The 113430-nt window shown below is 65.9% G+C and overlaps 10 protein-coding genes across 25 annotated transcripts; 7 read left to right on the top strand and 3 right to left on the bottom strand.

Moving 5' to 3' along the window:
• The first annotated feature begins 3112 nt into the window (after positions 1-3112).
• On the top strand, positions 3113-15286 carry RABGGTA (Rab geranylgeranyltransferase subunit alpha). Of its 2 annotated transcripts, none has more exons than XM_039497218.1 (17): positions 3113-3336; positions 4169-4236; positions 4633-4743; positions 5711-5835; positions 6199-6386; positions 7197-7394; positions 8363-8446; positions 12093-12175; positions 12246-12347; positions 12514-12619; positions 12700-12751; positions 13544-13632; positions 13747-13835; positions 13934-14050; positions 14444-14557; positions 14772-14859; positions 15051-15286. In XM_039497218.1, exons 2-17 carry the CDS (start codon positions 4234-4236, stop codon positions 15197-15199), a joined length of 1698 nt encoding a protein of 565 aa, XP_039353152.1. In that variant the 5' UTR covers positions 3113-3336; positions 4169-4233; the 3' UTR covers positions 15200-15286. The 2 variants fall into 2 exon arrangements, with proteins under 2 accessions (XP_039353152.1, XP_039353153.1); XM_039497219.1 differs by lacking the exon at positions 3113-3336 and adding an exon at positions 3463-3566.
• Positions 15287-18420: 3134 nt separating this feature from the next.
• Positions 18421-38464, top strand: TGM1 (transglutaminase 1). Its single transcript, XM_039497195.1, has 15 exons — positions 18421-18447; positions 20141-20371; positions 20943-21134; positions 25285-25536; positions 27026-27144; positions 27616-27723; positions 27898-28072; positions 28705-28843; positions 28976-29079; positions 29425-29513; positions 30302-30455; positions 32340-32621; positions 35663-35823; positions 37113-37249; positions 37694-38464. Exons 2-15 carry the CDS (start codon positions 20146-20148, stop codon positions 38007-38009), a joined length of 2454 nt encoding a protein of 817 aa, XP_039353129.1. The 5' UTR covers positions 18421-18447; positions 20141-20145; the 3' UTR covers positions 38010-38464.
• Positions 38465-38711: 247 nt separating this feature from the next.
• On the top strand, positions 38712-45023 carry TINF2 (TERF1 interacting nuclear factor 2). Of its 3 annotated transcripts, none has more exons than XM_039499025.1 (11): positions 38714-38876; positions 39418-39631; positions 39711-39812; positions 42018-42119; positions 42728-42838; positions 42926-43037; positions 43216-43330; positions 43409-43461; positions 43817-43878; positions 44753-44823; positions 44902-45023. In XM_039499025.1, the coding sequence occupies exons 1-11, from the start codon at positions 38848-38850 to the stop codon at positions 45017-45019; spliced, it is 1089 nt and encodes a 362-aa protein (XP_039354959.1). In that variant the 5' UTR covers positions 38714-38847; the 3' UTR covers positions 45020-45023. The 3 variants fall into 3 exon arrangements, with proteins under 3 accessions (XP_039354961.1, XP_039354959.1, XP_039354960.1); XM_039499026.1 differs by lacking the exon at positions 38714-38876 and adding an exon at positions 39251-39305; XM_039499027.1 differs by lacking the exon at positions 44753-44823 and having other exon boundaries at positions 38712-38876.
• On the bottom strand, positions 44972-52689 carry GMPR2 (guanosine monophosphate reductase 2). 7 transcript variants are annotated; one of them, XM_039499035.1, is made up of 10 exons: positions 52665-52689; positions 51153-51404; positions 50861-50980; positions 50100-50183; positions 48621-48794; positions 47953-48034; positions 46427-46533; positions 46148-46190; positions 45904-46063; positions 44972-45501 (listed from the first exon to the last, which is right to left on the bottom strand). In XM_039499035.1, the coding sequence occupies exons 2-10, from the start codon at positions 51237-51239 to the stop codon at positions 45312-45314; spliced, it is 1047 nt and encodes a 348-aa protein (XP_039354969.1). In that variant the 5' UTR covers positions 51240-51404; positions 52665-52689; the 3' UTR covers positions 44972-45311. The 7 variants fall into 7 exon arrangements, with proteins under 7 accessions (XP_039354969.1, XP_039354964.1, XP_039354968.1 ...); XM_039499030.1 differs by lacking the exon at positions 52665-52689 and adding an exon at positions 52358-52510; XM_039499034.1 differs by lacking the exon at positions 52665-52689 and adding an exon at positions 52252-52489.
• A 222-nt stretch (positions 52690-52911) lies between these two features.
• NEDD8 (NEDD8 ubiquitin like modifier) lies at positions 52912-55193 on the top strand. The gene is made up of 4 exons (XM_039499038.1): positions 52912-53065; positions 53503-53550; positions 53775-53857; positions 54893-55193. Exons 1-4 carry the CDS (start codon positions 53048-53050, stop codon positions 54981-54983), a joined length of 240 nt encoding a protein of 79 aa, XP_039354972.1. The 5' UTR covers positions 52912-53047; the 3' UTR covers positions 54984-55193.
• Positions 55194-57699: 2506 nt separating this feature from the next.
• Positions 57700-61485, top strand: LOC120381019 (magnesium-dependent phosphatase 1-like). Of its 2 annotated transcripts, XM_039499036.1 has the most exons (6): positions 57700-57827; positions 58357-58417; positions 59353-59463; positions 59533-59640; positions 61081-61166; positions 61369-61485. In XM_039499036.1, exons 1-6 carry the CDS (start codon positions 57791-57793, stop codon positions 61446-61448), a joined length of 483 nt encoding a protein of 160 aa, XP_039354970.1. In that variant the 5' UTR covers positions 57700-57790; the 3' UTR covers positions 61449-61485. The 2 variants fall into 2 exon arrangements, with proteins under 2 accessions (XP_039354970.1, XP_039354971.1); XM_039499037.1 differs by lacking the exon at positions 59533-59640.
• Positions 61486-62839: 1354 nt separating this feature from the next.
• TSSK4 (testis specific serine kinase 4) lies at positions 62840-69356 on the bottom strand. The gene is made up of 5 exons (XM_039499414.1): positions 69126-69356; positions 67294-67566; positions 65659-65873; positions 64594-64957; positions 62840-63124 (listed from the first exon to the last, which is right to left on the bottom strand). The coding sequence occupies exons 1-5, from the start codon at positions 69189-69191 to the stop codon at positions 62867-62869; spliced, it is 1176 nt and encodes a 391-aa protein (XP_039355348.1). The 5' UTR covers positions 69192-69356; the 3' UTR covers positions 62840-62866.
• Positions 69357-69413: 57 nt separating this feature from the next.
• Positions 69414-75560, top strand: TM9SF1 (transmembrane 9 superfamily member 1). Of its 4 annotated transcripts, none has more exons than XM_039499413.1 (5): positions 69414-69512; positions 71359-71704; positions 72010-72817; positions 73260-73533; positions 73921-75560. In XM_039499413.1, exons 2-5 carry the CDS (start codon positions 71393-71395, stop codon positions 74312-74314), a joined length of 1788 nt encoding a protein of 595 aa, XP_039355347.1. In that variant the 5' UTR covers positions 69414-69512; positions 71359-71392; the 3' UTR covers positions 74315-75560. The 4 variants fall into 4 exon arrangements, with proteins under 4 accessions (XP_039355347.1, XP_039355343.1, XP_039355346.1 ...); XM_039499409.1 differs by lacking the exon at positions 69414-69512 and adding an exon at positions 70253-70404; XM_039499412.1 differs by lacking the exon at positions 69414-69512 and adding an exon at positions 70523-70621.
• Positions 75561-76358: 798 nt separating this feature from the next.
• On the top strand, positions 76359-94936 carry IPO4 (importin 4). 2 transcript variants are annotated; one of them, XM_039499194.1, is made up of 31 exons: positions 76359-76583; positions 76681-76767; positions 77276-77355; positions 77449-77490; positions 77796-77925; positions 78192-78371; positions 79984-80049; positions 80153-80254; positions 80466-80549; positions 80663-80815; positions 80925-80978; positions 81529-81638; positions 81909-82017; positions 82275-82404; positions 82927-83040; positions 83400-83516; positions 84204-84327; positions 84406-84517; positions 87129-87250; positions 87440-87517; positions 87596-87653; positions 87849-87954; positions 89872-90065; positions 90231-90284; positions 90793-90918; positions 91538-91746; positions 91845-91977; positions 92611-92715; positions 92996-93065; positions 93211-93342; positions 93416-94936. In XM_039499194.1, exons 1-30 carry the CDS (start codon positions 76515-76517, stop codon positions 93339-93341), a joined length of 3249 nt encoding a protein of 1082 aa, XP_039355128.1. In that variant the 5' UTR covers positions 76359-76514; the 3' UTR covers position 93342; positions 93416-94936. The 2 variants fall into 2 exon arrangements, 1 of the variants encoding a protein (XP_039355128.1); XR_005587936.1 differs by lacking the exons at positions 91538-91746; positions 93416-94936 and having other exon boundaries at positions 93211-93278.
• Positions 94937-94973: 37 nt separating this feature from the next.
• REC8 (REC8 meiotic recombination protein) lies at positions 94974-110735 on the bottom strand. Of its 2 annotated transcripts, none has more exons than XM_039499195.1 (19): positions 109060-110735; positions 108850-108918; positions 108153-108295; positions 106513-106588; positions 105532-105646; positions 103583-103652; positions 102900-102979; positions 102591-102708; positions 102429-102492; positions 101270-101361; positions 101093-101184; positions 100873-101010; positions 99692-99758; positions 99500-99618; positions 99134-99182; positions 97995-98061; positions 96750-96857; positions 96556-96662; positions 94974-95423 (listed from the first exon to the last, which is right to left on the bottom strand). In XM_039499195.1, the coding sequence occupies exons 1-19, from the start codon at positions 109113-109115 to the stop codon at positions 95332-95334; spliced, it is 1722 nt and encodes a 573-aa protein (XP_039355129.1). In that variant the 5' UTR covers positions 109116-110735; the 3' UTR covers positions 94974-95331. The 2 variants fall into 2 exon arrangements, with proteins under 2 accessions (XP_039355129.1, XP_039355130.1); XM_039499196.1 differs by having other exon boundaries at positions 102900-102976.
• Positions 110736-113430: the final 2695 nt, after the last annotated feature.

The following is a 113430-nucleotide window of genomic DNA, read 5'->3' as shown; positions in this document are numbered from 1 at the left end:
AATAAAATTAAAGTTATTAAGGGGTCCTGTTTTTTCCTGTTTTTCATTTAAATCAGACTCCTAATCTTAATTTTTGCTTAATAAATAAGTCCATAAGGAAACTCTGTTGGGAAACTGCTACAGTTTACTTAGAAAGTCCACTTCTCCTAGATAGGTCCTAAGGATCCGATCTGCCTGAATCCTGGCTGCTCTTTCTTTCTTTGATCTGCAGAGCGACTGATGCTTTTCAGACATCAGTTGTGGGTACAGGAGGGTTTCATTGCATCTTCTTTCTTGGCCCCAGCTACTGTTCTCCCTTCTTGTTGCATTGATAGTGGGTGGGTGTGTCTCGCCTTTTGTTTTTTAATCATATATGCTAGGGACAGTCTTGTCCTCTCCTCTCCTGATGTCAGTGTAGATGCAGGCAGTGCAAAATGTACTACAGTCATATAGTATCTCAAATGCAAAGCTGCATTTCTCTGATGTGAGGTTTGAAGAACAATGTGGAACTAGCTATTTTATGGGATGTCAAGATTTAATTCCTGTAGAAACAGAACTGATGATAGGAAAGCAGGGAGAGGTTTGTGTTTTGGTGGAGGGTGTGTGTCTGTGTGTGTGTACAGCTTAAATTGGTTAAAAACCCTAAATTTCAGTACTCGGTGTTTCAAAAATGTTAGACTGCCAACCTGTGTCGTAGAGATGTCTTTTGTTAAAAAAAAAATGAATAAAGCTACTTTAAGGGAAATTACTGCTTTGTCCAACCCCGAAGAGCTATGAGATCTTTGCTCACCAATTCTCATCAAACTTGTATATGTCATGCCTTTTTGGTGGCTTTAGTATCACGATCTATTATAAATAAAGTGCATTTCATTGATTGATTTTAAAATGAAATTAGTAATTGGAAAAAATGGCCAGTATTTTTTTTAGACCTATGACAATTATAAACTACTGTATCTGTCATTAACTTTCTAGAATCTAAAGAATATCTAAGTATAATCTAAAGTTCTCCTGTGAAATGCCGGCTGTGCAAACCCTTCCGTGGCTGGATCATTCTTGTTTTGATTTTAAGTACAAATAAATATGTATAACAAATTTAAAAGTATGTAATTAGTAATTTGATATGTCAGGTGGGGCCTTTTATGATGTGTTCGCTCCCCCTGATGTTAGAACCTGGCTATGCCACTGGCTGTGGGCTTGGGCCAGGGATGAGGGGTGCAGGAGGGGGGGCTCCAGGCTGGGGGTTGGGGTGCGGGCTCTGGGGGGGGGCTGGGGATGGGGGGTTGGGGATGGAGGAGGGGCCCAGGTGTTGGGGCTGTGGGGTGGAGGGAGTTTGGGTGCAGTAGGGGGCTCTGGGCTGGGGTAGGGAGTTGGGGTGCGGGAAGGGTGAGGGCTCCAGCTGGGGATGCGGGCTCTGGGGTGAGGCCAGGGATGAGGGGTTTGGGGTGCAGGAGGGTTGCTGGATTAGGGGGTGCTGGGCTGGGGCAGGGGGTTGGGGTGCGGGAAGGGTGAGGGCTCCAGCTGGGGATGCGGGCACCGGGGTGGGGCCAGGGATGAGGGGTTTGGGGTGCAGGAGGGTTGCTGGATTAGGGGGTGCTGGGCTGGGGCAGGGGGTTGGGGTGCGGGAAGGGTGAGGGCTCCAGCTGGGGATGCGGGCTCCGGGGTGGGGCCAGGGATGAGGGGTTTGGGGTGCAGAAGGGGGCTATGACCTGGGGCAGGGGGTTGGGCTGTGAGAGGGGATTTGGGGTCCCAGTGATGCTTACTGCAGCTCCCGGAAGTGGCTGCCAGGTCCCTGCAGCACCTAGGCACATGGGCAGCCAGAGAGGCTCCGCATGCTGCCCGCAGGTACCGCCCCCACAGCTCCCATTGGTCACGGTTCCTGGCCAATGGGAGCTGTGGAGCCAGCCCTCGGGGCCAGGGCAGAATATGGAGCCTCCCTGGCTGGCAGGAGCTGACAGCCACTTCCGGGAGCCACAAGGAGCTACTGCAGGCAGGGAGCCTGCCTTAGCCCTGGGCCCCCTTCAGAGCCGCCAGGGTCCCTTTTCGACCAGGCGTTCCAGTCGAAAACCAGCTGTCTGGCAACCCCAGCCTCATCGTGCACATGCAGGAGCCACCCCCGCTCCCGGCACAGCGCCCCCTGGGTCCGAACGGAGAGGTGGGGCAGGGATGGGACCCCTTGGCACAGCACCCTCCGTGGCCAGGCCGAGAGGTGGGACAGGGCTGGGACCCCTTGGCACAGCACCCCACCAGGGCCCACCCCCTGGTCCGAGGGCCTGGCTTATCACCCCTGTGCCCTGCGTGGAGCTGGTTCACACTGTGTCGGGCTCAAATGGGCCCAGGTCCGTGTCCCCGCAGGGCAGACACACCGGGGCCGTCCATCGACTGGCAGATCCCTGCTCCAGCGCCGAGCCCTGCAGGGACCCACAGCCACGCCCCGTGCCCTGGGGGCACCCCCCAATGACTCAGCTCTGACATCACCCAGCCCTTACTGCACAGCCTGTGCAAAGCTAATGTGTCACATCTACACACCTGCCTGGGCCCAACACTGACTGTGAGTGGGGAGTTGGCATTCCCTGGGGCAGATGGGGAGGAACCCAGCTGTAAGAAGATACTGGGGAATGCTGGGCTGGTGCCAACTGGCCAGGCTTCCCGGCCTTGTCTGACTCACGATTCCCCTCCTGGCTGGGACGCCAACACCCACCGAAAGCAGCAATTAGGGTGCGTTTGGCCTGAACACTCAGCTTGGCTCAGAGTGACAGGGCCGGGCAGGGAGCAGAACCCAGGAGCCCAACCCACCAGGTCCCACTCCCCTCCCCTCCCCTCCCCTCCGCAAGTTGGCTTAGAACCCAGGAGTCCTGGCTCTCAGCCCTTTGCTCTAACCACTAGTCCCCACTCCCCTCCCAGAACTGGGGATGGAACCCAGGAGTTCTGGCTCTCAGCCCTTTGCTCTAACCACTAGTCCCCACTCCCCTCCCAGAACTGGGGATGGAACCCAGGAGTCCTGGGCCCTGGTTTCACCCACCCACCGACTAGATCCCATGAAAGTTTTGAAACATTCCCCCCACCACCACCATTTAGTCCAACCCTGCCCCTTTAAGAGCGAAGCAGCCCCTTTAAGAATGGGGACACTCTCTCCCGCTTGGCGGGCTGTTCTCTATGCTCTGTGCAGGGAAGGAGAGGGATGGTAGAGTCCCAGCTGGCTCTCCCCTCTCTGTGCGCGGTGGTTGGTATTGCCCGCAGGAGTCCTGCGTTGCAGCCCGCTGGGCGGTTCCATCTCACTCCTGCCTCCCGCCCGCGCTTTGGTATTGCCCCCGGGGGGCCTCTGAGTGCAGCCCGTCCGGCCCCTGTGGCCCTCCGCAGGTTGGTATTGCCGCATTGGGAGCCCGGCCAGTTTCCCCGGGAGAGACCATTCCATACCCTGGGCGGGGGGAGGCCTCGGAATCCGGATCAAGGGGGGATGCCTCCGGGTTCAGCGCGCCTGGGGCGGGGCTAAGCAGGCAGGCGCGGGCAGGAGGAGGGGGGCATGCAATGGCCTGGCCCAGTGGCTACTCCGACTCAGTCCCAGAATGCACCTGGGGGCATGATCTGAGGTTGGCATGAGTGGCAGTGTGACCCCACTGGGCCCCAGGACGCCTGGGTCCTTGTGCACGCAATCCTGGACACCTGGGACCCTCCTCGTGCAAGCAGCCCCAGGGGCCCCCAGACGCCTGGGTCCCTCCTCGTGCAAGCAGCCCTAGGGGCCCTCAGACGCCTGGGTCCTTGTGCACGCAATCCTGGACACCTGGGACCCTCCTCATGCAAGCAGCCCCAGGGGCCCCCAGATGCCTGGGTCCCTCCTCGTGCAAGCAGCCCCAGGGGCCCTCAGACGCCTGAGTCCTTGTGCACGCAGTCCTGGACGCCCGGGTCCCTCCTTGTGCAAGCAGCCCCAGGGGTCCCCCGGACACCTGCGTCCTCTTGCACGCAATCCTGGACACCTGGGTCCCTCCTCGTGCAAGCAGCCCCAGGGGCCCTCGGACACCTGAGTCCTTGTGCACGCAGTCCCAGACGCCTGGGTCCCTCCTCGTGCAAGCAGCCTTGTCCTTGTGCACGCAGCCCTGGAGGCCTGGGTTCCCTGAGCCTGCAATGGGCACCACAGGGCTGGCTCAGTGCTGGATCGGGCCCCTCCCCAACAATCACCTGTTCTCTCCTTTAGATCCAGTAGGTTCAAAGTCTGGACCCTGATTTCTCATCTCTGGGCCCCCCCACGGCTGAGTCACCATGGTGAGTGTGGTCCTGTCGGCTACCCCAGCCCCCACCCATTGCCCCCTCAGGGTGATCTGAGCCCCCCCACTCCCCAGTAACTGCCCTGGGGTAACCGGACTTCTCCTTGTACACACAACCCCAGGGACACTGCATGCCTGGGTTCCCGGCCCCATGCCCAATAGAGGGGCAGTCCCTAGCGACCTCCCAGGGGATTACTGTTACCCCCCAAGGGTGTCCCTGCCCCCTAGAACTGCCCCACGGGATCTGGTTTCCATATTCAGGGTTGGGGGTGCAGTCGCATTGCCCCGACACCTGCCCTTGCTCAATCCCATAATGCACCTGGGTGGGAAGCATGGTATGAAGGTCTGGGGCAGCAACCACCCCTCCCCATTTACACAGCCCCCTCCCCCCCAGCATGGCCGTCTGAAGGTGAAGACGACAGAGGAGCAGGCCGAGGCCAAGCGCCTGGAGCGGGAGAAGAAGCTACGTCAATACGTAGCCGCCACAACAGCCATCTTTGAGAAGGTGAGATGGGCTGGAGGCAGGTGGGGGGAGCAGGCTTCCTGCTGACCTATCACCCCTGACCCTTGCGCTCAGCATGGCTTCCTGGCGTGCAGTATGACCTTTATGCTTGGCCACTACACATTGACCTTTGACCCCATGGCCTTTCCCTCGCTCTGCGTGGTCAGGCTGTGCTGTAACCTTTGACCCCTGACTTTACACTATGCCTTGTGTGGATTGGCTGCGCATTGATCCTTGAACCCTGGCCTTCCCCATCATGGTGATTGGGGAGCATGCTGACCTTTGAACCTTGACCTTTCTTCCAATGGGTGCCCCCTTAGCCTGGATCCCTCCTGGTCAGAGTGACCTTTGACCTCACACCCCCCCAAACCAGAGAGGAAGATATCTCTGTCCTTTGATGTTGGCCCCCTGATGTTTGTCACCCTAGAACTCTTCCCCTCTGAGTCATGAGTAGTTAAGGTGCAAACTTTGATCTCTGACCTCTCCCCGCAGTTGGAGATGGTTGGATGAGTGTGTGACCCTTGGGCCCTGGCCGTTCCCCTCTGGGCAGAAGCAGTTGGGTGTTTGGTGGCCTTTGACCTGTATCTAGGATGACCTTTGACCCTCCTGTAATCCCATTGGGTGACTGGAGGCAGCTGAGGTTGAAAAATTGGGTCAATGGTAACCCTTGACTTTCTTCTGGCTCGTGAGTGGTCATGACACGTTATGCCCTTTGGCTCATGGCCTTTGACCCTTGATCAGAAGCAGATGTGGTCAGGGGACTTTTGACCACTGCCCGTTGGTCAAATGTTGGCATGGGCAGGTAGAGTAGTTGCCCTTTGCCCCCTGACCTCTGATATTTCACCCCACTGAGGGAGGGACATTGATGTGAATGGTGACCCCTGACCTCTTGATCCTTTGCTGGGTGAGATAGGGTGGCTCCGGGTGGGGGTAGCATGACCTTTGACCCTCTGACCTTTCCCCTCCCCAGAGGAAGACAGGGCAGCTGGACAAAGAGGCACTGGAGCTGACCAATCAGATCTTGGGGGTCAACCCCGACTTCGCCACCCTTTGGAACTTCCGCCGGGAGATCATCCTCTGCCTGGAGCGGGAGGGGTGAGAGGGGTCTGGAGGGGCAGGGGAGGGGAGTCTAGGGGGAGAGGGCCAAAGGGGCAAGGAAGGAAGGTATGGAGGGGGAGGGATGGGGAGCTGGGGAAGGGGGGTATAGAGGATGAGGGGTAGAGCGGGGGCCTGAAGGTGAGGAAAGTAGTTCAGGGGGTCGCAGGGAACCTGGAAGATGGGGAGCCTTGGGGTCCATATAGGATTGACTGTGGTTTGGTGGAGTCACTGGCTCTGACCCCCCAGTGGCAGGTCCCCGGTGGGGTCAGTTTGATATTGGGTGGATCCTCAGCTCTGACCCCCACCCCCAGTGGCAGATCCCCAGGGGAGTCCCCGGCTCTGACCCACCCCTCGTGGCAGGTCTTCAGAAGAGATGCAGTCGCTGTGCCGCGGGGAGCTCTCATTCCTGGAGTCCTGCCTGCGGGTGAACCCCAAGTCGTATGGGACATGGCACCACCGCTGCTGGGTGATGGAGCACGTCCCCCACCCTGACTGGGCCCGTGAGCTGGAGCTGTGCGCCAAGTTCCTGGAGATCGACGAGCGCAACTGTGAGCTGGGCCCCGGACCCCCAACCCCAGATCCCCATCAAATGCTCTCACCCCCAATCCCCCCACCCCCCCCAAAAAAAACCCTTACCTCTGACCCTGGATCCTCCAGATGCCCCCGACATCTGACCCCAGATCCATCCAGGATTCCACCAACCTCTGACCCAAGGTCCACCCCCAAACTCCTGACATCTGACCCCAGGTCCACTCCAAAACCGCCATACCTCTGACCCCGGGTCCATCTCTGACCTCTGACCCCAGATCCCACCAAAACCTCCAGATCTCTGACCCCAAATCCTCCTGAACCCCTGACCTCTGACCCCAGATCCATCCCTGGACCACCCCTGCCCTGACCCCAGATCAACCCCAACCCCACTAGCCTGACCCTTGATCCACTCCGGCCTTTGATCCCAGATCCACCCCCTGAAAACCCTCAGACCTCTGACCCCAGATCCACCTCTGAACCTCACTATCCTGACCTCTAACCCTGGATCCACTCCTGAACCTTCCCTTCCCTGACCTCTGACCCCAGATCCACCCACATACCCTCTGACCCCAGATCCAATCCCAACCCCTGACCCCAGATCAATCCCAAAACCCTGTTGCCTTTACCTCTAACCCCGGATCCACCCTGAACCCCCAGAATCCCGCTGCCCTGACCGCTGACCTCTATCCCCACCTGTGACCCCCAAGCCCTGGCGTCCCCCCAGCTCACACCCGCAGGTGCTGGGGTGGCGTGGGGGCATGGGCAGCGGGGGGTGGGGGCAGTGGGGATCCCACTCTCTGACCTCCTGCTCTCTGGTGCTCCCGCAGTTCACTGCTGGGATTACCGGCGCTTTGTGGTGCAGCGCGCCCAGGTGTCGGCGGCGGACGAGCTGCACTTCACCGACCGCCTCATCACCCGCAACTTCTCCAACTACTCGTCCTGGCACTACCGCAGCTGCCTGCTACCCCGGCTTCACCCCGACCCCCAGCAGCAGGGCCGCCCCACCGAGGCCGTGCTGCTCAAAGGTCAGGGCGGGGGCTGGGAGCCAGGACACCTGGGTTCTCTCCCTGGCTCGGGGAGGGGAGGGGAGTCTAGTGGTTGGGGGCGGGGCTGGGAGCCAGAACTCCTGGGTTCTCTCCCTGGCTCTGGGAGGGGAGTGGGGCTAGTGGGTAGAGTGAGCAGGCTGGGAGCCAGGACTCCTGTGTTCTCTCCCTGGCTCGGGGAGGGGAGGGGAGGGGAGTCTAGTGGTTGGGGGCGGGGCTGGGAGCCAGAACTCCTGGGTTCTCTCCCTGGCTCTGGGAGGGGAGTGGGGCTAGTGGGTAGAGTGAGCAGGCTTGGAGCCAGGACTCCTGGGTTCTCTCCCTGGCTCGGGGAGGGGAGGGGAGGGGAGTCTAGTGGTTGGGGGTGGGGCTGGGAGCCAGAACTCCTGGGTTCTCTCCCTGGCTCTGGGAGGGGAGTGGGGCTAGTGGGTAGAGTGAGCAGGCTGGGAGCCAGGACTCCTGGGTTCCTTGCCAGCCAGTGGCCCAGCCCAGGGGTGGAGTCATTCCTGGCGAAGGGCCCCACCTGCTTGGAGAGATCCCTGAGCCTCTGCCCTGCTCTGAACTTGGCAGAGATGCCGTTCCTGGAAGCTTGACCCTGTTGGGACATCGCTGACAGGTTCTGCATGCCAGAGGAGGCACTGGCCCCACCCGGCTCCCTGCTGGCCTTGGCACGAGTTCCCCAGCCGAGCGCCGCCGGCCTCAGAGACCGGGATGGCACCTGGGAACCTGCCCTGGGGTGACTGTGCCTCAGACAGCTCATGGGGAGGGCCAGGAGAGCGTCCTGGGGCTGGATCGGGGCCAGCAACCCCTAGAGAGGACAGGCCCCGTGTCCCATTCCCTGCCCCCCGAGCTAGCCAGTCCCTGCCCTGGGCCCAGATCGGGGCCGGCGCCCCCTAGAGGAGAAAGGCCCCGAGCCTCGTCCCCCACCTTGCTTTCTTCTCTTGCCCTGCCAGAGCTGGAGCTGGTGCAAAACGCTTTCTTCACCGACCCCAACGACCAGAGCGCCTGGTTCTACCATCGCTGGCTGCTGGGCAGAGGTAGGCGCCGCCCTGCTGGCCATGTGCCAGAACGGTACCCAAGTACTGGAGGGGGCAGGGACTCATCCTGTAATACTCAGGCACTCTTGGGCGAGCCAAGGAGAGATTCCATCGGGAGTATCATCCGGGGCACCTGGCTGTAGAGACCAACTCTGGACTATACTCCATTGGTACCCAAGTACTGTGAGCAACAATAGCAGTCTGGGGTACCTCACACTGTGGGCACAGCCCCCAGCTACGCACCAGTGGTGGCCAGTTACTGCGTGCTGAAGGGTAATGCTCCCCTGGAGTATTGTCCAGTGGTGCCTGAGTATTCTTTTGCTCTAGGTTTCTGCCTGCAGTATGATTGCATGATATCTGAGTACTGCATGGGGCAAGGAAGCCGTATCCCTTAAGGTATGGGCCAGCAGTACACAATTACTGTTTAGCGAGGAGAGAGTATTGTCTGATGATAGATCCACTAGGCTGTTCTCAGGATGATACTGGAGTATACTGTGCTGTGGGTATACACATCCTATTGTTACCCAGGTACTGGGTGCATTGGAGTAATAGCACCCGGGGCCATAGTACAGCAGTACTCAATTAGTTGGTAATACTGGGTTACAATCGGCTAATACCCAAGTATTGTATGGCGTAAGGAAATATCCTTGTGAAGGGTAGACCGCTGATACCCAAGTACTGCTCAATGAGGGAGAATTGTCCCTTGGGAACTGAGTACTTGGGAGACCCCTCCCTGGAGCATAGTGCAGTGGTATCCAGGTACAGTAACTCCTCACTTAAAGTCGTCCCGGTTAACGTCTCGTTGTTCTGTTGCTGATCAGTTAGAGAACATGCTCGTTTAAAGTTGTGCAGTGCTCCCTTATAACCTTGTTTGGCAGCCGCCTGCTTTGTCCACTGCTTAAGAACATAAGAACGGCCGTTCTGGGTCAGACCAAAGGTCCATCTAGCCCAGTATCCTGTCTACTGACAGTGGCCAATGCCAAGTGCCCCAGAGGGAGTGAACCTAACAGGCAATGATCAAGTGATCTCTCTCCTGCCATCCATCTCCACCCTCTGCAAACAGAGGCTAGGGACACCATTCCTTACCCAGCCTGGCTAACAGCCATTAATGGACTTAACCTCCATGAATTTATCCAGTTCTCTTTTAAACCCTGTTATAGTCCAAGCCTTCCCAACCTCCTCAGGCAAGGAGTTCCACAGGTTGACTGTGCGCTGTGTGAAGAAGAACTTCCTTTTATTTGTTTTAAACCTGCTGCCCATTAATTTCATCTGGTGGCCCCTAGTTCCTATATTATGGGAACAAGTAAATAACTTTTCCTTATTCACTTTCTCCACATCACTCATGATTTTATATACCTCTATCGTATCCCCCCTTAGTCTTCTCTTTTCCAAGCTGAAGAGTCCTAGCCTCTTTTTAATCTCTTCTCATATAGGACCTGTTCCAAATCCCTAATCATTTTAGTTGCCCTTCTCTGAACCTTTTCTAGTGCTAGAATATCTTTTTTGAGATGAGGAGACCACATCTGTACACAGTATTCGAGATGTGGGCGTACCATGGATTTATATAAGGGCAAGAAGATATTCTCTGTCTTATTCTCTATCCCCTTTTTAATGATTCCTAACATCCTGTTTGCTTTTTTGACCGCCTCTGCACACTGCGTGGACGTCTTCAGAGAACTATCCACGATGACTCCAAGATCTTTTTCCTGATTCGTTGTAGCTAAATTAGCTCCCATCATATTGTATGTATAGTTGGTTATTTTTTCCAATGTGCATTATTTTACATTTGTCCACATTAAATTCCATTTGCCATTTTGTTGCCCAATCACTTAGTTTTGTGAGATCATTTTGAAGTTCTTCACAGTCTGCTTTGGTCTTAACTATCTTGAGCAGTCTAGTATCATCTGCAAACTTTGCCACCTCACTTTTTACCCCTTTCTGACTGACCCTTGGGGAACACCACTAGTTACCTCTCTCCATTCTGAAAATTTACCGTTTATTCCGACCCTTTGTTCCCTGTCTTTTAACCAATTCTCAATCCAGGAAAGGGCTTTTCCTCTTATCCCCTGACAGCTTAGTTTACGTAAGAGCCTTTGGTGAGGGACCTTGTCAAAGGCTTTCTGGAAATCTAAGTACACTACGTCCACTGGATCCCCCTTGTCCACATGTTTGTTGACCCCTTCAAAAAACTCTAATAGGCCTGGTCTGCACTGGGGGGATCGATCTAAGATATGCAACTTCAGCTACGAGAATAGCGTATACATATATATATATAATGTCTTTTGTCTGGCAAAAAAAATGTCCCTGGAACCTAACCCCCCCCCTCATTTACATTAATTCTTATGGGGAAATTGGATTCGCTTAACATCATTTCGCTTACAGTCGCCTTTTTCAGGAACAGAACTACAACGTTATGCGAGGAGTTACTGTATAGTAGAGAGTTACTACATAGTCCAGGGCTGGTATGCTGCATTGATACCCCAGTACTGCGTGCAGAACTGTAATACCAGCCTGGGGGATAATGCAGCTCTTACACAAATATTGTATGAAATCTGCTGTGTCCCCAGAGTTCAGTGAGATACCTGAGTCCTATGCAGTATTGCCCTAGAGTATAGGTGAGTGTTCGCTGTGATGTATTTGAATACTGCTTGGTACGGCAGGGCTGCTTCCTCCAAACGGCCCCTTAATGTTATCTGAGTATTGTGTGGTACTGGCTTTACTCAAGTGCTGAGTAAAATTGCTCCAGGGTTTCCTCTAGTGATACTCAAGTACTGCATGATCCACGGAAATGTCTCCTGGTGGTACCTGAGTACTGTTTAGTACTGGCGAGGAACATCACTGCAGGGTGTTGTCCGTTTGACCCAAGTGCTGTGTGATGCATGTAGATTCTTCCCCCAAAGTACACCATGATGGTACCCGAGTAACCCTATAGCACTGGTGACATTGTAACAGTGAGTTACTCCAGGGCATTGTGCAATGATACTGGAGTATTATATGAGTCTTTGAGATCTCCCCTGAGCATACCCTAACAGTGCCCCACTGCCCCTATAGCACGGAGGATACTCATGTTCTCAAAAAGAACAGGAGTACTTGTGGCACCGTAGAGACTAACATTTATTTGAGCATAAGCTTTCGTGGGCTACAGCCCACTTCATCGGATGCATGCAGTGGAAAATACAGTAGGAAGATAGATAGATAGATACACACAGAGAACATGAAACAATGGGTGTTACCAGACACACTCTAACGAGAGTGATCAATTAAGGTGAGTTATTACCAGCAGGAGAGAGAAGAACTTTTTGTAGTGGTGATCAAAATGGTCCATTTGCAGCAGTTGAGAAGAAGTTGTGAGGAACAGTGGGGGGCGGGGGGAATAAATTCTCAGGAACGTTATTGCAGGGATTGGCCAATGGTACTAGAGTCCTACGCAAAGCATAGAGCTGTCTCCCCCAGGCAGCACCTGAGTACTGCTGCTACTCGAAGCACTGAGTAACGTTACTCCAGGACAAGATCCAGTGATACCACGTGATGCATGGGGATCCCCCCACCCAAGCATACACTGAAGGTACCTGAGTACCGCACAGCACTGAGAAATGTTACTCCAGGACTTGGTCCCATGACACTGACCCCGCCTCTCTCCCCGCAGCCGAGCCGGAGCCGACTATCCTGTGTGTCTACGTGAGCCGAGAGGACTCCTCGCTGGCGGTGACTTTCTCCCAGCCCGTGGTGGTGAGTACCCGCGAGCCGGGGTGGAGGGAGGCAGTGCTGAGCCGGGGCTCACGAGTGTCTCCTCCGGCAGGTGACACCAGGATCCTGCGACCTGCTGCTCTTCGCAGACGAGGCCCCCCTGGCAGTGAATTGGCGCACACCTGACAGGAGAAACCGCCCCGGCCTCATGTGGGTATCGTCCCAGACGCCTGGGTTCTCGCCCACTCGGGGAGAGGAATGGAATCTAGTGGGTTAGAGTGGGAGGGTGGTGGGGGCTGGGAGCCAGGACTCCTGGGTTCTCTGGGAGGGGAGTGAGGTCTACTGGCTAGAACCTTTTTCCTTGACCACCCCAACCCCAGCTGTGCGACCTGCCGGCCTCGGCCCTCAACGAGCACTGGCCCCAGCACACCTTCCGGGTGCACTGGGTGGGTGGGGAGTCCCAGAAGGAGTGCGTCCTCTTCAAAGGTAACCAGACACACACACACCCCCCAACACCCCCAAAAATCCTCCCCCCACCCCCCTGACACTCTGCCTCTGCCCTCCAGGCCGCAGTGACGGCTGGTGCCGGGACTCCGTCACCGAGGAGCAGGTGTTCAGGTAGGGGACCCCGCCCCCCACCTTCGGTCATCTGCCTCAGAGGCCCCAGCCCCTGGAGGAAAGTCCTGCCTACTCCCCCAGAAGCTCCACTCCTTGCAAAGTAGCCCCTTTCCCTAGTGTGCATGGTCTAGACAGGCCACGCCCCCTCAGAATGGCCCCGCCCCCAGTCTGTCCAAGTAGCCCCGCCCCCAGTGTGTTCCAGACAGGCTCCGCCCCTAAAGAGCAGCTCTGTCGCTTTCCATTTGAGACTAGCACCGCCTCTCAGATAAACCACACCTCCTGATTGTGTGTAGGTGGATAGGCTCCGCCTCCTGGGGGTTGCCACCCCCCCCTTTAAGTCCATGTTTCACACTAGGCCCCATCCCTTGAATATTTTTAATAAAACACACACACCCTCTGTGTGTAGTCAGGGCTAGCTCCGCACCCCCATTTCTGTGCAGCGCAGCCCCCCCCCTGCGTAGTCAGAGCTAGCTCCACCCCCCCATTTCAGTGCAGCGCGGCCCCCCCCCAGTGTGTAGTCAGAGCTAGCTCCACCCCCCCATTTCCGTGCAGCGCAGCCCCCCCCATGCGTAGTCAGAGCTAGCTCCACCCCCATTTCAGTGCAGCGCAGCCCCCCCCGGCGTAGTCAGAGCTAGCTCCACCCCCCCATTTCAGTGCAGCGCAGCCCCCCCCCATGCGTAGTCAGAGCTAGCTGCACCCCCCCATTTGAGTGCAGCGCAGCCCCCCGCATGGGCCCCGGCCCCACCCATCTCAAGTGCTGGCCAGCCCCCTAACCTCCCCCCTCCCACCCAGGTGCGAGCTCTCTGTGGAGAAGTCGACTGTGCTGCAGTCAGAACTGGAGTCCTGTAAGGAGCTGCAGGCCCTGGAGCCGGAGAACAAGTGTAGGTACCTCCCGGACGCCTGGGTTCTCTCCCGGCTCTGGGAGGAGAGCGGGGTCTGGTGGTTAAAGCGCGGGGGGCTGGGTGCCAGGACTCCTGGGTTCTCTCTCTCCGCAGGGTGTCTCCTCACCATCATCCTCCTCATGCGGGCTCTGGACCCGCTGGTGTATGAACGCGAAACCCTCAGCTACTTCGACACCCTGAAGGTGAGGGGCGGGGGGGGCGGGGAAGGGGGATCTTAGGGGGGAGGGGGGCTCGGAGCTGCACTTCCCAGCCCCCCCACCCCGTCTCTCCGCCCCCCCAGGCCGCTGACCCCATGCGCTCGGCCTATCTGGACGACCTGCGCAGCAGATTCCTGGTGGAGAACAGCATCCTGCGGATGGAGTATGCCGAGGCCAGGGTGGTGGACCTGTCCGGCCGGGTACGGGCCGGGGGCGGGGCCAGGGGAACAAAGCACAGGGACAGGCAGGGGGTGGAACTAGAGGATTGATGGAGGGGTGAGCACCAATGAGTGAGGCCAAATGGGAAATGGGCGGGACTAGAGGGGGCAGAGGGCGTGGCTAATACAAGAAGGGAGGCAGGAGGTGAAGCTAGGGGAGGAGCAGGGGACAGGGGTGGAGCTAAGAGAACAGGGCGTGGCCAGAAAGGCAGGGGGCGGAGCCAGGAGGCTGAATGTGTAGGCGGGGACAGCAGGGATGGAGCCAATGAAAAGTGGGTGGAGCCAGGTGAGGTGGAGGAATAGAGGGCGGGGCCAAGTAGGTGGGTGGGGCTAAGGAGCAAAGACCTCCTCCCTCCAGCTCTCTCTGCCCCCCAGGGCCTGACCGTCCTCTGCCACCTGGAGCAGCTGCCGCTCGTCACCCACCTGAACCTGGCGGGGAACCGGCTGTGCCGTCTCCCTCCTGCCCTGGCCATGCTGCGCTGCCTTGAGGTGAGAGATCCTGGAGAGGGGAGGGACCCAGGCATCCGGGCACCCAACCCCCTCCCCTGCTCTAACCACTAGCCCCACCCCCGGAGCGGGGAGGGCCCCAGCCCCCCCTCCCTGGTTTCACCGCTAGGCCCCACCACCACCCAGGAGCAGGTGGAGGGACCCAGGTGTCCGGGCCTGGGGCGGGAGGCGTGTCACTGATTCTCTCTGTCCCCAGGTGCTGGAGCTGGATGGGAACCAGATCGAGACCCTGGAGGGGCTGCCCCCCCTCCCCCGCCTGGAGGAGCTCTCAGCCTGCAGCAACCGTATCCTCCAGCCCCCCCGCATGGGGCAGGGAGCCCCTCACGGGTGGCGGGGGAAGGGCAGTGGGGGAGGGGAGAAAGTAGAGGGGGTGGAGGAGGGGCAGAGGAGGGCTGGGATGGGGGGAGCTCTGGGGGCTTGGGCCCCTCTAGCCATTGCACCCTCCTTGACTCCGCTGCTCCTCACCGACCCCCAGGCATCCAGCGACCTTCTGACCTGCGACCTTTGGCCTCCTTCCCCAAGCTCCGCCTCCTGGCCCTGCGGGGGAACCCCCTGGGTGACCTCCCCGATGCCCAATCAGAGCTGGCCGCGCTGCTGCCCCGCATGGAGATCGCCCTCGCCTGATTGGCCGGGAGTGGCTGGCCCCGCCCCCTTCCCTCCCCCACCTGCCAATAATTTATTGGACCTGGGAAATAAAAGGTTAAAAACGTCCTGGTGTGAATTGAGTCAGTGGGTGCCCCTCACTCCTGACCCGCAGCCCCCCGCCGTCCATCGCCCCCCGCAGCTCTGACGGTGCCCCTCCCGACCCACAGCCCCTGCTGGTCCGGCCCTGCCCCCCGCATGCCCTGCCAGTGCCCCTCACTCCCGACCCACAGCCCCCCCGTCCATCACCCCTCCTGACCAGCAGCCCCCCTGTTCCCCATCCTCCAGCTCTGCCAGTGCCCCTCCCGACCCGCAGCCCCTGCTAGTCCAGCCCTGCCCCCGCATGCCCTGCCAGTGCCCCTCACTCCTGACCCGCAGCCCCGTCCATCGCCCCGCAGCTCTGCGGTGCCCCTCCCGACCCACAGCCCCTGCTAGTCCAGCCCTGCCCCGCATGCCCTGCCAGTGCCCCTCACTCCCCACCCACAGCCCCGGCCATCACCCCTCCTGACCAGCAGCCCCGTTCCCCATCCTCCAGCTCTGCCGGTGCCCCTCCCGCCCGCAGCCCCTGCTAGTCCAGCCCTGCCCCCCACGCCCTGCCAGTGCCCCTCACTCCCGATCCACAGACCCCGTCCGCCATCCCCACAGCTCTGCCGGTGCCCCTCCTGACCCACAGCCCCTGCTCGTCCAGCCCTGCCCCCGCATGCCCTGCCAGTGCCCCTCACTCCCGATCCACAGCCCCCGTCCATCACCCCGCAGATATGCTGGTGCCCTCCCGACCCACAGCCCCTGCTAGTCCAGCCCTGCCCCCCGCATGCCCTGCCAGTGCCCCTCACTCCCCACCCACAGCCCCCCCGGCCATCGCCCCCCGCAGCTCTGCCGGTGCCCTCCCGACCCACAGCCCTGCTAGTCCAGCCTTGCCCCCGCAGCTCTGCCGGTGCCCTCACTCCCCACCCACAGTCCCCGTCCATCACCCCTCCTGACCAGCAGCCCCCCTGTTCCCCATCCTCCAGCTCTGCCAGTGCCCCTCCCGACCCGCAGCCCCTGCTAGTCCCGCCCCGCCCCCACGCCCTGCCAGTGCCCCTCACTCCCGATCCACAGCCCCGTCCATCGCCCCACAGCTCTGCCGGTGCCCCTCCCGACCCACAGCCCCTGCTGGTCCGGCCCTGCCCCGCATGCCCTGCCAGTGCCCCTCACTCCCGATCCACAGCCCCCCCCGTCCATCACCCCCCGCAGATCTGGGGGTGCCTCTCCCAACCCACAGCCCCTGCTAGTCTGCCCCTACCCCACCCCCACGCCCTGCCTGTGCCCCTCACTCCCGACCCACAGCCCCCCCCCCTCCATCGCCCCCAACAGCTCTGCCGGTGCCCCTCCCGACCCACAGCCCCTGCTAGTCCAGCCCTACCCCCCCACGCCCTGCCAGTGCCCCTCACTCCTGACCCACAGCCCCCCCGTCCCTCCCCCCGCCTGCCCAGCAGCCCCCCTGTTCCCCATCCTCTAGCTCTGCCGGTGCCCCTCCTCACCCGCAGCCCCTGCTAGTCCAGCCCTGCCCTCCCTGCGCCCCTCACCCCGACCCGCAGCCCCCGCTAGCCCAGCCCCTGGCTGCTGGCCCACTCCCTGGGCAGAAGGAATTTGCTCTGACATCACCCCTCTCTGGGGTGGGGCCATGGCTGTTACACCGAATTCCTCGCACTCAGTGCTCCGTTGGGCTGCTGCACCCCAGCGGAAGCCACGACATCCGCCGCTCGCCCGTGGTTGCTTCATGGTCTTCGTGGGAACGGTGACACCCCGACACGCAACTGGAGCCACCGCAGGGGTTACAACATCCCGGGCAGTTCTTGGCACATCAGGCCTTGAGTGATGTGGGGCAGCACCTAGCCAGCCCCACCTGGGGCTCCTCCCCGGCCCCACGGTGCCAGGAACCCCAGGCTGGGAGCCAGGTTCAACTGGGAGACACTTCACAGCCTCCTCCCAAATTCCTGACTGGGCAGGGGGGGAGCCCAGGGCTGGGCTTGCCAGGGCTGTGGGTGGGGAGTGAGGGGCACAGGCAGGGCTGGCCTAATGGGGGCTGTGGGTGGGGAGTGAGGGGCACTGGCAGGGCTGGTGGGGGAGGCCCCGTGTCCCATTCTCTGCCCCCCTGAGCCAGCCAGGCCCCCACCCTGGGGCTGGCTCTGAGCCAGCCTCCCCGCAGGGGGAGAATCCCTGGGCTCCGTGGGGCAGGTTGGGCGGGTTTTGTCTGTTCCAGCATTGGCTTGACTAGGGCCCGAACTCCCCCATGCCTGGCACAATGAGCATCTCAGGGGGGAGGGGCAGGCTTGGGGGTTCTGGGAGGAGGAGATGCCCCAGTGCCCTCCCCCGAGCCCATCAATCTGCCCCCAGCTGAGACAACCCCCCCCTCCCCCCCCAGCCTCACTCTCTTCCCAGAGCCTGTACCGATGCAGCCCCATCAGCTCCTGCGGTTAGCATGGCCCGCATGCCTGGGTTCTGTCCCTGCTCTGGGAGGGGAGGGAGGTCCAGTGGTTAGAGCAGGGAGCCTGGCAACCCGGACTCCTGGGTTCTCTCCCAGCTCTGTCCTGGCAATGTGGGGAATGGTTGCTGGGGGCTGTTCAGTGGCGCGGCAGGTTGGGGGAGCAGGAGATGCTGGCTCAGGGAGGTGGTTACAGGGAAGCTGAGGGTGGTGGGGGGCCCCCCAGCCGCCAGGGGATTGGGGGACTCCCACAGCGCAGGCCCTGCGGAGCAGAGGGCCGGGGGCAGGGGATGGAGCTGCTCAGAGACAGCGAGGGAGTGGGGTGGTTGGAGAGAGGGGGGCGTATGGGGCTAGGTTAGCTGGGGTGTCCATGGGGAGAGAGATGGGGACAGATCGATTGAGGGGTGCATATGGGGCTGGGGAGGGGTGTCTCTGGGGGTGCAGGGTGGGGATGGGGTGTCTGGGGAGGGGTCTGAGGATGGGAAGGGGGTGCGAGGTGGGGTGGGGGGATGGACAGGGACGGGGGGCTGTGAGGATGGATAGATCGGGGGCAGGGGGGGTTGCCAGGCCCTGCGAGAGGAAGTGCCTGGAGGCAGCTGAGGTCACCCAGCTCCTTCCCCCGCCCCGTCACGGGTGACTCGCGGGTCGCTGGGTGCGGACCCTCCTGACCCCCGCAGGCCCCGCCCCCGGCTCCGCCCCTGGGCTCGCAGCTCCGGAGCGCAGCGCCTGGCCCCAGAGCGCAGAGCAGCGAGCGAGCGCCCGGCCAGTGAGTGCGGGCTCCGGGGCTGGGGCTCGAGGGGCTGGGGCTCGGGGGGCTGCGGGCTCCGGGGCTGGGGAAGAAGTGGTGGAGATTGGGGGGCTGGGGGACGAGGGGTTGGGAGTTTGGGTCCTGAGGATTTGAGGTGTTGGGGAAAGAGTTGCTGGGAAGTTGGGGTGCTGAGGAACGAGGTGCTGGGGATTTTGGGGGCCTGGGAAGTTTGCGGGGCTGGGGATGAGGTGCTGGGAGTTTGGGGGCTGGGAAGTTTGGGGGGCTGGAGGAAGAGGAGCTGGGGATTTGGGGGCTGGGAGTTTGGGGGGCTGGGGATGAGGTGCTGGGAGTTTGGGGGCTGGGAAGTTTGGGGGGCTGGGGATGAGGTGCTGGGAGTTTGGGGGCTGGGACGTTTGGGGGGGCTGGGGATGAGGTGCTGGGAGTTTGGGGGCTGGGAAGTTTGGGGGACTGGAGGAAGAGGAGCTGGGATTTGGGGGCTGGGACGTTTGGGGGGCTGGAGGAAGGGGTGCTGGGAGTTTGCAGGCTGGAGGAAGAGGTGCTGGGATACTGAGGGGCTGGGGACGATGTGCTGGGATGTTTGGGGGCTGCGGAAGGAATGGGGTGGAGTTTGGGAGTTGGGCGCTTTGGGGTGATGGGGGTGTGGGGTGCTTAGCCTGGGGGCGGGTTGGGCCCTGGCAGAGTGTCCCGGGTCCCCTCCCCAGAGCCCTGGTCCTCAGTCCCTGCAGGGCGGGGAGGGGTGTGCAGTGCTTAGAGCAGTGGCGCTCAAACTTTCGTACTGGTGACCAAGCCTCTGAGTGCGACCCCCCCCATTTGGAAATTAAAAACGCTTCTTTTCTATTTACCACCATTCTAAGTGCCGGAGGCCCAGTGGCCGCGGGGTCTGGGGTGGAGGCTGACAGCTCGCGACCCCCTGAGGGGTCCCAACCCCCAGTTTGACAACGCCTGCATTACAGGGAGTTCGACCAGCGGGGTGGCTGGGTGTCAGGACTCCTGGGTTCTGTCTCAGGCTCTGGGAGGAGAGGGGGACCAGTGGCTAGATGCGGGTGCAGGACTCCTGGGTTCTCTCCCCAGCTGGGGGAGGAAAGGGGGGGCTAGTGGTTAGAGCACGGTGGGGAGGGGGGGGTTAGGACTCCTGGGTTTCAGAGGCATCAAATTCCTCGATTCCCTGTTAAATTTCCACTCTGTGAGCAGGTGGGGCACAGTGGGGTTCCTGGGGCAGAGGGTAACCCCTTCTGACCCCTCTGCCCTGACCCCACCCTGCGCTCCCATTGGCTTCCCTGGGCCCCAGCCACGCCCCCATGTCACAGTCCCCCCCTCCCACCAGTGCCCGATCCAGGTACTGCAGCCCGGCCGGCTCTGGGCTCTCCTTGCACCCCCCAAAACCCCAACGTCACCTCCCCGGCTGTCTGTCCGTCCCCATGCACGTTCCCTTCCTGATTCAGGCTGGACATCTGACGCAGAACCAGGGTGAAGCATCTCTGACCTAGTTCCTCACAGTCCCGAGGCCGATTTCCCCATCACTTGGTTCCTGTGGCCCACTTGGCAGGCAGCCCTCCCCTTGACATATGTCAGGAAGTGATGCACCCGGTACTAAAATGCAGCCGCCTCTGGGGTGGGGCACGGCTGGGGAACAGCTGCATATAACAGTGCTGGGGAACTGTGTTCACTGCTTGTCTCTCTCCCACCACAGGCAGGATGCCGGAGCCCGATACCCGGATGGATGTGGGGAGGTGGGCGAGTGCCAGCTACCGGGTCCGCCAGCCCGGCCCCCCCAGTCCCCCGCCTGAAAGGAGGAAGCGATCCTTCTTCAGCAAATTCTGCAGATGCTGCAAATGCTGCGCGGGGACCAGAGACGACACAGACTGGGGGCCGGCGCCGGGGGAGGTGCCGGGGTCCCGGCCGGCCCAGCCAGTCATCCGGGGTGAGGGGGGTTCCCCAGGGGCGGGAGGGGACCCCCATGCTGGTGAACCAGCACTGGACTTGATCTGGGCACCGCTGTGGGGTCCCCCGGGTGGGTGATGGGGGCAGCAGGGAGTGGAGGAGAAACCAGATGCTACGCCCCACTGGAGTCCACCCGCGGACCCCCCATGTCCCCTCATGAGACCCCAATTCCCCACTGGGAACCCCCCTCGTTCCCCTCCCCCTTCAGAGCACCCTGCCCCACTCTGATCCCCAGCCCCAGGGTGCCCCTTGCCCCAGCACCTCCCTCCTGCTCTGGGGGGGGGCCCTGCTGACCTTCCCCCTCCCTCCAGCTTCTGGGCATCTGGCCCCTGCCCCTCCCCCAACTGCCACTGAGGTTCCAGCTGCAGGTCGAGTGGCCCCCATTCTGGATCTGGGGTGTCCCCTGCCCCTCTGACTTCTGGAGTTCCCCTTTCTAGGTCGGGGTTTTCCCCTGCTGACCCCTGCCCCTCCCCCACTGGGGTTCCCCTTTCTGGGCCTGGGGGGACCCTGCCCCCCCAGAGCCCCCCGCTGACCGGCGCCCTGTCCCGCAGAGGGGATGCTGGTGGTGAGCGGCATGGACCTGATGGGGCAGCGCTCGGGGGCGAATCGCCGGGCCCACCACACGGACGAGTTCGAGTACGACGAGCTGATCGTGCGCCGGGGGCAGCCCTTTGACATCCGCCTGCAGCTGCAGCAGCCCTACGACCCCGAGCTGCACCGGGTCTGCCTGGAGCTGCTCATCGGTGAGAGCCGGGCCCCTGGGGCTCCCCCGCGGCGCCCCCTGCCCCCACCGCGCCCCCTGCTGTCCCTGTGCCCTGCTGCTTCCCAGCGCCCCCTGCTGCCCCGAGCTGCACCGGGTCTGCCTGGAGCTGCTCATCGGTGAGAGCCGGGCCCTTGGGGCTCCCCCGCGGCGCCCCCTGCCCCCACTGCGCCCCCTGCTGTCCCTGTGCCCTGCTGCTTCCCAGCGCCCCCTGCTGCCCCAAGCTGCACCGGGTCTGCCTGGAGCTGCTCATCGGTGAGAGCCGGGCCCCTGGGGCTCCCCCTCGGCGCCCCCTGCTGCCCCTGCCCCCATGGCGCCCCTGCCCCCACGGCGCCCCTGCTGCCCCTGCCCCACCGCGCCCCCTACTGTCCCTGTGCCCTGCTGCTTCCCAGCGCCCCCTGCTGACCCGAGCTGCACCGGGTCTGCCTTGAGCTGCTCATCGGTGAGCCGGGCCCCTGGGGCTCCCGCAGTGCCCCCTGCTGCCCCTGCCCCACGGCGCCCCTGCCCCCAGCGCCCCTGCTGCCCCTGCCCCCTGCTGCTTCCCAGCGCCCCTGCTGCCCCGAGCTGCACCGGGTCTGCCTGGAGCTGCTCATCGGTGAGAGCCAGGCCCCTGGGGCTCCCCGCGCGCCCCTGCTGCCCCTGCCCCCACGGAGCTCCCTGCCCCCGCGCCCCTGCTGCACCTGCCCCACCGCGCCCCTGCCCCCACGGCGCCCCTGCTGCCCCTGCCCCACCGCGCCCCTGCTGCCCCTGCCCCACGGCGCCCCTGCCCCACGGTGCCCCCTGCTGCCCCTGCCCCACGGCGCCCCTGCTATCCCTGCCCCTGCTGCCCCCATCCCTCGCTGCTCCCCCTATGACCCTGAGCTAAACCGGGTCTGCCTGGAGCTGCTCATCAGTGAGAGCCAGGCCCCTGGGGCTCCCCTGCCCCTGCCGCGCCCCTGCTGGCCCGGTGCCCCGCTGCTCCCCAGCGCCCCCTGCTGCCTGGAGCTGCACCGGGTCTGCCTGCAACTGCTGGTCGGTGAGAGCTGGGCCCCTGGGGCTCCCCCGCCGCGCCCCCTGCTGTCCCTGCCCCCCACGGCACCCCCTGCTATCCACGCCCCTGCTGCTCCCCAGCACCCCTTGCTGCCCCCATCTCTCGCTGCTCCCCCTATGTTCCTGAGCTAAACCGGGTCTGCCTGGAGCTGCTCGTCGGTGAGAGCCAGGCCCCTGGGGCTTCCCCATGGCACCCCCTGCCCCTGCCGCAGCCCCTGCTGCTCCCCAGCGCCCCGTGCTGTCCCCACCCCCCCAGTGCTCCCCCCACGACTCTGAGCTGCACTGGGTCTGCCTGGAGCTGCTCATCAGTGAGAGAAGGGGCCCCTGTGACTCCCCTGCTGCTCCTCGCTTCCACCCTGCTGCCCCCTGCTGCTCCCTGGCACCCCCTGCTGCCCCACTGTGCCACCTTGCTGCTCCCTGGCACCCCCAGTGCCCCCCAGCAGCCCCCACTGCCCTGCAACTCCCCCTGCTGCTCCTCCCTTCCACCCCACAGTGCCCCCTGCCTCTCTGTGGTTCCCCGCACTGCCCCATGGTGCCCCCCACTGCCCCATGGCATCACGTGCTGGGGGGCAGGACCTCCCCACTGCTGGACCTCCGGCCCCGCTCCCCACAGCGCCCCCTGCTGAATCCTGCATGCAGTTCTGGTCGCCCCATCTCAAAAAGGGTCTATTGGAATTGGAAAAGGTTCAGAAAAGGGCAACAAAAATGATTAGGGGTCTGGAGCGGCTTCTGAATGAGGAGAGATTAACAAGACTGGGACTTTTCAGCTTGGAAAAGAGACGGCTAAGGAGGGATATGATAGAGGTCAATAAAATCGTGACTGGTGCGGAGAAAGTAGATAAGGACGTGTTATTTACTCCTCATAACACAAGAACTAGGGGTCACCCAATGAAGTTAATAGGCAGCTGGTTTAAAACAAACAAAGGGAAGTATTTTTTCACACAACGCACAGTTAACCTGGGGAACTCCTTGCCAGAGGATGTTGTGAAGGCCAAGGCCATAACAGGGTTTAAAAAAGAACTAGATAAATTATTGGAGGCTAGGTCCATCAATGGCTATTAGCCAGGATGGGCCGGGATGGTGGCCCGGGCCTGGGGCCAATGGGCAACAGGGGATGGATCACTTGATGATTCCCTGTTCGGTTCGTTCCCTCTGGGGCACCTGGCACTGGCCACTGTCTGAAGACAGGACACTGGGCTAGATGGACCTTTGGTCTGACCCAGTCTGGCCGTTCTTACGAGAGGCCGAGGCTGATCGGGGGGAGGAATTCTGCCTCTCCACGGGGCTGGCTCTGAGGCATGGCCTGTTCCCTTGGTCGCCGGCCCAGCCAGCTCTGTAATTACCCCCATTCCCAGGCCCCACACCCTGGGGCCACAAACCCACCCCGTCATTAGCCACCCGCCTGCTCCGGCAGCTCTCCAGATGTGGTGGCCACATTCCCACACCCCTCCCTGCTTGGCCAGACCCAGAGGCCACGTGGCACCACTGGGCGGGGAACTCACAACACCCGATTCTCCCCCTGTCCCATCTGAGGGCACTGCTGGAGGGAAGCTTGCAGCCCTGGAGACCCCACTGTCCTAGCTTGGGGGCACTGCTGGGGAGAAGCTCGCAGCCCTAGAAGCCCCCTCCCTCCCCCTAGCTTGGGGCACTGCTGGGGGGAAGCGCACAGCCCTGGAGACCCCACTCTCCCAGCCAGGGGGCACTGCTCTGGGGAAGCTCGCAGCACAGCAGTCCCCGGCTGGCTGAGAGTGAGGCTGTGGGAGGCAGCAGGGTGTGGAAGGGAAGCGGGGCAACCGCACCCCACTGAGCCCCACCCCGGCTCCCCCACACTCAGGTCAAACAGGTTTGGGAGGGGCCCCTCCTGCCCAGACCTGCTGATGGAGCTGAAATCACAGGGCTGGGACAGCAGGACATGCTGGGTCCGTGAGCTTCCTCCCAGCTGTGCCCCCAGCCAGGGATGTGCCAGGCCTGCGAGCTTCCCTCCAGCAGTGCCCCTGGCTAGGGACACGCTGGGGCTGCGAGCTTCCCCCAGCAGTGCTCCTCCAGTCCTATGCTATGTGAGATCAGATATATCTGGGTGTCTGGGCCCAGGGATGGGGGCACATGGGGATGACTGGTCCATCCCTAGACAATGGGGGTAGATGGACAGAGTGTGGGGGGATGGGTGGTAGGTTTCTCCTAGAAGGGTTGGGGGGGGTCTGTCTGTCTGGTTGGGGGATGAGGTGTCAAGGCATAGAGAGGGGCTGGCTGGCGGGGGGCTGGGCCGGGGAGCTGGATGGAGGGCTTGGGGAGTGGGGTGTCAGGGAATAGAGGGGGGCTGGGCAGGGTGGGGCAAGGGGCTGGCTGGAGGGGGGCTGGGCCAGGGAGCTGGCCGGAGAGTTCGGGGAGTGGGGTGTCAGGGAATAGAGGGGGGGCTGGGCAGAGTGAGGTGAGGGGCTGGACAGAGGGGGGCTGGGCCAGGGAGCTGGACCGAGGGCTCGGGGAGTGGGGTGTCAGGGAATAGAGGGGGGCTGGGCCAGGGAGCTGGCCGGTGGGCTCGGGGAGTGGGGTGTCAGGGAATAGAGGGGGGCTGGGCAGGGTGGGGCGGGGGGCTGGGCTGGGGGGCGGGGCCAGGGAGCTGGCCGGAGGGCTCGGGGAGTGGGGTGTCAGGGAATAGAGGGGGGCTGGGCAGAGTGAGGCGAGGGGCTGGCTGGAGGGGGGCTGGGCCAGGGAGCTGGACAGAGGGCTCGGGGCGGGGGGTGTCAGGGAATAGAGGGGGGCTGGCCAGGGAGCTGGCCGGAGGGCTCGGGAGTGGGGTGTCAGGGAATAGAGGGGCTGGGCAGGGGCTGGGCCGGGGCTTGGGGAGTGAAGTGTCAGGGAATAGAGGGGCTGGGCAGGGGCTGGGCCGGGGGCTCGGGAGTGAAGTGTCAGGGAAGAGAGGGGGGCTGGGCAGAGTGAGGCGAGGGGCTGGCTGGAGGGGGGCTGGGCCAGGGAGCTGGCCGGAGGGCTTGGGGAGTGGGGTGTCAGGGAATAGAGGGGGGCTGGGCAGGGGGCTGGGCCGGGGGGCTGACCACAGGGCCGGGGGGTACCCCACATAGGGTTTCACTCCCTGTCTCCCCCCACAGGCCCCACACCCCAGCTGTCCAAGGCCACGCACATCCTGGTGCCGTTGGGGGCCCCGCTGCCTGGACTGGGCTGGGCGGCCGAGGTGAGAGACTCCACCAACGACAGCCTGTCCCTGCGGGTCAGCACCGCCCCCACCGCCGTCATCGGCAAGTACCGCTTCAGCGTCAAGACGCGGAGCCCGGCTGGCGAGTACCAGATGCCCTTCGACCCCCGCAACAAGATCTACATCCTCTTCAACCCCTGGTGCCGCGGTGAGTGGGGGGCACTGCCGGAGGGAAGCTCCCAGCCCATGGGGGTCAGGCTCACAGGGCGTGAGGGCACTGCCGGAGGGAAGCTCCCAGCCCATGGGGGTCAGGCTCACAGGGCGTGGGACGTGGGGGCACTGCCGGAGGGAAGCTCCCAGCCCATGGGGGTCAGGCTTACAGGGCATGAGGGCACTGCCGGAGGGAAGCTCACAGCCCATGGGGGTCAGGCTCACAGGGCGTGGGGGCACTGCCGGAGGGAAGCTCCCAGCCCATGGGGGTCAGGCTTACAGGGCGTGGGACGTGGGGGCACTGCCGGAGGGAAGCTCCCAGCCCATGGGGGTCAGGCTTACAGGGCATGAGGGCACTGCCGGAGGGAAGCTCACAGCCCATGGGGGTCAGGCTCACAGGGCGTGGGGGCACTGCCGGAGGGAAGCTCCCAGCCCATGGGGGTCAGGCTTACAGGGCATGAGGGCACTGCCGGAGGGAAGCTCACAGCCCATGGGGGTCAGGCTCACAGCGCGTGGGGGCACTGCCGGAGGGAAGCTCACAGCCCATGGGGGTCAGGCTCACAGGGCGTGGGGGCACTGCCGGAGGGAAGCTCACAGCCCATGGGGGTCAGGCTCACAGGGCGTGGGGGCACTGCCGGAGGGAAGCTCCCAGCCCATGGGGGTCAGGCTCACAGGGCGTGGGGGCACTGCCGGAGGGAAGCTCCCAGCCCATGGGGGTCAGGCTCACAGGGCGTGGGACGTGGGGGCACTGCCAGAGGGAAGCTCACAGCCCATGGGGGTCAGGCTCACAGGGCGTGGGGGCACTGCCGGAGGGAAGCTCACAGCCCATGGGGGTCAGGCTCACAGGGCGTGGGACGTGGGGGCACTGCCGGAGGGAAGCTCGCAGCCCATGGGGGTCAGGCTCACAGGGCGTGGGACGTGGGGACACTGCCGGAGGGAAGCTCGCAGCCCATGGGGGTCAGGCTCACAGGGCGTGGGACGTGGGGGCACTGCCAGAGGGAAGCTCGCAGCCCATGGGGGTCAGGCTCACAGGGCGTGGGACGTGGGGGCACTGCCGGAGGGAAGCTCGCAGGACGTGGGGGCACTGCCAGGGGGAAGCTCACAACACCTGGGGGAGCCAGTATACCTGGAGCAGAAGGGTTTGGGGGTGGAGTCATGGGGAAGGGTGGGAGTGTGGGGCTGATGGACCCGTCCTCCCCAGAGCACGTGCTGTACCTGGCACAGGACGAGCAGGGCAGGGAGGATGCAGTGCACCTGATGTGGGCGGGTTAGAGGGTGAGGCTTTGGGTAGTGGGCGGGGCTGACGGCCAGTGGGCGGGACTGTGAGGCAGTGGGCGGGGCCGAGGGGTGGTGGGAATGGCCAAGGGGCGGGGCTGTGAGGCAGGGGGCGGGGTTGTGAGCAGTGGGCAGGGCTGAGGGCGGGGCTGTGGTGCAGTGGGCGGGGCTTAAGGGCAGTGGGCGGGGCTGATGGGCTCTCTCCCCCCCAGAGGATGCCGTGTACCTGCCCCACGACGACTGGCTGGAGGAATACGTGCTCAACGAGAGCGGGCGCATCTACTACGGCACCGAGAGCCAGATCGGGGAGCGCACCTGGAACTATGGGCAGGTGAGACGGGGGGGCAGAGATGGGGAGGGAGGGGTCCCGGGGCAGGAGGGGATGGGGAGGGGTACCCCAGGAGGGGTCCTGGGGCAGGAGGGGATGGGAGAGGGGTACCCCAAGGGAGGCGTCCTGGGGCAGGAGGGGAGGGGACATCCTAGGGAAGGGGTCCTGGGGCAGGAGGGGATGGGAGAGGGGTACCCCAGGGAGGGGTCCTGGGCAGGAGGGGGATGGCAGAGGGGGTACCCCAGGGGAGGGGTCCTGGGCAGGAGGGGGAGGGGGCACTCTAGGGGAGGGGTCCCGGGGCAGGAGGAGGATGGGGAGGAGTACCTAGGGAGGGGTCCTGGGGCAGGAGGGGGATGGCAGAGGGGGTACCCCAGGGGAGGGGTCCTGGGCAGGAGGGGGAGGGGGCAATCTAGGGGAGGGGTCCCGGGGCAGGAGGGGCCCATTCAGCACTGACCCCCGTCTCTTACCCCGCAGTTTGACCGGGGGATGCTGGACGCCTGCCTGTACATCCTGGACCGGCGCGGGATGCCCCACTCGGGGCGCGGGGACCCCATCAGCGTCTCCCGCGTCGTCTCCGCCATGGTGAGTGGGGGAGGGGCCTGCGGGCGGGGAGGCACCTCCACCCCCCTGCCCATCCCCCATCCCGTCCTGCCCTCCACCCTCGGCACCTGTCTGTCCGTCCGTCTGTCCCAGCAGTCGTCCCCCCCGTCCTTTCTCCCCCCACTCACCACTTTCTCCCCCCCCGGTGTGGGGCAGGTGAACTCCCTGGACGACAACGGGGTGCTGGTGGGGAACTGGACGGGCGACTACGCGCGGGGCACTAACCCCTCGGCCTGGGTGGGCAGCGTGGACATCCTGCGGCAGTACCACCGCACCGGCTACCCCGTCCTCTACGGCCAGTGCTGGGTCTTCGCCGGCGTCGTCACCAGCGGTAACTGGGGCAGGGGGCACCGGGGGCCACCACCGGGGGGGAGCGCCAGGCCTGGCTGGCCGCCAGGGGGCACTGCTGGGGGGGACGCGCTGCCAACTGGGCACTGGGGGGCACTGCTGGGGGGGGCGCGCTGCCACCTGGCCCGTGGGGGGCACTGCGGGGGGGGGCGTGCCAGACCCGGCCGGCCACTGCGGGGGACATGTCACCTCTGGCCGGCTGTCGGGGGACCCCTCTGGCGAGGATGTGGTGCCTCCAACTGGCCACTGGGGAACACTGCTGGGGGGGCACACGCTGCCCCCGACTGGCCACTGGGGGGCACCACTGGGGGAGGCTCTGGTCTGACTGGTCACTGGGGGGCCGAAGGAATGACCAAAGGGAGGGGAAGCGGCAGGGCCGGCTCCAGGCCCCAGCACGCCGCGGGGGGCGCTCTGCCGGTCGCCGGGAGGGCGGCAGGTGGCCCCGGTGGACCGGCGACCGGCAGGGCCCCCCCCGCGGCGTGCCACCCTGCTTGGGGCGGCGAAATGTTTAGAGCCGCCCCTGATCACGCTGGGGGGATCCTGCAGGGGGCGGGGGGTCGCCATGTCCCCCATGGCAGCTCCTGACCCCCCCCCCTCGTTCTGCCCCCTCCTCAGTCCTGCGGTGCTTCGGGATCGCCACCCGCACAGTCACCAACTACAACTCGGCCCACGACACGGACGTCAGCCTCACCATGGACATCTACTTCGACGAGAACATGAAACCGCTGGAACGGCTCAACGCCGACTCCGTCTGGTGAGGGGGAGGCCACCGGGGGGCGCTGGGGGGCAGGTCGTGGCTACTCCAGCAGCGGGTGCTGGGGGGCAGCTCCTGGCTACTCCAGCAGGGGCTCTGAGGCAACTGGTGACCCCCCGCTCTGCCCCCCAGGAATTTCCATGTGTGGAACGACTGCTGGATGACCCGGCCCGACCTGCCCTCGGGGTACGACGGGTGGCAAGTGGTCGATGCCACCCCCCAGGAGACCAGCAGTGGTGAGTGGGGGGCAGAGTGGGGGGCAGAGGAAGAGGGGGGAGGGGAGAAGAGGGGGAGGCTGGGGGATAGGTTTGAAGGCGGAGCCAGGGGATGAGATGGGGGGGGTCTTGGTCAGAGGGATCCCCTGCTGCTGTAGCGTGAGAAGCCCCCTCCCCCGGCGCGCACTTTGCCTCTGTTGGTGGGTGGGATCCAGTGTCGGGGAGTTCCCCAGGACAACGGGAACATGGCTTTGGGGCCCCAAGCCCCACGGGGGCTGTTGGGTCTGACTGTGTGTGTGTCTCCCACCCCCACCACCCCTTCCCCCCATCCTGGCCATACCTCCCCCCCTTTAACCCCTCCCCCAGGTATCTTCTGCTGCGGACCCTGCTCGGTGGAGGCCATTAAGAACGGGCTGGTGTACCTGAAGTACGACGCGCCCTTCATCTTTGCTGAGGTATTTGGGGGGGGGGAAGTCTGCTCCCCCTGAAGATGAAAATCAATATTTGGGGGAGGGCTGTGAAGGGGTGGGGGTCTCGGTCTCTCCGTGGGACACTGTGTTGGGGTGGGGTCTCCCTGTGGGGGCTGTGAAGGGGCGGTAACACTCTGTGGGGGCTGTGAAGGGCGGGGTCTTTGTGGGGGTGGGGCCTCCCTGTCGGGACTGTGAAGGGGCGGGGTCTCCGTGGGGGCAGGGATACTCCGTGGGGGCTGTGAAGGGGCGGGGTCTCCCTGTGGGGGCTGTGAAGGGGCGGGGTCTCCGTGGGGCAGGGATACTCCGTGGGGGCTGTGAAGGGCAGGATCTTTGTGGGGGTGGGGCACTCTGGGGGCAGTAAAGGGGCGGGGTCTCCCTGTGGGGGCTGTGAAGGGGCGGGGTCTCCATGAGGGCGGGGACACGCTGTGGGGGCTGTGAAGGGGCAGGGTCTGTGTGGGGGTGGGGCACTCCGTGGGGGCTGTGAAGGAGCGGGGTCTCCTGTGGGGCTGTGAAGGGGCGGGGTCTTCGTGGGGGCGGTGACACTCCCTGTGGGGCTGTGAAGGGGCGGGGTCTCCGTGAGGGCGGGGACACTCTGTGGGGGCAGTGAAGGGGTGGGGTCTCCCTGTGGGGGCTGTGAAGGGGCGGGGTCTCCATGAGGGCAGGGACACTCTGTGGGGGCTGTGAAGGGGCGGGGTCTTTGTGGGGGTGGGGCACTCCGTGGGGGCTGTGAAGGAGCGGGGTCTCCATGGGGCACTGACCCAATCCCGCCCCAGGTGAACAGCGACAAGGTGTACTGGCAGCGCCAGGCCGACGGCACCTACAAGATTGTCTACGTGGAGGAAAAGGCCATTGGGCACCTGATCAGCACCAAGGCCGTGGGCTCGCACGAGCGTCACGACATCACCGATATCTACAAGCACCCCGAGGGTACGTGCCAGGCACGGGGGGGTGGGCAGTGCCAGGGGGGCCGGGCCCCACGCCCACGCCGCCCGCCTGGCCTGCCCCCCACAATCACACCGCCTTAAGCACTTGCGTGTGCACACTCGGTCGTGCACACTTGCTCATGTCACCTCAGCTGCATTTGCACACTGGCTCTGGCACGTGTCACACGCCCTCTTCTGCATGGACATGCTCACTCTTGTGCCTTCTGCACGTGCATACTCACTGTCGCACACTTCACATGCCCTCTTCTGCATTTGCACACTCGTTCTTGCACACTTCACACACCCTCTTCTGCATGGGCATGCTCACTCTTGCACCCTTAGTCACGCACTTGCTCTCTGTTGCACTTGCACTCTGGGAAGCACCTGTCGCTGTGCACGCTTAGTTATCGGGCTCCTGCCTGCACTCTCCTCCATTCCCATCTGCACCCTTGATTTGGAAAGCACACTCACTCGTGCACAGCCTTGTGCAAGTGCAGCACTGACTCCTGCAGGTCTCTCGTGCCCCTTTGGACTCTCTTACATACATACCCACTCACTGGGCACATGAATTCTTGCACTTGCGCACACTCACTAGCACTCTTGCCCTTCTCTCTCGCCACCCTGTTTGCACAGTCACGTGTCAGTGTTTGCACGCTCGTGTGCATGTCTTCTGCACTACGTTGGCAGGCTTGCACACTGTTTTGGTTTGCACGCTCGTTCCTGTGCCCTCCCCCATCCATGTTTGCATGCTCACGTCTCCCTGTGTGCTGGTGATCACTCACTCGCTGGACCCCCGCCAACAGCCGGCTGATTTCTTGCTGCGCACCAGCAGGAGCGAGAGGTTCAATCCGGGAAGCTGCCCCGTGCGGAGTTGTGACACTCCCCTAACACGGAGGCTGGGCTCCCAGCGGTGCGGGAGGATTTTATACACTCCCAAAGTCCTGACACATCCCTACGACCCAACCCACCCTGTTGTGCCAGTTCCCTGCGTGTTTGTTCTGGGGCTTGGCTTAGCTCTGGTTTGGAGAGTGGATTCCAGGGGCCGGGCTGGCCCCTCCTCGGCGCACGCTGAGCCCTGGAATGAGCGTGGCTGGCTTTGGACACCTTTCCTCGCTGCTTGTGCCAAACACTGGGCTGGGCTGGTGTCGGGCGTGTGGGCCGCGGCCCAGCGGGCGGGAGCGGAATTCATGGGAAAAGAGCCTCAGAGAGCGCCTGGACCCGCCGAGTGTTCACTACCCTGACCCCGGCTAGCTGTGCACATGCACGCTGGCACACACAATCATGTTTGCACGCTGGCTTTTCCACGTGTGTATGCTCACCTGTGCACCCCCACGTTTCCATGTGCGCTTTTTTGCCTGCCCACTCCCTCTTGTGCACTCACACATTTCTGTTTGCATACTCACTTTTGTTTGCACTCATATGTTCATGTGCATGTGTCACTTTTGCACACTCATGCACGCATACACAGCTGTTTGCACACTCCATTTTCTGCACTTGAACGCTCTCATTCTTGCACATTTTGGAAAGACCTTTTTCTGAATTTCCACAGTTGCATGCACATGCCTGCACACTCGCTTTGCCATGTTTGCACACTTGCAATCCTGTTTGCACGGTCATTTTTCTGCATTTGCACACTCACCCTTGCACACCCACATCTGCAGGCTTTTGTTTCTGAATGTACACGCTTACACTCACCCATTTCTCTTTGCACACTCACCATTTCTCTTTGCACACTCACCTTGTACATCCTGGTGTTTGCACACACGAGCATGCTCGGGCACTGCTGTTTGCGCACAAGTGCTCACCCTTGCACAAGGACCCTGGTCCCTGCGGGGGAGGCCCGGCTGGGATCCCCTCCCGCCCTTGCTGACCCCTCGTGCCCCCGCAGGCTCGGAAGCGGAGCGGCAGGCGGTGGAGACAGCGGCCCGGCATGGCACCAAGGCGCACATCTACAAGAACAAGGAGTGGGGAGAGGACGTGTCGCTGAGCGTGGAGACCTCGGAGGCCGTCATGGGCCAGGACGTGAGCGTCCAGGTGGCCCTGAGCAACCGGGGCAGCAGCAGCCGCAGCGTGTCCCTCAAACTGCACCTGGCCCCCATGTTCTACACGGGTGTGACGGGGAGCACCTTCAAACAGGAGAGCCGGCAGGTGGAGATCCCGCCGGGGGGAGGTGAGCCCTGGTTCCCAGCCCCCCGACCCCGGCAGCCCTGAGCCCCGGCCCCAGCTCCTCCCCTCCAACCCCGATCTCCCTGCAGCCCTGAGCCCCCGGTCCCCAGCTCCTCCCCCATAACCCCGAGCCCCCTGCAGCCCTGAGCCCCCGGTCCCCAGCTCCTCCCCCATAACCCCGATCCCCCTGCAGCCCTGAGCCCCCGGTCCCCAGCTCCTCCCCCCCAACCCCGATCTCCCTGCAGCCCTGAGCCCCGGCCCCCAGCTCCTCCCCCATAACCCCGATCCCCCTGCAGCCCTGAGCCCCCGGCCCCCAGCTCCTCCCCCAACCCCGATCCCGGCAGCCCTGAGCCCCGGCCCCAGCTCCTCCCCAACCCCGATCCCCTGCAGCCCTGAGCCCACGGCCCCAGCTCCTCACCCGCAACCCGATCCCCTGCAGCCCTGATCCCCGGCCCCCAGCTTCCCCTGAACCCCGATCGCCGGCAGCCCTGAGCCCCGGCCTCCAGCTCCTCCCAACCCGATCCCCTGCAGCCCTGAGCCCTCGGCCCCAGCTCCTCACCCGCAACCCCGATCCCCTGCAGCCCTGATCCCCGGCCCCCATTTCCTCCCCCAACCCCGATCCCCTGCAGCCCTGAGCCCCGGCCCCCAGCTCCTCCCCAACCCTGATCTCCCTGCAGCCCTGAGCCCCCGGCCCCAGCTCCTCCCCCAACCCCGACCCCTGCAGCCCTGAGCCCCGGCCCCAGCTCCTCCCAACCCCGACCCGGCAGCCCTGAGCCCCGGCCCCAGCTTCCCCCGAACCCCGATCTCCCTGCAGCCCTGAGCCCCGGCCCCCAGCTTCCCCTGAACCCCGATCCCGGCAGCCCTGAGCCCCGGCCCCAGCTCCTCCCAACCCCGATCCCCGGCAGCCCTGAGCCCCGGCCCCAGCTCCTCCCCAACCCCGATCCCCTGCAGCCCTGAGCCTCGGCCCCAGCTCCTCCCCCAACCCCGATCCCCGGCAGCCCTGAGCCCACGGCCCCAGCTCCTCACCCGCAACCCCGATCCCCTGCAGCCCTGATCCCCGGCCCCCAGCTTCCCCTGAACCCCGATCGCGGCAGCCCTGAGCCCCGGCCTCCAGCTCCTCCCCAACCCCGATCCCCTGCAGCCCTGAGCCCTCGGCCCCAGCTCCTCACCCGCAACCCCGATCCCCTGCAGCCCTAATCCCCGGCCCCATTTCCTCCCCCAACCCCGATCCCCTGCAGCCCTGAGCCCCGGCCCCAGCTCCTCCCCAACCCTGATCTCCCTGCAGCCCTGAGCCCCGGCCCCAGCTCCTCCCCAACCCCGACCCCTGCAGCCCTGAGCCCCCCCCAGCTCCTCCCCACCCCGACCCGGCAGCCCTGAGCCCCGGCCCCAGTTTCCCCGAACCCGATCCCGGCAGCCCTGAGCCCCAGCCCCAGCTCCTCCCCAACCCCGATCCCCTGCAGCCCTGAGCCCCCGGCCCCAGCTTCCCCTGAACCCGATCCCGGCAGCCCTGAGCCCCGGCCCCAGCTCCTCCCCAACCCCGATCCCGGCAGCCCTGAGCCCCGGCCCCAGCTCCTCCCCAACCCCGATCCCCTGCAGCCCTGATCCTCGGCCCCAGCTCCTCCCCAACCCCGATCCCCTGCAGCCCTGATCCCCGGCCCCCATTTCCTCCCCAACCCCGATCCCCCTTCAGCCCTGAGCCCCGGCCCCATTTCCTCCCCAACCCCGATCCCCTGCAGCCGTGAGCCCCGGCCCCAGCTCCTCCCGCAACCCCGATCCCCTGCAGCCCTGAGCCCCGGCCCCCAGCTCCCCCAACCCCGATCCCCTGCAGCCCTGAGCCCCGGCCCCCAGCTCCTCCCCAACCCCGATCCCCTGCAGCCCTGATCCCGGCCCCCATTTCCTCCCCCAACCCCGATCCCCTTCAGCCCTGAGCCCCGGCCCCAGCTCCTCCCCAACCCTGATCTCCCTGCAGCCCTGAGCCCCGGCCCCAGCTCCTCCCCCCGACCCCTGCAGCCCTGAGCCCCAGCTTCCCCTGAACCCGATCCCCTGCAGCCCTGAGCCCCGGCCCCAGCTCCTCCCCGCAACCCGATCCCCTGCAGCCCTGAGCCACGCCCTCCTGCCAACCCCGATCCCCTGCAGCCCTGAGCCCCTGGCCTCAAACTCCTCCCCCAACCCTGACCCCTGCAGCCCTGATCCCCATGCTCCTCCCCCAACCCCGTTTCCCGCAGCCCTGAGCCCCGGCCCCAGCTCCTCCCCAACCCCGTTTCCCCGCAGCCCTGAGCCCCGGCCCCAGCTCCTCCCCAACCCCGATCCCCTGCAGCCCTGAGCCCCCGGCCCCCAGCTCCTCCCCCCCAACCCCGATGCCCCTGCAGCCCTGAGCCCCCAGCTCCTCTCCCCTAACTCCAACCCCTGCGGCCCTGAGCCCTGGCCCCAAGCTTCCCCTGAACCCCGACCCCTGCAGCCCTGAGCCCCTGGCCTCAAGCTTCCCCCCCGAACTCCGATCCCCCTGCAGCCCTAAGCCCCCTGGTCTCTGAACCCTGACCCCACAGGCCCAATCTATCCCCCTGAATCCCAATCCCACATCCCCCAGCTCTTGAACCCACAAAACCCCCCACCCCCCGCAGAGCCTGACCTCCCGCGCCCCAGTCCATCCCCCGACCTCCTGCAACCCTGATCCCCTGGGCCCCAATCCATCCCCCTGATGCCAGATCCCAAACCCCCGAACCTTAATCCACACCCCTAAACCTCCCTGAACCCCAATCTCCTGAGCCCCCCCAGGTCCCAAACCCTTATCTCCCCATCACTAACCCACAAATCACCCTGTCCCCTAAGCCTCAGTCCACACCCCCCACATCCCTGTGAGCCCCGATCTCATCTCCTGCACAGCCACCCCCAAGTCACCCTGAACCGCCAGCTTCTGAACTCCCCGATGCCCAGCCCCCCTTATGCCCCCAGCCCCAGCCCCTCCGTGACCCTGGATGCCCCAGCCCTTGGGCAGCTGCCCCCCGCCCCTGCCGGGCTCTCTGACCCCCTCCTTGCCCCCTGCAGCCCAGTCCGTCCGCATGGTGGTGTCCTACGCCGAGTACCAGCCCCACCTCGTGGACCAGGCGGCCCTCATGCTCAGCGTCTCGGGGAAGGTGGCTCAGACCGGGCAGGTACTCGCCAAGCAGCACAGCTTCCGCCTGCGCACGCCAGAGCTGACGCTCACGGTAAGGGGCCCGGACGCCTGGGTTCTCTGACTGTGGGGGGCGGGCCGGATGCCAGGGTTCTCTGACTGCGGGGGGGGAGGGGCAGCCCGGACGCCAGGGTTCTCTGACTGCGAGGGGCAGCCCGGACGCCTGGGTTCTCTGACTGCGGGGGGGGAGGGGCAGCCCGGACGCCAGGATTCTCTGACTGCAAGGGGCAGCCCAGACGCCTGGGTTCTCTGACTGCAGGGGGCGGCCCGGACGCCTGGGTTCTCTGACTGCCGGGGGCGGCCCCAATGCCAGGGTTCTCTGACTGCCGGGGGCGGCCAGGACGCCAGGGTTTTCTGACTGTGAGGGTGCGGCCTGGACGCCTGGGTTCTCTGACTGCCGGGGGCGGCCCCAATGCCAGGGTTCTCTGACTGTGGGGGGCGGCCCGGATGCCAGAGTTCTCTGACTGCTGGGGGCGGCCAGGACACCAGGGTTTTCTGACTGTGAGGGGGCGGCCTGGACGCCTGGGTTCTCTCACTAGGGTGGGAAACCTGACACTCATGGTAAGGGGGTCCGGACACCTGGGTTTTCTGACTGCCTGGGGGCCCAGACACCGGTGTTCTCTGCCTGCAGGGGGCGGCCCGGACGCCTAGGTTCTCTGCCTGCAGGGGGCGGCCCAGACACCGGTGTTCTCTGCCTGCAGGGGGCGGCCCGGACGCCTAGGTTCTCTGACTGCAGGGGGCGGCCCGGACGCCAGAGTTCTCTGACTGCAGGGGGCAGCCTGGACACCTGGGTTTTCTGACTGCAGGGGGCGGCCCGGACGCCAGGGTCCTCTGACTGCAGGGGGCGGCCCGGACGCCAGGGTCCTCTGACTGCGGGGGGCGGCCTGGACACCTGGGTTCTCTACTTGGGGGGATGCTGGGGTTCTCTGACTATATTGTGGTGAACCTGATGTTCACGGTAAGGGGGCCCAGATGCTTGGGTTCTCTGCGGGGGCAGCCCGGACGCCTGGGTTCTCTGACTGTGGGGGATGGCCCAGATGCCTGGGTTCTCTCACTATGGGGGGACCTGATGCTCACTGTAAGGGAGCCTGGACACCTGGGTTCTCTGACTGTGGGCTGCCTGGGTTCTTGCACTATCGGGGAGGGGGGAACCTGTGGTTCACGGTAAAGGGGGGTCCCGACGCCTGGATTCTCTCATTGCAAGTGCAGGTGGGAAGAGGGGACTCCAATACCTGGGACTGCTGGAGGCGGGGTGCTGTGTGGGGGAGCATAAAGCTGTCCCGGACACCTGGGTTCTCACCTCTCTCTCTCTCTCTCTCTCAGGTGCTGGGCCCAGCTGTGGTGGGGAAGGAGACGCAATTGCAAGTTGTCTTCAAGAACCCGCTGCCCCAGACGCTGACGGGTGCTGTCTTCCACATGGAGGGGTCGGGGGTGTCCAGCCCCAAGGCCACGAACATAGGGTGAGTGATCCCCCCTCTCCCCTCTGCTCCCACTCCTCTCTCTGAGCCAGGGATGGACCCCAGGCGTCCTGGCTTCCAGCAGCCCCCCCCCAACCCCACTATCCTCCCTGAGCTGGGGAGAGAACCCAGGAGTCCTGGCTGCCAGTCCCCCCCAACCACTAGACCCCACTATCCTCCCTGAGCTGGGGAGAGAACCCAGGAGTCCTGGCTGCCAGTCCCCCCCAACCACTATCCTCCCTGAGCTGGGGAGAGAACCCAGGAGTTCTGGCTTCCATCATCCCCCCTGTTCTAACCACTAGACATCATTCTCCTCCCAGAGCCAGGGATGGACCCCAGGAGTCCTGGCACCCAGCCCCCTTCCCTCTGCTCTAACCACTAGACCCCTGCCACTCCTAGGACAGGTATTGAACCCAGGTGTCCTGACCCATTCTCCTCTCCCCACAGGACCATCGGCGGGCACCAGACGATCTCCTTCCGCCAGACCTTCGTGCCGCTCCGGGCCGGGCGGCGCCAGCTGGTGGCCAGCCTGGACAGCCCACAGCTCTCCCAGGTCCATGGGGTGGTGACTGTGGATGTGGCCCCAGCCGCAGGGGGCCAGCCGGCCCCTACCCGCAGCTCCCCGGCCCGGGAGGCCCCTGCTCGCAGCTCCCCAGCACGGGGCTCCCCGGCCAGGGGCTCCCCAGCACGGGGCTCCCCCTCGCGCCAGCCAAACCCCCGGAACTCCCCCGCCCGGCACCGAGAGCCAGGCCGCGCTGGCTGAGCCCCACAGGAGGCGAAGGGGTGCTCTGTGCCACGGGCGGGAGCGGGGACTGGGTGTCTGCCCACCCCCCCGCCACCTCCAGCAGTGTTGAAATGCGGCTCCATCCATCCACACTCCCGCTTCATCCCTCCCTCCACTCGTCCCCCTCCATCCCCCCACACCTGCCCCCCTCTTTGTCTCCATCCATCCACCCCCCCAGCCCCTCTCTGAAGTCCCCCCAGCTGGCGTCCTCCCTGCTGCTGCCCCATCGCCCCTGCTTTCCACCCCACCACCCTCAGCCCGAGGGAACAGCTCTTCCCGGACCCCTGGGTTCCCCCTGCTGCTCCCTGCCCCCCGCCCTGGGGGCTCGGGCACGACAGCGGAGGTGGATCCGGACCAGGGGTTGATGGGGGGAGATCCCCAGCTCGGGAGCCCCCCCCCCGCCATGGCTGGGCCTGGGCTGCTCCGGGGGGGGGATCCCTGGGGGGGTGTCGGGCTCTGATCGTTATTTACAATAAAGGGTTTGCCCCCAAATCCTGCCTCCGACTGTGTTATTCCCCCCGGGGGGGTCACGCGGGGGGGGCAGGGACCCCGCCGGGGGGGGAGGGGGATCCCCAGCGGGGGGGCGGGGCCTCCCCAGCACAACGGGGTGGAGCCGAGATGGGACCGGCCGGGGCCTGCAGCTGCTGGGGGCGGGGCCTCCTGTGAGGGGCGGGGCGAGGCTGCGGCGCCGCGACGGGAGCCAAGTTGATTCGGCCCGTCTCGCGCAGCCCGGGCCGGAAGTGACGTAGGGAGACCGGCCCGAAGGCGGGCGGCGGGCGCCGGGAAGAGCCGCCAACGGCCCGGGCCAAGGCCAGGCATGGCCGGAAGTGACGTGAGACAAAACGGGTGAGCGGCGGTGGGGGCACGAGGGTTCGGGGGGGGCTAGTGGGGGGCAGGAGGGCGGGGCCTGCGCTGGAAGCGGGGCTAGAGCAGAGGCGGGGCCATTGGGGCTGGCAGTTGGGCGGGGCTAGAGCCTGGGCAGGGCGGGGCGGGCGGAGGGCGGGGCTAGAGCAGGGGGCTAGAGCCGGGTCAGGGCGGAGGGGGGGGCTCGAGGGGGGGGCGGGGCGAGTGCCGGGGCCGGGGGGGGGGGCGGGGCTAGAGGTGGGGCGGGGCTGGAGCCGGGGCAGGGCGGAGGGGCGGAGCTAGAGGTGAGGGCGGGGCTAGGTGTGGGGGCGGGGCTAGAGCCGATGCAGGGCGGAGGGGCGGGGCCATTGGGGTTGGCAGTTGGGCGGGGCTAAAGGAGGGACACCGCAGGACAGTGGGGCTGGAGATGGGGCAGGGGGCGGGGCTAGGGAGGAGGCAGGACAGAGTGGGGCTGGGGGGCCTGGAGGTGGGGGAGACACTCTGGGCGCCCCCCACACTAACCCCCCCTCTGTCTCCCCTCCAGGCAGGCGACGGGGGGCATCACGCCGGCCCCCCCCAGGCAGGACCCCTGCGCCCCCCTGCGCCTGGCCGCGGCGGCCGCCTGGCAGGTGATGCGGGCGCGGCAGGTGCGCGACTTCCCGCGGGTGCTGGGGCTGCTGGAGGCCGTGGGGCAGGCGGCCCCCGACGTCGTCTTCTTCCGCCACTACGCCCGGCTGCGCCTGGGCCTGCAGGCTGCGGTAAGGGGGGGCAGCCCCCACACCACCCAGCCTCCCCACAGCTCCGGGCCGCTAGCCCAGCATGCTCTGCTCCCCGCAGGTGATCATGGGGATGCTGCAGGAGGAGCAGCCGGACGGGAAGATCTACGACGCCGTGGACACCTACTTCCCTGAGGGCGAGCACCAGCGCCACCCGCTGGCCGTGAGTCCTGCCCTGCGGCGGGGGAGGGCTCCCCGGGCACCACGTGGCACTCGAGGGTGCTGTGCTGCAGGGAGTGGGGTGGGGGATCAGCAGGGGGCGCTGTTCCCTGGCCGTCAGACCTGGCCTCAGCATGGTGCTAGCGGGCGCTGTGCTGCAGGGAGCGAGGCGTGGCAAAGGCCCAGTAGGGGGCGCTCTCCCCCCAAAGTCAGTGCTGGCGCTAGGGGGGGTTGTGCTGCAGAGACCCGGGCAGGGGCTCAGCAGGGGGCGCTCTCCCCCCACGGTCAGTGCTGGCACTAGGGGGCGCTGTGCTGCAGAGACCCGGGCAGGGGCTCAGCAGGGGGCGCTCTCCCCCCACAGTCAGTGCTGGCACTAGGGGGCGCTGTGCTGCAGGGAGCTGGCGGAGGCTCAATAGGGGAAACGTTCCCCCCCCCAGTCAGTGCTGGCGCTAGGGGGCGCTGTGCTGCAGGGTGTGAGGCAGGGCAGAGGCTCAATGGGGGTGCTTTCCCCCCCGCGGTCAGTGCTGGCACTAGGGGGTGCTGTGCTGCAGGGAGCTGGTGGAGGGTCAATAGGGGGCGCTCTCCCCCCACAGTCGTGCTGGCACTAGGGGGCGCTGTGCTGCAGGGAGCTGGTGGAGGGTCAATAGGGGAAACATTCCCCCCACAGTTGTGCTGGCACTAGGGGGTGCTGTGCTGCAGGGAGCGAGGCGTGGCAGAGGCCCAGTAGGGGGCGCTCTCCCCCCAAAGTCAGTGCTGGCGCTAGGGGGGGTTGTGCTGCTGGGAGCTGGTGGAGGCTCAATAGGGGGCGCTCTCCCCCCACAGTTGTGCTGGCACTAGGGGGTGCTGTGCTGCAGGGAGCGAGGCGTGGCAGAGGCCCAGTAGGGGGCGCTCTCCCCCCAAAGTCAGTGCTGGCGCTGGGGGGGTTGTGCTGCAGGGAGCTGGCGGAGGCTCAATAGGGGAAACGTTCCCCCCCCCCCCAGTCAGTGCTGGCGCTAGGGGGCGCTGTGCTGCAGGGTGTGAGGCAGGGCAGAGGCTCAATGGGGGTGCTCTCCCCCCACAGTCAGTGCTGGCACTAGGGGGCGCTGTGCTGCAGGGAGCTGGCGGAGGCTCAGTCAGTGCTGGCGCTAGGGGCGCTGTGCGCAGGGAGCTGGCGGAGGCTCCACGGTCAGTGCTGGCACTAGGGGGCGCTGTGCTGCAGGGAGCTGGCGGAGGCTCAATAGGGGGCGCTCTCCCCCTACGGTCAGTGCTGGCGCTAGGGGGCGCTGTGCTGCTGGGAGCTGGTGGAGGCTCAATAGGGGAAACGTTCCCCCCCCCCCCAGTCAGTGCTGGCGCTAGGGGGCGCTGTGCTGCAGGGTGTGAGGCAGGGCAGAGGCTCAATAGGGGTGCTTTCCCCCCGCGGTCAGTGCTGGCACTAGGGGGCGCTGTGCTGCTGGGAGCTGGTGGAGGCTCAATAGGGGGCACTCTCCCCCCACAGTCAGTGCTGGCGCTAGGGGGCGCTGTGCTGCAGGGAGCTGGTGGAGGGTCAATAGGGGAAACGTTCCCCCCACAGTCGTGCTGGCGCTAGGGGGGGTTGTGCTGCAGGGAGCTGGCGGAGGGTCAGTAGGGGAAACGTTCCCCCCACAGTCGTGCTGGCACTAGGGGGCGCTGTGCTGCAGGGAGCTGGCGGAGGGTCAATGGGGGCGCTCTCCCCCCCAGTCAGTGCTGGCACTAGGGGGGGTTGTGCTGCAGGGAGCTGGCGGAGGGTCAATAGGGGGCGCTCTCCCCCCGCAGTCAGTGCTGGCACTAGGGGGCGCTGTGCTGCATGGAGCTGGCAGAGGGTCAATAGGGGAAACGTTCCCCCCACAGTCAGCGCTGGCACTAGGGGGCGCTGTGCTGCAGGGAGCTGGTGGAGGGTCAATAGGGGGCGCTCTCCCCCCACAGTCAGCGCTGGCACTAGGGGGCGCTGTGCTGCAGGGAGCTGGTGGAGGGTCAATAGGGGGCGCTCTCCCCCCCCCAGTCAGTGCTGGCACTAGGGGGGGTTGTGCTGCAGGGAGCTGGCGGAGGGTCAATAGGGGGCGCTCTCCCCCCGCGGTCAGTGCTGGCACTAGGGGGCGCTGTGCTGCTGGGAGCTGGCGGAGGCTGGTTTTCATGCCGCGCTACGCCCTAGAGGTGGCTGCATTTCAGCAGCTGGTTGGCCCCAGGGGCTCACGTCCTGCTGCCCCCTGCCCAGACTGCCCGGGACCTGCGCCGGGTGGGAGAAGCCCAGGAGACCTTCCGGGAGCTGGTGCTGGGGCTGCTGAGCGACCGGCAGCGTCGGGAGACCTACGTGGAGGTGAGCAGGGCTGGGGCGCGGCCTGCAGGGGGCTGGTTGGGACAGGGGTGCAGGGGCTCTGGAGGATACAGGGGGGGGGGAATGGGGGGGTGTTGGGTGCACAGCTGAGGCTGGTGGTGCGCAGAGGGTTGGAGGCATGGGGTGCTCTCCTTGAGTGCAGGAGGTTGGGGGGCACAGAGTTAGGGGGCTGTGCCAGGGGTGCAGGAAGTTGGGGTGTGTGTGCCAGGGGATGGGAGTACAGGGAGCTGGGGGGCTGTGTCAGGGGTTGGCGGCACACAGAGCTGGGGGCTGTGTCAGGGCACATGGGGTTGGGGGCACACAGGGGCTGTGCTGGTGGGGGTGCAGGAGGTTGGGAGTACAGGGAGCTGGGGGGCTGTGTCAGGGGGCACATGGGGTTGGGGGGGCACACAGGGGGCTGTGCCGGTGGGGGTGCAGGAGGTTGGGAGTACAGGGAGCTGGGGGGCTGTGTCAGGGGGTTGGGGGCACACAGGGTTGGGGGGACCTGTGGGAGGCACAGGGGGGCATGGGGCTGTGCTGCACGGCTCATGGGGGGCACAGAGTGCTGGGGGGGGCTGTGCCAGGGGCTGACATCTGCGCTCTCGCGGCAGGAGCAGCTGGAGGCCGAATACGGGGAGCCCTTCCTGGGGGGGCTGGAGGGGCTCCTCTACGAGTATCTGGAGCGCCTGGAGAGCACCCTGCCCCCGCCCCAGCTCCAGCAGGTATGGGGAGGGAATGTGGGGAGGGGGAAGGAAGTGGCGGGGGTCAGTTCTGGATCACACGCTCTAATCTCCACCTCCCCCCCCCAGCTGCAGGAGGCTGCCTGGAGCGAGTGCCCCCTGGCTGGGCCCCCCCAGCGCCCCCCGGAGCTCAGCGTCCTGGCCCAGTACCTCGCGGACATGGGCCACCCCCAGCACACGGGTAGGTGGGGCATTGGGGGGGCAGAGCAGGTGGGTGGGAGCGCCTGGGAGTGGGGCAGGTGGCTGGCTGGGAGCATGTTGGGGGGCAGGGCACATGGGTGGGTGGGAGTTTGGGGGGCGGGGCTGACAGAGGGGTGGGACTCATCCCAGGCTCCACCCACCTCCCTTCTCTCCCCCAGGCTCCCCCACCTTGCAGCTGGTAACCAGCACGCCCTCCCTGCCCCAGCCAGTGCCCGGGACGCCGGGGTCCCACCGGAGGCGGAGCCAGGAGGGGGCAGTGCCTGCACAGGAAGAGTGAGTCTGTCTCCCCCCACTCACCCCCCCGTCCCCTCCTGTCTCCCCCCCACTCACCCTCCTCCTCTCCCCCCCCAGGATGCCCCCTGACCTTGGCCTGCGCTGCCAGCCGCCCGGAGAACAGGAGCTGGGTACGTACCGGCCGTTCGGAGAGGGGGGAACCTAGGGGTCTGGGTGGGGTCCCCCAATGCAGGGACTGGGACAGAGGAATCCCAGGTCCAGGGGGGTGGATGTTGTCATTCCCTGGCCTTTTCCCCCTGCCCCCACAGGAGCAGGGGCCAGTTGTGAACCCAGGCGTCTGGGTGGGCGTCCCCTCCCCCACCCCCATGCCAGGAGGAACTGGGAGCCTGGGTGTGTCTCTTTGCCAGGGGTGAATCCTGGGGGAGGGGAGCACATGTCCCCATCCCCACGCACCCCTATGAGGCAGAGGATGGGGTGAACCCAGGCGTCCGGGGCCACCCGTGTAACCCCCCCGCCTTCCTCCAGACACGACCGGGGACATCGTGTGGGAGTCGGAAGAGGAGGAGAGCTGCAGCCCCCGCAGGAAGGTGAGTGACTTTGGGGGGGCCGGAGGCACTGCCCGGGCTAAGGCTGCAGGGCAGAGCGCACGGGGGGGGCTGGGGGCGCAAGGGGAGGGGTTGGAGCTCAGGGGGCCAGGCTCAGGCTGGGCTTCAGGGGTCACTCGGGGCTTCAGGGGTCACTCGAGGTCCAGGCTCTCAGGCTGGGGTTCAGGGGTCACTCGGGGGTTCAGGGGTCACTCGAGGTCCAGGCTCAATGTCGGGGTCACTCGAGGTCCAGGCTCTCAGGCTGGGGTTCAGGGGTCACTCGGGGCTTCAGGGGTCACTTGAGGTCTAGGCTCTCAGGCTGGGGTTCAGGGGTCACTCGGGGGTTCAGGGGTCACTCGAGGTCCAGGCTCTCAGGCTGGGCTTCAGGGGTCACTCGGGAGTTCAGGGGTCACTCATGGAGTTCAGGGGTCACTCAAGGTCCAGGCTCTCAGGCTGGGGTTCAGGTGTTCAGGGGTCACTCGGGGGTTCAGGGGTCACTCGAGGTCCAGGCTCAATGTCGGGGTCACTCGAGGTCCAGGCTCTCAGGCTGGGGTTCAGGGGTCACTCGGGGGTTCAGGGGTCACTCGAGGTCCAGGCTCTCAGGCTGGGGTTCAGGGGTCACTCGGGGGTTCAGGGGTCACTTGGGCTCCAGGCTCAATGTCGGGGTCACTCGAGGTCCAGGCTCTCAGGCTGGGGTTCAGGGGTCACTCGGGGGTTCAGGGGTCACTCGGGGGCCAGGCTCTCAGGCTGGGGTTCAGGCGTTCAGGGGTCACTCAGGGGGCCAGGCTCTCAGGCTGGGGTTCAGGCGTTCAGGGGTCACTCGGGGAGCCAGGCTCTCAGGCTCTGACCCCATAACTCACCCCCCCGTCACCCCCAGGCCAGCTACCAGCGCACGCGGCACAACACCCTGATCCCCACCTTCGGCGACCACCTGGACCCCCCCGGCGGGTGAGTGACCCTCCGTGTGCCCCGGGGCGAGGGGCACCCCCATAGCCCCCCTCACCCACTCTCCCTCTCTCTCTGCAGGTGCCCTGGCTGCTGCGCTCCCGGGACCCTGCCCCTGCCCCACGGCACAGACACACCAGCCTCCGGAGGGTGCCCCACAAATCTTTTATTGGTGACCCCAAATAAACACAGCACATGATTCAGCCCAGTCTCCCCCTCGGTCTCCATCTCGGGGGTGCCCCATAGCCCCCCTTTGGCAGAGTAAGGGGAGATGACCCCGGGGGGATGGATCCCCTGGGGGAGGCGGGGAGGGAATTGGGGGTCCCCTCTGCCACCCTCAACATCAGGAGCTGCTCTGGGGAATGGAATGATTGGGGAAAAATTAGGGATCCCTGCCAGTGGATGTGCTGGGGGATGAACTGGGGGATCCCTGCTACTGGATGAGCTGGGGTGCGCTGGGGGATCCCCGCCGCTGGATGCGCTGGGGGCCCCTACTCCCCTGCCCCGAAGAGGGGGGGGCCCTGCGGGGTGACGCGGATGAAGGTGGTTCGGCGGCTCAGCTCCTTCAGCTTCGCGGCACCCACGTAGGTGCAGGTGGAGCGGAGCCCGCCCAGCACGTCCCGCAGCGTGTGCTCCACGGTGCCCCGGAACGGCACCTCCACGGCCCGGCCCTCCGACGCCCTGCGGGGAGAGCGTGAGAGCCCCACGGCGCCCCCCAGGGAGAGCCCAGCCCTCCGACGCCCTGCGGGGAGAGCGGGAGAGCCCCACGGCGCCCCCCAGGGAGAGCCCAGCCCAGCCCACCCCGAACAGCACCTCCACGGCCCAGCCCTCCGACGCCCTGCGGGGAGAGCGTGAGAGCCCCACGGTGCCCCCCAGGGAGAGCCCAGCCCACCCTCAACAGCACCCCCACCGCCCGGCCCTCCAACGCCCTGCGGGGACTGAGTGGGAGCACCCCAGGAGAGAGCCCATCCCCACCCCACCATGCCCCGAACGGCACCTCCACCACCTGCCCCCCTGGGGAGATCCCAGCCCTGCCCTGCTCCCACAGTGCCCCCTGCAGGGCCGGGCCAGGCCAGGCCGTACCTGTACTCTGCCACTCCCCCGGCATGTTTCTTCATGGCCACCTCGGAGCTCATCCCATAGAAGAGTTTGTATTTCTTGCCCCCCCTCTCAATCAGCTCCCCCCCCGACTCCGTGTGTCCCGCCAGCATCCCCCCTAACATGACGAAGTCCGCACCGGCGCCTGCAACCACAAAATGGGGGGGACCAGTGAGGCAATGGCACCCCCACCTCGCTCAACCCAAGGCGGGAGGTGGGCTGCACTTACCAAACGCCTTAGCCACATCCCCCGGGCAACTGCAGCCCCCGTCCTAGGGGAGAGAGACAGAGAGCAATCACAAGGGGAAACTGAGGCACTCCCCTGCCCAGACCAGCCGTGGAACCCAGGAGTCCTGCCTCCCTCCTCTAACCACTGGACCCCCTCCCCCTCCCCCTCCCCCTCCCAGAGCCGGATAGAACCCAGGAGTCCTGCCTCCCAGCTCCCTGCTCTAACCACTGGACCCCCCTCCCCTCCCCGGATAGAACCCAGCTGTCCGGCGCTGCTCACCGAGATGATGTGTCCATTGAGGCCGTGGGCTGCATCGGCACATTCCAGGACCGCGCTCAGCTGGGGGTATCCCACCCCCGTCTTCTTCCGAGTGGTACAGACCGAACCTTGACACGGCAGGGACGGGTATCAGTGCCTGCCAGCGGGCAAGAGCACCCCACTACTGGGGATCCCCCATCCTGCTGAGCTGGTCCAGCCCCCCCAGGGTGTGTGTACCCCCCCCATCCTGCTGAGATGGTCCAGCCCCGCCCGGGGTGTGTGTACCCTCCCATCCTGCTGACATGGTCCAGCCCCCCAGGGTGTGTGTACCCCCCCCATCCTGCTGAGATGGTCCAGCCCCCCCGAGGTGTGTGTACCCTCCCATCCTGCTGACATGGTCCAGCCCCCCAGGGTGTGTGTACCCCCCCATCCTGCTGAGATGGTCCAGCTCCCCGGGGTGTGTGTACCCCCCCCCCATCCTGCTGAGATGGTCCAGCCCCCCCCGGGGTGTGTGTACCGCCCCCCATCCTGCTGAGATGGTCCAGCCCCCCAGGGTGTGTGTACCCCCCCATCCTACTGCGATGGTCCAGCCCCCCCCGGGGTGTGTGTACCGCCCCCCATCCTGCTGAGATGGTCCAGCCCCCAGGTGTGTGTACCCCATCCTACTGAGATGGTCCAGCCCCCGGGTGTGTGTACCGCCCCCCATCCTGCTGAGATGGTCCAGCCCCCCAGGGTGTGTGTACCCCCCCCCATTACACTGAGATGGCCCAGGCCCCCCACCCGCTGGGGTGTGTGTATCTGTGACAGAGGAGGGAGTGGGGCGGATTGACCTGGGGATACAGCGGGGGAGTTTTGCTGGTACTGTCTGCATAGTGTCAGGTGACCAGACAGCAAGTGTGAAAAAGTGGGACAGAGGGTGGGGGGTGGGGGGAAATAGGAGCCTATCTAAGAAAAAGACCCCAAAATCGGGACATCTGGTCACCCTATGTGATGGGATATGAGGGTGTGACCTCACTTGAGGGATGATACCTGAGCCAGGAGGGGGATGAGGCCAGGTGACACCTTCTGCCGGGAAACTGCACAAAGTGGCGGGGGGGGAGGCTGGGTGAGACGGCTGGAGAGGGTCTCAGTTTGGAGCTGGCTGGGGAAACGGTGGGAGGCCCAGAGCCGGGGTCCAAGCTCCCTGCCCCCCCAATAGGGGCCTGACTGAGGGGGGTCCTGTTGTCTGTACCTACAAGCTCTGTTCTACTCCGTGTTCCTGCCCTCGAATAAACCTTCTGGGAGTCACGGTGAATCGCAGGAAGTGAGGGGTGCAGGGCCCTGTCTCCCCCACATTCCGTGCCTGTATCTCTCCCCCCCCCCGCCCCCCATCATGCTGAGAGTGTCCAGCCCCCACGGCTGTGTGTATCCCCCTCAATCACACCAAGATGGTCCAGGCCCTCTGGATCATGCTGAAATGGTCCAGTCTCCCTGGGAGTGTGTGCCCCCCCCATCACGCTGAGATGGTCCAGTCCACCAGATTTTAGCCCCACCCCCACTCCAGTCACCTGGTCCGATGCCCACTTTGATGATGTCAGCACCAGAGAGGATCAGCTCCTCCACCATCTCCCCCGTCACCACGTTCCCAGCCTGTGGGGAGAGCGGGGAGCCCTCAAGCCCCCACACGCCCCAGGGTGGGGGGCAGTGGAACGTACCATCATGGGGGTGGGGAAGGCAGTACATGTCGGGGTGGTGTGAGGGGATGGTGGTGGGGAGTTCATACCCCCCCCCGTCAATCGCATCATGGTATGTACCAGGATGGTGGTACTGGTCAGGGGTGGGGACAGTGGTGTGATTGACAAGGGGTACATACCATGAGGGTACCACCAGCTGGGGGCAGTATGTACCACTATGTTGTGACTGGAGGGGATGGGGCGGTATGTACCAAAATGATGCAATTCACGGGGGAGAGGGCAATACGTACCATGATGGTGGTATTGGCCAGGCTGGGCTGGTACATACTATCACGGTATGACTGACGGGGATGGGGCGGTACATACCACGACTGTATGAGTGGCAGGGGAGAAGGCGGTACATACCATGATGGTGGTACTGGCGGAGGTTGAGCAGTACATTGAGCAGGGGTTGGGTTGGTACGTTCCATGATTATGACTGGCGGGTGTGGGGACAGTACGGACCATGATTGTATGAGTGATGGGGGTGGGGCGGTGCGTACCATGATGGTGTGGCTGGGAAAGCGCTTGCGCACATCCTGCAGGAACTGGACAAAGTGCTCCGAGTAACCGTTGGCCACATCCAGGCAGATGTAGCGCACCTGGGGTAAGGCCTCCAGGATCTTCTCCAACTGCTCGAAGTCTGAGGGGCCGGTGCCTGAACTGGCCGCCACGTGCTGGGGAGAGACACTGGTGTTAGGACACTCCGAGACAGAGACCTCCAGGGGTAGGATCTGGGGAGGGAGTTGGGATGGCTCCAGGGGTGAGCTGGAGCCGGTTCGCACGAACCCGTTAAATTTAGAAGCGGTTTTAGAACCGCTTGTTAACTAGCTTCCCTGCGAGGGAAGCTTTGATGGGCTCTGCCTGGGAAGCGTGTAATTCCTCCTCCCGGCCGCCAGGGGGCGCTGCGCTGCGGGAGCCATGTGAGCTGCCTCCGGGCCCTGTTGCTGCTCCTGCTCTTTGGACCTCTGGCCCTGGGGCTCCGGCTGCTGCCTGGTGAGTCCCCGGCTGCGTCCTGCTGCTCGGGCTGCTCCCAGCACCCCCCCCTCGTGTGAGTATCTGTGCCCCTCCCCCACTCCCCCTGCCACACCCCTCCCCTGCCTTCCCTGCCCCCAGCCAGCCCCAGCCACCCCCTGCCCACAGCCACCCGCAGCCAGCCCCTGCCCGCAGCCCGCCCGTCTGCATCACCTGCCCGTGCCAGCCCGTGTCACTCCCTGCCTCCAGCTAGCCCTGCCCCACGCCCCTATCTGCAGCCAGCCCCACATCCACTGGTGCCCTGCAGTTCCCAGGGCAGTAACCCTGCACACCTGCTTCAATGAGGGGGGCAGGGAGCAGCTGGGACCCACACATGTGCACACCCTAGAGTGACCAGACAGCAAGTGTGAAAAATCGGGACGGGGGTGAGGGGTAATAGCCTATATAAGAAAAAGACCCAAAAATTGAGACACTCCCTGATCACCACCCACACATGTGAAACGGAGTCATTTCTAGTTCAGCCCCATCTTTTTAAAAAAGAACTTTAGGTAGGGTTAAAATACATCTGTATTTTCCTGGACATGTCAGGCTTTTCGGTTCTTAATCACCTCCTGGGAAAATATGGACGTATGGTAACCCTATTGGTACAAAAAATACATGCTGTCGCACATCCCTTAAATCAGAACTTTTTATAGGGAACCCGTTGTTGAGATTTTGGCAGCTCATCACTGGATGGCTCCCTGGGGCAATACGGGGAGAGTGGGGTGGTCTGGGGGCAGGGGAATCTCTGGGGCAGTGGGATTGTTTTCTGGGGGGAGAACATCCCCCCGAGGCAATAAGGAGGAAGTGGGGGGGTGAGGATGGCTCCCCATATGGCAGGAGATCCCCCTGGGGCAGTTGGGGGAAAGCCAGGGCTAGGATGGCTCCCAGGACAGCATCGGGGTTCATTCCCCTGGAGGTAGTTGGGGGCGTGGAGGGTGGGGCTGACCCCCCTCCACCCTATGCACCTGCAGGCAATCAGGCTCCTGGGCAGCAAACTCCTTCCACTCCTCCAGCTTGTAGTGCTTGTGGATGGCAGTGAAGAGTGAGAACTGAGGGAAGAGGAGGATATGGGTTGTGACACTGAGCAGAGGGACACCCTCACCCAGACACCCCATCATAATGGAATGATCCACCAAGAAAAAAGATCCCCCCCCCCATTATAATGGAATTGCTCACCAGGAACAGAGATATCCTTTCCCCCTCCCTATGTAATGGAATAACCCACCAAGATGATATAATGGAAGGAGGAAAGAAAATTCTTCCCCCTGCTATAATGGAACAGCCCAAAATGATAGTCATGAACTCCCCTTCCTATAGTGGAAGATTCCAGGGGAGATCCTGATTGTTTACTGGCTGTGCACTTAATCAGGCAGTTTGCAATGCTGCTTCAGCAGGGGGCGGGAGGGGGCTGATTGGCTGAGCAGTTAATCAAGTATATTTCAGTGACAGCCCTGAGGAGAGGGAATCCCTAATGCTGATTGGCTGGGAAGTCAACACGTGGCTTATAAAGCTGCTACAGTCCTGTGGGGGAGGAGGGGGGAGATCCCTGATGCTGAATGGCTAGGGCAGTTAATCACATGGTGTTTGACCTGCGGGGTGGGAATCCCCAGTGCTGATTGGCTGGGAAGAACACCACATGGGGGTGTGGATCTCCATTGCTGATCAGCTGGGGAATCGGTGATGCTGCTGCTACAGAAAACGGCTGGGGGATCCCTGGTCCATGTACCTTGCAAAGGACTTTGGCCATCTCAAAGGTGCCCACAGTGTCCATGTTGGCAGCAATGATGGGGATACCACTATACGTCTGGTGCGAGTTGCGGAAAGTAAATGATCGGAGGAGATCCACCTATGCCACAGAGAGAGAGAGAGAGAGAGAGAGAGGTGCTAGCAGGGCTCCCTGAGGAGGAACCCTAGAGTGCACCATATCTGCCCCCAGACACTCAGGGATAGGCTGTGGGTCTCCCACCAGGCAGGCCTGGGGACTCCTAGGGAAGCAAGAGCCAGGCTGGGGCGCTCACCTCGCTCCGGGATTTCAGGGTGCTGCGCTTGGGTCTCAGCAAGACATCCTTGAAATCCAGCTTGATGTCATTATCGATGCGCGGCATGGTGGGGGAGGCAGAGACTGTGGCTCACGATAGGCTAGGGAGACTCCTCCACATTCCCAGAGGCCCCCAGGGGACTCCACTCCAGCCCTGGCACCCTGTCCTCGGTGCCTTACTGGGACGTGGGGCTCAGCAACCAGGCATCTGTCATGAATCTGGTGCAGCGCTCTGAAGGAGAAAGGCAGAAGGGTGACTGGCTAAAAATAAGACAACAAGCCCCCAGATCTGATAGCCCCACCTGAGGTGACTCCCCGTAGGCCTCGGGCGCTGTGGGTCTTTGCTAAATGTGCTGGAGGACAAGTTGCCAGAGATCCCGGAGTGAGGTCACATCTAACGGTCCCACTTCTGGGTCCTTATCCCCACAACCGCTGACCCCATAGTGACTTCCGACACCACTAACAGTTCTGCCTCGACACCCGACCCTCCTGAACCTCTGGCCCCACAGTGACCTCCAGCTAGTTCATGATTTCTGTCCCCCTGCATAATCTCAGCAAGGGGCGGCTCTAGGATTTGCGCCGCCCCAAGGAGGGCGGCACGCCGCGGGGGGGGGCGCTCTGGCGGTCGCCGGTCCCGCGGCTCTGGTGGACCTCCAGCAGTCATGCCTGCAGATGCTCCACCGAAGCCACGGGACCAGCAGACCCTCCGCAGGCACGTCTGTGAGACGTCCACTGGAGCTGCCTGCTGCCCTCCCGGGGGATGTCGCCCCAAGCACGCGCTTGGTGCGCTGGGGTCTGGAGCCGGCCCTGATCTCAGCCACCACCTAACCCCCGACCAGGGCGTAACCTCCACGTTGTGGCCTTCCACCTGTGACCTCTGACCCGTTTGGAATGCCCCCATGACCTCTGACCCCACCACAGCCTCCTTCCTGCAGGCGAACTGTGACTCCCTCCCCGCTACTTGCCACCCTGTGCCCTCTGACCCCATCATAACCTCTGACCCCATCACCGTTGTCTCAGCCTAGCCCAGCCCATCTTGCCACTGGGGGCGGAGCCAGGGCGCTGACCCCAGCACCAACCCCGCTGTACGGCGGGGCCCAGAACCCAGACTGGCAACAGGGGCTTCCATTTGTGGGGAGGCCACTTCCGGTGCGCCCCTCCCCCTCCACTTCCGGTGGTGGCTACCAGCGCCGCGGAGTGATCGATGCTCAACCTCCACGGCGCGACCGATCCTCCGCACCCAAAGGTTCCTCCAGCGCCCCGCCCCTTCCCCGCGCGCGGTGCCTCACGGGAGGGGCGTGGGCGGCCGGCGAGACTACATCTCCCGTGAGGCGTCGGGGCAACAGCGGGGGAGCCCGTTCTACGCGCGGCGCCTCATGGGAAATGCAGTCCGGCCCCTGGCCCGTCTGAAACGGGTGAACGGACGTGAGCGGACTACAACTCCCATCATGCACCGGGAGGCGCCCCCTCCCAGGCCCGCCGGCTTTTTTACCATGCTCCTTTGCGTCTCCCGGGCTCTTAGTCCCTCCCAGCCGCTTTGCATCATGGGAAAGGTAGTTCGGTCCCCCGTCGTGCTCAAGGAGTAACAGCTGTACGGGGACTACAACTCCCATCATGCACAGAGATCAGGGAGCTCCCATGGGCCTTTGCGCGTCCCGCTCCCCCCTTGAGTTCAGCGTTGCCCCATGGGAGGTGTAGTCCCTTACGTTCCGTACCGGGGGCGGAGCTAGGGACCACGGCTCCCATCGTGCAAAGTGGAGGAAGTGACGTCAGGGAGAGGCCCGCGCGCGCGCGGAGGCTGCTGGGTAAAAGCCTCCGAGCGGCTGGGCGCTGGGTTCTGGTTCCGGGTCAGAGGTGAGGAGCTGCCGGACCACGATGCTGATCAAAGTGAAGGTGAGCAGGGGCCCGCAGCGGGGGCCGCTGGGAGATGGGGGCGCTGGGGGGCGGGGCCGGGCAGCGAGCAAGAGTTGCTGCCCCAGAGCATTCTGGGATAGGTGCTGCCCACCCCCTGCCCTGGTGCATGCCGGGAGCACAGGGCGGGGCCCCACGGGGATGGGCTGGCAGCGGGGTACGAGCCCCCCAGGGGCAGGCTGGGTGAAGGGGGTCGCAGGGGATTGCGGGGTGGGGCAGAGCAGGTGAGCAAGAGGTGCTGCCCCAGTGCATGATGGGAAAGCTGGGTCCCCAAGGGCATTGTGGGAGAAGCAGGTTTAGGGACCTCTCTCTGCTCTGGTGCATGATGGGATAGAGGGGCAGGGAGTGGGGCCAGCTCGGCTGCACCGGGGAATCCTGGGGGAGCTGCTGCTAACCGGGGCTTCCTCTGCTGCTTCCAGACGCTGACCGGGAAGGAGATCGAGATCGACATTGAGCCCACAGACAAGGTACCTGCCCTGAGGGAGTGGGGCTGGGGGAGACCCTGCCCCTCTGGAGACCCCCCCCAATCCCATTCTCCTGGGATCCAGCATTCAGACCCGCTCCCTCCATCCCTTCCCTGCTCGCCTGGGGTCCAGACCTTGGTCCTACCCCCCTGTCCCAGAAGCCCCTGGGGCAGGCAGTTATTTGGGGATTTCGCCCAGCGTTCACCTCTCTCTCACTCACACCCCAGGTGGAGCGGATAAAGGAGCGCGTGGAGGAGAAGGAGGGGATCCCACCCCAGCAGCAGCGTCTCATCTACAGCGGCAAGCAGATGTGAGTGGGGGGGGGGAGGGGTGTGATGGTGGCTGCAGCCCAGGGGCATTCTGGGATATCTAAAGTGTAGCAGTCCCTGGTGCATTGTGGGATAGGTTTTGTTCCCACTGCCAGCATAACGTTCCCTAGGGCATTATGGGATAGAATCCAGGCATCCTGGCTCCCAGCCCCCCATGCTGTAACCACTAGACCCCACTCCCCCCCCAGAGCTTGGAACAGAACCCAGGCGTCCTGGCTACCAGCCTCCCCCATTAGCAGCAGCTTTGCTGGTGCTTAAACTGGGTGGTGTGCCAGCCTGTCCGCCTCCCCCGCCAATCCCTCCAGGCTCTGCCCATCTGGCCCTCCCTGGGAGGTGCTGCCCATCTCCCAGGCCCCCCGGTGGGGTCTCCTGGCAGAGAGAGAGACGGAGGCCCCGGCGGGGGGCTGGCCCAGCTGAGGATGCGCCCTTGCCCCCAGCACAGAGCCGGTTCTAGGGGTACGGACCAGCTCTCCCCGGCCATCGAGCCGTTGGCATGGCCAGTTCCTGGCAGGGAGATGCCCCGAGTGCGCTGGCAGAGTGTCTCCACCCATTTGGGTACCCCGGGGACGTTCTGCCACGTATCTCCATGGGCGCCGGGCCGGCTGCCACCTCAGGCCGGTAAAATCCCCGTTTCTGCCAGGCGGTGGCCTGCTGCCTCGGGGGCGCGTTGGCAGCACGTGTGGGGACCGGTGTGTTCAGGGCCTGCACTGTGCCACGGCTCTTGGGTCACTAGGGGTTACAGGGCACCCGACAAGGGGCTGTTGGGCTGAATGTTCAGACTACGGGGGGTGCCTTTCGCCAGCTGGCATAAAGGGCTGTGAGGGCCGCCCCCACTCCCCTGGGGTAGAACCCAGGAGTCCTGGCTCCCAGCCTCGCCCCCACTAGACCCCACTTCCCCCCCCGAGCCAAGAAGGGAACCCCAGAGTCCTGGCCCCACCCTCACGGCAGGCAGCTGTGTGGTGGCTCCTCACGGCTCATGCCCCCTCTGTCTGTGTGTCCCTCCATCTGCCCCGCAGGAACGACGAGAAGACGGCGGCCGATTACAAGATCCAGGGCGGCTCTGTCCTCCACCTGGTTTTGGCTCTACGGGGGGGGCAGCTACGGTGATGGGACCCCCCCCCCCCGCTAGAGCGACAGAGCCCCCCACACGCACACCCTGCTCTGCTAGCACTGTCCGGATGGCTGCTTCCCCCTCCCCCATGGACTCTCAGTGGGGGCGGCCGTCCATGGGGGGCTGGGCCGGCGCTCGGGGGTCCCCGTTGGTGTCTTGTTCCGTGTGTTTGGATCGCTGAGTGTTAATAAAGGTGTCTCAGTGCAGCAGAGTGTGAAGATGCGGCTGCTTCTGGGGTGAGGGGGTGGGGCTGGTTAGAGGGGGACCCCTTGCCCAGCATGGAGATGCAGCTGCAGGTGTAGGGTGTGGGTGCTGGTATTTGGGGACCTGGCACTGAGATGTGGCCCCTCCGGGGGGGGGAGGGGGAGGGGCTGGTTATACAGTGAGCCCCACTGAGAGGGGGCCCCTCTGGGGTGGGCGCAAGGGCTGGTTACACGGGGACCCAGCATGCCAGAAGAAGGGGGGGCAGGGGCCGTGGCCCACCCAGTTTTTACCCCCGTAAGGGCAAGCCATGGGGAGGAGGAGTGTGGAGGAGTCAGTGGGGGGGCAGGGACTGGCAGTGAAGAGAGGTGGGGCCTCCTCTGTGAGGGAGCTTCCCTCTCTCCTGTGGGGACCCATCGCCTGGCCCTGACATGCAGCTGGCTTGGGGCGGGGACTGGTTACACGGGGACCCCTCACCCCGTGCTGCGATGCAGCTGGCTCTGGGGTCGGGTCGGGGGGGGGTGGTGGGACTGGTTAAAGGGGGACCCCTAGCCTGGTGCTGAGATGTGGCTGGCTCGGGGGGTGGTTACATGGGGACCTCTCGCCCAGTGCTGCGATGCAGCTGGCTCGGGACGGGGTGGGGGGCTGGTTACATGGGGACCCCTCACCTGGCACTGAGATGCAGCTGGCTTGGGGGGGGGCGTGGGGGCTGGTTACAGGGGGACCCCTTGCCAGGTGCTGCAATCCAGCTGGCTCTGGGTTGGGGGTGGGGGCCAGTTATACAGGGATCCCTCGCCCCGTGCTGAGATGTGACTGGCTCTGGGTGGGGGCTGGTTATATGGGGACCCCTCACCCGGTGCTGAGATGCGGCTGGCTTGGGGGGGCTGGTTAAACGGGGACCCCTCGCCCGGTGCTGAGATGCGGCTGGCTCTGGGTAGGGGCTGGTTACATGGGGACCCCTCACCCGGTGCCGAGATGCGGCTGGCTCTGGGGTGGGGGGGTGGGAGTTGGTTATATGGGGACCCCTCGCCCGGCGCTGAGATGTGGCTGGCTCTGGGGTGTGGGGGCTGGTTATACAGGGATCCCTTGCCGGGCGCTGAGATGCGGCTGGCTCTGGGGTGGGACATGGGCTGTTTACACAGGGACCCCTCGCCCGTCGCTGAGATGCAGCTGGCTCTGGGGTGGGGGCTGGTTATAGGGGGACCCCTCGCCCGGCGCTGAGATGCGGCTGGCTCTGGGTGGGGGCTGTTTACATGGGGACCCCTCACCCGGTGCTGAGATGCGGCTGGCTCTGGGTGGGGGCTGGTTACAGGGGGACCCCTTGCCTGGCGCTGAGATGCGGCTGGCTCTGGGTAGGGGCTGGTTATACGGGGCCCCCTCGCCCGGTGCTGAGATGCGGCTGGCTCTGGGTAGGGGCTGTTTACACGGGGACCCCTCTCCCGATGCTGAGATGTGGCTGGCTCTGGGTGGGGGCTGGTTACACGGGGACCCCTCACCTGGGGCTGAGATGCGGCTGGCTCTGGGGTGGGGGGTGGGAGCTGGGTATAAGGGGACCCCTCACGTGGGGCTGAGATGCAGCTGGATCTGGGGTGGGTGGTGGGAGCTGGGGAAATGGGGACCCATCACCTGGGGCTGAGATGCGGCTGGCTCTGGGGTGGGGGGTGGGAGCTGGGTATATGGGGACCCCTCTCCCGGTGCTGAGATGCGGCTGGCTCTGGGTGGGGGCTGGTTACACGGGGACCCCGCGCCCGGTGCTGAGATGCGGCTGGCTCTGGGTGGGGGCTGGTTACACGGGGACCCCTCGCCCGGTGCTGAGATGCGGCTGGCTCTGGGTGGGGGCTGGTTACACGGGGACCCCTCGCCCGGTGCTGAGATGCGGCTGGCTCTGGGTGGGGGCTGGTTACACGGGGACCCCTCACCGGGGGCTGAGATGCGGCTGGCTCTGGGTGGGGGCTGGTTACACGGGGACCCCTCACGTGGGGCTGAGATGCGGCTGGCTCTGGGTGGGGGCTGGTTACACGGGGACCCCTCTCCCGGTGCTGAGATGTGGCTGGCTCTGGGTGGGGGCTGGTTACACGGGTACCCCTCACCCGGTGCTGAGATGCGGCTGGCTCTGGGTGGGGGCTGGTTACACGGGGACCCCTCGCCCGGTGCTGAGATGCGGCTGGCTCTGGGTGGGGGCTGGTTACACGGGGACCCCTCTCCCGGTGCTGAGATGCGGCTGGCTCTGGGGTGGGGGGTGGCAGCTGGGTATACGGGGACCCCTCACCTGGGGCTGAGATGCGGCTGGCTCTGGGGTGGGGGGTGGGAGCTGGGTATACGGGGACCCCTCTCCCGGTGCTGAGATGCGGCTGGCTCTGGGTGGGGGGTGGGAGCTGGGTATACGGGGACCCCTCGCCCGGCGCTGAGATGCGGCTGGCTCTGGGGTGAGTCTGCACTGGCTCTTTGGCTCTGTGCCCCGGCACGGGCGGGGTTAACTGCAGAGCGGCCTGTCTAGCTGAGTCTCTATGGCCCAACACGTGGGGCGCAGCCGGGCCCCCGCGATCAGCCGGGCCGGCCCCATCCGGCTCAGAAAGTCCCTGCCCCCCCCGTTAGGGGCGCGATGTGCCGCCTCCCGGGGCTGGTGGTGTTTGACCTGGGTGAGCTTGGGGCACGGGGGGGAGGGGTCCGTGGGTCCCGGCCGGGGGATCGAACCGGGACCTCTGGAGCTTAGCGCCCGAGCTAAGAGCTGGGACAGCCCCCCCTCCCCCAGGTGTGTGGCTCACACCTGCCCCCCGACTCGGGCTGAGATGCTGGGGGGGGGGCAGAGTCTCCCCACTGCCCTGCGTTTGGGTCCTGGCCCTGGGTGAGCTTGGGGCAGTGAGGGGGGGGCGACTGGAGGGTTTGGGGAGATCTGGGTGGGGGTCACCAGGGGGGACTGGGCTCCGTGTCCCCAGAGACTGGGCTGGGATGCCGGGGGGACAGTGTGGGGCCACCCCCCAGCGGGGCGGTTGCTGGGTGGGGGTCACCAGGGGGGTCTGGGCTCCGTGTCCCCAGAGACTGGGCTGGGATGCCGGGGGGACAGTGTGGGGCCACCCCCCAGCGGGGCGGTTGCTGGGTGGGGTCTCCCCACAGCGCTGGGTCTGGGGGGGTCTCCAGGGGGGTGACGTCCCTCCTCTCTCGTTGCAGATTACACCCTGTGGCCCTTCTGGGTCGACACCCACGTGGACCCCCCCTTCCAGCGGGACAGGTGGGAGGGGAACGTGGGGAGGGGGCGGGGGGGACAGCAGTTGGCCTAAGATGGGGAGGGGCCAGGACGCTATAGGATGGGGCTATAGGGGTGGGAGCCAGGACGCTATAGGATGGGGCTATAGGGGTGGGGAGCTATAAGGGAGGGCTATAGGAGGGGCTATAGGGGATCAGGGCTATGGGGGTCAGAGAGGAGGGGGTATGGGGCTATAGGGGTCAGAAGAGGTTATGGGGGCTATAGGGGGTTGGGAAGGGGCTATAGGGGAGCGGGGCTAAGAGGGTCAGAGGGGTGGGGCTATAGGGGATATGGGACTATAGGGGCTCAGAGGAGGCTATGAGGGCTATTGGGGGTCAGGGGAGGGGCTATAGAGGATTGGGGCTATAGGGGCTCAGAGGAGGCTATGAGGGCGATAGGGGGGCAGGGGAGGGGCTATAGAGGCTTGGGGCTTTCGGGGCTCTGAGGAGGCTATGAGGGCTATTGGGGGTCAGGGGAGGGGCTATAGAGGATGGGGGCTATAGGGGCTCAGAGGAGGCTTTGAGGGGCTATAGGGGGTCAGGAGGGCTATAGGGGATATGGGGCTATAGGGGATCAGAGGAGGTTATGAGGGCTATCGGGGGTTGGGGAAGGGGCTATAGGGGGTCAGAAGAGGCTATAGGGAGCCGTGGAGGGGCTATAGGGGGCCAGAGAGGAGGGGCTATAGGGGATATGAGGGTCAGAGGGGAGAGGCCATAAGGGATCAGGGGCTATAGGGGATCAGAGGAGGCTATGAGGGCTATTGGGGGTCAGGGGAGGGGCTATAGGGGATATGGGGCTATAGGGGATCAGAGGAGGTTATGAGGGCTATAGGGGGTTGGGGAAGGGGCTATAGGGGGTCAGAAGAGGCTATAAGGGGCCATAGGGGGGCGGAGGAGTCGGGTAACCCTGTCTGCCCCCAGGGCCGGCTCGGTGCTGGATGCCCGTGGCCGCCCCGTCCGCCTGTACCCCGAGGTGCCGGCTGTGCTGGAGCGACTGCAGGGCCTGGGCGTCCCCATGGCAGCCGCCTCCCGGTGAGTGTCTGACCCCTGACCCCCGACACCGCCCGACACCCCACCCCCCTGACCGCCCCGTCCCCCCAGGACGGGCGAGACCCGCGGCGCCACCCAGCTGCTGGAGCTCTACGGCCTGCGCCACTTCCTGCGCTGTGTGGAGATCTACCCCGGGGGGAAGAGCGCCCACTTCCACAGGTACCCGCTGCACCCCCAAATCCCCACCCCACTTCCACAGGTACTCGCTGCACCCCCAAATCCCCACCCCACTTCCACAGGTACCCGCTGCACCCCTGAACCCCCAAATCCCCACCCCACTTCCACAGGTACCCGCTGCATCCCTGAACCCCCAAATCCCCACTCCCACTTCCACCGGTACCCGCTGCACCCCCAAATCCCCACCCCTCTTCCACAGGTACCCGCTGCACCCCTGAACCCCCAAATCGCCACCCCACTTCCACAGGTAACCCCTGAACCCCCAAATCCCCACCCCACTTCCACAGGTACCCGCTGCACCCCCAAATCCCCACCCCACTTCCACAGGTACCTGCTGCACCCCAAATCCCCACCCCACTTCCACAGGTACCCGCTGCACCCCCAAATCCCCATCCCACTTCCACAGGTACACGCTGCACCCCTGCACCCCCAAATCCCCACCCCCACTTCCACAGGTACCCGCTGCACCCCAGCACCCCCAAATCCCCACCCCCACATCCACAGGTACCCCCTGAACCCCAGCACCCCCAAATCCCCACCCCACTTCCACAGGTACCCGCTGCACCCTGAACCCCAAATCCCCACCCCACTTCCACAGGTACCCGCTGAAACCCTGAACCCCAAATCCCCACCCCACTTCCACAGGTACACGCTGCACCCCAGCACCCCAAATCCCCACCCCACTTCCACAGGTACCTGCTGCACCCCAGCACCCCAAATCCCCACCCCCACTTCCACAGGTACCCGCTGAACCCCTGAAGCCCGGCACCCCCAAAACTCCAGCCCCGACTTCCACAGGTACATGCTGCACCCCATAACCCCTAAATCCCCAGCCCCACTTCCACAGGTACCCGGTGCACCCCAGCACCCCCAAATCCCCACCCCCACAGGTACCCGCTGAACCCCAGCACCCCCAAATCCCCACCCCCACAGGTACCTGCTGCACCCCTGAACCCCAGCACCCCCAAATCCCCACCCCCACTTCCACAGGTACCTGCTGAACCCCATAACCCCCAAATCCCCACCCCCCACTTCCACAGATACCCGCTGCACCTCTGAAACCCTGGCACCACCAAACCCTGGCACCCCAACTTCCACAGGTACCTGTTGCACCCACAAAACCCAGCACCCCACTTCCACCAGTACCTGCTGCACCCCTGAACCCTGGCACCCCAAATCCCCAGCCCCCAACTTCCACAGGTACCCACTACATCCCCAGAACCCCAGCACCCCACTTCCACCCCCCAGGTACCCCAAGACCCCATTGCACCAGGTACCCCCTGCACCCCTAAACCCCACTGCCCCTGCTGAGATCCAGGCTAGGGGGAAGAGCGCCCACTTCCCCAAGTAACCCCCCGGCCCCGACCCTCACTGCCCCCTGACCCCCATACTGCCAGCCCTGAGTCTGCCCCTCCCCCCCAGGCTGCAGCAGGACACCGGGGTCCCCTTCGCCCAGATGCTGTTCTTCGACGACGAGGAGCGCAACATCCGGGACGTCAGCAAGCTAGGTACGGGGGGGCCCTCAGATTCCCCCGGGGGGGGCCCAGCCCTCCTGGGCAGGACTCCCCTGCCAGCCCCACATGGGTGAATGTTGGGGGAGGGTCCAGGGAGGGAATGGGGGGAGGGGTCAGGGACTGAGATGTTGCAGGGGGAGAGGAGGGGAGGGGGGTGAATGGTGGGGGTCACCCCCTCTCTCTTCTCCCCCCCCAGGTGTCACCTGCGTCCTGGTCCCTGATGGAATGACCCAGGCGCTCCTCACCCGGGGGCTGGAGGCCTTCGCTCGCTCCTGACCCCCCCAAGGGCAGAATAAACTCCAGAGTGACTGAGCCTCTGTCTCCCTCTGTGTGTGCGAGGGGAGGATAACAGCCTACTACAGCTGCAGGCACGGGTGTGTGATAACAACCTGCTAGTGTGTGTCGGGGGGGGGGGGAGCTCTGAGACAGACACTACTGCTGTGTGTGTGTGTGTGAGAGAGAGAGAGAGAGAACAACCTACTACTGGTGTGTGTGTGTGTGTGAGAGAGAGAGAGAGAGAGAACAACCTACTACTGCTGTGTGTGTGTGTGAGAGAGAGAGAACCTACTACTGCTGTGTGTGTGTGTGTGTGTGTGTGTGAGAGAGAGAGAGAGAGAGAACTTACTACTGCTGTGTGTGTGTGAGAGGACAACCTACTACTGCTGTTTGTGTGAGAGAGGGAGAGACAGCCTAGTATTGCTGTGTTTGTGTGTAAGAGAGAGAACAACCTACTACAGCTGCAGGGTGTGTGTGGGTGTGTGAAAAACCTGCTACTGTGTGTGTGTGTGAGGGGTGGGTCCGTGACAGATGGCCTAGTACCGCTGTGTGTATGAGAGAGAACCTAGTACTGCTGTGCTTGTGTGTAAGAGAGAGAACAACCTACTACTGCTGGTGAGGGGGGTGTCAGAGACAGACAACAACCTACTACCGCCCTGTGTGCATGTGGCTGAGTGAGGTAACCTACTACTGCTGCTGGCGGTGCGGTGGGGGCTGCTCCCTGCCCCGGCTCTGCCCCCCTGCTCCCTCCCTGGGCTAGCCCTGCTCTGTCTGGCTACACATGCCCAGCCCATGCTGTGGGGGAGGGGAGATAACAACCTACTGCTGCTGCCGCCAGCAGTGCCGTGCTGCCCTGGGGCTGGGATCCTGCTGGGACCCTGAATCTCCCTCCCCCCCCCCCACGATCCTTCCTACTTGTACTGAACTTTGGGGGGGGGGCTGTGCCATCTCCCAAACTCTGGGGGTGTTGGGGCCCTTGGAGTGAATGGTAAGGGGGTGTCGCTGGGAGCATGGGAGAGTCCTGGCCCCAAAGATGTGAAGGTGGGGGGCTGCACCCCAAAACCCCAAGAGTGGCAGAGGGGTCCCTCTCTAGGTGTGAACTTCAGGGGGGCTGTTCTGCCCACTCTGCGTGGGGGGCAGAGTATTGGGGTGCAGTGCTGTGTTCCCTGCTAGGGGGACCCCCACCTGCAACCACCTCAGGGCTCACAATTCTGAGGGTTCAGCCCCCAGCCCCCCCTTTTCTAGCTGCCTTGAAATCAGGGTTCAGGTGGAAGACCCCAAAATAAAAGGTTGAGAATACAGAGCGTCTTTCTTGACCCCCTTGGCACGGTGCCCCAGGTCCCCCCCACTGAGCCCCCTCTCTGCCCCCAGCCTCTCCACACTGCACCCCATAGATCTGGGCTCTCTTTATTGGGGGTTCAGCTCCCCTTCTCTGCCAGCTTCGCCAACTTCGGCTGGGTCCCGTTGCCCCCCCGCTTCTTCTCACCGGGCAGGGGCAGGGAGGGGGTCCTGGGCAGCACCCGCCCCCCCTCGGCCCGCACCCCCCAGGCCGCTTCCAGCGCCCGCAGCTCGGTGTGGGGCCGCTCGCTCTGGAAACGCAGGACCCACGGCGTCTGCAGCAGGTCCAGCACCGTGGGGCGCCGGGCCGCCGGGCACAGCAGCCGGTGCACAAGGTCCTGGGGGGGCAAAGTGGAGCGTTAAGGGGCCCCGCTGCCTGCCCAGCCCCCGGGGGTCGCTTGCCCCCTCCCCTGGGCCCAGCCCCCATGAGCCATTCACCCCTTTCTCCTGGGCCTGGCTTCCCACAATCCGCCCGGCCCCCCTCAAATGGCACCCAGCCCCCCATGGTCAGCTCACCCCCCTCCACTGGGTCTGGACCCCCTCGATGTGCACAACCCCCCCCCCACTCCCTCCATCTGTCTAGCCCCCCGGTGGTCCACTTACCTCTCCATGGGGCCCAGTCCCCCATGATCCGCCAAGCCCCCTCAAACCCTGCCCAGCCCCCCATGGATCACCCAGCCCCCACAATCCAGCCACCAGTGTCCAGCCCCCTGCTATGTCCCCCCCACTGCCCAGCCCCCCATGATCCACCTACCCCCACTGCCCAGCCCCCAATGAACATCTGCCCAGCCACACAGTCTGCCCCAGCGCCCCTGCTGGCCAGCTCCCGACTCCCGGGCCCCCGGCGCCCCTGCTGGCCAGCTCCCGACTCCCGCAGGCCCCCAACGCCCCTGCTGGCCGGCTCCCGACTCCCGCAGGCCCCCTGCTGGCCAGCTCCCCGACTCGCGGCCCCGGCGCCCCTGCTGGCCAGCTCCCGACTCCCGCAGGCCCCCAACGCCCCTGCTGGCCGGCTCCCGACTCCCGGGCCCCTGCTGGCCAGCTCCCCGACTCCCGCGGCCCCGGCGCCCCTGCTGGCCAGCTCCCGGCGCCCGCTGGCCCCTGCTGGCCAGCTCCCCGACTCGCGGGCCCCGGCGCCCCTGCTGGCCGGCTCCCCGACTCCCCTCGGGCCCCGGCGCCCCTGCTGGCCAGCTCCCGACTCCCGCAGGCCCCTGCTGGCCAGCTCCCGATGCCCCGCTGGCCCCGGCGCCCCTGCTGGCCGGCTCCCGACTCTCCTCGGGCCCCCCCGGCGCCCCCTGCTGGCCACCTCCCCGACTCCCCTCGGGCCACGGAGCGCCCCCGGCTGGCCGGCTCCCGACTCCCGCGGGTCCCCGGCGCCCCTGCTGGCCGGCTCCCGACGCCCCGCGGGCCCCGGCGCCCCTGCTGGCCAGCTCCCGACTCCCCGCGGGCCCCGGCGCCCCCTGCTGGCCGGCTCCCCGACTCCCCGCGGGTCCCCCGGCGCCCCCTGCGGGCCCGCTCCCCGACTCCCCGCGGGCCCCCCCTGCTGGCCAGCTCCCCGACGCCCCGCGGGCCCCCCGGCGCCCCCTGCTGGCCGGCTCCCCGACGCCCCGCGGGCCCCCCGGCGCCCCCTGCTGGCCTGCAGCCCAGTGCTCTCCCCGCGGGCCCCCCGGCGCCCCCGGCTGGCCTGCAGCCCAGTGCTCTCCCCGCGGGCCCCCCGGCGCCCCCTGCTGGCCTGCAGCCCAGTGCTCTCCCCGCGGGCCCCCCGGCGCCCCCTGCCGGCCTGCAGCCCAGTGCCCTCCCCGCCGCCCACCTTGCAGGCCTCGGAGACGGGCGGCTGGGGGGGGAAGACCACCTCCTTCTGGGTCTCCCGCAGCAGGCGCTTGAGGTTGGTGTCGTCGAAGGGCAGGTGGGCCACGGCCAGCGTGTAGAGGATCACGCCCATGCTCCAGGTGTCGGCCAGGAAGGGGTTGTAGGGCAGCCCCAGCAGGATCTCGGGGCAGGCGTAGGCGAAGCTGCCGCAGTAGGTCTGGCTTAGGGGGCTGGCGCCCGCCAGCAGCGGGTACGAGGGGCTGGCGGGGGCCTCGCTCTGCGCCACCAGCTGCTTGGAGAAGCCGAAGTCCGAGATCTTCACGTTCTCCCGCTTGTCCAGCAGCAGGTTCTCCAGCTTCAGGTCCCTGCGGGCGGGAGCGGGGGGCTGACCCTAGGGGGCGCCGGGGATGGGCGGCGGGCCCGTACCCCTCCGGCGGGCGCCGGGGATGGGGGCGGGGCCGTTCCTCGGGGCGCCGGGGATGGGGCGGGCCGTTCCTCCGGGGCGCCGGGGATGGGGCGGGGCCGTTCCCTCCGGGGCGCCGGGGATGGGGGCGGGGCCGTTCCCCTCGGGGGGGCGCCGGGTATGGGGGGCGGGGCCGTTCCCCTCGGGGGGGCGCCGGGGATGGGGGCGGGGCCGTTCCCCTCCGGGGGGCGCCGGGGATGGGGGGCGGGGCCGTTCCCCTCGGGGGGGCGCCGGCTCTGATCCGGCCGTGGGGCAGGGACCGGCTGGCTCGGGCCATGGGGGGCGGGGCCGTTCCCCTCCGGGGGGCGCCGGGGATGGGGCGCGGGGCCGTTCCCCTCGGGGGGGCGCCGGCTCTGATCCAGCCGCGGGGCAGGGACCGGCTGGCTCAGGGAATGCGCCTCTAGCCACGTGGGGCGCAGGCGGCAGAGGGGAAGCTGGTAAACTGAGGCACGCTCCGCCCACGGTGAGGCTGGAGGTGGCAGAGGGGCACCGCGCACGGCGGGGCACTGGGGGCTGGCGGTGCCAGGGGAGGGGAATGGCCCAGCCCCCCATGGAATTCCCCAGGGGCGGCGGGCGCCCCCCGGTGGCGGCTCGGCCCCTCACCGGTGCACGATGCCCTTGCTGTGCAGATAGGCCACGCCCAGCGTGAGCTGCGCGAACCAGCGGCCGGCCAGGGGCTCGGCGCAGGGCCCCGAGTTCTGGATCCACTCCAGGATGTCGCCGCCGGGCGCCAGCTCCATGATGATGTAATGGCGCGAGGTGGTCTCGATGGCCTGGTAGAAGGTGATCAGGTACCTGTGGTGCAGCCCCTTCATCACCTGCGGGCGGCGAGGGGTTAACGGCGCCCCCTGCCCCACGGCGCCCCCTGCTGGTTCCCCCTGGGCTGCCCCCGGCCCCACAGCGCCCCCTGCTGATCCCCCTGGGCTGCCCCCGGCCCCACAGCGCCCCCTGCTGGTTCCCCCTGGCCTGGCCCCTGCCCCACAGCGCCCCCTGCTGGTTCCCCCTGGGCTGCCCCCGGCCCCACAGCGCCCCTGCTGATCCCCTGGCCTGGCCCCTGCCCCACAGCGCCCCCTGCTGGTTCCCCCTGGCCTGGCCCCTGCCCCACAGCGCCCCCTGCTGGTTCCCCCTGGCCTGGCCCCTGCCCCACAGCGCCCCCTGCTGATCCCCCCGGCCCCACACCGCCCCTGCTGATCCCCAGCCCTGCCCCTGCCCCACAGCGCCCCTGCTGATCCCCGGCCTGCCCCTGCCCCACAGCGCCCCTGCTGATCCCCGGTGCCCCTGCCCCACAGCGCCCCTGCTGGTTCCCCTGGGCTGCCCCGGCCCCACAGCGCCCCTGCTGATCCCCGGCCCCACACCGCCCCTGCTGATCCCCAGCCCTGCCCCCTGCCCCACAGCGCCCCTGCTGATCCCCCCGGCCTGCCCCTGCCCCACAGCGCCCCTGCTGATCCCCGGTGCCCCTGCCCCACAGCGCCCCTGCTGATCCCCCGGCCTGCCCCTGCCCCACAGCGCCCCTGCTGATCCCCAGCCTGCCCCCAGTGCCCCTGCCCCACAGCGCCCCTGCTGATCCCCTGGCCTGCCCCTGCCCCCGGTGCCCCTGCCCCACAGCACCCCTGCTGATCCCCGGCCTGCCCCCAGTGCCCCCGACCCCACAGTGCCCCTGCTGATCCCCTGGCCTGCCCCTGCCCCACAGCACCCCTGCTGATCCCCCGGCCTGCCCCCTGCCCCACAGCACCCCTGCTGATCACCCCAGCCTGCCCCTGCCCCACAGCGCACCCTGCTGATCCCCGGGCTGCCCCCGGCCCCACAGTGCCCCTGCTGATCCCCTGGCCTGGACCCTGCCCCACAGCACCCCTGCTGATCACCCCGGCCTGCCCCTGCCCCACAGCACCCCTGCTGATCCCCCGGCCTGCCCCCTGCCGATCCCCTGGCCTGCCCCTGCTCCACAGTATCCTCTGCTGATCCCCATGGCCTGCCTCCTGCCCCACAGTGCCCCCTGCCCCATGGCACCTCCTGCTGAGCCTCCAGCCCCACAGCGCCCCTGCTGATTCCCCTGGCCTCCCCTGCCCCACAGTGCCCCCTGCTGATCCCCCCTGCCCCACAGTGCCGCCTGCTGATCCCCACTGCCCCACAGCGCCCCATGGCCTGCCCCCACAGTGTCCCATGAAAATCCCGCTTGCCCGTCCTCCACCCCACGGCGCCCCTGCCCGGCCCACCCACCCCACGGCGCTCCCTAGCTACCTGGATCTCACGGGGCAGGAATTTGTTGAGATAGTCCTCGGAGGCCTTCTTCTTGGAGATGATTTTGATGGCCACCTTGGCCTTCTGCTTGGTGAAATAGGCCTCGTAGACAATGCCGTAGGAGCCGTGGCCGATGACCTTGCCCAGCTGGTAGCCGTATTGGTCCATGACGGACAGGTAGGGGGCCGAGGGGGCCGTCTCCACCATGGCAGCCTCTCGCCCCTCCGAGGGGACTGGGGGGCTCTGTGCGTCCGGTGCCAGAGAGTCGCCCCTCTGGGGCAGGGCAGGCGGTTAGATCCTAGCTGGGACCCCCAATGAAACCCCTGGCCCCCAGTGGGGCTGGGGCTCCAATGAGCCAACCCTGGGGCTCCGACCCACTTACCCCCACCATGGCGCTGTGACCCCCAGGAACCCTCCCACTCCCCACTGGAGCTGTGACCCCCCAAGAACTGCCCTGGCTTTCCCCGACTCCCCGCTGGGGCTGTGACCCCCAAGAACTGCCCTGGCCCCCTGACTCCCCACTGTGACCCCCAAGAACTGCCCTGGTCTCCCCGGCTCCCGCCCTTAACTCCCAAGAACTGCCCTGCCTCCTGGCTCCCCGCTGGAGCTGTGACCCCCAAGAACTGCCCTGACCTCCCACTGGCTCCCCACTGTGACCCCCCAAAAACTGCCCTGGCCTCCCCCGCTCCCCCCCCTTTACTCCCCAAGAACTGCCCTGCCCCCCGGCTCCCCCCCTTAACTCCCCAAGAACTGCCCTGACCTCCCCGACTCCACACTGTCACCCCCAAGAACTGCCCTGGACCCCGTGGCTCCCCACTGTGACCCCCCCAAAAACTGCCCTGGCCTCCTCAGCTCCCCCCCCTTAACTCCCCAAGAACTGCCCTGCCCCCTGGCTCCCCGCTGGAGCTGTGACCCCCCCCCAAGAACTGCCCTGCCCCCGGCTCCCGCTGGAGCTGTGACCCCAAGAACTGCCCTGCCCCCGGCTCCCGCTGGAGCTGTGACCCCAAGAACTGCCCTGCCCCCGTCTCCCCACTGTGACCCCCAAGAACTGCCCTGGCCTCCCCAACTCCCTGCTTGAGCTGTGACCCCCAAGAACTGCCCTGCCCCCACCGGCTCCCCACTGAGCTGTGACCCCCAAGAACTGCCCTGCCCCTGGCTCCCGCTGGAGCTGTGACCCCCAAGAACTGCCCTGGCCTCCCTGGCTCCCCCCCTTAACTCCCCAAGAACTGCCCTGCCCCTGGCTCCCGCTGGGGCTGTGACCCCCAAGAACTGCCCTGGCCCCCGGACTCCCCACTGGGACCCCCACGAACTGCCCTGGACCCCGTGGCTCCCCACTGTGACCCCCCCAAGAACTGCCCTGGCCTCCCCAGCTCCCCCCCCTTAACTCCCAAGAACTGCCCTGTCCCCGGCTCCTCACTGGAGCTGTGACCCCCAAGAACTGCCCTGCCCCCGGCTCCCCACTGTGACCCCAAGAACTGCCCTGGCCTCCCCAACTCCCGCTGAGCTGTGACCCCCAAGAACTGCCCTGCCCCGGCTCCCCACTGGAGCTGTGACCCCGCAAGAACTGCCCTGCCTCCCCAGCTCCCCACTGTGACCCCCCCCAAGAACTGCCCTGCCCCCGCTCCCGCTGGGGCTGTGACCCCCCAGAACTGCCCTGCCTCCCAGCTCCCCACTGTGACCCCCAAGAACTGCCCTGCCCCCCGGCTCCCCACTGGAGCTGTGACCCCCCCCAAGAACTGCCCTGCCTCCCCAACTCCCCACTGTGACCCCCCAAGAACTGTCCTGCCCCCCCGCTCCCCGCTGGGGCTGTGACCCCACTGACCCCCCCTCACCTGCTTCACTCCGTCCCCCGACCCGGTGACCAGAATCGTCCCCCGACTCCAGGGTTCCGCCAACATCGCCCCAGGGTTCCGCCGGCCCCCATTGGCCGACGCCCGTTACCGGGGATACGGGGTGGAGTGGGGTCCCACACTGGGGGTGGGCACAGAGGCATTGAGGGGGCCTCAGCATTTGGGGGATACTGGGATTTTGGGGGACACTGTGGAGGTCTTTCTTTGTAGGGGGCAGTGGGGCCTTGTTTGGGGATCACGGGGAAATCTGGGGGACGGTGGAGCATTCGGGGACTTATTTGGGGGACCACAAAAAAGCCCACATTTGTGGGGAGCCACTGAGGCAGTGGAGGGACACTAAGGAGTTTGGAGGGGTCTTAAGTTGAGGAGGTAATGGGGCATCTGTAGGGCTCATAAAGGGGGTCTCCATTTGGGGAAGCACTGAGAAAAGGGGGTTCCTTATATGGGGGCCACTGTTGTATTTGTGTCTCTTACTTTGGAGGGCAGTGAGGTTTGGGGGCCGTTTGGGGGTCTCAATATGGGGGGCGATGGGGCTCAACTTTGGGGAAATTGGGGGTCCTTATATGGGGGACACTGTGGTATTTGGGGCTTTGAATTTGGGGGGCACTGGGGTTTTGGGGTCTCTTAATTTGGGGACATGGGAATCAACTTGAGGGAAACTCAGAAATTGGGTTGTTTTGGGGGCCCTTGGGATTTTGGGGGTTCAATTTGGGGGTCACTGAGAAATTGGGGGTCCTTATATGGTATTTGGGGCTTTGAATTTGGGGGGCACTGGGGTTTGGGGGTCTCTTAATTTGGGGAAATGGAAATCAACTTGAGGGAAACTCAGGAAATGGGTTGTTTTGGGGGCGCTTGGGATTTTGGGGGTTCAATTTGGGGGCCACTGAGAAATTGGGGGTTATATTGGGGCCAATGTGGAATTTCGGGCTCTTAATTTGTGGGATAATGGGGTGTGTAGGGGACCGTTATATGGGAGAGACCAGCTGCCCCCTCCCCATTTGCTGCCCTGCACCCCCTAACATTGACCCTCCTGGAAACAGCTGCCTGGCCCTTTAAGAGCCTGCTCGCCGGCGGGGCCGGGCCCTCTCAGGCGCCGGATGCATGTCACGCTGTGGGCACGAAGCCCGCCGGGGGCGCTGAGGGCGGAAGTAGGGGACGGACGTGGCTCGGGCTGTCTTGGCGATCGCCTGAAGGACCCCGGCGCGTTTTGGTCCCTGGCTCCGCCCAGGGAGGGATCCCGGCGGTGGGGGCTTCGCGCCCTGTTAGTGCGAGTCTGGGGGAGGCGGCCTGGGGGGGCCGGGCGGCGGCGGGGAGCGGAGCGGGGGGACCCGAGGATCAGGCGCCGGGTAGGATGCTCCGGAGCCGCGAGGCCCCCAGGCTGGGTGCAGTTGTCTGGCTGTTTGCCTGCTGCTAGGGCTACCCGCTGCCGGCGCGGGGCCACGGGACCCTCCAGGCGGCAGGCGCGGTCAGCGGGGCGGGTCAGTGGGGGGGGCGCGAGGACCCCGGCGGGGGTCAGTGGGGGGAGGGGGCGCGAGGACCCCGGGCTGAGGGGGGGTGAGTCAGCAGGGAGGGGGCGCGAGGACCCTGGCCCCTGTGTGCCGGGTGGGTTGTTTTCAGGATATTTTCCATGTGTAGCATGCGTGCCTCAGTTTCCCCGAGGTGCTGCTCGAAGAACGAGGGGGCGGGGCAGGCATCTGTGTAGAAGGCTCCAGAGATCCAAGGAAACTGAGGCACGTGCTGTCTGAACACAAAATAGTCTGAACCCCCCACTTCATCCCGCCCTCGGGGCTCTCAGGAGCTCCGGCCCCTCGAGTGTGGGCACCACAGGGGCGTTCGGGTTGATGGGCCCCCCCGAGCTGGCACCGTGGGCGCGTTGTCAGTCTCTGGTGCCCCTGGGATGAGACAGGTCAGAGGAGCGAATCCCCAGGCCTTCGTCTAGGCTCGTTCGCCAGGGGTGTCTTACACGCCAATTTCGGGTCCGGCTTGTGGGCATCCTGAGTATATCAGGCCTGGCACCAGGGTGGGCGTGTGGGGCAGGGGTCTCAGGAGCACGGGCTGGCGTGATCCAGGGATACCCAATGGTTAAAGCACCGCAGGGCGTGGCTGGGGGGCTCTGGCATTGGGTGCTGACCATCCCTGGTGGGTGAGAACCCAGGCATCCTGAGGACCTGGCTTCACTTCCTCTCTTCCCTTGTCTCCTGCCTTCCTTCTCCAGACCCCGTCCCATCTCCCCCTTCCCTGCCCACCCCATGGCACCCCACCAGCCCTGGCTGCTGCTCCTCCTGCTGGCCTGGCCACCCCCGGGCTCCTCCGAGACCCACTATCAGCCTGGGGACCCCGTTGTGCTCTACGTCAACAAGGTGGGACCCTACCACAACCCTCAGGAGACCTACCACTACTACCAGCTGCCCGTGTGTTCTCCGGAAAAGATCCGTCACAAGAGCCTGAGCCTCGGGGAGGTCCTGGACGGGGACCGCATGGCCGAGTCCATGTATCAGATCCGCTTCCGAGAGAGCGTCGAGAAGACGGTCCTGTGCGTGAAGACGCTCACGCTGGATCAGGTAGACTGGGCCCGGACGCCTGGGTCCCATCCCTGGATCAAGCAGGGCGAGCGTGGGTCGATGGGTTTAGAGCAGGAGCTAGCTTCAGTCCCAGGAACAGGGCCTGGGAGCTCAGATCAGGAGCCAGGACTCCTGGGTTCTGTCCCTGGCTCTGGAAGGGGAGTGGGGTCTAGTCGCTAGAGCCTGGGAGCCAGGTCTCCTGGGTTCTGTCCGCAGCTCTGGGAGGGGAGTGGGGTCTAGTGGGAAAGACCAGGAGGGGCTGGGCGCCAGGACTCCTGGGTCCTACCCCGTCTGTCTCCCGGCAGGTGGAGCGCCTGCGGCAGGCCATTGAGGAGCTGTACTACTTTGAGTTCGTGGTGGACGACATCCCGCTGCGAGGGTTCGTGGGGTACATGGAGGAGAGCGGCTTTCTGCCCCACAGCCACAAGATCGGGCTGTGGACCCACCTGGACTTCCACCTGGAGTGGAATGGCGACCGCATCATCTACGCCAATGTCAGCGTGCGGGACGTCAAGCCGCACAGCCTGGATGACGTCCATGGGCCTGGGCCCCTCTCCCTGACCTACACCTACAGTGTCCGCTGGTCTGAGACGGCCTCGGAGCGGCGGGGGGAGCGGCGGGGCCGGGGGGATGATGGGGGCTTCTTCCCCCGCACCCTGGAGATCCACTGGCTCTCCATCATCAACTCCATGGTGCTGGTCTTTCTTCTGGTGGGCTTCGTGGTGGTCATCCTCATGCGGGTGCTGAAGAACGACCTGGCCCGGTACAACCTGGACGAAGAAGCTTCCTCCTCCTCCGGGGACGACTTCGACCAGGGCGACAACGGCTGGAAGATCATCCACACCGATGTCTTCCGCTTCCCGCCCTGCCGCAGCCTCCTCTGCGCCGTCCTGGGCGTGGGCAGCCAGTTCCTGGCACTAGGCACCGGCATCATCGCCATGGCCCTGCTGGGCATGTTCAACGTCCACCGGCACGGCGCCATCAACTCCGCCGCCATCCTGCTCTACGCCCTGACCTGCTGCATCTCCGGCTACGTCTCCAGCAACTTCTACCGGCAGGTCGGGGGCGAGCGCTGGGTCTGGAACATCGTGTTGACCACCAGCCTCTTCTCCGGTGAGGCCCTGGAGCCCCCCATCTCTGCCCAGGTTCCCCCGGGGGTCCTCTTGCCCAGGGTAGGTGGGTTGGGTGCACCGAGTGGGTCTGTGTGGTCCCCTCTGTTTCTTCAAAGTGCCTTTGGCCCCTCACCCCTAGGGCAAAATGTGTAGAGTCTCTATGGCCTGCTAGGGGTGATAGGTTGCGCCTCTCTGGTCCCTCTAGGGAGGTCTCTATGATTCCGGTGGGAAGCAGAGAGAGTCTCTCTGGTCCCCCTTTGGAAGCCCCTTGGTCCCCTGGAGGAGGTGGTCTGGGTCCCTCTGGTACCCCTTGGGGAGGCTCTATGGTCCTTTGGGGAAGATGGTCTGGGTCTCTCTGGTCTCCCTTGGGGAGGCTCTATGGTCCCTTGGGGAAGATGGTCTGGGTCTTTTTGGTCCCTCTGATCTGCCCCCTATCCTCCCAGCCCCCTTCTTCGTGACGTGGAGCGTGGTGAACTCGGTGCACTGGGCCAATGGCTCGACGCAGGCCCTGCCGGCCACCACCATCCTGCTGCTGCTGACGGTCTGGCTGCTGGTGGGCTTCCCCCTCACCGTTATCGGGGGCATCTTCGGCAAGAACCGGGCCGGCCCCTTCGACGCACCCTGCCGCACCAAGAACATCGCCCGCGAGATCCCACCACAGCCCTGGTACAAGGCCACGCTGGTGCACATGACCATCGGGGGCTTCCTGCCCTTCAGGTGAGCCCCACCCCCTCGCTTTCTGTGTGCCTGCTACCTCACTTCCTGCCCATCCAGTGAGCACCCCCTCCACTTCCTGTCTGCCATGCTGTCCATAGGAGGCGCCACTGATTCCTGTCTCACCTCACCCTGCCACTACCAGCCTCATGGGTTGGCACTTTCGTTTTCCTGCTTCCTCTTACCTAGACAGTCATGTCACTTTCTCCCGAGGATGCCACATCCTGTCTTGCCCTTTCCACTTCCTGTTTTTTGGGCACATGATGACATCACCTCCTTGGCATGAGCCAATCACATCCCTTCACCTCTCCGGCCAGCCTATTTGAGCCCCCAAACAGTGGGATCCCACCTCTGCCCCCTAACTGACCCTGTCTCTCTTTTATCCTCCAGTGCCATCTCTGTGGAGCTCTACTACATCTTTGCCACAGTGTGGGGCCGGGAGCAGTACACCCTCTACGGCATCCTCTTCTTCGTCTTCGCCATCTTGCTGAGCGTAGGCGCCTGCATCTCCATCGCCCTCACCTACTTCCAGCTCTCGGGCGAGGACTACCGCTGGTGGTGGCGCTCAGTGCTCAGCGCCGGCTCCACCGGCGTCTTCATCTTCCTCTACTCCGTCTTCTACTACTCGCGCCGCTCCAACATGTCGGGTGCGGTGCAGACCGTGGAGTTCTTCGGCTACTCCCTTCTCACCGGCTACGTCTTCTTCCTCATGTTGGGCACCGTCTCCTTCTTCGCCTCGCTCAAGTTTATCCGCTACATCTACGTCAACCTCAAGATGGACTGAGGGACCCTCTCCAGTTGGCCATGGTGGCTGGCCAACTGGTGGGCACGGTTAAATATGACTTCCCTTAAAGATCTCTCTCATTGGCTGGGGCTTCTGTGGAGTTCCCTTCCCATTGGCCACGATGCTTGGCCAGCTGGTGGATAAAGATGGCGCTCTTAAAGATCTCTTCTCTCATTGGCTGTAATGTCTGGCCAGTCAGCAGCTATGGATCCTCCAAAGAGCTCCCCTTCCATTGGCTGGGACTGTTAAAGAGCTCCCCTCCCATTGACCAGGATGTTCAGCCAATTGGCCGGCATGGCAAAAGATGGCAACCCTAAAAAGCACCCCTCCCATTGACTGGGACCATTAAGGATCTTACCCTCCTATTGGCTGAAATGTCTGGCCAGTCACAGGGCACCATTAAAGTTTGCCCCACCTCCCTCATTGCCCTTCATTGGGTAGGATGATCAGCTAACTGACCAGTTCACTGCCAGTGGGTGGGCCGGGATGGGGGACCAGCTACTCCACTCCTATTGGTCAGGATAACTGGCCAATCAGGTGATGGGAATGGACTGACTGGCCAAGGGCGGGGCCAGTCCGACAGATCAAGACTCACCCCTTGAGGGGGGAGGGGGCAAGGTGTCCAGTTCCCTGGATCCCCGTGAGATTCCCTCAGGGGGTAAAGCTTGGAAGTGGATCCCTCCCAAAGGGGGAGGCACAGGCAGATCCCATGTGGGGCTGCAAGTAGATCCCCATGTGAGATCCCTGCATGTGGTTAGGGCAGATTGTGGATCCCTGGCAGATCTGCTGGATCCATGTGGGGTTGAGAGTGGATCCATTGTGGAAGCGAATCCCCTGCAGTCAGCTGGCTCCCCTCTTGGGGATGGGCCCCTACAGATAGCTGGATCCCCCGGTAGGATGCTAGCAGAGGGAGGCCAAATTCCTTGTGGGGCTGGGAGCACATCCTATGATGAGATCCCTGGTGGGGAGGAGTAGATCCACTATGGGCAATTGGCTGGATCCCTGGAGGCTTCCCCAGATCAACTGGATCCCACATGGGGCTGGAAGTAGATCCCTCCCATGGCAAGCAGGATTGCCTAGTAAGATCTCCTCTTGGTGGCACAGATCACAGGGAGGTCAGGATCTAGTGGAGAGCGGATCCCATGTAGGGCTGGCAAAGTGTCCCAGAGACCTCAGCGGGGAGGGGCTATACCCCGCAACCCCCCACCCCCATTGCTGGCTGCGTGCAGACATCTGTAGTGCTATTGATATATATAGGGGGTTTGCGGGTCGCGGGGGGGGGCTGGGGCGATTGATTATTTTATTTTTATTTGATTTGGTTGGTTCTGATGATTTCTTTTTACAGATTTCGGAATAAACTTTGTTAATAAAAATTAGTGTGGAGGTGTCTATAGAACCCAGGAGTCCTGGGTCCCGCCTCCCCTCCCAGAGCCGAGGATAGAACACAGGGGTCTGGATGCTGCTCCCCTCCCCGGGCCAGGGAGAGAACCCAGAAGTCCCAGCTCCCTGACCCTACTCCTCTCCCAGAACCAGGGAGAGAACCCAGGAGTCCTGGCTCCTGCCCCCCCTGCTTTAACCCACTAGACCCCACTCCCCTCCCAGAGCTGGGGAGAGAACCCAGGAGTCCTGGCTCCTGCCCCCCCTGCTCTAACCCACTAGACCCCACTGCTCTCCCAGAACCAGGGAGAGAACCCAGGAGTCCTGGCTTCTGCCCCCCCTGCTTTGACCCACTAGACCCCACTCCCCTCCCAGAGCTGGGGAGAGAACCCAGGAGTCCTGGCTCCTGCCCCCCCTGCTCTAACCCACTAGACCCCACTGCTCTCCCAGAACCAGGGAGAGAACCCAGGAGTCCCAGCTCCCTGACCCTACTCCTCTCTGAGAACCCAGGAGTCCTGGCTCCTGCCCCCCCCCCTTTGACCCACTAGACCCCACTCCCCTCCCAGAGCTGGGGAGAAAACCCAGGAGTCCTGGCCCCCAGCTGTGCGGCGCCGAAGGGGTTAACCCCCGGCTTTTCTCCGGGGCTGCGCTGAGTCTTCCTGGGCCACGGAGGGGCGGGGCCTGGGGCCGCTCTGTCTCCCGGAAGCCGGGACTCGTCTGCTCCTCTCTGCTCCCCCCACGTGCTGCTGTGCGGGACTCGCTGGCTGCTGAGCCGCCGCCCCCCCCCGGCCTGAGCCCCCATTGCGGCCCCCCCCGTCCCGCGATGGAGCCCGGCGGGCTGGGCCGGGTCCTGTCCGACCTGCTGCAGCCAGACAACGCCCTGATCCAGCAGGTGGGGGGAGAACCCAGGAGTCCGGGGGGGGCGGGGCTGCGGGGGTATTGGGAAAGGGGAGCTGGGGCCCCCTGACAATCTCTGCTCCCCACCCCAGGCCACGGCCCAGCTGCGTGAGGCCTTCAGACACCCCGAGGTGCTGCCCCAGCTCTGCCAGCTGCTGGCAGGGGCCCCGGACCCCCAGGTGAGTGACCCCCTTCCCCTAGGGGATCCCCATCCCCTGTCTGACCCCCTCCCCCTTGCCATCCCCTGTCTGACACCCCCCCGCTCTCTGCCCCCCAGCTCTGCCAGCTGCTGGCAGGGGCCCTGGACCCCCAGGTGAGTGACCCCCTTCCCCTAGGGGATCCCCATCCCCTGTCTGACCCCCTCCCCCTGTAGGAGAGCCCCCCTCCCCCTTGCCATCCCCTGTCTGACCCCCCCCCCGCTCTCGGCCCCCCAGCTCTGCCAGCTGCTGGCAGGGGCCCCGGACCCCCAGGTGAGTGACCCCTTTCCCCTAGGGGATCCCCATCCCCTCGTCTGACCCCCCCCGCTCTCTGCCCCCCAGCTCTGCCAGCTGCTGGCAGGGGCCCCGGACCCCCAGGTGAGTGACCCCGGTCCCCTAGGGGATCCCCATCCTCGTCTGACCCCTCCCCTGTAGGGGAGCCCTCCCCTTGCCATCCCCTGTCTGACCTCCCCCGCTCTCTGCCCCCCAGATCCGGCAGCTGGCAGCTGTGCTCCTGCGCCGGCGTCTCACCAAGCACTGGCGGAAGCTGAACCCCGAGGAGCAGGACAGGTGGGTGCTGGGGTGCGAGGGGTCCCCCCTCCCTGTCTGATGGGGCTGGGGTTCACTGTGCCTGACCCCCCCGCTTCTCCCTCTCTCTCTCAGGCTGAAGAGCTTGGTTCTGGGAGCCCTGCAGCAGGAAGCCGAGTGAGTTTTGGAGGGCAATTCCCCCTCCCGCTGCCCCACAGTCCCCTCTGCAGCCCCCTTCCTCTCCAGCAGGAAATGAAGGATTTGGGGAGGCCTCTCCTGCCCCCCCCCCCGGTCCCTGCAGCCCCGGGACCCCTGTCCCCATCCCCCCTAGCTCCCACTGCCCTGTGTCTCCATCCCTGCAACCCCCAGAGCCCCTTGACCCCCCATTCCCCTTGCAATTCCCAACAGTGTGGGTGTCCCCCAAACCCCTCCTGGGTCCCTCCTCTATCCAACGTGCCCCCCACCCATGTCTTCCCCCCCAGGCACCAGGTCTCGGTGGCCCTGGCCCAGCTGGCCGCGCTGCTCCTGAGGCACCAGGGTTTGGAGCGCTGGCCCCAGCTCCTGCAGCTCATCCAGCAGGGGGTGCGCGGCCCCGACCCCCACCACCGCCAGGTACGGGGGGCTCTGGGGCTCGGGCAGGGCCAGGCTGTCGCTCAAACCCCGAACCCCGGTCGATGGAGCTGCTGGTTCTGGGGGTCTGGTTGGGGGGCTCCGATCTGGGGGAGGCCAGCTGGGGGTTGAGGGTGAAGGGGGGGGCATCAGGGGACAGTGATTGCAGGGGTGGTGGGTGGGGTTAGGTGGGGGGCTGTGATTTGGGGAGTGGGTAGGTGGGGGGCTCTGACCCACAGGGTCTCCCTCTTCACATCTCCCCCCTGCAGATCTCGCTGCTGGTGCTGAGCTCGGCGCTGGAGTCGGACCCCGAGGCCTTCGCCCCCCACTACAGCGCCCTGCTGCGTCTCTTCCACAGCGCCCTGGGCCAGCGCGGCCAGCCAGGGGCGCTGTACTACAGCCTGCGGGGGCTGGCGGCCATGGCTGCTGGGCTGGGCTCCGACCACCTGGTGAGCCCCGGCCCGCTGAGCCCCCCACCTTCCCCGTGCGCCCCTGAGCCCCGGCCTGGCCCTACCGTCCCCCTGAGCCCCCACATCTCCCTGAGCCCCTGCCTGGCCCCACCGGCCCGCTGAGCCCCCCACCTTCCCCGTGCGCCCCTGAGCCCCGGCCTGGCCCCACCGTCCCCCTGAGCCCCCCACATCTCCCTGAGCCCCTGCCTGGCCCCACCATCCCCTGAGCCCCCACCTTCCCGTGCGCCCCTGAGCCCGGCCTGGCCCCACCGTCCCCTGAGCCCCCACATCTCCCTGAGCCCCTGCCTGGCCCCACCATCCCCTGAGCCCCCACCTTCCCCACATCTCCATGAGCCCGGCCTGGCCCCACCGTCCCCTGAGCCCCCACATCTCCCTGAGCCCCTGCCTGGCCCCACCATCCCCTGAGCCCCCACCTTCCCACATCTCCCTTAGCCCCGGCCTGGCCCCACCATCCCCTGAGCCCCCACCTTCCCGTGCGCCCCTGAGCCCCGGCCTGGCTCCACCATCCCCTGAGCCCCCACCTTCCCCCGTGCACCCTGAGCCCCTGCCTGGCCCCACCATACCCCTGAGCCCCCACCTTCCCTGTGCGCCCTGAGCCCCTGCCTGGCCCCACCATCCCCTGAGCCCGCACCTTCCCGTGCACCCTGAGCCCTGCCTGGCCCCACCATCCCCTGAGCCCCCACCTTCCCCTGCACCCTGAGCCCTGGCCTGGCCCCACCATCCCCTCAGCCCCCACCTTCCCCGTGCACCCTGAGCCCCGGCCTGGCCCCACCATCCCCTGAGCCCCCACCTTCCCCGTGCACCCCTGAGCCCCTGCCTGGCCCCACCATCCCCTGAGCCCCCACCTTCCCCACATCTCCCTGAGCCCCGGCCTGGCCCCACCGTCCCCTGAGCCCCCACCTTCCCCGTGCACCCCTGAGCCCCTGCCTGGCCCCACCATCCCCTGAGCCCCCACCTTCCCCACATCTCCTGAGCCCCTGCCTGGCCCCACCATCCCCTGAGCCCCCACCTTCCCCGTTCACCCCTGAGCCCCTGCCTGGCCCCACCATCCCCTGAGCCCGCACCTTCCCGTGCACCCCTGAGCCCCGGCCCCACCATCCCCTGAGCCCCCACCTTCCCCACATCTCCCTGAGCCCGGCCTGGCCCCACCATCCTCTGAGCCCCCACCTTCCCCATGCACCCCTGAGCCCTGGCCTGGCCCCACCATCCCCTGAGCCCCCACCTTCCCCATGCACCCCTGAGCCCGGCCTGGCCCTACCATCCCCTGAGCCCCCACCTTCCCCACGCACCCCAGAGCCCCGTCCCGTCCCCCGAGCTCCCTGCTTGCCCCTGCCTTCCCCACGCGCCCCAGAGCCCCTCACCAACTCCACAGACCCCAGAATTCACCATTCCTCCTGAGCCCCTCACCAGAGCCCCCGGACCTCCTATCTGTCCCCCACCGTGCCCTGTTCCCCGGAACCCACCGATCCCCCAACCCCGATACCCCCTTCCCTCTATCCCCTGACTTGCCCAGCCATTCCCTCCAGGAGATGGGGGGGATCCCTGTGTCTCGGGGGTTCCCCCTCATCCTGTCTCTGTCTCCACCCCCCAGAATCTCACGCGCTCCCTGGTCCCGAAGATTATCTCGGCCGTCAGGCAGCTGATTCCTGTTAACGAGGTGAGGGGGGGGGTTATTGGGGGGCACTGGCATGGGGGAGGGGCTGGGAGGGTTATATGGCATGTCGAGGCCCCCTGACCAGAGTGTGTCCGCCCCCCCCCAGGTGCACGCCAGCGAAGCCATGGAGGTTTTTGACGAGCTGATGGAGAGTGAGGTCTCAGTCATTGTCCAGCATCTCTCTGACGTCGTCGGCTTCTGCCTGGAGGTGAGCCGGGGATCCCAGGCGTCTGGGCGGCCGTGAGCCCCCACCCCCTCCGCAGGGGGACCCAGGCATCCGGGCAACTCCCTGAACGCACACGCAGCTTCACAGGGTTACAGAGATCCCTTCTGGGGAACCCAGGCAATTCCATGAGCCCCATTCCCCCAGCGGGGAACCCAGGTGTCCGGGCACTGCCAACGGTTGCTCCTCTCCCCAGGTGGCGTCGAACCGGGCGCTGGGGGACGCACTGCGGGTGAAGGCGCTTTCCGCCCTCAGCTTCCTCATCAAACTGCGGGGCAAGGTAGGTGGGCTCGGGGGGGTGAGGATCGGGGTTCGGGGGGGCCGGCTTGGAGGAACAAGGGGGGGCCGGCTGGCGTGGGGGCGGGTTCGGGGCTCAGGTTCTACCCCCCGCAGGCTGTGCTGAAGCAGCGGCTGCTGCCCCCCGTGCTGGACGCCCTGTTCCCCATCCTGAGCGCGGAGCCCCCCCCGGGACAGCTGGACGCCGAGGACCAGGAGGGCGAGGACGAGGGGGATGAGGCCCAGACCCCCAAACATGTGGCTGCCCAGGTAAGCCCCCCGCACTGGGGGTGGGCTGAGGAGCCCGGGGAGAGGGTGCCCCTGGCTGGAATGGGGGGGGGGAATCCAGAGCCGTTATCACCCCCATTTCTCCCCCCAGGTGATCGACATGCTGGCCCTGCACCTGCCCCCTGAGAAACTCTTTCCCCAGCTGGTGAGTGCCTGGGGGGCGGGACTGTAGCTGGGGGCGAGGCCTGTGGCTGGCTGGAGGGCAGGGGTGGGGTCTGGCTGGGGGCAGGCTCTGTGGCTGGTTGTGGGGTGGGCCAGTGACATGGCAGGAGTGGGACCAGCTGGGGGTAGGGCTGGGGCAGGCTGGCTGGGGCCATAGGGTGGGGCTGGCTGGGGGCAGGGCCATGGGGGGGCCTGTGGCTGGCTGGAGGGGTGGGACAGGGCAGGGGGCGTGGCCATTGGAGTGGGGCGGGGCCTGTGGCTGCCTGGAGGGGTGGGACAGGGCAGGGGGCATGGCCATTAGACTGGGGCAGGGCCTGTGGCTGGCTGGAGGGATAGGGCAGGGGGCGTGGCCATTGGACTGGGGCGGGGCCTGTGGCTGGCTGGAGGGGAGGGACAGGGCAGGGGGCGGGGCCATTGGACTGGGGCGGGGCCTGTGGCTGGCTGGAGGTGTGGGCGGGGCCATTGGAGTGGGGCGGGGCTTGTGGCTGGCTCTGGGGGCAGGTAACAACCCAATCTCTTCTGGCCCCCCCCAGATGCCGCACCTGGAGCCGGCGCTGCGGAGCCCCCAGCCCTACGAGCGCAAGGCCGGGCTCATGGTGGTGGCGGTGCTGGCCGAGGGCTGCGGCGATCACATCCGCACCAGGTGGGCGGTTCCCCGGGGGAGCTGTGGGGGGGCACGCTGTGGGGTGCTGACTTCATGTGGGGGGTGAATCCTGCTGGGGGGGCCATTTCTGCTCTGGGGGCCGCTGGACTCAGCAGCAGGGGGCTGGGTACACAGCGTTGTCCTGTCCCCCAGGGGAATCGCCACCGGTGGCGTTATGGGGCATAGGACACATGCTTGGCAGAGCCCATTGCGATCGGGGGAGGGAGGCTTGTTTTCGGGGGCCCTTTACTGGCCCCTTCTGCCCTCCAGGCACCTACAGGCCCTGCTGGGGGTGATTTGCCGGTCGCTGGCCGACGAGAGCCTGGTGGTGCGGAGCGCAGCCCTCTTCGCCCTGGGGCAGTTCTCGGAGAACCTGCAGGTCAGGGGGGCTGGGGGTGGGAGCGGGGGGGTCAAGGGATGGTGGGACGGGGCCGGGGCAGGGAGGGGAGATTGGGGGGCTAGGACTGGGGTAAGGAAGCGGCACCAGGGGGTTACAGGGAAATCGGGAGGGGGGCTGGGGTAAGGAGGCACGACTGGAGGGTCACGGGGCGATTGGGGGGCAGGGTGGATGGAAGGGGGGCTGGCGTAAGCGGTGATGGGGGGGCTCTGACGGACTCTCCCCCACCCACCCCCCAGCCCGACATCACGGCCTATGCAGGGGAGGTGCTGCCGCTGCTGCTGTCCTACCTTGAGGGGGTGGAGCTGGCGCGGGGGGGGCACCTGGCCAAGGCCTACTACGCCCTGGAGAACTTCGTGGAGAGTCTCGGTGAGGACCCTGGCGTCCGGGACAGCTCCCCGCCCCCGTCCTGGCTGGGGGACCCTGGCGTCCGGGACAGCTCCCCGCCCCCGTCCTGGCTGGGGGACCCTGGCGTCCGGGACAGCTCCCCGCCCCCGTCCTGGCTGGGGACCCTGGCGTCCGGGACAGCTCCCCGCCCCCGTCCTGGCTGGGGGACCCTGGCGTCCGGGACAGCTCCCCGCCCCCGTCCTGGCTGGGGGACCCTGGCGTCCGGGACAGCTCCCCGCCCCCGTCCTGGCTGGGGGACCCTGGCGTCCGGGACAGCTCCCCGCCCCCGTCCTGGCTGGGGGACCCTGGCGTCCAGGTCACCCCCTTCTTTCATCAGTTGGGGAACCCAGGGGTCCGGGTGCACCACCCCATTCCCCTACCTGCCTGCTGGAGAACCCAGGCATCCGGGACACCCCAGTGCCCTGACCCCCGGCTGAGGAGCCCCCCCCCCTCCCCTCCCCGAACCCAGGCGTCCGGGCAGGGCTGTAACCTCCCGTCGCACAGGAGCTGGGATCGAGCCGTTCCTGCCGGTGCTGATGGAGCAGACGCTGGGGACCCTGCGCGGCCCGGGGGGGCCCCGCCCCAAGGAACTGGCCATCAGCGCCCTGGGGGCCATCGGTGAGTGACCCCCCCGAACCGCCCCCCACGGTCCCCTGGGGCCACCGGTGAGTGACACCCCCGCCGAACCGCCCCCCCCCCCACGGTCCCCATGGGGCCACCGGTGAGTGACCCCCCCCGAACCGTCCCCCACGGTCCCCTGGGGCCACCGGTGAGTGATACCCCCCCCCGAACCGTCCCCATGGTCTCCTGGGGTCATGGGTGAGTTACGCCCCTCAGCTCCCCACACACTCTCTTAGGGGCCAATGGCGAGTGGCTCCCCTTGGACCCCACCTCCATCCCCAGCCCCCTGCACTCAGCAGCTCCCCGAGGTCGGGTCCGTGGGTCCATCTGACTCCGTGTCCGTCCGTCCGTCGCAGCCTCGGCCGCCCAGCGCGCCATGGGGCCCTACCTGCCCCACGTCCTGGAGCAGCTTCGTCGCTTCCTGCCCCCCGCCGCCCCCCAGGAGCAGCGCCCCCTGCAGTGCCAGGCCGTGGGTGAGTGACCCCCTCCGCCCCTCCCCGATCCCTGCCCCCGCCACCCCAGGAGCAGCGCCCCTGCAGTGCCAGGCAGTGGGAGAGTGACCCCCGCCCCTCCCGATCCCTGCCCCGCCGCCCCAGGAGCAGCGCCCCCGGCAGTGCCAGGCCGTGGGTGAGTGACCCCGCCCCTCCCGATCCTGCCCCCGCCGCCCCAGGAGCAGCGCCCTGCAGTGCCAGGCCGTGGGTGAGTGACCCCCTCCCGCCTCCCCGATCCCTGCCCCCCGCCGCCCCCTGCAGTGCCAGGCTGTGGGTGAGTGAACCTCCCGCCCCTCCCCGCGGGTGAGTGACCCCCGCCCTCCCGATCCCTGCCCCCGCCGCCCCAGGAGCAGCGACCCTGCAGTGCCAGGCCGTGGGTGAGTGACCCCCTCCGCCCCGATCCCTGCCCCCGCCGCCCCAGGAGCAGCGCCCCTGCAGTGCCAGGCCGTGGGTGAGTGACCCCGAGCCCACCCTCCCCTGATCCCTGCCCCGCCGCCCCAGGAGCAGCGCCCCTGCAGTGCCAGGGCGTGGGTGGGTGAGTGACCCCGCCCTCCCGATCCCTGCCCCTGCCGCCCCCCAGGAACAGCGCCCCCTGCAGTGCCAGGCCGTGGGTGAGTGTCCTGACCCGCCCCCCCCAGCCTCGGTGTCTGACGCTCCCCTCCCCCGCAGAGACGCTGGGGGTGCTGGTGCGGGCGCTGGGGCGAGAGGCTCTGGGCCCCCTGGCGGAGGAGAGCTGCCAGCTGGGGCTGGGCCTGGCCGAGGGGCAGGACGACCCCGACCTGCGGCGCTGCACGTGAGTGACCCCCCAGCCTCCCCCGGGGGGTGCCCCTCCCCCCCCGACCTGCAGCCCCTGACCCCCATCTCCCCCCAGGTACAGTCTCTTTGCCGCGCTCTCCTGTGCCATGGGGGATGAGCTGGCCCCCCACCTGCCCCGGATCACCACCCTGCTCCTGTACTCCCTGAAATCCACCGAGGGCCTCGTGGTGAGTTCCCGCCTCCTTTCCTCCGGCTGCGAGCTTCCCCCCGAACAGTGCCCCGGCCAGCCTCGGGGCTGCGAGCTTCCCCCCAAACAGTGCCCCGGCCAGCCTCGGGGCTGCGAGCTTCCCCCCAAACAGTGCCCCGGCCAGCCTCGGGGCTGCGAGCTTCCCCCCAGACAGTGCCCCGGCCAGCCTCGGGGCTGCGAGCTTCCCCCCAAACAGTGCCCCTGGCCAGCCTCGGGGCTGCGAGCTTCCCCCCAAACAGTGCCCGGCCAGCCTGGGCTGCGAGCCCCCAGACAGTGCCCGGCCAGCGTCGGGGCTGCGAGCTTCCCCCCACACAGTGCCCCGGCCAGCCTCAGGGCTGCAAGCTTCCCCCCAGACAGTGCCCCGGCCAGCCTCGGGGCTGCGAGCTTCCCCCCAGACAGTGCCCCGGCCAGCCTCGGGACTTCCCGGCCTCCTTTCCTCCGGCTGCGAGCTTCCCCCCGAACAGTGCCCTGGCCAGCGTCGGGGCTGCGAGCTTCCCCCCAGACAGTGCCCCTGGCCAGCCTCAGGACTTCCCGGCCTCCTTTCCTCCAGGCTGCGAGCTTCCCCCCAGACAGTGCCCCGGCCAGCCTCGGGGCTGCGAGCTTCCCCCCAAACAGTGCCCCGGCCAGCCTCGGGACTTCCCGGCCTCCTTTCCTCCAGGCTGCGAGCTTCCCCCCGAACAGTGCCCTGGCCAGCGTCGGGGCTGCGAGCTTCCCCCCAGACAGTGCCCCGGCCAGCCTCGGGGCTGCGAGCTTCCCCCCGAACAGTGCCCTGGCCAGCGTCGGGGCTGCGAGCTTCCTCCCAGACAGTGCCCCGGCCAGCCTCGGGGCTGCGAGCTTCCTCCCAGACAGTGCTCCGGCCAGCCTCGGGGCTGCGAGCTTCCCCCCAGACAGTGCCCCGGCCAGCCTCGGGGCTGCGAGCTTCCCCCCAGACAGGGCCCCTGGCCAGCCTTGGGACTTCCCGGCCTCCTTTCCTCCGGCTGCGAGCTTCCCCCCAGACAGTGCCCCGGCCAGCGTCGGGCTGCGAGTTTCCCCCCAAACAGTACCCCGGCCAGCCTCGGGACTTCCCGGCCTCCTTTCCTCCGGCTGCGAGCTTCCCCCCAGACTGTGCCCCGGCCAGCCTCGGGGCTGCGAGCTTCCCAAACAGTGCCCGGCCAGCCTCAGGGCTGCAAGCTTCCCCCCAAACAGTGCCCCTGGCCAGCCTCGGGACTTCCCAGCCTCCTTTCCTCCAGGCTGCGAGCTTCCCCCCAGACAGTGCCCCGGCCAGCCTCGGGGCTGCGAGCTTCCCCCCAAACAGTGCCCCGGCCAGCCTCGGGGCTGCGAGCTTCCCCCCAAACAGTGCCCCTGGCCAGCCTCGGGACTTCCCGGCCTCCTTTCCTCCAGGGCTGCGAGCTTCCCCCCAAACAGTGCCCCGCCCAGCCTCGGGGCTGCGAGCCCCCAAACAGTGCCCGGCCAGCCTCGGGACTTCCCGGCCTCCCTTCCTCCAGGGCTGCGAGCTTCCCCCCAAACAGTGCCCCGGCCAGCCTCGGGACTTCCCGGCCTCCTTTCCTCCAGGGCTGCGAGCTTCCCCCCAAACAGTGCCCCTGGCCAGCCTCGGGACTTCCCGGCCTCCTTTCCTCCAGGGCTGCGAGCTTCCCCCCAAACAGTGCCCTGGCCAGCCTCGGGACTTCCCGGCCTCCTTTCCTCCGGGGCTGCGAGCTTCCCCCCAAACAGTGCCCCGGCCTCCTTTCCTCCGGGGCTGCGAGCTTGCCCCCAAACAGTGCCCCAGCCAGCCTCGGGGCTGCGAGCTTGCCCCCAAACAGTGCCCCGGCCAGCCTCGGGGCTGCGAGCTTCCCCCCAAACAGTGCCCCGGCCAGCCTCGGGGCTGCGAGCTTGCCCCCAAACAGTGCCCCTGGCCAGCCTTGGGATTTCCCGGCCTCCTTTCCTCCAGGACTGCGAGCTTCCCCCCAAACAGTGCCCCGGCCAGCCTCGGGGCTGCGAGCTTCCCCCCAAACAGTGCCCCGGCCAGCCTCGGGACTTCCCGGCCTCCTTTCCTCCGGGGCTGCGAGCTTCCCCCCAGACAGTGCCCCGGCCAGCCTCGGGGCTGCGAGCTTCCCCCCAAACAGTGCCCCTGGCCAGCCTTGGGACTTCCCGGCCTCCTTTCCTCCGGGGCTGCGAGCTTCCCCCCGAACAGTGCCCCGGCCAGCCTCGGGGCTGCGAGCTTCCCCCCAAACAGTGCCCCGGCCAGCCTCGGGGCTGCGAGCTTCCCCCCAAACAGTTCCCCGGCCAGCCTCGGGACTTCCCGGCCTCCTTTCCTCCGGGGCTGCGAGCTTCCCCCCAAAGAGTGCCCCGGCCAGCCTCTGGGCTGGGAGCGTCTTTGTCCTCCCCCACCACGATCCCCCGGCCATGCCTTGGGCAAGGGAGTGCCCCTCCCCCCCGCCATGCCCCTGCTGGCTGGGTGGAGGAGGGGACCTTGGGGCTGCGAGCTTCCCCCCAGCGGTGCTCCCGCAAGCCGGGGCAGGGGGGGAAGGGACTCTGGCTGGGGGGCACCGGGGGGTGTTGGGGGAAGGGGAAATGCCCCCTATCGTGTGATGACCTGCCCCCGTCGCCCCCAGCCCCCCGCCGGGGACACCAGCTCCTTCCTGCTGTTTGAGGACGAGGAGGAGGAGGCCGAGGTGGAGGGGGAGGAAGATCTGGACGGGGAGGACGACGAGGAGGAGGAGGAAGAGCTGTTCGGGTATGGGGGGGGCGGAGCTGGGGGCAAAGCTGGGGAGCCCGGGCAGGGGAGGGGAGCCCTGGGTGGGGTGGAGTCTGAGGGGCTGGAGATGGGGGCCAGTGGGGCTGAGGGGGCGGGGGGCCGTTGGGAGGAGGTGGGGGCTGTAACCAGTGAAGGAGGGGCCCCCCCGTCTGACCCTGCCCCCCCCAGGCTGAGCGTGGAAAGTGCCTACGTGGACGAGAAGGAGGACGCTTGCGCCGCCCTGGGGGAGATCGCGGCAAACGCCAGGTATTGGGGGGGGTCTTGGGGAGGGGGCTGGGGGGCCGTATCTCTGGGGGCCCTAACCCGTCCGTCCGTCTGTCCCAGTGTCGCCTTCCTGCCCTACCTGGAGAGCTGCGTCCCGGAGGTCTTCCAGCTGCTGGAGGTAGCGGCGGGGGTCTGGGGATTGGGCGAGGTTGGGGAGGAGAGGATGTGGGGGCAGTGGGGGTTAGCGATAGGGGGGGGCTCAGGGTTATCCCTTTCCTTGCTGATCCGGGGCGATGCTCTGTGGGGAGCTGATGGGGTAATGGGGGGAGCAGGGAGCTGTGACCCCCCCCTCAACTTCCCCCCCTCCCTCCAGTTCCCCCACCCGGGGGTCCGGAAAGCCGCCTACGAAGCCCTGGGCCAGTTCTGCATCGCGCTGCACCGGGTCTGCGAGCGGGACCCTTCCGAGCCCCACGCCGCCGGTGAGTTGGGGGAGGGACCCCCCCCGGCGGGGCTGAGGGAGCTGCTGGGGGCAGGGGGGGAGCCTGTGGGGGCTGGGGAAGGGGGGGCACCGCTGGGGGAAGCTCGCAGCCCCGGGGCAGGGCGGGAGCTCGTGGGGTGCCAGGGGCACCGTGGGGGAAGCTCACCGCCCCAGGGCATGGCGGGAAGCACGCAGGGCCGGGCCGGGGGGCACTGCTGGGGGAAGCTCGCAGCCCCGGGGCAGGGCGGGAGCTCGCGGGGTGCCAGGGGCACCGTGGGGGAAGCTCGCAGCCCCGGGGCAGGGTGGGAAGCTCGCAGGGCTGGCGGGAGCTCGCGGGGTGCCAGGGGCACCGTGGGGGAAGCTCGCAGCCCCGGGGCAGGGCAGGAAGCTCGCAGGGCTGGCGGGAGCTCGCGGGGTGCCAGGGGCACTGCTGGGGGAAGCTCGCAGCCCCGGGGCAGGGCGGGAGCTCGCGGGGTGCCAGGGGCACCGTGGGGGAAGCTCACAGCCCCGGGGCAGGGCGGGAAGCTCGCAGGGCAGGGCCGGGGGGCACTGCTGGGGGAAGCTCGCAGCCCCGGGGCAGGGCGGGAGCTCGCGTGCCAGGGGCACCGTGGGGAAGCTCGCAGCCCCGGGCAGGGTGGGAAGCTCGCAGGGCTGGCGGAGCTCGCGGGGTGCCAGGGGCACCGGGGGGGAAGTTTGCAGCCCCGGAGCAGGGCGGGAAGTTCGCAGGGCCGGCGGGAGCTCGCGGGGTGCCAGGGGCACTGCTGGGGGAAGCTCGCAGCCCCGGGGCAGGGCGGGAGCTCGCGGGGTGCCAGGGGCACCGTGGGGGAAGCTCACAGCCCCGGGGCAGGGCGGGAAGCTCGCAGGGCTGGCGGGAGCTCGCGGGGTGCCAGGGGCACCGTGGGGGAAGCTCGCAGCCCCGGGGCAGGGTGGGAAGCTCGCAGGGCTGGCGGGAGCTCGCGGGGTGCCAGGGGCACCGTGGGGGAAGCTCGCAGCCCTGGGGCAGGGGCGGGGGCTGGTGGGAGCTCGCGGGGTGCCAGAGGCACGGCGGGGGGACGCTCGCAGCCCCGGGGCAGGGCGGGAGCTCGCGGGGTGCCAGGGGCACCGTGGGGGAAGCTCGCAGCCCCGGGGCAGGGTGGGAAGCTCACAGGGCTGGCGGGAGCTCGCGGGGTGCCAGGGGCACCGTGGGGGAAGCTCGCAGCCCCGGGGCAGGGCGGGAAGCTCACAGGGCTGGCGGGAGCTCGCGGGGTGCCAGGGGCACCGTGGGGGAAGCTCACAGCCCCGGGGCCGGGCGGGAGCTCGCGGGGTGCCAGGGGCACCGTGGGGGAAGCTCGCAGCCCCGGGGCAGGGTGGGAAGCTCGCAGGGCTGGCGGGAGCTCGCGTGCCAGGGGCACCGTGGCGGCTCGCAGCCCCGGGCAGGGTGGGAAGCTCGGAGGGCTGGCGGGAGCTCGTGGGTGCCAGGGGCACCGTGGGGGAAGCTCGCAGCCCCGGGCAGGGTGGAAGCTTCGCAGGGCTGGCGGGAGCTCGCGGGGGGCCAGGGGCCCCGGGGGGGACGCTCGCAGCCCCGGGGCAGGGTGGGAAGCTCGCAGGGCGGGCGGGAGCTCGCGGGGTGCCTGGGGCACCGGTGGTGGAAGCTCGCAGCCCCGGGGCAGGGCGGGAAGCTCGCAGGGCTGGCGGAGTGCCAGGGGCACCGTGGGAAGCTCGCAGCCCCGGGGCAGGGTGGGAAGCTCGCAGGGCTGGCGGGAGCTCGTGGGGTGCCAGGGGCACCGTGGGGGAAGCTCACAGCCCCGGGGCAGGGCGGGAAGCTCGCAGGGCAGGGCCGGGGGGCACTGCTGGGAAGCTCAGCCCGGGCAGGGCGGAGCTCGCGGGGTGCCAGGGGCACCGTGGGGAAGCTCGCAGCCCGCACTGACCCCTTCCCCAGCGCTGCAGCGGCTGCTGGGCCTGGCGCTGCCGGCCATGGCGCGGGCCGTGCACCGGGAGCGGGAGCGGCTGGTAGCCATGGCGGTGCTGGAGGCGCTGGGCGCGGTGCTCAGCGCCTGCCGGCAGGAGGCGCGGCGGAGCCCGGGGCGCCTGGCCGAGCTCTGCGGGGCCCTTCGCGCCGTGCTGGACAGGAAGGTACCGGCCAGGGGGGGTGGGGGGGGACGCGGGGCCTTTCCCCTCTGGGAGGGTGGAACGTAGAGGGCTCGGCGGGGAGGCTGGCGGGGGTAGGACACGGGGTCAGGAGAAGACCGGGTGGTTTTGGGAGGGGGTTGGGGTCCCAGTACTGAGCTCTCTCCCCAGACGGCCTGCCAGGACGATGGCTTGGATGAGGAAGATGAGGAGGATGAAGAACAGGTGAGGGGGGGCAGTTGGGGGGGTTCTGTGGGGCTGCATGGAGCCGAGGGAGGAAGAAATGGGGCTCTGGGGTTGTTGGGGGTGGGAGCTGCAGGGTGGGGGATTTGGGAGCTGAGGGTTGGAGAGGTAGTCGGGGTTGTGGGGCTGGGGGTGATGGGGATTTAGGGGCAGGGATTTGGGGTTGGGGTTCTGAGGGGCTGTGGGGGTGATGGGTTTAGGGAGGGCAGGGTTGGGGGTTCTGAGGGGCCATGGGGGCTGTGGGGGTGATGGGGGATTTAGGAGGGCAGGGGATTTGGGGTTGGGGTTCTGAGGGGCCATGGGGGGTGCAGGGTTGGGGGGTGATGGGGGATTTAGGGGGGTAGGGCAGGGGATTTGGGGATGGGGTTGGAGGGATTGTTGGGGTTTCTGGGGGGCCATGGGGGTGGAGGGCTCTGGGGGAGTTTGGGGGGCAGGGCGGGGCCTGTGGGGTGCTGGGGGGTGTAGCGGGGCTCACCCCCACTCCCCCCAGGCGGAGTACGACTCCATGCTGCTGGAGTACGCGGGGGAGGGGATCCCCGCTCTGGCCACTGCCGCAGGGGGCGACGCCTTCGCCCCGTATTTTGCCGGCTTCCTGCCCCTGCTGCTCAACAAAATGGTGAGTGTGTGTGTGCTCCCCCCGCGACCCAGGCATCCGGGCCTGTTCCTCGCCCCGCCCCCCCCCAGGGACCCAGGCATCCGGGCCGGTTTCCCTCCCCCCCCCCCAGGGACCCAGGCATCCGGGCCAGTTCCCCCTCCTCTCTCTCCCTCTCCACGGGGACCCAGGCGTCCGGGCCGGTTCCCCCCACCCATTCTCCACGGGGACCCAGGCGTCCGGGCCGGTTCCCCCCACCCCTTCTCCACGGGGACCCAGGCGTCTGGGCTGGTTCCCCCTTTGCACCCCCCCCATGGGGACTCGGGCATCAGGGCCGGTTCCCCTTTTCTGACCCCACTCCCCATGGGGACCCAGGTGTCCAGGATGGTTTCCCCCGTTGTGGCCCCCCCACCCCCAGGGACCCAGGCATCCGGGCCCGTTCCCTCTTCTCCACGGGGACCCAGGTGTCTGGGCTGGTTCCCCCTTTCTGACCCCACTCCCCATGGGGACCCAGGCCTCCGGGATAGTTCCCCCTTCTCCCATTTCCTTCCCCCGCTCCGGGTCCAGGCAGGTTTCCTCTGCTCCACTGACCCCGGGCGGCTGTGCCCCCGCTGACCCCGGGCCCCCCTCGCTCTCCCCCCAGAAGCCCAGCTGCTCGGTGGCCGAGCGCTCCTTCGCCGTGGGGACGCTGGCGGAGACGCTGGGGGGGCTGGGCCGGGCCACGGCCCCTTTTGTGCCCCGGCTCCTTCCCCCCTTCCTGGCGGCCGCCCGGGACGCCGACCCCGAAGTGCGGAGCAACGGCGTCTTTGCGCTGGGGGTGCTCGCCGAGCACGGCGGGGAGGCCCTGCTCCCGTATCCTGACCCACGGCGCAGGCACGGGGGGCATGGAGGGGGGTGGAGTGGAGGGAGGGCCCCTCCCTGCCCCCCTTTTCCTTAACCCCTCCCCCCAGACACTACCCAAAGGTCCTGGCCCTGCTGGCGGGGGGCAGCGCCCAGGAGCCGAGCGCCCGCGTCCGGGACAACGTCTGTGGGGCTGTCGCCCGCATGGTCCTGAGCCAGCCCCAGGCCCTGCCCCTCAGCCAGGTGAGGGGGCAGGAGGGGGGCGGGGAAGGGGGCGTGGAGCCTTGTCCCTCTAGGGGCGCGGGGCCTTTCCTCTCTAGGGGGCGTGGGGCCTTTCCTCTCTCGGGGGCGCTGGCTGGGGGGTGGGGCTTTGTCCCTCTAGGGGGTGCTGGCTGGCGGAGGGCAGGGCCTTGTCCCTCTAGGCGGGGCGGAGGGTGGAGCCTTGTCCCTCTAGGGGGTGCTGGCTGGTGGGGGGCGGGGCCTTTCCTCTCTAGGGGCGCTGGCTGGTGGGGCGGGCCTTGTCTCTCTAGGGGCGCTGGCTGGAGGGGTGGGGCCTTGTCTCTCTAGGGGCGCTGGCTGGTGGGGCGGCCTTGTCTCTCTAGGGGCGCTGGCTGGAGGGGGTGGGGCCTTTCCTCTCTAGGGGGCACAGGGGGTGGGGCCTTTCCTCTCTAGGGGGTGCTGGCTGGTGGGGGGCAGGGCCTTGTCTCTCTAGGGGGCACAGGGGGCGGGGCCTTTCCTCTCTAGGGGGCGCTGGCTGGAGGGGCCTTTCCTCTAGGGGCGCTGGCTGGTGGGGCGGAGCCTTTCCTCTCTAGGGGGAGCTGGCCCCAGCCGGCCGGGGGGCTAGCTGGGGGTCTGTCTAACGGGGTCTGCCCCCAGGTGTTCCCCGCCCTGCTCCGCTCCCTGCCCCTCACGGAGGATTTTGAGGAGAATAAAACCGTTTTCCGCTGCATCGGTTTCCTGTACGAGAAGGCCCCCCAGCAGGTACCGCCCCATGGGGGGCTCCTGTTCCCGTGGGTGATGGGGACTGATCTGGGGGGGGGGCCTGTTCCAGGAACAAGGAGTCTTTTGGGGGCTCTTATCTGGAGGTTTGGGAGGGTTAAATCCCTGTGACTAAGGGAGTTGGTGGGGGGAACACTGTGCAGAGAGGTGTCTCCCTTTCAAGTGGGGGGTGACTTTGGGGGTGGGGATGGGGGGGTTCTCCGGCGGGTGACAGGATGAGGGTATCGGGGTCTCACCGCTGTCCTCCCCGTCCCCCCCACAGGTGCTGCAGCAGGTGGGGGAGGTGGTGCGTGCCAGTAGCACTGTCCTGGGAACCGACCGTCTCCCGGCAGGTAAGTTGGGGGGTGTCCAAAAGGGAGGGGGCTGGGGATCCCGCCACTGAGCAAGAAGGGGTGTCTCTCCCCCTCCCCTTCCCCTGCCTTGGGGTGCGGGATCCTGAGGACGCCTCTCCTCTCTAACGCCCCCGGCTCCCCCCAGATGCCCAGGTCTCCCTTCTCTCCCTGCTGCGGCATCTCTCTGCCCGCTGCCCCACGGAGTTCCAGGCGGCTCTGCTGGCCCTGCCCCCCGACGCCGGCGCCCGGATCAGCGGGGCCCTCGGCTCAGCGTGAGGTGAGTGGGGCGGAACGAGGAGGTGGGGGGTCCTGCCGAGAACGACTCTCACCGCACCTTCTCTCCCCTCCAGGGACACGGCCCTTCCTTGGTCAAGTGACCTCGGCAAGTACAGTCAAGCCCCCTCTGCCTGTTCTCCCCCAAAATGGCCAGCTCTGGGCCCCCCAGATTGTTCTCCTCATTGGGGAGGCCCTTCAGGGCATATGATTGAACTGTCTGCCTGTATCCAACGCCATCGTGGGGAGGACTCTGTGCTCTTGTCTGCTCCGCCTGTCTTCTCACTCGCCATCACTGTGAAGAAGGGATCCGAGTACTGTTTGGTCACCAGTTGCCTGTAACTTTCACCCACTGCCCACGTGGAGGGGTAGCTCCCGTCATTCACCAGGGCTGCCTGTAGTTCGATTTCCTCCACCAAAGTAAGAGCGAATTAGAGATGTGGTATGAAAGGATTCTGCCTGTACCCATCACCGGTGGGAGGAGGACTTCAGTTACAGTGTTTGATCCTCCTTCTGCCTCTATGCAGCACTGATGTGGGAAGAAACCAAGTCACGTTGTGACCTGGTTCTGTCGGTGGTTAGCACCATCGTCGTGGTGTTGAACAGGATCCTCCCATGTATTTCACCGTGGATTTGAGGGCCAGTCTCACCTGCAATTGTTGCTGCCCTAAAGAGGGGGGTATTAGTCTCATTGTTATCCAGTTGCCTGTAGTTTTTAGATCCTGTTGCTTGCCTGTATTTATTCTCCCTCTGCTGCTGGGAGTTGCATCACTAACCGGTTCACCTGTAGTTTTTTCACCTAGCACACTCATGGGATGACCATGTTCAGCTGCTTCACTGTTGCCAAGAGGGAGGATTTTGTCTGGCTGTTCAACCACCTTGCCTGTTCTTTCACCCACCATGGCTGCAGGGAGTGTGAATCCTGTAGTTACCCCGGTTCACCTGTTGCTTTGTCACCCCCAGCCAAAAGAAGAGGGGTTTTCTTTGCTCAGTTTGCCTGTAGCTTTCAGTAACCAGCATCTCACATGGGAGTCTGTCTTGCTGTTACCCATTTCACACGTAGCTGTTACTCATCCTATGGAGTTGACTTCCAAGTGTGAACCAGTGCGCCTGTTTCATCCCTCCCCCACTGCAGGGGTGAGCCTCAGTTGCATTGTCATCTAGGCCGCCTGTATTTCTTCACCCGCAGGGTTTCAGCCTCGGCATTAATATGTTGGACTATATCTTCCAGTGGCAGGGGGAGAATTGACTCACAGGGTGAGTGGTCCGGCTGTGTCTTCACCTATCACCACGAGGGTGGTTTTGTCTCGATGCCAGTCTGCTCTGCCTGTATGTTTTCACCTTGAGAGAAGCGGTTTCCATCCTGTTTCTTAATCAGTTCACCTGTGATTTTACCTTTCACCTGCCACCGGCCGGCTGTATTTGTCTGGTTGTTCACTCGACTGACGTTCTACCCCTGCCAGAGCAGCCACCATTCTTAGTGCTGGTGGTGTCTGAGCAATACCCCCCGTTCCTGTATTTAACACCTCTTTGACGGTTGGTTTTTTTGGATGAGAGAAAATCTATATTCTATACCTTGGAATAAAATAACGTTTGCCTGAGACAGCAGGACTCTTGGGGATGGGGCGGGGGGCATGAACCTCAAGGTTAGGGGAAAGGAGATGGGGAGGGGGTGGGGGGAAAGACCCAGCCCCTGTTAGCAGGGGGGCAGAGGGGCCATGGAGAGGGTGAGCCTATGTTCTGCCCCCTCCTGCAAGGGGGGTAGGTGAGAAAGCAGGGGGCAGGGTGATGCTGGGCCTCCCTTTTGCTGTGCAGGGAGGGGTCTGAGTTTGGGGTCTCAGCGCTAGAGGAAAGGAAAAAGCACCTGCTCCCCCTGCCCCCAAATACCTCAGGGGGCAGGTTGCTGGCAAAACACTTTAATTAGAACAGATTTGTAATGGGGGGGAGAGACCCATTCAGCAGTGGGGAGCCTCTTCTCCCCCTGGCGGGGCCCCTAGCCTGGGCGGAATCGGGCCCCACGTTTGAGGAGAATCGGCCCGTAGGGCTCGGCCTGGTCCAGCTGCAGGAACTGGAGCCCGCAGAGAACTGCAAGAGAGGGGGGAGAGTTAGGGCTGCTGCCAACACACCCAGCAGCGCTCGCCCTACAGCAGGGCCCCACACCCACAGGAGCCCAACCCCCTGGGAGCAGGGCCCCACACCCACAGGAGCCCAACCCACTGGCAGGGGGCAGCAGGGCCCCACACCCACAGGAGCCCAACCCACTGGAAGGGGGCAGCAGGGCCCCACACCCACAGGAGCCCAACCCCCTGGCAGGGGGCAGCAGGGCCCCACACCCACAGGAGCCCAACCCCCTGGCAGCGGGCAGCAGGGCCCCACACCCACAGGAGCCCAACCCCCTGGCAGGGGCCGCAGGGCCCCCCACCCACAGGAGCCCCACCCCCTCGCAGCGGTCAGCAGGGCCCCACACCCACAGGAGCCCAACCCCCTGGCAGGGGGCAGCAGGGCCCCACACCCACTGGAGCCCAACCCCCTGGCAGGGGGCAGCAGGGCCCCACACGCACTGGAGCCCAAGCCCCTGGCAGCGGGCAGTAGGGCCCCACACCGATGGGGCTCACCTGGTCAGTAGGGGGCAGCAGGGCCCCACACCCACTGGAGCCCAACCCCCTGGCAGGGGGCAGCAGGGCCCCACACCCACTGGAGCCCAACCCCCTGGCAGGGGGCAGCAGGGCCCCACACCCATGGGGCTCACCTGTGCACTAGGGGGCAGCAGGGCCCCACACCCATGGGGCTCACCTGTGCACTGGGGGGCAGCAGGGCCCCACACCCACTGGAGCCCAACCCCCTGGCAGGGGGCAGCAGGGCCCCACACCCACTGGAGCCCAACCCCCTGGCAGGGGGCAGCAGGGCCCCACACCCACTGGAGCCCAACCCCCTGGCAGGGGGCAGCAGGGCCCCACACCCATGGGGCTCACCTGTGCACTAGGGGGCAGCAGGGCCCCACACCCATGGGGCTCACCTGTGCACTGGGGGGCAGCAGGGCCCCACACCCACGGGAGCCCAACCCCCTGGCAGGGGGCAGCAGGGCCCCACACCCATGGGGCTCACCTGTGCACTAGGGGGCAGCAGGGCCCCACACCCATGGGGCTCACCTGTGCACTGGGGGGCAGCAGGGCCCCACACCCACGGGAGCCCAACGCAGGGGCAGGGCCCCACTCACCGAGGCAGAGGTAGAAGATGCGGCTGGCGATGATGCGCGAGGTCGTGGTGGGCACCAGGGACCGGAAATCCGTCTCCCCGACCTGCTCCAGCTCTGCGGCCACCAGCCTGGAGGGGAGACAGAGCCAGCGCCAGTGTAGAACCCAGGAGTCCGGGCCCCCCGCTCCCCCCACTCAGGGCCGGGCCCTGGCCCACCTGCGGATGTACTCCAGCGTGATCAGGTCCCTGTCCGGGGGCAGCTCCAGGCTGACTTCAGGCAGCTCGGGGACGATGGGCAGGGCCTCCTCGGGCTCCGGCACCAGCCTGGGGACAGGGCAGAGCATTAATGGGGGGCGGGGGGGCTATACCCCGCCCCCCCAGTGGGGTCTCACCTTCGCTCCTCGGGGGTCACCAGCCTGGGGACAGGGCAGAGCACTAAGAGGGGGCCGGGGGGGCTATACCCCCCCCCAGTGGGGTCTCACCTTCGCTCCTCGGGGGTCACCAGGCTGGGGACAGGGCAGAGCACTACGAGGGGGCCGGGGGGGCTATCCCCCCCCCCAGTGGGGTCTCACCTTCGCTCCTCGGGGGTCACCAGGCTGGGGACAGGGCAGAGCACTAAGGGGGGCCGGGGGGGCTATACCCTGCCCCCCCAGTGGGGTCTCACCTTCGCTCCTCGGGGGTCACCAGGCTGGGGACAGGGCCGAGCACTAAGGGGGCCGGGGCTATACTCTGCCCCCCCAGTGGGGTCTCACCTTCGCTCCTCGGGGGTCACCAGGCTGGGGACAGGGCCGAGCACTAAGGGGGGGCCGGGGGGGCTATACCCTGCCCCCCCAGTGGGGTCTCACCTTCGCTCCTCGGGGGTCACCAGGCTGGGGACAGGGCAGAGCACTAAGGGGGGGCCGGGGGGGCTATACCCTGCCCCCCCAGGGGGGTCTCACCGCTCCTCGGGGGTCACCAGGCTGGGGACAGGGCAGAGCACTAAGGGGGGCCGGGGGGGGCTATACCCTGCCCCCCCAGTGGGGTCTCACCTTCGCTCCGCGGGGGTCACCAGGCTGGGGACAGGCCAGAGCACTAAGGGGGCTGGGGCTATACCCCCAGTGGGGTCTCACCTTCGCTCCTCGGGGGTCACCAGCCTGGGGACAGGGCAGAGCACTACGGGGGGGCTGAGGGGGCTATACCCTGCCCCCCCAGTGGGGTCTCACCGCTCCTCGGGGGTCACCAGGCTGGGGACAGGGCAGAGCACTAAGGGGGGGCGGGGGGGGCTATACCCCGCCCCCCCAGTGGGGTCTCACCGCTCCTCGGGGGTCACCAGGCTGGGGCAGGGCCGAGCACTAAGGGGGCCGGGGCTATACCTGCCCCGGGGGGTCTCACCGCTCCTCGGGGGTCACCAGGCTGGGGACAGGGCAGAGCACTAAGGGGGGCCGGGGGGGGCTATACCCTGCCCCCCCAGTGGGGTCTCACCTTCGCTCCTCGGGGGTCACCAGGCTGGGGCGTGGCACCTCCTCCCCGGTGGTCTCCAGGGAGATCTCTGCCAGGGGGCAGGAGCAGGGCTGGGTCAGGGCTGACTGTGCCACCCCCACTGCCCTGGCTGGGGCAGGGGAGAGACCCCCCCAGAGCCCCTCCCTGGGGCACGGTGCCCCCTCGGCTGCGCCCCCCCTGTCCGAGCCCCCCCCAGAGCCCCTCCCTGGGGCACGGTGTCCCCTCGGCTCCCTCCCTGCACCCCCGGCTGCGCCCCCCCAGCCCCCTCCCTGGGGCACGGTGCCCCCTCGGCTCCCTCCCTGCACCCCGGCTGCGCCCCAGCCCCTCCCTGGGGCACGGTGCCCCTCGGCTCCCTCCTGCACCCCCGGCTGCGCCCCCGAGCCCCTCCCTGGGGCACGGTGTCCCCACGGCTCCCTCCCTGCACCCCCGGCCTTGCCCCCCCCAGCCCCCTCCCTGGGGCACGGTGCTCCCTCGGCTCCTCCCTGCACCCCCGGCCGTGCCCCCAGCCCCTCCCTGGGGCACGGTGCCCTCGGCTCCTCCCTGCACCCCGGCCGTGCCCCCAGCCCCTCCCTGGGGCACGGTGCTCCCTCGGCTCCTCCCTGCACCCCTGGCCGTGCCCCAGCCCCCTCCCTGGGGCACGGTGCCCCTCGGCTCCTCCCTGCACCCCGGCCGTGCCCCCAGCCCCCTCCCTGGGGCACGGTGCCCCCTCGGCTCCCCCCCTGCACCCCCGGCCGTGCCCCCCCAGCCCCCTCCCTGGGGCACGGTGCCCCCTCGGCTCCCTCCCTGCACCCCCAGCCGCACCCCCCTGGCTGAGCCCCCCCCCCAGCCCCCTCCCTGGGGCACGGTGCCCCCTCCGGCTCCCTCCCTGCACCCCAGCCACACACCCCGGCCGAGCCTCCCCCCAACCCCCTCCCTGGGGCACAGTGCCCCTAGCTGAACCCTGCAGCCTGGCCCCCCTGCTGAGCCTCCCCAACCCCCTCCCTGCGGCCCGCTGCCCCCAGAGCCCTCCTGCGCCACGGCGCCCCAGCCGAGCCCCCTCCCCTCCCTGCGGCCCGCTGCCCCCAGCCGAGCCCCCCTGGTCCTCTCCCTGCAGAATGTCTCCCCCCCCACGAGCAGCTCACCTGAGGAGACCATCACAGGGATGCTGGGCTCTAGGGCCTCACGTGCAACCTGTAACAGAGGGTGACACTCAGCGCGGGGAGGGGAGTGGGGTCCAGTGGTTAGAGCAGGGAGGCCTGGGAGCCCGGACTCCTGGGTTCTCTCCCCGGCTCTGGGAGGAGAGTGGGGGCTAGGGAATAGAGCCAGGGATGGGGGGCTGGAGCCCGGACTCCTGGGTTCTCTCCCCGGCTCTGGGAGGAGAGTGGGGGCTAGGGAATAGAGCCAGGGAGGGGGGGCTGGAGCCCGGACTCCTGGGTTCTCTCCCCGGCTCTGGGAGGAGAGTGGGGGCTAGGGAATAGAGTGGGGGGCTGCCAGGGCCCCCCAGGTACCTCCAGTTCGCTGACTGGCTCTTCCTTTCTCTCCTCCTCGGCCCCGAGTGCCGCGTAGTCCACGGGCCGCAGGACGGCGCAGCGCTGCCACAGGGCGAGCAGCTCGGGGGGCAGCCAGCCTGGGGGGCACGGACAGGGTGAGGGGGGCAGGGACCCAGCGCAGGGACCGAGGGAGCGGGGGGGGGCACTCACCATACGTGGGGGCTCTTAGCAGCTCCGCTGGGGTCCGCCGCTGCCGGGCTGGCACCTCCACCACCTCCTGGAGCAGAGACAGATGGAGTGTGGGGGCTGGGAGCCAGGACGCCTGGGTTCTCTCCCAGTTCAGGTTTGTGCTCGAGGGCTGACACTCACCGGGGGGCTGGGACGCGGGGTGGCCGGCAGGGGCGGCTCTAGGAATTGCGGCGGGGGGCGCGCTGGCGGTCGCCGGTCCCGCGGCTCCGGTGGTCCTGCCTGGGGAACGTCCACTGGAGCCGCCTGCCGCCCTCCCGCAAGACACCGCCCCAAGCACACGCTTGGCGCGCTGGGGTCTGGAGCCGGCCCTGGTGGCCGGCACTCACCGGGGGGCCGGCACTCACCGGGGGCCTGGCACTCACCGGGGGGCTGGCACTCAGCAGGGGCTGGCACTCACCGGGGGGCCGGCACTCACCAGGGGCTGGCACTCACCGGGGGGCTGGCACTCGGCAGGGGCCGGCACTCACCGGGGGGCTGGCACTCACCAGGGGCTGGCACTCACCGGGGGGCTGGCACTCGGCAGGGGGCTGGCACTCGGCAGGGGGCTGGCACTCAGCAGGGGCTGGCACTCACCGGGGGGCTGGCACTCACTGGGGGGCTGGCACTCAGCAGGGGCCGGCACTCACCGGGGCTGGCACTCACCGGGGGCAGGCACTCAGCAGGGGCTGGCACTCGGCAGGGGCTGGCACTCACCGGGGGGGCTGGCACTCACCGGGGGGCTGGCACTCGGCAGGGGCTGGCACTCACCGGGGGGCTGGCACTCGGCAGGGGCTGGCACTCACTGGGGGGCTGGCACTCCGCAGGGGCTGGCACTCACCAGGGGCCGGCACTCACCGGGGGGCTGGCACTCACCAGGGGCTGGCACTCACCGGGGGGCTGGCACTCACCGGGGGGCTGGCACTCGGCAGGGGCTGGCACTCACTGGGGGGGCTGGCACACACCGGGGGGCTGGCACTCACTGGGGGGCTGGCACTCACCGGGGGGCTGGCACTCGGCAGGGGGCTGGCACTCACTGGGGGGCCGGCACTCACCAGGGGGGCCGGCACTCACCGGGGGGCCGGGACTCGCTGGGGGTCCGGGACTCCAAGCAGGGGGCCGGGACTCGCTGGGGGGCTGGCACTCGCCGGGGGGCTGGCACTCACCAGGGGCCGGCACTGGGCCCGCACATCCAGGATCTGTTTGTTGAACTGGTCCCGCGGGATCTGGGTCACCTCGTCCAGGAAGCGGGGCTGGCGCCGGGGGGTGCGCGGTGGGGCCGGCTCGTACACGGCCAGCTCCAGCTGTGGGGCACAGGGGGGCACGGGTGAGCCACGGGCGCCCTGCCCAGGACAGGCCATCGGCTGGCCCAGGCCCCCCACTTACCTTCGGGCTGATTGGGGGGCGCTCCACCCTCGGGGTCACAGCTGGGGAGGGGGGAGGGGGCGGCAGCCCTGGCTCCCTCGGGGGGCTCAGCTCTGTGGGGCAGAACCCAGAGCAAGGGTTAGAGGCTGGAGACCCCCCAGCCCCCTCGACCCTCCCCCCCTCATGCCCCACACGCACCGGGGGGCGGGGGCAGCTCCTCCTTTGGCAGCCGGGCCAGCTCCTCGAGCAGGATGGGGGTCTCCACCTCGGTGGGGGGCTCCTCACCCACCCTGTGGGGAGAGATGGTCAGACCCCGACCCCCATTCCCCGCCCCCGGCCAGCCCCATACGGTGCCCCCTAGTGGGGAATGGGCCCGTGCCCCATTCCCTGCCCCCAGCCAGCCCCACCAGGCGCCCCCTAGTGGGGAAAGGGCCCGTGCCCCATTCCCCGCCCCCGGCCAGCCCCATCCGGCGCCCCCTAGTGGGGAAAGGCCCCATTCCCCACCCCTGGCCAGCCCCACCCTGACACCCCCTAGAGGGGAAAGGCCCCAGGCCCCATTCCCCACACCCGGCCAGCCCCACCGGGCGCCCCCTAGTGGGGAAAGGGCCCATTCCCTGCCCCTGGCCAGCCCCACCCCGGTGCCCCCTAGTGGGGAAAGGGCCCCTGCCCCATTCCCCACACCAGGCCAGCCCCATCCGGCGCCCCCTAGAGGGGAAAGGGCCCCTGCCCCATTCCCCACCCCCGGCCAGCCCCACCCGGCGCCCCCTAGTGGGGAAAGGGCCCAGTCCCTGCCCCCGGCCAGCCCCATCCGGCGCCCCCTAGTGGGGAAAGGGCCCATTCCCCACACCCGGCCAGCCCCACCCCGGTGCCCCCTAGTGGGGAAAGGCCCCAGGCCCCATTCCCCGCACCAGGCCAGCCCCATCCAGCGCCCCCTAGAGGGGAAAGGGCCCCTGCCCCATTCCCCACCCCTGGCCAGCCCCATCCAGCGCCCCCTAGTGGGGAAAGGGCCCATTCCCTGCCCCTGGCCAGCCCCATCCAGCGCCCCCTAGAGGGGAAAGGCCCCATTCCCCACACCCGGCCGGCCCCACCCCGGTGCCCCCTAGTGGGGAAAGGCCCCATTCCCTGCCCCTGGCCAGCCCCACCCCAGTGCCCCTAGAGGAAAGGGCCCGTGCCCCATTCCCCGCCCCCGGCCAGCCCCACCCCAGCGCCCCCTAGTGGGGAAAGGCCCCATTCCCCGCCCCCGGCCAGCCCCACCCCAGTGCCCACTAGAGGGGAAAGGACCCAGCCCCCCAGCCAACCCAACCCCGCCCTGGGGCTGGTGCGCCCTAGAGGGGATGCCCCACGCCTGCCCCCTTACCGGGTTGGGGGTGACAGTCTGGCCGTGATCTCGGCCTCCCGGGCTCTCATCTCCTCCTCCAGCTCTGGATGGGAGAAGGAGGCAAGAGATGGGGCTGGGGTAGCGGGATGAGCCCCTTGTGCCCCCCTCCCCAGCCCCTCAGGATCCCTGTGGCCCCCCCACCTTCCATGGGGCGTCTCCTGGGGGGGGCGCGGGGTGAGGCGGGGGGCAGGACGAAGTCCTCCTGCTCAGCCAGCAGGTCGATCTCGCGTGCCGTGATCTCTGGGAGGTCGCGCTCGCCCTGTGGGGGGGGAGAAAGGGGGTGTCACATTATGGATATGCCCCCCCATCCCATATCCCCCATAACCCTATGCTGAGATCCCAGCCCCCCAAGGCCTGGTTCCCCTAGGCTGCCCCCATCCCAGACCCCCATAATCCCGAGATTCCCCCACATTTCCACCCAGATCCCAGCCCCCATGGTTCCCCCCACACCTCGATTTCCAGCAGCTTGATGGGCTCCACCTCCTTCATGGTGATGATTTCGGGGGACACAACTGTGATGGGGGGCGCTTCTGGGTGGGGTGAGAGAGGGGGTGAGCTGGGGCTTAACTCCCACCCTGATCCCCCCCCCCCCGCAGAGCCCTGGGGAAATGAGGGCGGGGGGGGGGGCAATGACATCAGACCAGATCTTGGGGGCATTAGAAAGGAGGGTTCGGGGGACCAGGGAGACTAGCTGGGCTGGGCGAGCCTGGGGTTACTGGTTACACTGGGATGAACTGGGACTAGGGCTGGGACTGGGGCACCGGGTACAGTAAAATGGCTTTACTGGGGTTATACTGGGCCACTGGTTACATCAGATTTGTGGGGGTCCTGGGCTTTACTGGTTATACTGGGAGAGTGGGTATACTGGTTACACTGGGATGCCAGCTGCACTGGGCTCCTGGCATTGCTAGGTTACACTGGTCATGCCAGGATGCCGACATCACCAGAATGTCCTGGTTATACTGGGAGACGGCGGTTACTGGTTATACTGGGAGATGGCGGTTACTGGTGCTGCTGGGATACGGTGGTTACTGGGTATACTGGGAAGCTGTGGTTACTGGTTAGAGTGGGATACGGGTTCCACTGGGACTCCATCCATACCATCCCCCCGGCCCCACAACCCACTGACTCACCTGCCCTCCTGCGCCGGGGGGATGGGGATGGTCTCTCTGGGGGGGTGGGAGCCTCCAGAATATGTCGAATCTGGGGGAGAAGCAATGTCACAGGTCAGCCCCATCCCCCCATGACCCCAGAGGGGAGGCCTGGAGATAGTCACAAAGGAGGGGGAGACAGGATGTGGGGGGGCATCATTGCTGTTGCTGTGGGATGGGGGCAAGGGCAGCAGAGACACGGGGGGTACCTGTGGGATGTCAGTGGGGGCTGGACAGTTGGGGTATGGGGGGTACCTGTGGGATGTCAGTGGGGCTGGACAGTTGGAGTATGGGGGGTACCTGTCAGATGTCAGTGGGGCTGGACAGTCGGGGTATGGGGGTACCCGTGGGATGTCAGTGGGGCTGGGCAGTCGGAGTATGGGGGGACCTGTGGGATGTCAGTGGGGCTGGACAGTCGGAGTATGGGGGTACCTGTGGGATGTCAGTGGGGCTGGACAGTCGGAGTATGGGGGTACCTGTGGGAAGTCAGTGGGGCTGGGCAGTCGGAGTATGGGGGTACCTGTCGGAAGTCAGTGGGGCTGGACAGTCGGGGTATGGGGGGTACCTGTGGGATGTCAGTGGGGCTGGGCAGTCGGGGTATGGGGGTACCTGTGGGATGTCAGTGGGTCTGGGCAGTTGGGTTATGGGGGTACCTGTCAGATGTCAGTGGGGCTGGACAGTCGGGGTATGGGGGTACCTGTGGGATGTCAGTGGGGCTGGGCAGTCGGGTTATGGGGGTACCTGTCAGATGTCAGTGGGGCTGGACAGTCAGGGTATGGGGGGTAACCGTGGGATGTCAGTGGGGCTGGGCAGTCGGAGTATGGGGGTACCTGTGGGATGTCAGTGGGGCTGGACAGTCGGAGTATGGGGGTACCTGTGGGATGTCAGTGGGGCTGGACAATCGGGGTATGGGGGTACCTGTGGGAAGTCAATGGGGCTGGACAGTCAGAGTATGGGGGTACCTGTCAGATGTCAGTGGGGCTGGACAGTCAGAGTATGGGGGTACCCGTGGGATGTCAGTGGGGCTGGGCAGTCGGGGTATGGGGGTACCCGTGGGATGTCAGTGGGGCTGAACAGTCGGGGTATGGGGGGTATCTGTGGAATGTCAGTGGGTCTGGGCAGTCGGAGTATGGGGGTACCTGTGGGATGTCAGTGGGGCTGGACAGTCGGGGTATGGGGGTACCTGTGGGAAGTCAATGGGGCTGGACAGTCAGAGTATGGGGGTACCCGTGGCATGTCAGTGGGGCTGGACAGTCGGGGTATGGGGGTACCCGTGGGATGTCAGTGGGTCTGGACAGTCGGGGTATGGGGGTACCCAAGGGATGTCAGTGGGGCTGGACAGTCGGAGTATGGGGGTACCCGTGGGATGTCAGTGGGGCTGGACAGTCGGAGTATGGGGGTACCCGTGGGATGTCAGTGGGGCTGGACAGTCGGAGTATGGGGGTACCCGTGGGATGTCAGTGGGGCTGGACAGTCGGAGTATGGGGGTACCCGTGGGATGTCAGTGGGGCTGGACAGTCGGAGTATGGGGGTACCTGTGGGATGTCAGTGGGGCTGGGCAGTCGGAGTATGGGGGTATCTGTGGGATGTCAGTGGGGCTGGACAGTCGGAGTATGGGGGTACCCGTGGGATGTCAGTGGGGCTGGACAGTCGGAGTATGGGGGTAACTGTGGGATGTCAGTGGGCTGGGCAGTCGGAGTATGGGGGGTATCTGTGGGATGTCAGTGGGGCTGCGCAGTCGGGGTATGGGGGTACCCGTGGGATGTCAGTGGGGCTGGACAGTCGGAGTATGGGGGTACCTGTGGGATGTCAGTGGGGCTGGACAGTCGGAGTATGGGGGTACCCGTGGGATGTCAGTGGGGCTGGACAGTCGGAGTATGGGGGTATCTGTGGGATGTCAGTGGGGCTGGACAGTCGGAGTATGGGGGTACCTGTGGGATGTCAGTGGGGCTGGGCAGCGGTGGCTCCATCACCCCGAAGAAGGGGTCGGGTGCATCCTCCAGGGCCTCCATCAATAACAGGTTGTCGGGAAGCAGCAGCCCCGGCCTGGGGGTAAATGGGGGTCAGAGGCCAGAGAGAGAGAATGACCCCCCAAATCCCCCCACAGCCCCCTGAGCCCCAAACACCCCTCCTGCCTCTCCCCAAAGCCCCCCACGCCCCTCACAGCCCCCCTGAGCCCCACACACCCCTCCTGCCTCTCCCCAAAGCCCCCCATGCCCCTCACAGCCCCTGAACTCCCAGCCCTCCTGCCTCTCCCCAAAGCCCCCACACCCTCACAGCCCCTGAGCCCCTCAGCCCTCCTGCCTCTCCCAAAGCCCCCACGCCCCTCACAGCCCCTGAGCCCCCAGCCCTCCTGCCTCTCCCCAAAGCCCCCACGCCCCTCACAGCCCCTGAGCCCCACACACCCCTCCTGCCTCTCCCCAAAGCCCCACCCCTCACAGCCCCTGCCCCTCAGCCCTCCTGCCTCTCTCCCCCACACTCCTCACAGCCCCTGAGCCCCCCAGCCCTCCTGCCTCTCCCCAAAGCCCCCACACCCTCACAGCCCCTGAGACCCACACACCCTCCTGCCTCTCCCAGAGCCCCCCCACACCTCACAGCCCCTGAGCCCCACACACCCCTCCTGCCTTCCCAAAGCCCCCGTCCCTGAACTGGTCCCCACAATCTCACCAGGACCTTTCCTACCCCACTGATCCCCAACCTGCTACTGAGCCCCCCTCCCTCTACTCCCCCCCCATCTCCTCCTCCGTTCTGACCCCTCACCACCGCTATGCTCCCCCCATGGCCCCTCCCTTGCCAATTGGCCTCTGACGCCCCTACCTGGGAGAGGGGTTACAGGCATATCCTAGGTGCTGTGGGGGTTCAGGAGTGTCCCAGGGGTTATGGGGGGCCCCAGACCCCTCCCCATGACTCACTGTTCAAGGTCCCCCATGTCGATGCGGATCTGCTGCTGGGCCCGGCTTAGACGCTCCAAGGTGTGCTGGATCTCCTCTGGGGGGCAGGCAGGGGGTGGGGGTGAGATGGGGGGGCTGGATCTCCTCGGGGGCAGGCAGGGGTGGGGGTGAGATGGGGGCTGGATCTCCTCTGGGGGCAGGCAGGGGTGGGGTGAGATGGGGACTGGATCTCCTCTGGGGGCAGGCAGGGGTGGGGTGAGATGGGGGCTGGATCTCCTCGGGGGCAGGCAGGGGTGGAGGTGAGATGGGGCTGCATCTCCTCGGGGGGGGCAGGCAGGGGGTGGGGGTGAGATGGGGTGGCTGGATCTCCTCTGGGGGGCAGGCAGGGGGTGGTGGTGAGATGGGGGCTGGATCTCCTCTGGGGGCAGGCAGGGGTGGGGTGAGATGGGGGCTGGATCTCCTCTGGGGGCAGGCAGGGGTGGGGGTGAGATGGGGGCTGGATCTCCTCTGGGGGCAGGCAGGGGTGGGGATGAGATGGGGGCTGGATCTCCTCTGGGGGCAGGCAGGGGTGGGGTGAGATGGGGCTGGATCTCCTCAGGGGGCAGGCAGGGGTGGGGTGAGATGGGGGCTGGATCTCCTCAGGGGGCAGGCAGGGGTGGGGTGAGATGGGGGCTGGATCTCCTCTGGGGGCAGGCAGGGGTGGGGTGAGATGGGGGCTGGATCTCCTCTAGGGGCAGGCAGGGGTGGGGTGAGATGGGGGCTGGATCTCCTCGGGGGCAGGCAGGGGTGGGGTGAGATGGGGGCTGGATCTCCTCGGGGCAGGCAGGGGTGGGGGTGAGATGAGGGGCTGGATCTTCTCTGGGGGCAGGCCGGGGTGGGGTGAGATAGGGGCTGGATCTCCTCGGGGGTAGGCAGGGGTGGGGGTGAGATGGGGGCTGGATCTCCTCGGGGGCAGGCAGGGGGTGGGAGGTTGGAGGGCCTGGAGTTCCTCTAGATGGTGGGGGTGAGCTCGGGGTTGGAGGGGATACGCAGCAGGGGGACAAATCTAGACCACCCCCAGGGCTTGTCTACATGGTGTTTTAAACTGGTTCCTAAAGCCAACCCAGGCTCAGCTGGAAGTGAATTAAGGGCATCTACACCCCCTTTAGCTAAACCTCAGTATCGCACCCCGAACTCCACTGGGGCCATTGCTGAGTGCAGCTCTGGCTGCCTGAAACTGCATCAGTCACCTCGCCATTGATGGCTCTTAATCCAAATTAAGAGCATCCACACACCTATTTAGCTAAACCAGTTTCACAACAATTTCAGGTTGAGGCTAGATTTGGATGGGAAATTGATTTTTGGAACTTTTCAGCAAATTTAAATATTTTTGGAGGGGTGTGTGTGGAAATGGGTGGGTCTGAGGGGTTGTTCCCCAAAATCTGGTGATTAGTGAGAGGTGTCTCACCAAGGGGATGAGAAGTGGGAGCAGGGGGCCTTGAAATTGGAGTGGGACTCCTCTGGGGGGCATGTCCCCCCTCAATTGAGAGTTGTTGCCTTGGCAACGTCACACCAGCTGTCTCTCCATTCCAACATGCCCTCCCAACCCTCTCGCTGGGCTGAACTGGGGAATGGAGGCGGTGGGTCAGCTGGGATGGTGGTTTGGGGGTGGGGGGACTCACCGATGAGGTAGTGGCACTGTCGGCTGTAGACCCGCACCACCCCATACTGCAGCTGGGCAGAGAGATAGAGGGAGAAGCGGGGCCGGGGGGCGGAGGGCGTGGGCGGCGGGGCCTGCACCAGAATGTAGGACAGGATTTCTTCGCTGCGCCGACCCGTGCCGATGGGGAGAACGAGAGAGAGAGAGTCAGTGCTTCTATCCGTCCTCCTCTTCATCCCTCCATCATCTTCATCCTTCCTTCCTTCCCTCCCTCTTCATCCCTCTATCCATCCACCCTCTTCATCCCTCCTTCCATTCCTCCATCACTCTCCTCTTCATCCCTCCATCCACCCTCTTCATCCCTCCTTCCTTTCCTCCACCGTCCTCATCATCCCTCTATCCATCCACCATCTTCATCCCTCCTTCCATCCCTCCATCCACCCTCCTCTTCATCCCTCCATCCACCCTCTTCATCCCTCCTTCCATTCCTCCATCACCCTCCTCTTCATCTACCCCGTCCACCCTCCTCTTCATCTCTGTCCACCCCCACCCATCTCTCCCTCCCTCCATTCTCTCCATCCATCCCTCTTTCTCTCACCCATCCTCTAGATCCTACCCTTGTCCATCCCTCCTGCCCTTCATTCCTGGCTCCATCCATCCGATCTTCTCCCGCCCACATCCATGTCTCCCCCCTCCCTTCCTCTCACCATGACACCCACCATGTTTGCGGCACATTCACTTTCAAATATTCTCTCTTCACCAGCTTGGTGCCACCCGTGGCTGCCAGCCTGGGATGAGGGAGAAGGGGGTTAAAATGAAGGTGGTGGGGTCTCCTGCCCCAGATCCCCCCAATCCACCGACCGGAATCCCCAGAATATACACACACCCCCGTATTCCCCCTTGACCAGATCATGGCATGAGGGCATTACCAGATGGTGGCAAAGCGGCCTGTATGGCGCTGCAAGACATTGGGGTAGTAGAACATGGTGGTGCTGGGCTGGGGGAGCTAAGGGGACCCCCAAAACAGCCTCCTCAAAGACCCCGCAACCCTGTATGAGGCTCCTCCACTACTGAAATGGGACGTTCACAAATCCTACAAAGTCAATAGGACCCTGAAAAACTCTATAGCTTCAGCTGAACCCCCAAATATCCTGGATTCTGCAGCACCCCAGGAATCTTATAGAGTCAGTGGGACCCCAAAATATTGCAAATTGTGTGATGTCTTAATAAACCTTATCAACTTTTTGGGTTTTTTTTGGGGGGGTGGAAAACAGGGATTTTTTTTGTTCCACTGTTGAAACAAGACAAAATTCAGAGTCAGAGTAATTAAATAAAACCAACTTGTTAGCAGCTAATGAAGATAGATAAATATTTTGCCTGAAGCATCAAGATTTTAAAACCTACTGGGTGACACAAATCGATTACTTTTTATATAAAAAATAATTAACAGTTGGGATTAATTAGGTCGGTTGATGAGAGGAAGAAACATGTTAAATATTAACAGGGGCGCTTTGGTTATTTTTAAATTGATGCTGGGGATAAACCTGCCCAGGGGAAGGGAATTTGGCATTTAACTCGGAAGCAATTAATTAGGATATTAAAAATGAATGATGGGTGTTAATTAGAGGGATGGGGATATGGGGTTAAAATGAGGCTGGTGAAGAGAAATCAGATGTGGATTTCCTTGTCTAATAAAGCACAAACTCTAATTAATCATGATATGAAATAGTAATACCGTTGATTAATTAGGTTAATTAAAAAGGAGGAGGAAGTGGTGTTAAAAATCACATGGGCAATTGGAAGCAGATTTGAATCCTTCTCTTAATGAGGAGCCAACTAATTAACTGTGATGTTAAAAAAAAAGATTAACGACAGAGAACAACATTTACCAACACTATTAATAAGAGTAAAAACGCTGGAAAGGGATACTATGAATACATTAATTAAGGAGATGTGTAATTATTGGTGCTATTAATACATTAGTGATGTACAATTAAGAACAATAGAAAGTAACAGTGATATGAATAAATTAATTGGGAATTTGGACAATTAACTGTGCTGCTAATCAGTTAATGATGTCGAGCAACTAACACTTTTTAATACATTAATTAGGGCAATGAACAATTAAAGTTGCTTTTAATAAAGCTAGGGAACAGGAAAAGTAACAGTGATCTTAGTAAATTAATGAAAAAGCCTAGCTATTAACAGCAATACTATTAGTAATCAGTGAAGACAACTTAGTGGTTATGAAGAACAATTAACAGCAATACTAATTAAGTAGGGAACGAACAATTAGAAGTGGAGAGAGAAGTGAGATACTGTTGAGAGAAGGAAATATTTATTGAAATTGCACAGCCAGAGGTGCTGTTAATTAGCTAATTAGGAGTGTACAGTTTAAACTATTAAGAAATTAGTCCAGTGGCCAATTAGAGGTGCTAGTCATGAATTAGTAAAAAAAGAAAAAAAATGTTGGAGGCGCTGTCAATCAACTAATTAGTCCAATAGACAATTAGAAACCCTATTAATAAACTAATTAGTCCACTGGACAATCGGAGGTGCTGCTAATGAATGAATTAATCCAATGGACAAATAGAGGCGCTGTTAATTAGCTAATTAATCCAATGACTAATTAGGTGCGTTAGTCCAATAGACACTGGAGGCGATGGTCATTAGGCTAGACAATTAAGGCTGATGTTAATGAACGAAGACAATTAGAGATGCTATTCATTAACGGCGTGGCCCCTCCCACCCAGGCCCTGCGCCCACGCCCTCCAGAGTGAGGCAGGGTCTGGCCGCAGCCCTCCGCCTTTATAACCGCCCTACGGTGTTTCCACCAATGGAAGATGCGTCTGCTCTAGTGCTCCAGCCAATCACCGGATCCTGGTGCCACGTGGGGCTCTTCCCTTTGGCCCTGGATACTGTGACACTCCGGCGGCTCCTCGCGCGCTGGGGGCTCCGGCCAATTAGCGGGATCTTTCCCACTCGGAGACTGACAGGCCCAACCACTCCCTCGCCTCAGCTCCCAACCAATCAGGATCCACATAATAGGAGACCGAACCACGTGGTAATCCAGAGTCTACCTATGCAGAAGACCCCCACAACCTGGCCCAGTGACTGCTGACGTCATAGCGCGCACAGCCAATGATAGCCATTCCCGCCCATCCAGCGCGACCAGTCAGAGGGACGGGGTGATTTTCCCGCCAAATTTTCACTGAGGTAAATTCTCTCGCTCAGTAGAGCTGCTTGCCAGGGGAAGCTGGTGTCAATGGCCACGCCCCCGTGTCAATCGCCTGTCAGTGCCCGGTGCCAACCCCCCCCCCGTACCAATGGCTCCTCTGTGTCCATCCCCAGTGCCAACGCCCCCCCCCCGTGTCCATCCCCGCTGCCAACGCCACCCCCCCATCAATCACCGGTGCCAATGGCCACCCCGTGTCAATCACTGGTACCAACACCCCCGTGTCAATCGCCTGTCAATGCCCGGTGCCAATGGCCCCCCGCGTCCATCCCCGCTGCCAACGCCACCCCCGCGTCCATCCCCGCTGCCAACGCCACCCCCCATCAATCACCGGTGCCAATGGCCACCCCGTGTCAATCACTGGTACCAACGCCCCCGTGTCAGTCGCCTGTCAATGCCCGGTGCCAATGGCCCCCCCGCGTCCATCCCCGCTGCCCACGCCACCCCATCAATCACCGTGCCAACGGCCACCCTGTCAATCACTGGTACCAACGCCCCATGTCAGTCGCCTGTCAATGCCCGTGCCAATGCCCCCACGTCCATCCCCGCTGCCAACGCCCGTGTCCATCCCCGCTGCCAACGCCACCCCATCAATCACCGTGCCAATGGCCACCCGTGTCAATCACTGGTACCAACGCCCCCGTGTCAGTCGCCTGTCAATGCCCGGTACCAATGGCCCCCCCGTGTCCATCCCCGCTGCCAACGCCACCATCAATCACCGTGCCAATGGCCACCCGTGTCAATCACTGGTACCAACGCCCCATGTCAGACGCCTGTCAATGCCCGTGCCAATGGCCCCGTCCATCCCCGCTGCCAACGCCACCCCATCAATCACCGTGCCAATGGCCACCCCGTGTCAATCGCCTGTCAATGCCCCCCCGCTGCCCGTGTCCATCCTCGCTGCCAACGCCACCCCATCAATCACCGTGCCAATGGCCACCCCGTGTCAATCACTGGTACCAACACCCCGTGTCAATCGCCTGTCAATGCCCGGTGCCAATGGCCTCCCGCGTCCATCCCCGCTGCCAACGCCGCCCCCCCATCAATCACCGTTGCCAATGGCCACCCCGTGGCAATCACTGGTACCAACGCCCCCGTGTCAATCGCCTGTCAATGCCCGGTGCCAATGGCCCCCCCGTGTCCATCCCCGCTGCCAACGCCACCCCCGCGTCCATCCCCGCTGCCAACGCCACCCCCCCATCAATCACCAGTGCCAATGGCCACCCCGTGTCAATCACTGGTACCAACGCCCCCATGTCAGTCGCCTGTCAATGCCCGGTGCCAACGCCCCCCCCCGTACCAATGGCTCCTCTGTGTCCATCCCCGCTGCCAACGCCCCCCCCGTGTCCATCCCTGCTGCCAACGCCACCCCCCCATCAATCACCAGTGCCAATGGCCACCCCGTGTCAATCACTGGTACCAACGCCCCCATGTCAGTCGTCTGTCAATGCCCGGTGCCAATGGCCCCCCCGCGTCCATCCCCGCTGCCAACGCCACCCCCCATCAATCACCGGTGCCAATGGCCACCCCGTGTCAATCACTGGTACCAACGCCCTCATGTCAGACGCCTGTCAATGCCCGTGCCAATGGCCCCCGCGTCCATCCCCGCTGCCAACGCCACCGGCCCATCCCCGCTGCCAACGCCACCCCCCCATCAATCACCGTTGCCAATGGCCACCCCATGTCAATCACTGGTACCAACGCCCCCGTGTCAATCGCCTGTCAATGCCCGGTGCCAATGGCCCCCCCGCGTCCATCCCCGCTGCCAACGCCACCCCATCAATCACCGTGCCAATGGCCACCCGTGTCAATCACTGGTACCAACGCCCCATGTCAGTCGCCTGTCAATGCCCGTGCCAATGCCCCCCCACGTCCATCCCCGCTGCCAACGCCCCCCCCGTGTCCATCCCCGCTGCCAACGCCACCCCCCCATCAATCACCGGTGCCAATGGCCACCCCGTGTCAATCACTGGTACCAACGCCCCCATGTCAGTCGCCTGTCAATGCCCGGTGCCAATGGCCCCCGCCCATCCCCGCTGCCAACGCCACCCCATCAATCACGGTG

Source organism: Mauremys reevesii, linkage group 13 (genome assembly GCF_016161935.1).
Source record: "Mauremys reevesii isolate NIE-2019 linkage group 13, ASM1616193v1, whole genome shotgun sequence".
In the NCBI taxonomy this organism is placed as follows: domain Eukaryota; kingdom Metazoa; phylum Chordata; order Testudines; family Geoemydidae; genus Mauremys; species Mauremys reevesii.
This window is presented reverse-complemented; position numbering and strand designations above follow the sequence as displayed.

Bases quoted from the DNA above. Each gene is read 5' to 3' on its own strand.
- IPO4 (XM_039499194.1), top strand. From the start codon at position 76,515: ATGGAGCCCGGCGGGCTGGGCCGGGTCCTGTCCGACCTGCTGCAGCCA. The intron at 80,816-80,924 runs GTAAGCCCCCCG...TTCTCCCCCCAG, and splicing joins CCAAACATGTGGCTGCCCAG to GTGATCGACATGCTGGCCCT. The intron at 84,328-84,405 runs GTGAGTGACCCC...ATCTCCCCCCAG, and splicing joins CCCGACCTGCGGCGCTGCAC to GTACAGTCTCTTTGCCGCGC.
- LOC120381019 (XM_039499036.1), top strand. From the start codon at position 57,791: ATGTGCCGCCTCCCGGGGCTGGTGGTGTTTGACCTGG. The intron at 57,828-58,356 runs GTGAGCTTGGGG...CTCTCGTTGCAG, and splicing joins GCTGGTGGTGTTTGACCTGG to ATTACACCCTGTGGCCCTTC. The intron at 61,167-61,368 runs GTACGGGGGGGC...CTCCCCCCCCAG, and splicing joins CCGGGACGTCAGCAAGCTAG to GTGTCACCTGCGTCCTGGTC.
- TGM1 (XM_039497195.1), top strand. From the start codon at position 20,146: ATGCCGGAGCCCGATACCCGGATGGATGTGGGGAGGTGGGCGAGTGCC. The intron at 25,537-27,025 runs GTGAGTGGGGGG...TCTCCCCCCCAG, and splicing joins CTTCAACCCCTGGTGCCGCG to AGGATGCCGTGTACCTGCCC. The intron at 28,073-28,704 runs GTAACTGGGGCA...CCCCCTCCTCAG, and splicing joins CGCCGGCGTCGTCACCAGCG to TCCTGCGGTGCTTCGGGATC.
- TSSK4 (XM_039499414.1), bottom strand. From the start codon at position 69,191: ATGTTGGCGGAACCCTGGAGTCGGGGGACGATTCTGGTCACCGGGTCG. The intron at 65,874-67,293 runs GTAGCTAGGGAG...CGCCGCCCGCAG, and splicing joins TCCTGCCCCGTGAGATCCAG to GTGATGAAGGGGCTGCACCA. The intron at 64,958-65,658 runs GTGAGGGGCCGA...TCCCGCCCGCAG, and splicing joins AGCAAGGGCATCGTGCACCG to GGACCTGAAGCTGGAGAACC.
- RABGGTA (XM_039497218.1), top strand. The intron at 12,176-12,245 runs GTGAGTACCCGC...CTCCTCCGGCAG, and splicing joins CTTTCTCCCAGCCCGTGGTG to GTGACACCAGGATCCTGCGA. The intron at 12,752-13,543 runs GTAGGGGACCCC...CCTCCCACCCAG, and splicing joins ACCGAGGAGCAGGTGTTCAG to GTGCGAGCTCTCTGTGGAGA.
- GMPR2 (XM_039499035.1), bottom strand. From the start codon at position 51,239: ATGCCGCGCATCGATAATGACATCAAGCTGGATTTCAAGGATGTCTTG. The intron at 50,981-51,152 runs GTGAGCGCCCCA...TCTGTGGCATAG, and splicing joins CCCTGAAATCCCGGAGCGAG to GTGGATCTCCTCCGATCATT. The intron at 48,035-48,620 runs GTACGCACCGCC...CTCTCCCCACAG, and splicing joins TTCCCAGCCACACCATCATG to GCTGGGAACGTGGTGACGGG.
- NEDD8 (XM_039499038.1), top strand. The intron at 53,551-53,774 runs GTACCTGCCCTG...CTCACACCCCAG, and splicing joins ACATTGAGCCCACAGACAAG to GTGGAGCGGATAAAGGAGCG. The intron at 53,858-54,892 runs GTGAGTGGGGGG...TCTGCCCCGCAG, and splicing joins ATCTACAGCGGCAAGCAGAT to GAACGACGAGAAGACGGCGG.
- TM9SF1 (XM_039499413.1), top strand. From the start codon at position 71,393: ATGGCACCCCACCAGCCCTGGCTGCTGCTCCTCCTGCTGGCCTGGCCA. The intron at 72,818-73,259 runs GTGAGGCCCTGG...CTATCCTCCCAG, and splicing joins GACCACCAGCCTCTTCTCCG to CCCCCTTCTTCGTGACGTGG. The intron at 73,534-73,920 runs GTGAGCCCCACC...TTTATCCTCCAG, and splicing joins GGGGGCTTCCTGCCCTTCAG to TGCCATCTCTGTGGAGCTCT.
- TINF2 (XM_039499025.1), top strand. From the start codon at position 38,848: ATGGCCGGAAGTGACGTGAGACAAAACGG. The intron at 38,877-39,417 runs GTGAGCGGCGGT...TCTCCCCTCCAG, and splicing joins AGTGACGTGAGACAAAACGG to GCAGGCGACGGGGGGCATCA. The intron at 43,462-43,816 runs GTACGTACCGGC...GCCTTCCTCCAG, and splicing joins GCCCGGAGAACAGGAGCTGG to ACACGACCGGGGACATCGTG.
- REC8 (XM_039499195.1), bottom strand. From the start codon at position 109,115: ATGTTCTACTACCCCAATGTCTTGCAGCGCCATACAGGCCGCTTTGCC. The intron at 108,919-109,059 runs GTAATGCCCTCA...CCCTCATCCCAG, and splicing joins GGCCGCTTTGCCACCATCTG to GCTGGCAGCCACGGGTGGCA. The intron at 102,980-103,582 runs GTGAGTCAGTGG...CACCCCACCCAG, and splicing joins CCCCCGGCGCAGGAGGGCAG to AAGCGCCCCCCATCACAGTT.